We start from the raw sequence: 140,900 nt of genomic DNA, 5'->3' as shown, positions 1-140,900 counted from the left end.
AGTTATTATGCTATTTGAAGCACCAACCTCATGTTCAGGCGCTTTCCATGTTATGTGGAGGCGCATTTTCTTAAGAATCCACTTTTGCTTTATAGGGAAAGGATTTTCTATTTAATAGTAAAGATATTTTGGTCATTTCCAACCCATAACACACATAGTCTCTTGTCAATGGCCATAACATATAACTTGCTCTTTTTAAACTACAAGCAAATGATTCGGCATCAGCAATTGCCACGTATTTCAAATCCAAGTCCCCGATCATGAGCTGAGTCGACCCCAAGTTCAGACAGCTTAAACTTGACTTGAGCTTGATAATAACTTGACATAAATAGCCTCGAGCTTGATATAAGCAGCTCGAGCTCGACTCGGCAGTTACGTGTTGAGTTCGATCTTGACTCGATTAAAGCTCGACAAAGTCGTTTGAATATATGGACTATTACTTTGCCATAAATCGAGCTCAACTCGATTAAGACTCTACAAACTTGAAGGAGCTTTTGAAAAAACTTACTTAATTAATTAGCGTCAATATACCGGTTTTTTATTAAAAAAAACGAGTTAGATATTTAAAAAATCGCTACACATCATTTTCGAGCAAAGTTGAGCTTTAATAGTTCGAGTTCAGCGAACTCAAACTTTACTCGATTATTTAAACGAATTGACTTGAGCCAAGCTTTAACGAGTCGAGCTTGAGTAACTCAACTGGTTGTTTACCCCTACCGGTGAGTAGCGAGCAAACTTGTGGCAGAGCCACATATAGGGTCCCCTAGATATTTCTTATTTTTGCATTGATGCTTCTAATATTTGTTTTTTTTTTTAATTATACGAGTGCCCCTCCAGCAAATTTTGCTGGGTCTGAGGGTCTCATAATGTATTTAATATGAGAAAAGTTGTTGAAATGTGCATTCGGCGGATTGGATTTCACACAAAATAAATAAAAGACTTTCAAAAAGTTGCTGAACTTTTGATGTTTTTCATGGAATCACCATTAACTTTTCAAAAATTACAAATGCATGATAAAAACGTGACAAAAGAGTACTTTTTAAGGGGAGTGTTTGACAGCAAGCTGGATATTGGGAACAAAAAAAGTACTCTTTAAAGGAAAAAGCAAAACTGGTAAGCTGTGTTTGATAGCATGCTGTGCTTTGAGAGATTCTCAGTTTAAACATCATGCAAAAATTTTAAATCTACATGTTAAAAACCATGAATTGGGTGATATGTTTTCATGCAACATTCGATCTAAAATCCAAGACTATCAAACACTACTTTAAAGTCACTTGCCCTTGTGTTGATAACAAGGATTAAGTAGCGATTCTCCAGCCTATCAAACTATCAGCTACATAAACTAAATCGAGACTTGATCAGCGGACCACTATGAATCGAGCCTAGGTTCGGCACAAAGGCTGGGTCCCAGCCCACTTGATGATTGATCGAACCCACAAGCCAATGCTCGGAGCCTCGGTCCCTGCCAGGCCCGTCGTCCCTGCTCGTTGTTGCTGCCAACGACCAAAAGAGAAGAAATGTAAATTTCTTAACGATGCATGAAATTTTTATTATTCACATAACCTCCTACACCTCTTTGTGTATAAGATCGCCGGTTCAAATGAAGTTATCTCCTTTGTAGTTTTATCAGTCAAATGAGATGTTTAAGTAGTAAAGGAAATGACCAAGGTTCATGATCTTTTCAAGATAACATACCTTTTTATTAAAATTGGATACCGTATAATATTGAAAACCATTTTTTTTGTACTCTTCCCCATTATTATTATTTTTTAAAAATTTTGCTATGATAAAACGCATATTCTTCTATGAGGTATTCTTCATTGGGTGTTACAGTCCCTCCATTAACATGTGTCCAGCTTGACTCAGAGCCACATAAATTTTGTTGATATTATTTTTTATACTGAGAAACCCTGATGTCATAGTTGACAAACTTGTCAAGTCGTCTGATTGTCCATCCATTTATTGGATCGCGACTCAGTTAGGATCATCAACTAATTGCATGTTTTTTTTTTTTTTTTGACATTGTTGAGTATTAAAATTTGTTATTTTTTAATTGTGAAATATCACAAACTTTATTAAATGCACAAAAGTACTTGAATATGTGTTATTTACTCTTAGTAGATGAAAAAGTTAAACATGATACAGACTTACCTTCTTCATCTATTTATGAAAATACATTACAAAAATTTATGACCTCACCCAATTGGGTCGTTTGAGTCACTCTCTGATCCCATGACCCAATTTTCAACCGATTACCGGGCTTACAAATATATTGATATTATAATAAAAAAAAATCATATTAAAATAATGGAAAAAGGAGCTTAAAAAGAGAGACTTACAATCTATTGTGTTGTCAAGGCAGCAAAAAACGAAAAGCCTTTATAAGTTCCCGCCGTCTTAGTGATAAATATGATAAATATGACGTTCTTTCTGTAATTTCTATTAAATACAAAAAGAGTGTAGTCCAGGTCGCCAGAAAGGACCTCCGAAGATATTTTGGCTGTGAAGAGAGAGAGAGAGAGAGAGAGAGAATCCCTCAGATGGCTCGAATTTGAGAGACGACCTTTTTTTGGTTCCCCCGCCCCAAATCTGCGATACCCAACTTCTTCAATTTCCTTCCCCGTCTTCCCTCCACTTCTTCCACACTACGCGTTTATTTGCCCTAATGGGCGAGGAGCCATCTTTTCTTTCCCGCCCCAACGCCGTCTTTGGCTCTCCTTTATCGTGAGGTAATGCGAGTCTCTCATCTTCATCCTTTGTTTTCGCTGCTGTTGCTTCGATGGTTGCTTGTTTTCTCGCTATTCTTGTGATGTCCGTTCCTCTCATTTCTTCTTCCGAGTTTCTTGTTTTGGACTTTGAGGGATATGAGTGTTGTTTGCTTGAAATGCTATCGTTCTTCTGTATAGCTTGGATGTCTCTGGTTTGCGTCTTAAGCTCCGTGGTCCTTCTTGGAGTCGAATGGTGAGTGGGCGTTGTTCCAATTTTTATGAAGGTGCCGTTCCATTTTGTCTGTTTTCCTTTTTTTTTTGGTGGCTTTAGCTTTGGACTATTGATTATGTTGCTCGTGGTCAATTGGGGAGTGAGTGTGTAATGAATCCATGTGCGATGCGAATGAGTATCTTAGGATATTAAGCTTTAGTTGTTCGCATGAAAGTTATGTAAGGCTTTAGTTTGATTTCAGAGGGTGGCTACTTTGCGGCAGTCAAAAGCATAGTTGCTACTCTTAAGATTGGGCAGTTATTTCAGCAGGGGCACTTTAGTTCAATATTTTGTCCATGGAAAATTCTTATACATGGGCAAGTTTATGGGTTCCCTTCTAATCATGAAGTTCCTTGCAAGCCATATTGTGTTATTTAATTTTGCTTTTAACTGTTTGTGTGCTTTGTTTTCTCTTGAGGTTTATTGAGTGCCCTTTTCTTCTTTCACCTTACGCTACTCATCTGTGTCAACAAACAAGCCAAACAGATGATACTAAGATTTGGTCGATAATATTTCCATTTGGGACAGCTTGTCTTGCCTACTCTTAATCAATGTACAACTGAATATTGCTTGGATATACGTGCTTGGCACATGGCCAACATTCTAGTGTTTGCATGAATGTGGAATTGGCACATACATAGATATACTTGTAATATGGTATTGAGTGTTCCAAGTCCTATTGCATAACACTTCCATAAGTCATACTGCAAGTCTCACAAGGAGACTGGAGAATGCAACTTATAAAATACTATGCGAAAACCTCTTCCTATTGGAAGAAATTGCCCAGAAATCTCTCACAAGTCCCTAAAAAGATAGTTGCTTACTTTCAAAAATATTTCTTGGAGTGAGTGTTGAATCAAAATTCAAAACTAAGTGGCTTCTTGTGTCTCTTAGAGAAAAGGAAAGGAAATAAGTGAAAAAAATGTTGTATCATTTATAGTGCAAAATTTAGAAGCCTCAGATAAATTCTGAAGTTTCTCAATATATTATCCAACACAATAATTTATCCTAGAAGAAACTTAGTATAGATAGATTAGCTCCTACGTCAAGTCCTCCGGGAGTATCATATCTATTTTCTTGATAGTTCTTATATGTGATGAAGTGTTAAATAATAGTATCTATTACCTGAATTAAGTATTTACAGAACCATAGAGGGGCTGTTAAGGTTTATAACTTACTTAAAGCGAATAAGCTTTACCTACGTTCTTCGTTCCCCTAATAAATCCAAAACTCCACAACCTTTTAGTTCATAAATCATAGATATGTCTATGGTCAAGCGTAATTTGCAATCGATAAATTGCCTAGTCATTTTATTAACATTTCTGGTTTTTTTGAAATCAAGCCCTATGGATATGATTTACATGGATCGTTTAATAGAAAACATGTTAAAGTACAATAAGGCTTCTCATTTGACAATTAAGTCTCTATGCAGGAGCTTCTTGAGCCAAATTGTATTTTCTAATAATTAAAACATGTAAAACACTATATTCTGTATTACAAATGTAAAAATTGTATAGTAGTTTAGAAGCGAGTGTTCGAGAGTAAAATGGACTTCATAACAAAAAATCTGCCCCTCTTCCAAAAAACAGTATTGTGCTTATAGCCTTATAGTATCGTATCATGTTATATATATATATATATATATATATATATATATATATATATATGCAACATTGTGGATTTACAAGGGTGTAATTCTCTATGTCAACCCATATTGTGCTATACGGGGCTGTATCCTATGATACCTGGGTGCGCCCAATTTGGACCTGCACCCGTGTCGACGCGGTGCGGGAGCAGATTCGGGTGCCGGTGCGCTTCAGGTGCGCACCCAAAAGGGTCAACGTGAGTCAGGTGCGGTCAGCCGCACCTGACTGAAATCGTCCATTTTCGGACGTGCACCCGACTCGTGTCAAACACGCGTCGGGTGCAGTCAAACAGCACCTGCCCATTTCCGTCCAAATTTTGGGCGTTTTTTAATTTTTACTTTTTAACTTAGGGGTTAGGGCACGCTCAGCTTACCTGTCTTCTCCCTCTCACCGTCTCAACTCTCACGCAGCCTGGCAGCCACGATCGGCTTCTCTGTTCTTTCCCTCTCACAGTCTCATGCAGTCCCTCTCAGTCTCTCTCTGCTCCGGTGCTCCGTGCTCCCTCTCTCTGTGCTGCAGCTGCTGCTCCCTCACCCAGAACTCGCTGCTCCCTTTCTGTGCGCTGCTCCCTCTCTTTGCGACGCCGCTCCTTCTCTGCGCGCTGCTCCCTCACCAAAACCTTGGTTTTAGTTGTGTTCTGCTGCTGCCATGTTTTCAACCGCCGAAGGATGAGAAATTGAGAATGAGTTTTGTTCATGTTATACTTATACCTTTGCTGAAACCCATCAGCCATTTTTTTCTTCTTTTCTTTAAGTTTTTTAAATTTTATATACAAAAAAAAAAAAGACATGCCTGAGGCGTAAGAGGCGCGTCTAGGGAGCTCGGCTGTAGGAGTAAGTTGGGTTACTTACAGGTTACAGCTATCTATTTTGTGATTGCAATATCCCACAATTTAATAAGGCATTTGATGAGAAAAATACGTTATTTTAAAAGCATATTCCTATTCCTATCACACATGTTCTAAAAGTAAGACAACATAATATATATCGATTATTGTAAAATCGATTCATAGATGCTTCAGATTTCGATTTCATTCAACCAATTCTCAACGAATGCTTTAGCAATTAGCAGGCGACTTCGACTTAGAAAACAGGTTTTAATGGGCTTGTAACTACAGTACTAAATAATTAGAGCAACTCCCGAACAACATGTTTGGTTAGATCTTGGATTTGAGGCAATTTGAGAACGTAACGTCCTTAGTCATATGAATTTGAGTGAACTGAATGAGATTTACAGTAAATTGGTGGCTAAGAGACATCATAAACTACGGTTTGAATGTTGAATTGATGATATATATTTGTTGTTGAATTTTGAATTGATGATTGATAATGATATCATGATTAGCAAATTGCAATTTTGATCTTGTTGTTTAATAATTTTGTGGTTTATATTATTATATTTTAAAAATATAAAATACTCTAACCGCACCGCCGCATCTAAATTTTTTGAGATGTGTCGCACCGGCACCAGCACCCGCACCCCGCACCCCGCACTCAGGTGACATAGGCTGTATCATATATACATTGCATATCACACAATGTGGGCTGTCACATAGGTACGTCGAATTGGACCGGTAGACATACCACGTAGCTGAATGCACCGAGTTCATGGGTGTTGTGTCTTCAAGCTGACGTGTGATGCGTGCCTGGTGTGTATGGATTGGCCGCAAACCATTTTTCACTCGCTGTCTTTCTCTCTCCTCACTGTTCATCTCTCTGGCCTTTGTTGTTGGCCATCTTTACATTGCTGGAGATATCCACTGTTGGAAGCCTGCTGCAATTGCTCGTCTCTTTGCTGGTGCCTGCCTCCGAGAACTCTCTCTATATCTCCCTTTAGTTTAGTTTTATTTGTTGCTCTCTCTCTCTCTCTCACACATACACACTCCTGGTTGTTTACTGACTAGAAATAGGGGTGACCGACCCCTCTCAGGCTCTCTTTGTCTCACTCACACACTCTATCTCTCAATCTCTCTATGTTGCTCTGTCTCTTTCTCTCTCTTTTTCTCTGTTCGGGCAGGGTGATTGGCAGCCGGTCACCCCTCTTTGTCTCTCTCTCTAAACGGAAACAGCGGTTGCCAGCAGCTGGTGATCCCTCTTTCTCTCTCGCTTTCTCTCCCCACATTATTTTTAATTATATGTTCTTTTGATTGTTGTTTATCACTTTTGACATTATTTTTGTGGATGTTGTGTTGTGACATTTTTTGTGATCATACTTGCATATCATTAAGCATCACTGCACTACGTGTTGCTTCATAGGTTTAGCGTATCGCTTTGCATCAATGCATTTGACAACATTGCCTGCTTCAATATATGGGTACGACATGCGAATCAGATATGGCTTGGATCTGATCTGATTAGACTTGATCAAAACTTTAAAACATGTGATTTTTTAAAATGTCCAAAAAAAATATAGCACGATTCTCCTTCTGTCTGTTTGGGGAATTAAAAGCAAGCGAAAATGAGGGGAGAGAGAAACACACACACACACACACACACACACACACACACACACATATATATATATATATATGTTGGGATTTTGAGCTAGAAAGAGGTGGAGAAAAAGAAAGAGAGATGTGGGTAAGAAACTCTCAAACAAAAAAAAGAGGGGGATAGAGAGATACTTGCATAGAAAGAGAAGAAGAGGTACCACATCTTCATTTGGATGACAGAGAGAAAGAGAGAGATTAATTTGAAAAAATATCCCTTATCTAAGATTGTGAAGAATCCTATTGGACCTATAAAGGGAGTTGTTAAGTGGTTAGATATGTCTTGGTTTGTAGTCTTTTCAGGGCAGAAACTGAAGTTATTAAGGAGCAGGTTGTGATCCACTGGACCAGGAGCCCGAGCTTAGTGTGAGAGTGGGCCGGGTCATTATAGTTGATATCAGAGCTGATTTAACACTCGGACTTGTGGTCTTATATGCACATATATATGTTCTTTAAGGGGACGTGGATTGTTACATGCCGCTTTGAAAATTTTAATCTTGTATCTAAGATTGTGAAGAATCTTAGGGGACTTATAAAGGAGGTTGTTAAGTAGTCAATTGTCCTAGTTCCTATCTTTTTTTGGTTTGGACCCGAAGCTGCTGGGAGGCTGGTTGGGAGGGGGGTCAGATTGTCACACACCACTTTGAAAAGTTTAATCTTGTAACTAAGATTGTGAAAAATCTTAGGTGACTTATAAAGGAGGTTGTTAAGTAATTGATTGCCGTGGTTCCTATCTTTTTGGGTCTGGACCGAAGCTGCTAGGAGGCGAGTTGGGACTCATTGAACCATGAGCCCAAGCCTGGTATGGGAATGGGCGAGGTCGTTGCAGATATTCGTGGAGTCATGGACAAAGCGACAAAACCTTTGCCCCCATTTTATGCTTGTTTTATTTTTCATTAAGTTTCTTTCAACCCCCTTCCTTGTCATTTGTATTGCTAACAAAAACTTAATTTTTTAGAATTTGCAAATAAATGCTGGCAAGCTAGCAAATTTTTTTATATAATAACATGTTCTACTTACACACATACACACACACACACACATGCACACAAGCGCACACACACAGAGCCTTATCCCCATCACCATCTATGCAGCCATGTTTTCCTGTTAAAATAAGGCAGCTTATTATGATCACCTTTCCTTGATATTCATTCTTTATCTAATTGCCATTATATTTTAGTTTTGTGGGCTTTTTGTGTTTTAGGAAGGATTTGTTTCTTTAGCTTAATTGTGCCCGCGCGATATTTAGTTTATTATGTTATTGATTGGACTCTGGTGATTAAGTTCATTTTTTTTTTGAAATCCACTGGTAAGAAGCTATTTGTGTGTTTATGTTTTTGGAGAGACTAAATGGTTTTTTTTTCTTTATTTACATTTTTTTTTTCAGTGATTGGGCACTGGGGCTTTGGTTCGGTATTGGAACAATGATTTTTTCAAAATTTTCAAACATCTGTTCTGCAGATCACATGGGAAGGCATTGCAGATTTGGAATTTTTTCCGCCTAAAATTTCACAAGTATATGGAAAGTAGGATTTCTGTAGGCCAATAGGCTTTTTAATCTTTACCGATGTTTAACATGCATTGTAACTGAGAATGAAATGGTTTTTATGCTTTGTTTGTTTTCAATCAGTTCATAAGGAAATAAACTTGGATAAGGAACTGTTGGAAATTTGGGTTATGTTTTTCAAGTTAAAATTGTGATTGATATGCCATGATTCCTCAACCTATGGTTATTGGCCATAGGTTCATCGTAACTACAACCAATTTTGACTGGTTAAACAGGCACAGGTTTAAGGTGGAAATATCAGAATGACAGGCTGGACTTTCCATGTTTTTGTAAATTGTGCTTTTGATTTGATTGCAATGGAAAATAAATAAGAAAAGTTTCAGGATTATGTGCAAAGAAACATCCCGTCCCTTATTACAGATTATCCTTTGACAGAAGAATCTAAGACTTGTTTTTCTCTGTTAACAGTTGAAGGGCTAGGTGCAATCTGGAATTAACATGTGTGCCTAATTGAACATCCAATTAGTTGTTATGTGCTTTGTTTTAAATCTTCCATCTTTATAAGTAGATGGGTTCTAATATGAATTTTTTATAGGAATTAAGGATATCAGAGAGGATATGTTTATAGCTATATGTGGTATGTTGCATCCATCTGGAATATATCTGAATTCTGAAGTGATTCCTGCAGCTGTATGATTTCATTTGTGGCTTTCTTGTTTGGTGTTAATATTATTGAAGGGATGTCTCTTGTTTTTTGGCCTTACTGTCAGATGCTTTCTTTGCCTGTTTCTGGGCATGCTAGCTTTAGCAGTTTTTACATATGCAATATGTTAGAAAGTTCAAAAGGTTTGTTGTTGGGACTTCATTCACTTTATTTATGTCTACATGCTTTATCCAATTGCTTACCTTTGTATTACTGTGGCTGATCTTCAACGTTTTTTTTATTTTTCAGTAATATTGTTTTTTCTACTGATAACAAGCCAAAGAGAACATCTATTTTCAACCTTTGGTGGATGAAGCTTTTGACTAATGGCATAGACTCGAAAGCGGGGCTTGTTTCCTGATGCATGTGCTGCTGCAGAAATGGAGGAAGATTCATCACTTATAGGTGGAAAAGAATTGCTCCTTAAGTCAACCAGAGACACTGGTAGGTGACCAGTTCATTTTTGCTACCTAACCTAGACCTTGGAAATGGTTGCATATTTATCATCATAAATGGATAGGAGTCTGATACATTTTCTGCATTTTGTAGAAGTATGACATTTTTTTCATCTTCTCTCCTAATCACAAATTTCCACCTTTCTTCCCACCCTCCAGGGCTCTTTCTACCTTGCTTAGGGGATTGGTCTGAAGACCTTGAAGTTAAAAAGTATCAAGAGATTATTTCTCTGGGTGTCTAGAGGCTGCTAGGCCCCACTTTCCTATTTAAACAAAAAAGGAAACTTCTTCCCACCCTCCAGTGCTGTCAGCGGGTCAGACTGGAGTCTGATATCTGATATGTCTATATCTGGAGGACTGGAAATATCAGGTTTTGGAACAAACATGGAGTCCGAGTGAAAACAAATTGGTTATCAGCCTGGATTTTTGACAGATGTAATCCAACTCCCAGAGGACAAGTGTGGTAGCTTACCCATTGAAAGAATGGGCCAGTTGGATACCCAATACAAATATATTTAAAGAGTCATGCATTGTAGCAAAGGGTCAATGATGTTGGTTCTCAAACTCTCATCCTTTTGTATGAAAGCAAAGGAACAGTGTCATGAAAGCATTATAACATAAAAAGAAACATGTGGGATCATTGTGACAGGACAAGCTGACTCTACAGTTGCCTGACATGTTGATAAGCATAAGTAGCTCTCGTTTTGTAATCTGGAAGATGTTATTGAATTGAATGCGATTTCATATATGTCTGACCTAGTAATTTTTTAGTCTAGTTGTTTTTCTCATGGATTATGATCAACTTGAGCTCAGTCCTCATCTTACCCCCTGGTTTGATTCTGGACATATTCTGCTATGCGTCTGTTGCGGCATTCAGCTATCAGTTGTTAGCTGTTAGCAACTTAGCTACATTGTTGTTATTCTTTTTAATTCAAGTAGCACCGTCAATTTTATTGAGGGCTTGTTATGAAAAATATCAGAAGGTTTTCTATGTATTAGAGAAGAAATATTTGCTGTTGTAGCACCACTTATTATCATAAAAATATAAAAAAAAACCATTTAGAATGACTTTATATTTTCCTATGTCATAGTATTCCGAGGCCATGGTTTCCTGTATATTGATGACAGTGTGTCTGCATCTCTACCATAAAGAAAACGACTTTAAATCCCTCCCTCTATATAAATTGATGGTCAAGGATCTGTTATCAAACAAGATAAAACTAATTTCATTTTGGTGAGTGTAATTTATGCTAAGGGTTTTATTATGAGCCATTGGATCTTGATCTCAGTGAAAAGGCATATCAATCAGGTTCATATATTGGGTCCATATCCAGATCCAATTATCCTCCTATATTAAAGTCGTGCACCTTTATGTGCCTAATCACTGGCTAGTGGTGGCATATTTTGTTATTTCAACTTAAGTATTGTTGTATTTTGGTCAAAGAGACATACTAAAGTATACGCAAGATTAGGGCACGGCTATTCCTTTTGACGAAGGTTGCCGTCCCACTGAAGGAGGTTTCTCTTACACATTCATCTCATTCCAGCCTTCATAGTGAGTACATCTAATTCCTCTCCAAATCTAACATGGTGTCGGAGCGGTGTTAGACCCCGAGACAGTGTGTTTTCGAAGGTGTGACCTTGAAGATTCTCGTTCCACAAGTTAAGGATGCTGATCTGGTTAAGTCTTCTCACTTCTACTTTCTCTATCTTAAATTTTCTCCATAGTCTCTGTTTCTGTCTTAATCTTTTCTGTCGTGATTTCCTGCTGTCTATTCCTCTGCCTTTACATTAAATATATCCACTTTTTTACGTTCTTTCTGTTTCTATTCTCTCTCAACCTCTTATCGTGATTTCCTGCTATATTTCCTTTTGTTGCTGCAGTAATTGCACTGTTTTCAGAAATCATTTTATGGTTTCGTCGGAATGTCCTTGTTAATCTGTCTTGGTCGTTTTTTTCTACTATTTCTGTTTTTTCTGTCTACTTCCCATCCTTTGTTGTCTCTTATCTCACATTATTCTGGTTTTTCTTGTCCTTGACGTCATCTTATTTATATTCAGCCTTTACACATCATTTTTATGTACTCTGCAAGTCTGTCTGCAGTTACTTACTGCTCGAATGTCCACCTGTCACATTTTCTGTAGCTTCTTTAACCAGCAGTAAAAAAGAACAAAACACAAGTCTATTCTAAGTTTCTTTAAGGTTCATTCCATTCCCAAAAGAAAACAAAGAGGAAAAAGAAAAAGAACAAAAGGGAGGGTCACCTGGATGGAAGCAAGCAGACTTCACCAGAGTTTATCTCATGTGATGTTAGGGATCTTCGTTTGGAATGGAAGCAAGCAGGCTCCACCAGAGTTTATCTCATGTGATGATAAGGATGGGAAAAGGAAGACTTCCACAGTGCTTCACAAGAACCCTGATCGTGACAACTGGGAGAAAAGGAACCAACTGGTTGTTGCCTATATTACTTCCACTTTCTCTCAGGAGGTATTGGTGGAGGTTTCAAAGTCGTGTACTGGGAAGGAGCTTTGAGATATGTTAGCAGGGACTTACTCGTAAGTTTTACAGGCAAGTATTGTCTTTAGTTTCAGATGGCTCGCAGAGGATCAATGCCAATAAGAAAGTATTTGTTCAAAGTGAAATCCATCACATATCAGTTGTGTCTTCCTGGATCCCCGATTAGTGATCTAAATAAGGTGCAATTGATTTTGAGCGGGGTGTGGGCTTGATCCGGAGTGCAATATGCTGGTCACTTGTTTGACGAGTTTTTACCTTCATAACAGGCATTGTGTGCCAAACTAATTTAATATGAGCCTATCTTCAAAAGCTTCTCTGAGGATGAGACTGCTACTTAAAGTGACTCACGGGAAGCATTGGCTGTCACATGGCTATAGCAATGCTGGCAGAAGAGGATAGGGTCTTGGACAAGGTGGTCGACAAGGACTTTTGCCCACTCCTAGTACACCACCCATCGCTACTAGACAAAGGACTGTTCCAACATGTTTCATTTGCAACGAGAGAGGACATGTGAAGGTGCATTTGGTTCAATCAACAGAATAAGGGAAAAGGTCTGCAGGTGAATGAGATGAAAGGGAACAACAACAAGGACACATCAGAAATTAAAGAACTGCTCATCTTTGCCTTAGCTGAGTTGGACCTAAAATAGAATGATAGTGGAAAGTGGTAAATTGATTCAGGTTCTGCTGCATTGACAGGTGATGGCCGTCAGATTCATCAACTTGTTCCTTATTTTGGTAGAGGGAGGATAGTCACTGGGGATGAGACTCACCACACTATTACTCAAGTTGGGAAGTGCATCATTCCAATGTCAAATTGTCAACTTACGCTGTCCACTGTTTATCATTCCCTAATATTAGGGAGAAGATGGTTTTTGTGTAAAAATTAATGGATGACAATCATGCTTCAGTTGAATTTACTTCTTTTGTGCAAGTCAAGGACCTTCACATGAAGAAGACGTTCGCTAAAAGGAAAAAGGGGAAGGAAATATGTTCATGTTTCTAGACCATCCAATTGGTAGCAGTTCTTCCAGTTTGAAGCTCAAGTGCAAGTCTCTCAAAGAGTCTCAACTGGTTCTTTGTGTGTGCGAGTGTAATAAGCCAAATGTCTAGGTTAGGTCATTGTGGAAGCCACTTTATCAAAAGTTTAATCTCAAATTATCTCATTTCTTAGGCTGATGTTAATCTTGATGTTGGGAAGAAAGTTGTTCTAGTTGTCAGTTATGCAAGAGCCATGTACTTCATTTTATTTTTGTTAATAAAAGAGCTTCAAGTCCTTTTGAAATTATTTGTTCCGATGTTTGGGGTCCAGCTCCCATCCCTTCTTCCTCTAGGAGTCGTTATGATCTCATCTTTGTTGACAGCTCTGTCACGTGGTACGGTTGTAAAGGCAGCGTACCCGTACCAGTCAGGTATGACACCGGTGTTGGTACTGGTACTGCCTGGGTACCTCTTGGGTAGTGGTCAAACAGTATTGGATACCAATGTTATCTGTATCGTACAATATACATGCATATCATACGACACGTGTTGTATAGGTTTAGAAAACCTATACGATACGCTTACGATACACGATACGCTTGTGTATCGTAAGCGTATCGTTCGTATCGTACGATACGGGAAAAAAAAAAGGGTCCAATGCCCCCTTTTTCGTTATGTTTTAAAGTTTAAACACTCCTCCCTCTCTCTCTTCTTGTGTTTAAAGACTCCAAGAGACGTGGGAGGGAGAGATTTTTCCCATTTTCATCAAAAACCACTGAGGATTCATCGATTTTGACAGATATTACCGTTGAATCGTGAAAGATGATAACTATATGTTTTGAACTTATGAAATTGTGATGTGATATAAGTCCTAAGACTCCAAGTCCTAAGATTCTATAAAATTTTCAAGTTTAAAATTGTGATGAATGTTTATTATGTTATTTTGAATCTCTGATTTCTTATTTTTGAATTTGTTGTTAATACACATGAATGTTCATTATGTATGATGATCTTTTTTATATTTGAATACATTTTTCTTGATTTCTAAGTTTTTGTTTATTTTTTTCAGATTTTTTATGATTTTTCTCTTTTTTTTCTAATTTTTAAATATTTTTTAAATTAAGAAATTAATTTTACGTTACGCTACGCTACGTTTGCGATACGGCACGATATGGTGTATAGGTTGGCCCGACCTATACGCGATACGCTACGCCTTTTACAACATTGCTGGATACTGTCAACGTACCTAAGACCGTATCCGTCCGATTGAGGACTCAATCAAAGTTGACCAAATCCTTTCCTCTCCAAAATTTAGGATTTCACTTTTGTTCTTTTCGCCATTTACACTCATGATATTTTGAATCATGAATGTGTTATTTTTTTTGAGTTCTTATTTTATGTTGTATATATATATATATATATATATATATATATATATATATGTAGCCGTATTCCCGTACCCAAGTTTTTTGGAAATAGTCCGAACTAGTACCCGTACCGGCACCTACATGACATAGGTTGACAGCTACTCATGATACACTTGGATTACTCTATGAAAAGTAAATCTGAAGTGTTCTTTCTTGTCCAATATTTTCATAATCTTGTCTGTAATCAATTTTACATGACTTTCCCATTTCTCGTCTAACGATGAAACTTTGCTTATTTCTTTTTCTTTTTTTTTTTTGAGGATGGACGAATGAAATGACATTTCTCTTCTGAAAAGATGAAAGCCATCGAGTCCCCTTTACCAAGATCTTCAGCCTATCCCGAAACCGGTAAAACATTATATTTACAAGGAATTTTCATTGTATGGATAGATCTTGTTGTGAAAAGATCTATTACTGGCTAATTCATGGGTATAGCCAAATGGTGTGTTTCATCTACAATTCAGTTTTTCGAATCTGATGGTCATCATGAGTTTGCATCCAATGACTTCATTCAACACCTCCAAAAAAATGGAATAGGGATGAGGGTGTCTTGCCTGCATACAGGCACATTGTGGAAAACGTAATGACCATGATGCACGACACTAACCTTCTATCAATCTATGGTGTTGTACATGTGATAAACAGATTGCCTATGAGTATTCTTGATGACAAGTCCCCATTTTATACTCTTTATGATATACATCCGAACTACAGTGATTTGTGGGTTTTTGGAGTGTTTGTTATATTCATGTCGACAGGTCACAAAGGAATAAGTTTCGGAACAAGGTTATAAAATGTAGATTTGTTGGGTATGTTGAAGATTATAAAGGATACAAGTGTTATGATTTGCGCAACAAGAACATGAAGGTATCTCATAACGTTGTTTTTTATGAGCTTAATTTTGACCAGTAGAGCAGTGATAAAACCACCCCCATTGGAAAGAATGTCTGTATACCACCCGTGGCTCAATGTAGATCTCTTTGCTAGCTTAGGGGATGGATGCAATGAGGACAGCTCCTAGTATAGTTTGGGACCTCACTAGGTTGTTGATGACGACCCCCTTCACAAGATTCCACTGTGGAAGGCAAGTATAAAGGCATAGTCTATAGTCCACGTGAAAAGGGCACTCAAGCTGAACCTACCACTCACACAAATGGTGCCGCATCTACTTCCTTGGTTCCCACTATTAGGCTGTTTTTTTTGCCTATGGCTCCCAATTGAGAGATGGGTTAGTTGCAATTAATTCTCTATGGATCTGCAGATGTTGTTTTCTGCTATAAAGGATGAAGATGAGCTGCTGACATTTCATCAAGCTATTCATTCAAAGAATTGGATTGATGCTATGAACGATGAGATTGAATCCCTCCATAAATGTGGAACATGGGAGATTGTGCATAGACCTATGGATAAAAATGTTGTGCCATGTTAAAATTAAGTATAAGCCAGATGAAAGTACAGAAAGGTACAAATCTCACCTTTTTGCGGAAGAGTTTACACAACAAGCAGAGCAAGGTTATGATGAAACCTTTAGTCCTGTTGTGCGGACGAGGACAGTTCGGGTTATTTTGACATTGGAGGTGGAGCATGATTGGCAAAGTGGTCGACTGAGTGTAAAAATGCTTTCTTGCATGGGGATTTGAAAGACCTGTATATGAAAGTTGAAACAACCACCTAGGTACATTGATTCAAGGAGATATGTGTGTAGGTTAAAGAAAGCTGTATATGGTCTCAAACAAGCTTCTATATCTTGGTTTGATAGTTTTTCCACTGAGATTCAAAGTTATGATTTTCAGAGGTCACAACTAGATCGACTAGATCATTCAATGCTTATTTACCAAAACCATGGTGTCATAACTCTTCTCCTAATTTATTATGTGAATCATAAAATGGGGTTACAGGATTGTTATCCTTACCTTGATCCCATTGAATATTGGAGTTTAGTGGGGATGTTATAGTATTTGACTTTTACACGTCAAGATGTTGTTTATATTGTGAATCGGGTATCTCAATTCATGCATGAACCCTGTACCTTACATATGGAAGTTGTGAAACACATAGTGAGACACTTAAAAGGAACAATGGGAGATGGGTTGCTTTAAGGGCACACACTCTCAGATTCAGTAGGGCATAAATTGACAATATATAGTGATGCAGATTGGGCAGGAGACCCTGACGAACAGTGGTTAGTCTTAGGGTATAGTGTTTTCATTGGGGGCAATCTTGTGACATGGACCAGCAAAAACAAAAGGCTGTGGCTTGGTTGAGCACCAAAGCAAAAAACAGATCAATGGCAGCAGTTGCTGCAGAAGTTATGTGAGTGCAGCATCTCTTGGCTGGAAGTTGGAGAGAGATCTCTCATTGCATTCTTCTGTGTGATAATGAAAGTGGTGTACATATGTCCTTCAATCCCATTCACCACAGCCATGCCAAACATATAGAAATTGACCGACATTTTGTTTGCTAGAACATTGAATAGATGGAGATTGAGCTCCAATTCATCTGCACACATGATCAAGTGGCTGATCTTTTTACTAAAGGTCTTACAAGAGACAGATTTTGGACATTGAAGAGCAAGTTGATCATGGTTCAAATCAATCGGGTTCCATGTGTAGATCCAATTATCTCTTCCATTGGATTGCTCGAAGTTTCATGCATGGCTTGCTTATTATCACATGGTTAAAGTGCCAATCCTGGGCACCATAGGCTTAATCGTTTTTGTAATAGTTTCTAGCCTATAATTAATAAGTCTTATTGCCTGTGTGGTTAACTTAAAAGCGCATGGCAGGCCTAGGTGGGACTTTCAAAAAGAACTAAGTGGCACCCAGGCAGGGCCAAAATGGTAAATGAAAGAAAAAGGAGAAGAAATTATATGAAGTAGGAGGAGGAAAAGGAAAAAGAAAACTCGAAGAGAGAACAGAAGGAAAAAGAAATTTACAAGATTTTTTCCACTTGGGCCTGTCCCTGTGGTAGCTTTGTAAAAGAAGGTGGTCATGTAAGGCCTAGTCAGGTGTCTAGGCATGCTTTAGGGGTGCATTTGTTTTTGTTTTCAAGCCCAGTTATGTTGTTGAAATTTAAAAACAGTTGTCTTATTATTGGTGGTTACGTCTGTTACCTGGATCTTTTTTTCTTAATTGAAAAGAATGAATCAGGTTTTCACTACTTTTAAGAAGTCTCACAAAGTCAACTTGTATATAAAGCCTCACCTAAATAGCGATTCCAGTGGAAACTTCATTTCAATCATGTTATGAAGCACCTACATAAGAATGGAATTGTGCATGAGTTGTCATTCCTATGAATGTGTCAAGTGGGTGCCAATAGAGTGCTGGCATCTCAATGTGGTTTGACAAAATTGCGAATGCATTTTTCTTAGCATTTTCTGTTTTATCTCTTTCATTTGCTTGAATGTCTACACTGTACTTGATATGAGCAATATCCAATATTTTCCTGCTTCATTGCTTGCCTATCATGAACTTTTGTAAACCACTTGATTTGTTGGAAGCAGGAGGTGATATGCCTGTTGATGATTCTTCCAGACCAGCCATCAGGGCAGAAAATGTTGTCAGAAAACGGGCCTCAAAATGGGATTTAGTTTCTGAATCTTCCGTTCGAGATGAAACTGATAAAGACAAATCAAATGCAGAAACAAGTAATGCTTATCGGAACAAAGAATCAAAGTCTGATTGGCATGCACCGGCAACTGTTAATGCCCCCTCTAACAGCTGGGGAGAATGGAAAAATGACAATACAGATAGGGATGGAGGTGATGCTGTGTGGTGTGGGGAACAAAGCTATGCTACAAGAATGTCTCCAGGTTTGGATGCTTGGAGGCATCGACAAGGCAGTCGCTCTCCAAGGAGTGGCTGGGCTTCATCACGAAGGTCTTATCTTAACTTCCAACATTCAGTAATCTTTGCTATTCACCTGCTAACTGACAATTTGCTTTTCTGGAAAGACATTCTTGTCCTTTATTTGTAACCGTCCTATGGTCCTACTTATACACACCTGTCACTGATTTCTTAGCTATTCTTTTTTCGAGTTGAGGGCGTGTTTGGGTGACACATTGTCTCCAAAACGGCATTGGAAAAACCCAGTTTTGACAAAACACTGTTTTCAAAAAGGATTGAAACCTGGCTCCCCCAGGTTATACAGAAAATGTCGTTTTTTATCTTGTCACCCAAACACACAAACTAGTTTTTAAAAACTGGTTAAAAAAAACTAGGTTGACACAAAACCTGGTTTTCACAGTTTTTTTTTGGGTGCCATCCAAACACAACCTCGAAGGTTTCTTATTTGCAAATCTGCATGCAGGAGTAGGAGCAGGAGCCCTCCCCGCAGCTTTAGGCATGACACTGATGACAGGAAGGAGAGGGGGAGAAGAGAAGCTCAAGGTTCAGTTCCTGTTTGCATCAGTTACTCAAAAGGCCAATGCAGGAGGGGAAGTGAATGCAAGTATGCCCATGTGAATAATGACCGCGATATTGCCAAGCATTTCAACAAAAACATTGTAACAGAAAGAAATGGTCATAGACAAGAGAGAGGAAGATATGCGGACAATGGGACACACTCTGATTCACATGATAGACATCTGAGAAGCAGGTTTCCTCAGGATGATAATATTAGAAAACGAGATACAGAAAGAGAAAGGCGGCCTACTTTCTGCCGTGACTTTAGGGCTGGCAGGTGCTTCAGGGATTCAGGTTGTAAATACATCCATGATGATGGAGTTAGGTCGAGTGATGATTTTTCTGTTAAGGAGACGGTATTAGAAAGGAAACATTCTGGTAGCAAGGAGGGACAAGAGGTACATGAACATTTGCAGGAGCCAAAGCATGAAACAGAGCTGCGAGATGATAGGGAACCACCATGTCGTTTTTTTGCAAGAGGCTCTTGCCAAAAAGGATCATCTTGCAGGTACTCTCATCAAGTCTCTACTCATGAGACTTCTGGTAAGAGGTCAAGAGATGAAGGTCGGTCAAGAAGGGCAGATGATCGTCATAGATCGAAGGGGGAGTCATATTCAGAATGGGGTGCAAAGTCAGAGTATGATACTCATATGTCTGACTGGGGTCAAAGTAGTGGTGCTGAAGGAGTTGGTGATGTGAAAGGAAATATTGAATTGTTAGATGTTTCATGTTCAGATAAGGAAGCCAATTTAGAATCATACAATCACCATACAGCACAGGAGCATGAGCCCCACCATGTAGATGACAGCAAAGGGGATCCCAAAGAAGATGTCAAATATCAAATTTTACCCAAGGAAGGTCTGGAAGATTCTTTGCATACAAAAAATCAACATAAGAATGGAGATCCATATGGATGGAGAGAGATTGCCCCTTCTAAAGTTGGCCTTCTCCGTCCAGATGAATCTTCCACGTCATTCCAGCAGCAGCATGGTAACACCACCTTGTCTACAAGCAGCTCTGACACCCAGTCTGGTAGTACTAACATGTGGAACCAAATAGCTGTTTCTGCAAGCAATGCTCCCATTTCTGCATTTTGTTGGCCTGTGACAGGTATGAGCCAACAACTGCCTTCTCAAGCCCCCATAGCAGCATCCATGCAGGTCCTGTTGACTCAGGCTGAAGCATGTCAAAAACTTGACACACCAAAAGCAGATAGTGTGAGTGCGCCTGCCTTGGTCAATAATGCAATGCCTGCACTACTCCAAATGACTCCTAGCATGATAACTTCACAGAATTCTGTTGCCAATGATCGTGCTGTTCAGATGTCAAGCATCTCAGCATCACTAGCACAGATATTTGAAACTGTACAACAAATTCCACAACTGTACAACTCATTGAATTCTGTTGGTTCTGTTGCTTTGGCACCTTCCCAGCCCTTTACAAATCCCAACATCATAGTGCCTACTGAAGCAGCCCCCTCACTTCATAATCAGGATCAGTTGTCCCAAAGTAAGCCGTATGATCCGATAACTGACAGTATGGAGCCCCTCCAGCAGTCAGAAAATGGTCAGCAAAAAATCTTGGAAGGCAGTGCACCAAATTTGGATAAGCAGCAGGCTGACATGAAGCTCGATGAACTTTATAGCATTCGTGAGAGCAACAAAAAAGATGTTATGCAGCAGAACTCTGCTCCTGAACAAAAGAAAGGTATTCAGGGGGACGAGGCATGCAAGGATACTCAAGATCAAGGAAAGGGAAAACAAACTGACAATTCAACCGATGCCCATGGTGATACTACCAATGAAGAAAAGAAAAGTAAGGAGGCAAATAAGGAGGCGAAAGGGATTAGAATGTTCAAGTTTGCACTAGTGGAGGCTGTCAAAGAGATGCTGAAGCCAACATGGAAGGAAGGTCGCATGAGTAAGGAAGCTCACAAGACTATTGTGAAAAAAGTAGTTGAAAAAGTGACAAGCACATTACAAGGGCCTCAGATACCTAATACCCAAGAACGAATTGATCAGTACCTTGCATTTTCAAAATCGAAACTTACTAAACTTGTACAGGTAAATCACTACTTTTCTTTTTGACTGTGTAATTTAGATTACAGATTGCAACCTGGAACCATTTTACAGAATTATAGGCCTGAGAAAGCCATTATGGTAACAGACTATCATAACATTATCAACATTTTGTGGCCATTGTTTGTTCTCTGGGGCAGCCGTCTCATGCCAGCACAGTTGTGCATATTATGAACTGTGGCTCTCTTTTAGTATTACAAACCCCTCCACACAACATGCAAGGGCACACCCCATGACTGCTTAGGTGGGTCTACTGCTTCAAAGTGTTTGAGCTCAATATCAGGAGCTCCACACTCAAGGCTTATATCCTTTCCTGCAAGGTTGAAACTGTAGAGATTCCCTTTTTTTTTTAGACAGAAAAGGATGTGGGAAGTCCTTGTCAGTTGACTATTTGTGGATGGATTGATCCATGATGAGTTGACTGTTAGTGAGGAATGGTGAGGTGGTGAGTGCATTCCACTAGTTTGCCAACATTTTACATCCACTAAGGGTTAGTTGGCATTGGTACAGTGATGATTTTTCCTGGAAAATACATCAAATGCGTGTTCTTTCCTTTTTATTTTTCACAGCACACACACACTCTCACACGAAGCGTCATATGCATAATAAAAGATGGTGGCTGACCACCATTTTATCAGATGGCTATAAATGTCAGACCTAGTTTTTGCTCTTTGCAGGGAGCTACTGTTTGGAACTGATCTACATTCTGTCTTTCTTCACATGCAGGCTTATGTTGAGAAGTACTTGAAAGTTTGAGATTCATGTTGTTTAATGCCAGCTAAACATATGTTTAATTGGCAGTTCACTAGATGAGATATTCCTGTATACTGTCGGAGAATTTTGTAAGTTTTGAGTTTGCAGATCTTCTACTGAGTAGCAACATTTGGTTCATTGTGGCACATTTGCATATTTCTACTTAGGCTATTGAAGCTTGTGCATAGGTAGATCGGCACTTTCTTGTGCCAGTTTGTACACTTCCCAATTAACTTGCATGCATGAGACAACATTTCATATGTATCATCCCTAACTTAATTGAATTGCAGGGAAGAATTTCTCCATTAGGAAGAGTTTTTTCTTCTTTCTGTTGTCATTAATGGGAATACTTAATCGGCGAGCACTTTTGAGGCACTTTTCTTGGACAGATGCTTGGCTAATGTTTCTCCTTGAACTCTTCTTGCTTCCTTGTTTCAAGATCACCAGTGTGACGGGGGTGTTAGGCTGAAAACTCTGGGTCAAAGTTGTCAAGTTCCAAGCTCTCCACCTTGTGTCCCCGAGCTTTTCCTGGTTGTTGTCCTCATAAAGCATGGCGGTCAGGGGCTCATCCTGTTTTTTCCTCTCGAGAAACGGGTCGATTTTCTAGTCCTTGTATTCCTTGTCATTAGAGCAATGAAATCTAAACTTGAAGAAATGAAGGTTACTTTTTTCCTTAGTCCTTGTATTATGAGCCATATTGCAGAAGCAGCTCTGCTTTTTGAGGTTTGTAGACGGTGTCAGACCTTCCCTCTCTGAGGATATAAAGTTGGACAATTGTGTAAAGTTATGTTCATATCTCTCGCCGTCAGAATGTAAAGGGCTTTTCCTATCTTATTCATATTTTCCAAAAGAAAAAAAGACTACAAAAAGTCGATTGTCTTTCGAGCAGATAACAAATCACTGTTCAATTTTTTAGAAGAAACTTGCAAAGAGTTGCTTGTTAGACTAAAAAACATTGTCTTTTTTATATAAAACGAAAGAAAGATCTTGATATAAATATCTTTATGTCTTTCACGAGAATTAACATTTGAGCAAATAATAAATGATTGGCAACGTATGAAAAGTATTTTCCAAAAACTGCTTATTAATACAAAATGGGAGAAGTACGTCTTGAATACAAAAATATCTTTTGGAGGCCATGGCGGGAGTGGTTTTTGTTAAGGTTATTTTATTATTGTATATTAAAAATCAATTATCTCTGTCAAAAGTTAAGCAGCTCATCGATAACTTTTATTGTTACTTTTGTTGTTTTAGGTGCTTTTGTTTTCTCTTATTCAAAAGGATGCAGGAAGAGAATACCAGTAAAGATGAGAAAAGAGATAAAATCAAACAATATACTGGTGTTTTCTGGAACGATCAGCTTTGTTAACTGTACCACAAAAACTGTTCTTTGCAAACATATCTATCTTGAAATCGAATCTTTTATGCTATGAACATTTCTCTAGGAATATCCATCACGTTTATTCAATTTGTCGATCTCAGATAAATCAATTTCTGTTCCAATCGACTGATCCGTCTATTATCCAATTCAAAATCTAAACATGGCCAACCCATGATGCTGGACTCGAGGTAGGCCCATATCCAACCCAGGTCCGATCAATCTGGACAACGGTTTGATGTGATGAGTTGAGACTAAAACAGCGCTTTCACATGAACACTCTTAGTGGCCGTTTGACACGAGTGAGTGTTTCATGAATATGTCCCAAAATTGAACAAATATATATGAAACTCTTTCCCAAATGATTCATGAATCTACGCATATTTTAGGACAAATCCAAACCATTTATGTCTCAATCCAGAACAAATGAGCAATTGTTACCAAATGCCCCTTAATGCATGAGGATGTGCTGTGTTCCCTTATGAACACCTCTCGGATTGGACATAAATGATTTGGATTTTTGCTGCATCCAAACTCTCCCGGTCGCAAACTTAATGTTCTAGCTTATATCTAAAAGCCAAACTGCAACACGGTTTTTGTATAAGTTTCAAATCGGACATCTTAATGTACTCAACATGTAAATTTGGTTCTGCAGATTTCGATAAAGAATTTGGATCCTTGTTCTTGATTGGATCCAAGATTCGAACTCCATATATAGACGGGTTTGGTAGGATCTCTGAATGTATGATTCCAGATTTGATCTTGGACTCAGATCTGTTATGCTGCTTGTCTAACTCGACAGCCATGTTAATGGATCGGGGTTATCTGATTACCGATATAATCTGGAGAGTCCGAGATGGTAAGGAAAACAGTCAAACACAATCAAATCAGAAATCGGATTTGGATTCTTTATGGGGTGTTTTGAAATAGAATCCATAATTGAGTCCGAAAAGTTCGAATTTTGAATCTAAATCTGAGCCTGAATCTGATTAAGGGAGATCCAATTAGGCTGAATATTGCTTAGACCAGAATCGATTTAGTCTACTTGGATCAGGAAACTCTTTTCCTTTCTTGCAGTGTCTCGTGTCTCATTCCGTGTCCATGTGAAATAAAATAACAGTTTCCTTCTCGGGCTGTCTTGACGTCTGCATGCCAGCAGATCGGGAAGAATCTGTTCCCGCAATTCCCTCCATATCTTTCCACCCGGATTCGTCGTTTCCTTTTTTACCTTCATCCAGCCTCTCTCTCGCTTGCCCTTGCTCTTCCTATTTTTCTTCATCCAACCCCTCTCTGCCTTTCTGTGATCGACCCGCCATCTGTTTGTGAGACGTACCATCGTTTTTCTCTGTGTTGGGGAGATGGGTCCTTCGGTTTCGGCCTTTGCAGGGCTTCTGGTTGCTCTGCTGGCCATGGCGGCTGCCCATGGCTGCTCCGACGAGGACTTGATCGGCAGGCTGCCGGGGCAACCGAGAGTCCACTTCAGGCAGTACGGCGGGTACGTGACGGTGGACGAGAAGGCAGGGAGGAATCTCTTCTATTACTTCGCGGAGGCGCAGCACCGCCCTCATCATAAACCGTTGACTCTCTGGCTGAACGGAGGTCGTCCTTTCTCTTTTATATTTGTTTTCCTTTTATGGCGTGATCTTTTCTTCCCTTTTTGCATTGAATTGAGCGTAACATCAGTGGATAAAAAATCATTCCTAATCGTTTAGTTACCGAAGAATATAACTTCTCTCTCTCTCTCGCTCTCCGTATAACATTCAAAGACCTAAATTTCATAGAATTATCAGATATCATAATATGGTTTTTCTCTCACTTTTTTTATATTTCTATCGAATTTATGTCTCCGAATGTTCAACAACGAGCATTATAAACCTTTATGATTTATAAACGTTTTAGCTTCTTCAGATTCTCCCAAAGAATACTTGTCAAGTTATCTTAGTTTTTAAAGAAATCAGTTTTCCTTGTTTGGTTATGGATGAATTTAAACCCAAGAAACAATGGAGATGAATTTGTGTGTCATTGGATCAACTCATGACTCATACTCGGATCAACTCATGGCTGGGTCATTGGATCAACGAGTTAACTTGATGACTCGGTTTTGTTGAAGGTAAACCCAAATCAAAATTTACAACCGAAGAAAAATGCTTTTAGAACCACCATATATTAATATATGTCACACAGAAATAATAAACTTCAGTTTTCAGTGATGCATGCAGCAAAAATGGGGAAAAAATGCTCCTATAATTAGTTGATGATCTCAGACAACTTGGGTGAGTCCTAACTTGTGACCCAATAATGGATATATATATATATATATATATATATATATATATATATATAGAGAGAGAGAGAGAGAGAGAGAGAGAGAGAGAGAGATTGGTAAAAACCAAACACTTAAGTTACGAACAAAAACCAGATCCTTTAATTTTTTTACCAAAAAGTTATTTTAAATAAAATATAAACATCCTAATATATTTATAAAAACTATTTTAATATAAAACGTGCTTTGAATGAAGTTGTTTTAATGAAAATGTTGATTTTTCTATCATCAAAATGTTGTCGCTACCTGATCTATTCATTTTTGCTTATTATAAAAACACTATTAAAAGTCAAAAAGTGATCAACTTTACGTATATTAACATCCTATTAGTAAGTTAGATTAAAAAAAAAACACTTTAAATATCATATTTTTAGGATTTGGTTTTTGTCCCTGACCTATTGGTCTAGTTTCTACCAATCACTATCTATATATGTATATATATATATGTGTGTGTGTGTGTTACAATCTATAAATATGATCTTAATAGTGATACTAGACACTAACACTTGTAAGGGACAAAATCCAGACTCATTAAAATTAATCATTATTATTTTTTTTACAATCTATAAATATGATCTTAAGAGTGATTTGGTGAGAAAAATATATTAAGTTGGTTAACAATAAAAAAAATGAACGGCTCTTATAATATCAAAATCTTGATGGCAAAAAATCATTTTCTTTCAAAATAACTTGAACTAAAGCTTGAGTTATATTAAATTAGTATTTATAAAGAAATTAAAAATTCACATTTTATTCAAAATACCTTTCATCACTAATTTAAGAGGTCTGGTTTGTGCGTGCGCGCGCGTGTGTGTGTGTGAGCGATACACGCACACACATATTCTAATTTTGTCTAGCTTCTGCTTTACCTGCAGCATGTTTGCACTGATGAAGCTCTTGCTCGGATCATCTTAATTAGCGCGAACCGTAGTCTCATAGCATCACCTTACAGCCGACGGAATGAGCAGAGACAAAAAAATGCCTCTTCAGCGTGGCGATTCAATCCATAGTCACCATTGTCCTTTGATAATTTTGTGATGTTCTGGGCAATAATTTGATAATACAAATATTATGGTATTTTCTTAATTTTATTCATGTGAAGTTCTATTTTCTGGGTTTTCCTTGTTCTAACGGTTTTTCCATGTTGAGGACTGATTATGACTATGCCTGACCGGCCAAACAGCACCTAACACTCACATGCCATTCTCATAATGTATTTTTCCTCACCCTTTCTTTATCTTTTTATACTGTATATAGTACATACGATACCCTTTTCGAGACTTTCATGAAACATCACTTTAATAAAAGGCAAAAAAAGGATCTGTGAGGAGAACCCAGAAGAACCATCCTGCTACCTTTGAAAAGTTTGGTTGCTCCATCGGATAATAGAATCCTCTATCAGCTTGCTTTGTCGGTCTTCTTGTCTTATGATTTAAGCTTTTCCGACGGTTTATTTTGTTACTCACATCATAGAAACTTATGAACGATCTTGATTTCTTCGCTGTTATTTGTGATCAGGCCCTGGCTGTTCCTCCGTTGGAGGTGGTGGTTTCACAGAGTTAGGTCCATTCTTCCCCAGAGGAGATGGTCGGAGCCTCCGAAGAAATCCTAAATCATGGAATAAAGGTCATAAACTTAACTAACCCATCTAGAAGCATTGTTGAGAAATTCATTAGTAAAAAATATTATCTTGTGTTCTTCTCGCTGAGGTGCTCAGTTTGTGCCAATAAGGCCAAAATGCAGTTTAGACATCACCCAAATTTTAACTTCTTGTTAATCATCATTCAGTTTAATCACCTATCGATTTTTGGTCATACAATCGCAGCTTCCAATATGCTTTTTGTTGAATCTCCTGCCGGAGTTGGATGGTCATACTCCAATACAAGTTCTGACTATAATCGTGGTGATGAAACTACTGGTAAGTTACATTCAAGATACAATGAAGGATCTGCAACTTGTTCACGAACATGCAACTGAAAAAAATGCTGCAGTTATGAAGCTCATCCATTTCAGAATTCTTCACTAGGAAAGAGTACTTTGAATTAATTGCAGTTTCCATTCTTTGTTAGCTGTGGACATGCTCAAATTTCTCCTGGGATGGTATGAGAAATTTCCAGAGTACAAGTCAAGAGGATTGTTCCTAACTGGAGAAAGCTATGCAGGTGCAGTGACCGACACTCATGGACTTCAGGATTACAAGTTTTGCTAGCTTTTATTTATTTGTCGATTAGTTTCTCACTGATGACTGCTGATGTATAGGGCACTACATACCACAGTTAGCCAATGTGCTGCTACAACACAACAGGCATTCGTCTGGCTTCAAGTTCAACCTTAAGGGTTTAGCTGTAAGTTGATTGTTCTTACTTGCATTGTCTTCCTTTCGGTCCCACATGACCCATTAAGCCAATTAGTAATGGCAATGCAAGTCACAGCGGGAACTGCTAACTTTCCTTAACCAAAACGAGTCAATAAGCTGATCCACATTTGGCCTGACCTGAAGTTCTTCAAGTTATTCATTCAAGTTGGCAGCACAAATTTGAAAAATGCACATACACTTGCAGATTCACATATGATTTTGTTTTTGGACAAATACATTCAACGTTGTCAACTGTACATAAACTGAGCCAGAATGCAGTTGACATTTGGTCTTGCAGGAAGTCTTTACTATGAGTCTTCTCCTTTAATTATTGTTTCCTGTTGGTTTTCTAGATTGGCAATCCACTTCTCAATCTAGCAGTAGATGCGGCAGCAACTTATGAATATTTATGGTCCCATGGTTTGATTTCTGAAGAGACTGGTTTTGCCATCAAGAAAGAATGTGATTTCGGGAAGTATACAGATAGCGGAGACAATCTTTCCCGTTCATGCATAAAAGCAATTAATGATGCAGAAAAGGAAGTTGGTGACTACATCAATGAGTATGATGTTATTCTAGATGTCTGTTATCCATCAATTGTGGAACAAGAACTCCGACTGCGAAAATGGGTATCAATACTTGGTTAATTTTATTCATTTTGGTTTGCCTTGTCACGTAAATGAATTTTAATCAAACTAATTATGATAATTTATTTTGTGTCCTCCAGGCCTCTAAAATCAGCATAGGAGTTGATGTGTGCATGACTTATGAAAGGCATTTCTATTTTAATCTTCCAGAAGTTCAAGATGCTCTTCATGCAAACAGAACTAAATTGCCATATACATGGAGCATGTGCAGCGGGTATGCAACTTCAATGCTTTGTGCATTTAAACATCTCATGCATGCAGTTTTTATGACTTCTGGATCAGCTGCACGCATTTACTTGTTTGGCTTAGGCAAGAAAGCATAGAATCGACTGCTTCAGGCTGCTGCATTTAGGTTGGCAACCATGCAGCATAGTTTCATTTTGCTTACTGTTCCATATCCTCGTCGTGCAGTGGTCACGTTGAAAACTTCATATCCATTTTCATCAACCAGAGGTCCACGCCCATGTGATATTCTTGGGCAAGTTGCATGAGACTTGATTGACTTTATTTCTTTGTCGCTTGGAACATTTTATTTCTCTGGTCGGTTCGAATCCAAGATGCCAGCAATGCATCCCTTAATGATCAAACTTTTCTTCTCTTTAGGAATTTCTAGAAAGCATGCTAGTTTTCTCTTGTTCTTATTAAACCACTAATAAAAAGACACAATCTTAATCAACCTGACCCGAGTCAGCTAGTCCAACTCCAGTGATTGGGTTGGAACGATAAAATAGGTGCAGAATAATTATTCTCATGCTTAAATTTTTTACTCAATATATTGAAAATACCCAAAATTAGCAATAAGTATTTAGTTCTATCCAAGCTAGCTAATTGTTTTAAATAACCTTAGAAAACCATATTTGGCCTTTTACTACTGTCAAAACTTTTAACACATTCTTCAATAACAGTGTATGCTTAGAGGTAACGTTTTATTTATTTACCCAAGATTTAGATATTCTTGGACAAGTTTTATTATTTTATTAGTGGGCAGATTGATGAAAACTTGATTGTGGTTTTAGTGGCTGACTTTATGAAAATAAATTCGTGCACCCCCATTAACTAACCATAAAATCACTGTCTCGTTTTTAATGTTGAATACTTAAGTGAGTTTCTTCTTTTTGTTCAATATTTCACACTGTTTAAAAGTTCTCTATCTCCTCTTTCCCATGCCAGGGGAAAAGCCACTAAGGTGTTGTTGATTTGCTGTAAATTTCTCAAGCTGTAGGGTGCACATTTACTATGCTAGTCCTTTATATCATAGAATAGGAAACTGTGCAGCAGATCAATAGTAGCACTTTTCATTTAAAATGAAGTGACATTTTCTTCCCATGCAATTGGGAGGTAGGCTTCCCACCTTTATTGAGAAAAGAATTAAAGGAAGTGACATTTTTTTACCAGTACTTGTTTGTTTGCTGCAACTGCAATAGATTTTTGAATTATACTGAGTCAGACGTAAGCATCGACATTCTTCCCGTGCTCGAAACAATCATCAGGCATGGCATACCTGTCTGGATATTCAGGTGATCCTCAAAACTTAGCCACAATTGTCTTGCTTCTGTTACTAGATTAAAGTACTTCCTAGTCTTTTGAAACTGTAGCTAAACGGATTCAATTACAGTGGTGATCAAGACTCTGTGGTCCCTCTATTGGGCTCACGAGCCCTCACTCGCAAGCTGGCTGGTGAACTAGGCTTCAATACGACAGGACCATATGGCGCATGGTTCTATGAGGGGCAAGTAAGAATTTTCTTGTCTTCTTCTTCTTCTTCTTCTTCTTCTTCTTCTTCTTCTTCTTCTTCTTCTTCTTCTGTATCTGGCTTTTGAATGAAGTTGTTGCTTGAAAGTCCAAGGAACCTCCAAGTTTATGTTTCTATATTTTCTTCATATGAATATTGGCCAATGAACATGCTTGTAGTAAATCTTTGACAGTTTTTACGTCACCACCTGCTTCCCCCTTGTGGTTTGAGTACTTGATACAGAATTCACGACTTCTGTTGCTTGAGTTCTAATCATCTCTTTCTCTGTCCCATCTTTCGTGTCATGAACAGGTTGGTGGATGGGCAACGGAATATGGGGATATGCTGACATTTGCAACTGTCAGAGGTGCTTCTCACATGGTTCCATTCTCTCAGCCAGGAAGAGCACTCGCCCTCTTCAAGTCTTTCCTCGCTAACAGAAGATTGCCGAACACCACAAGTGTTCCCATTGACTAGAACACTGAACTCTGAAGACAGGAATATGAATAACCATATTGCATTTATGTAAATTCTTTGCTTGTTTATTATTTTCTGATTAGTTTGGCTTGCCTCTCTGCAAGTTAATGAACAGAACTTAAGAGTTGGAACAGCCTGTGGGTAGGGATTATATGATGGTACTTCATGTCCAGTACCTTAAATATTCATAGGTGGCTTGAATCGAGCAATTCAAATTGAATCAGCGGCGAATCAATTCCATTCGGCAGATACGGAGGTGGCAGTGTAAGGCCCACTGTTTTTCTTTTTTTTGTTCTTTTTCAATATGCCTAAAATCTTCTTATTCTTAATTATTTTTCACTTATTTTATTCAAAAACAAATATAAAATGCTTTTTTTGCCTATTCATAATCGATTAGTCTGAGAGGCTGAATCAACAGCCTCTCCATCCAATTTCTGATTTTAGACACATCAATACGCAAGGTGGGCATCATTAATTTGATATCAAATCAAAAATAATCTGGTGAAAGTTGTTTGGGTAGATGAAGGAAGGACAACCCACAAAAGTATATGGTTAATATGCATCTAAGGGTGGTTTTTTGGATCTGGAAAAAGAAATATTGAACTTATAAAACATATCTAAAAATGAAATGTTTGAATTTTGTTTTGAAAGTAAAAAAAAAAAAAAAAAATCTTCCACACGAGTTTGGCAGTCACATTCTTCTCAATTGCACCAACGTGTTTAAACTGCCTTTCGATCATGCAATCACAAACACAATAAATCTGCTGGCTTTTGGGATGCCAATGGACAGAATTCAAATCGGATATAGCTGCGACCACATCCAGCCGTTCAAATCTTTATTAGTTTGACTCCAATTCGGATTTGGGTGCTAAACACAAAATATACAAAAATCACATCCAAACTTTTATCTGCAATTAAAATCCCATGTTCGTGAAAATAAAATATTTATTGGATTTGGTAGGAAAAACTTTGTACTAATCCTCAAATAGTGTTTCATTCAAATGTGAAAAGTTCCAAGTAAAGATGAACATTTTTTTAATGTGATTTGCAGGAATCAACAAACAAATTCAAATACAGTAATTTGCTTTGGTATTTCGAGATCTAAACCCAAACCCAAGTTGCAATCTAATCAGGCATCATGTCATGTGATTGATTAAGTCTAATCGATCAATATTGCAGCATTCACACAAATTTGTTTGTTTACATCTCTAATCAGTGATTAGGTAGCAAAACTGTCATGTCACAACTCAGCTTAGAACTATAACGGTTCAGCTTACCGTTTCCAATCTGTCACCTAGTATATTTGGTTTTAACTTAAAAAGAGCTATGATACAGGACAACCAACCACTTAACAACACTTTACAAGTTAGAACTAAACTTTTAGTTTGTTACAATCAACCCCTTTTAAGGCACATTAGCAAGCATAGGATACCAAGTCCGAGTATTGAATCGGCTTTGATACAATTGTAACGAAATGTCTGACAGATCCCAACCCGCTCCTTGTCAGCTTTAGTTTCACTCTAAAAAAAGTTGGAAACCAAAACAATCAATTACTTAACAGTTCTTTTTTAAGTCCTTCAAAATTCTTTATAATTTTAGATAAGAGGCTGACTTTTGGAATGTTATAAGCATTCGTACTAGAAACAACTTAAAGAAAGGGAGGGAAGAGGACTAGAAGTGAATTGCAATGCAACCAAAACCATGCCCAATTGTTCAAAATCTCAAACCAAATTAAAAATTAAAAAAAAAACAAAACAAAATTTTTAGTAGGAATCCACCATTCGAACCTAACCCCAAATATGGGCTTAGCCATCTCCAATTTTCCTGATATGGATCGTAATTTTGGTAGCGATTATCAAGCAAGGCTTATCTCTATGGTTGACACTTTATTTTTTCTTTTTTGAAATATGAATTGGTGACAGTAAAAACAGTGACGACGATATGAAAGAGTAAAGACGCGCGTTTGAGAGTATAAATTTTCATGTGTTCCAGCATGTCAACGTTTTACTTGACGCCTTTTATTGTAGTTGTCTTCAACAGCTGCTTGTATTAGAAAAATGAGATAAGATGAGGATAGCATTTGAGATTAAGGCATAAAAGAAGGGTTGTGCTTGATATCCTCCTTGCACGAATATTGCTCCTGTGAGCTCCAGCAGTAGGGCCAGGATTTTTTTCAGAGGCGGATGAAACAATGGGTGGTCAGGCCAAGAAGAGTGATGGGTAGGGCTAAGAAGAGCGATGGGTCGAGCCAAATTAAAAAAAAAATAATTTTTTCAATAATTTTTTTTTTTTTTGCGCTCACCCAAGCCATGGCCCAAGCCCAGCAGTACTTCTTCCCACCACTGGCTTCCTTCCCGCCACCACCACCGCCACCGCCAAAGCCCTCGCTCTGCCAGACTACCACCACCAAAGGCACCATCGCCACTACTACCAAGGATGTCACCTTTCGGTGTGTTTTCTTTGACTTCCGCCACCACCAACAATGGTAGAGTCATAAATTTTTCAAGAACACCGAATTATAGTTTCAAAACTTTGACAAGAGTCGAAATATCATTTTTTTAATATTTTTATATAAATTTTTTAAAAATTTATATATAAATTTTTACAAAAAAAAAAAAAAGAGGGTGGCAAGGGCTCGTGCCGACACCCTTTGGCTCTGACCCTAGCCACCACCATGAAAAATACGACCACGTCTGAAGATTAAAAATTTATTGAATTTCGTAAGAAAAGCCTGATGAAATCAAATGTGAATTTCCTTACCAAATCCAATTACACGAATTTAGAATCAAATTGAATATCAGATTACAATATATGACAATTAACATTGCTTTTCACTATGCAAAGACAGAAAAAAATAAAATTATTTCCTCAGAACAGAAAACAAAAATGTTGAAAACCTCATATAATTCAAATTAAGATGAAGAACGAATCATCTAAACTCGAACCCTTCTCGTAATCTGATTACGCAATATTCTAGTGGTCAAGTTTAATTGGATCATTGTAGCATTAATACAAAGTCATTTGGATTTATGGTCAGTGATCACAGTTAGGTAGGAAAACTTTGTCATATATCATGCCTGAGAACTTAGCATTCTCAAGTAGGGCCCAAGCAACAACTTAAAGGAAGGAAGGAGCTGGCTCAGAAGTGAATTGCAATGCAAACAAAACCATGCCCAAGTTCAACATCTCAAATAATTTTTTAAAAGTAAAAATAGTATTTTTAAATATGGGCTTCACCATCTTGAATTTTCCTGATGTGGTGGCTTAAATATATTGGAATTCCCAAACATGGGCTTATTGAATATAAAGTGTGAGTTACGATAAACGCAATGACAATAATATAAAAGAGTAAAGAGATTGAATGGTAAAAATTTGATTGCGTATTGGCATACCATCGTTTTATTGAGGCATTTTATTGTAGTTTTCAGCAAAAGTGAGGCATGTATTAGTAAATTGAAGGAATGAGGTTTGTACCTGAATTAAGGAATAAAAGAAGGGTTGTTTTTGATATTTTTCTAGTACAAGTATGGTTGCCTGCGAGATCCTCTCGTCACAGCAGCCAACATAGTTCTCTTCTCCACCAATGGCTTTCTTCCGGCCACCGGCAAGCCCCCCACCACCGAAAGCACCATCACCACCACTGCCAATGATGTCACCTCCGCCTCCCCCGCGTTTTCTCCGGCCACCACCACCTTTACCAAGGATCCCGCCGCCCCCACCACCACCAAGGGTACCACCTCCACCGCCACCTCGCCTTTCTCCGCCACCACCACCAAAGTTACCACCGCCACCAAGGGTACCACCTCCCCCGCCACCTCACCTTTCTCCGCCACCACCACCAAAGGTACCACCGCCACCACCACCAAGGGTACCACCTCCGCCGCCACCTCGCCTTTCTCCGCCACCACCGCCGCCGCCTCGTGTCTCTCCACCACCACCACCACCACCACCACCACCAAAGACGTCACCTCCGCCACCTCATGTCTTTCCGCCACCAGCCATTCCTCAGCCTCCCCCAGCGCACCATTCCACTGTCATATTAGTCGTGCTTGTCTCCTTAGGAGGCCTCTTCTTGCTTTCTCTTCTCTCTCTAGCTATCTTCTGCTGCATGAAGAAGAAGAAGATCAAGAACACTGAGAAGAAGAAGAAAAAGAAGTCAGAGATAATGGACGTGGAGGAGCAGTTCAAGATTCAGGAGGCCGTTGTCCGGGGCCATCATGGCGAGGAGGCCATGGTGCTGTCCATGGAGAAAGACATCAAGGTGGAGGAGAAGAAGAAGAAAAAGGATGACATTCTCGGGGAAAGCAGTGATGAAGGGTGGGTTTCCTCCCATTGGGGACCCCCCTTCTCTTCTTCGCCGTCTTCTTCCTCACGTACTCGCCATGGCCTGCTTCGTCTTCATCACAAATGATGAGCCTGTTGTGACATATATATATATATATATACCACTCGATTGTCATAAATAAGGAGTGGGAAAGTGCAGTGGTGGATGTTTTGTTCTTTGGAAATTGAATTCCTTGATTTGATTGTATTGTTTACAACTAAAAGTTGAAAACGGCTATAGCCTTTGTCTTTACGAGGACAAGTTAATGGATGGCCAATCAATGCATCAGTTTCCGGCAGTTAGGAGCAAACGTAGCATGTGAGGTGAACTGAGAGCAGGCTGCCTCTTAGCTTAGTATAGGCCTTTTTCAAAATAGTAGTTACTTTATTAATTGTTTTTCAAATTCATCTTTTCTTGTTTACAAGAACTATTCTTTTGGGGTGACCAGGAGAGATCTGCTGCCCCGCTGAACTTATCACTTCACTACAGTATAATAACAATACAAGGCCTACTTTCAGTGTCTTTTGGTGCATCCCTATTAACGCTTTAATTTGCGCAGGGATAGGGGATAACTGCATTTTGGAGGAGTTGACACTTCAAGACTTGAAAACAAAAGGAACTACCCTTCTTATAGGTCTTCAAGCTTAGAGGTTGTTTAGCATGGAGAAAATCACACGATACATGCAATCGTCTTGCGTAATAGGTTGAAGCCCCAAATTTGCATGTTGGTTCGGTTGAGCTTGTATCTAACATAAATTTGACTCATGTACTCTTGCATTTGGTGAGGCCTAGCCATCAATAGCTTTTTCACTCTTTAAAACTCTCACAAAGAAGAGAAAGGGAAGTGGGGCTGACAAGTGACAACCACAACCCCAATTCTCAATGCCGATCAGAGGGTAGCACCTGCAAGTGACAACCACAACCCCAATTCTCAATGCCGATCAGAGGGTAGCACCTGCGGGAATTAATTGGCCAAGACCTGTTACTTAATATGCCACAGGCTTGACCGGCTGCACTCCACTCTAATTGGAGGGAGAGAGAGAGAGAGATTAATAGTGGAACGCCAGTTGGGCCAAACCCAAACAAAAGGCCATGTAAGAGGCAGCAACTGGCTGGTTAGGGTGCAGGTCCGAACAACTAGTCCGACCAATTACCCAGAGGGAGAAAAAGTAACGCTACAAGTGAATCTTACATACCCACATATTCAATTTGAATCAACCCTGTACTCAGGTTCAAATCAATCATCAAACTAAGATCAACCGGCATGTAGATCAAAGTAAGGATGATTCCAATCCAGACTATATCAACATTTAAGTTGCAGCTAGTTTTAGTTCCGGACCAAAAACGAATTTCAGTGTTAACAGTTTTCACCTAAATAGCCTGCATTTAACCCTTTCAGTTGGATCTGACTAAAACACATGTTTTCATCTGGATTCAACTCTACCTCTTCACGCTCCCAGACTTTCTGCTGTACCCATTGACCCTCAATTATAGTGGCTCCTTGCTTTTGATTCTACAAAAAAAATTACAGAATCTTATGATTTACAATGTAATGGAAGACCTTAGTAGCACTCGTACACTGAACTCCTCCCAGTGGTTCAAGGAGATTTGGAGACCCTGAGAGCAATCAAGATACTCTTCGGCAGTTGTCATCAAAGAAGGCATTAATTTTGTTTGAAGTCAGGATACTAAATCAGCACTTGTGGATCTTTCACACGGAATCTGCTGGTCCTCTCAATGACGTCATGATTTTAAGCCCACAACGAAAGGCCTAAAGCAATAATCAACAGATGCTTCTAAAGAATTGATGGGAAATTTCAGATTCACGAGAAGATTTGACCATCTGAATCTCACATTTTGTCTAGCTTGAGAACTGACTTTCTGCCTTAACATCAGATGCTGAATTAAGCGGTCAGCCAGCTTTGACTATTTTCTTATTATGTCCTTGATATACAAAACCTTTTCTTCCTTTTGTTTTTCTCCTTCTTTTACATTTTACTTTTTGTTTTTGTCTTTTTCTTCTTCCTCCTTTCCTTCTTTCTTTCATTTACTGTTTGTGACCACCAAGTGCTTATGACTATTGAAGTCCACATTTATCCACCAGCACCATCATGGCATCATCATCAACTGGGACAACCCATCGAGTACTTCATGTATAACCTTTGCTTTTGGATGTGATGATTTACCTTGAGCAAAGCAGTACACTCTGTTCTTAACAGTTAACCAACTGCAACCCGGCGTTTTTACTATTCCTAATTTTCTCATTCTCGATCTCAATTCGGAAACGCATTCCCATTGCCCCACTGCTTCATATATGCTGGCCAGCACTATATAGTTGCTTGAATTGCTTGCCTCCAATTCAAAGAGTGCAGCAGCAGCAATTTCTCCAATTTCTACGTTATTGTATGTCCTACAGGAACTCAATAAGGCTCCCCATATGCTCGCGGTTGGGGCCAAAGGCACACCTTTGATGAATGCTAAAGCCTCATCAAGCAGCTCATGACGGCCCAAGAGGTCCACCATGCAAGCATAATGCTCCACGGATGGGTCTAACCCATAGTGCTGCCTCATCATACTGAAAATTCCTCGGCCCTCATCCAACAGACCTCCATGGCTGCAACTAGTAAGAGCAGCAGTAAAGGTTGCAGAATTCGGCATAACACCACAAGCTACCATCTCGTCAAACAAAACCAAAGCGTCCTTTCCTCTGCCATGAATCCCATAGCACCAAATCAACGACGTCCAAGTGATCACATCCCTCTGTGGCATCTCAACAAAAACTTGGTGTGCCTCATGCAAGCATCCAGATTTTGCATACATGTCAATCAAGGCGTTTCCTACCGCAATGTCTGAGAAGAGCACAAGCTTCAGAGCAATCCCGTGAACTCCCTTACCAACTGCCAAGTCTCCTGCTTGCCCGCACGAGGTCAACACACTCGGAACCGTCATCCTATCTACTCTAACGCCACCTCTATGCATTTCACAGAAAAACCTCAGAGCTTCAATGCCATAGCCAGCTCTCACTAACCCAGATATTACCACATTCCATGAGACAACATCTCTTTGAGACATTTCATCAAATGCTTGCCGTGCATCACACAGTCTTCCACATTTCACATACATATCCACAAGCCCACTGCAGACAATTACGTTGTCTTGATACCCAGACACGACGACACAGCCATGAAGCTTCCGTCCCATCAACAGATCCATCGCTCCAGAGCATGCCTTGAGAACGCATGGGATCGTATAGTGATCCGGGCGAAACCCAGTTTTCTGGAACCCGTTATAGATATCCAAAGCTTCTCTCCAGAGAGAAATCTGCGCGTAAGAAGCAATAATTATATTCCATGAATGCATATTTCTCTGAGGCATTTCCTCGAACATTTTTCGTGCACTTTCCAGATTCCCGCATCTCGAGTACATCAGCAAAAGGTCCGTTGACAGAACCACGTTCGGAAGAAGACCACCAACCAGAATTTGCCCGTGAACGATCTTCCCTCTTACCATTGACTCCAGAGAACCGCAGTTTCTGAGAGTCGACGACAGGGCGGCTGGTGATAGAAGATTCAGGCGAGGCATTTCCTCGAACATTTTGCATCACGGTAGAGAGCCAAAAGCGTCTCGCCGAGAGAGTCAGACGCAGTGTCCGCACGGTTCGGTCCAATTGCAACCGTCCAACTTGGAGATGGACAGCAGCTGAAGCCGTTCGTCAGGCCCGCCCATGAACGACGCTGGTCGAATCATGAGAAAATAAAGAGCTAAAAAGGACCAGAAAATCTAACTTTACGCTAAGGGAGAGAAAGTCGATTGGTCATTTGTTCATGTTCATAAATTGGACCTGTCAGTGTTTGAAACCGTTTAAAATAGTTTATAATTTCTAAAGAGTTTCACTGGGGGACAAAAACCAGACCTTTTAATTTTAATATATAAAAGTATTTTTTTAATATAACCTTACCAATATAATTGATGCAAAATATATATTAAAGTGATCATTTGTTGGGCTTTCATAGCACTTTTATAATAAGCAAAAATGAAGTGCACTCATATCATTTGATCATAAAAAAACCAACATTTTCATAAAAACAACTTAAGTCAAAGTATGTTTTATGTCAAAATAGTTTTTATAAATACATTAGCATGTTTATATTTTACGTAAAATAGTTCTTTAGCAAAAAGTTAAAGGGTTTGGTTTTTGTCTCTAACCCTAGTGCCTGATTCTCTCTCTCTCTCTCTCTCTCTCTCTCTCTCTCTCTTTATATATATATATATGTATATATATGTGTGTGTGTGTGTGGAACTCCACAAAAAACATGTAAACTACTACAAAAAATATGGACAGCACCACAAAAAATATAAAAAATTCTTAAAAAAATGTAAAATTCCACAAAAAAACTGTAAAATTTCACAAAAAATATGTAAAACTCAAAACTACCATGTCCAAATGTGTCGGGGTGCCGACACGGGTATGACAGCCTTCCAGCCGTGTCTGTGTTACTTAGTCGAATGAAAATGTTATTTTGTGAAACTGAGTTTTTCACAAACCTAGCTTTGACTACTGCCCAAACAAGCTTTAAACATTGTGTTGGAAGCAGACAACATTTCCCTCTAAAATTCCCATTAAGGACGTGATCTAAATATACCCTCAAACTTATTGTTATGTAAGGTTTTTATGCATCTTTGTTTAGCCTTGGAGATGTACAACTGAAAATCCAATCATTCAAGATAAAAAAAAAAATTGTTTCCATGTAGAAACCATTCAAGAACATGCACAATTTCCTATATCATATTGGTTCAATGCAGCAACCAGTTGCCTGAGCGATTTCACCAAATTCCAGATTTTGTCAGCACCCGACTGAAAAGATGTTCAGCATCATGTTTCGTGTACACATTGGCATGGATTGTTGATGAGAATGGGGAGGCTTAAATGGAACTGTGTTTGATGATAGAGATTAATCAGCTAGAAACATCTCAGACGATACCATCTTATAAGAACTGAGAGTTCCCTTGTTGGATAAGCGCCTCATATTTGCCTTTTGGATTATTTTTAACAAAAAATTAATCTTAAAATATGTACTTTATTTAACCCAAAAAAATCCACCATACTAGAATTTATTCAGCAGATGGAGACATTAAACTTGTTTTCTGTCCTAAAGCAAATAATGATCGTTCCCTCTCAAAACAAAACAGAACAATAGCTTAAGACCAAAGAAGGCAGTGAGAAGGAATACAAAAGAATTATATTCACTAAACCAAAAAAGTTGTAACAGACGTAACAAACAGTATGAAGCAAAACTTGCTGCTTCTGTGATATATCTTTCATATCCACCATGACTGCTCTACAGTCTTCGAAAGTATATTGACAATGCTCTATCCTACTGGCTTATCATTTATCAACTGCAACAGGGGTGATACGCTTTCTAGCAGATTTATTGGGCGCCAAAGTTTCTGTTTGCGTAGAAGGTGTCTGTCTGCAACTGTTCACATCTGTGTCCATCTTTTCATCAACCATTTCCATCTCTTCATCAACTGTGGATCTGGTGTTATTGGCAGGTGGTCTAACCTCCTTAGTGGGAGTCTTTTCTTCAGCTTCTGTCAATTTTAAGTCTCCCACTGCTTTCCTTGTTTCTGTAACAAATATAAGGAGCACTATATTAGCCCCAATGTGCTTACACCTGAGTGGCTTTAGAATAACAGCATGAAAAGAAAGAATAAAGATTGAAATTGTCAGAAGAGGTGTTTGGTTCTGTGTGTTGTATAAGATTGCCCATTGTAAGAAACGGATCTCTTCACAATGTCCATCAAGAAAACTGCAAATTGTTTTTGAGATAACTGAAGAAGCTAGTGGCTTTAACCAACATGTCCATTTTTTTGACAGTAGACCCAGCTTGGGACTACAAGAATACTTGAAAGCTGGTCTGGATGGTGATCCAAGTGCACAAGAGAACTGTTTTCACCCAGAGTCCTTCCTCTCCTTTCTTACCAATGTAAATGCCAAACGTGCATCCACATCTTGTTAATCAACGTTCTAATGTAGTTATTAGATTAAACTATTCCAAACAAAACTTACAAAACAACTAGCTTTGATGATAAGAGTAACATAACATGTAAGTGGTTACTTATTTTGCTTATTTTTACCAGAAATAAGCAAGTCTGCATCATTTTACCCCAGAAGACTGTTCTAGCAACAGTTAGCATGAATTTTCACATCAGAAAATTATTTGCAAGGAAAAAAGAGACAGGACAGCAAAAAATTTGTCTGCCATTTGTAAATTCTAGGATGTATTTGGTTGCAGACCAATATTGAAGTGAAGAAAGAAAGAAAAAGAAGAGACAGAAGCAAACAATAGCTTACCTGATATGGATATAGGAGATCCCAGCTCGTCATTTTCAAATTCCAGGACTGTACAATAGCCATCTTGAGACGAAAGAGCAAGAAATTTGGCATCAGGCGACCTAGAGAAATCAGGAGGTGAGAAAAATCAGCAATTAAAATTATAGGTGGCAGTAGGCTAGCGGCCATGTCACATGGGTGCAGGTGTGGACACTGATAGCAAACATTTCCAAAAACTTGTGTGCAAAGAAACAGCTGTGTATACATAGCAAAAAATAGGATTTTAACAAAAAAAGCATATGTTCATTATTTGCTTTCATAGAATATAAATTACTAAACAAAAGTACCAAAACACTACAAAATAGCATTATGCTGTGCCTCACACCTGCACAAGTGTCCAGATATGACACAGGTGCCACATCCTTCCAGGCATGTACATGTGATATAGCCTAAAGGTTGTTGCCCATTAATCAGGAGATAGTTATTGAAAATTGAGTTTATTACAAACATGAAGGCAAAAGGCAAGAGAAGAACCAGGCAATGTCTGTTATGGCTGCATAATGAAGTCCAGCTAAGATTGCTATTGGGACAGCACTCTCAGTGTCATATAGATAGAGAGAGTTTAGGGTTGCCACTGCAAATACAATGCGGTATGGCAGCTTGAAGAAAGGAGCTACATTCAACAAAAAGTGAGCAACATCAATAACAGATAATTCATGATAGCATCTGAACATAAAATAAGTTGTATAAAAAGGAAAATTACTTGGATTACATCCACGCAAACTAAAGGTTATCGGGCAAAACCGTACTGCCACAATAGGTTTACTGGCACCTGGAAGCTGTAACGCAGGCCTGCAGAATAGAATATGTAGGTCATTCACAATAGGACACAATACACATGCACAGATTCTTTCCCAGCTCCTACCATGGTGGTCCATTATAAATAATTTCATATTGTGATGAGTGTCAGTTACTATCTAATGTAGGTGAGCCAATATGATCTTATAAGAATAGCATGGGATAAAGAAACTCAATAAAACTCCTGTGTCCATTAAATCTCAAGGAACAACTTACATCACATGGAAACTAATGAGCCTATGTAGGTCAATAATGAATCATTGATCTACATACATCATATGTATGTGCATGCAAATATAATACGAACCAAGATGAAAAATAAACCTTGCCTTGAGAGATCTTTCCTGGACAATATATAAGCAGTGTTGCACGTTGTTGAACCATCAGAAAACTTGAAAATTCCTAAAGCAGATGACAGCAAGTCAAGAAACTGAACTTGATATTCAATTAGTAATAATTAATAAGTGGAAGCAAGCAGCAGAAATATGTTGATAGTTTTCAAAATTAATAATGTAACTCAAGGAATGACATAAAATGTTGAAGAATGTCAAAAATCATATAAGCAGGAGAGGAATTATCCCTAGTTTGTCTACCTACCTAAAAGGAAGAAGTAATTTTTGGGAAAAAATCATGAATTTAGTTAAAATATTACCTGCTGGTGCAACTAAAAATGATCCATCAGGTGACCATGCCAGTCTTCGGAAAAAAGAAGGCAGTGTTTCATCATGGAATAGATGGTATTTATGTGACAACGGCTGGAATTGCAGAATGAATTACATCAATATAATAAAGCACTAAAATACAGTTAAATGGGCACTAGCCACGTAAGACTTCAGTGAGGCACAATAAAGCAAAAAAAAAGCTTCCGAGGACTAACCTTAGTATCATCCTTGGCATTATCCTGAATTGGAGATTCTGATTTTGTCAAAACATGCTGACAAACAAAATTCATTTTCTCTTGGCCTTTAGCTTTCTGAGGCCTGTTCACAAGTATCCGGCAGGTTCTGTCCGAGCTTATGGATGCAATGAAACGACCTAATGGATCCCATGCAACTCCTTGGACATAGTGCAAGTGGGCATCCAAAATCTGATGCACAGAGCCTGTTTGGCGGTAAAAACACCAAATGGTGAAGCAGCATTTTCTTTCATTATAATAAAAAATTGTCATAATCTTCTATAATCTATCCCCTGCAGGTGTACAATAGCTTTCCTTTTTTTCCAAAGTTTACACGTGATTCTCGTCATGTGCTGCACAAGTGACATAATCTTGTCTGTTTCTCAATTAACATCCGCACTATATAGCTGATTATCAAGAACGAAGACCATTACTCTATTAAAGCTCCTTTGCATTTGAATCACTTAAAATAGTCTTACCTTTATTCATATCCCATATAATACATGAATTGTCTACAGATCCAGAAACAAGGTATAAACCATCAGCAGACCATTCCAGGTCCAAGACATCCTTCCGATGGAATCTGCCTCCAGAACAGGAAAAACAAGATAAGTGCTCTGGATTGTCAAGAAAGTTGGAATTTGACAAAACAGTGGTCTTACAGTAGTGTCTTAAATACTTTCCAAGTCTGAACACCATCTGTTGTTTCCATCTTCCACAACAACATCTCTCCGCCTACAAATTTGAATGCAATAAGAAAGCACCAGAAGTTCAACCTTTTTTAGTGGATGAAGCTGCCACAGCTACATCTGGAGTATGACATAGAAGGCCAAAAATATTTTGACGAACAGATGTAGTGATACTTGACTGTGTAAAAGGACAAAGAGACATACCATCAGCACCAGAGACAAGTTGTTCTCCTGAACGATCACACAAAACTTGTCAGTGGTTAATAATCTACAAAAGAAATTGTACGTGCAAATGCACAGAAGAGCATGAATTTGAACAGATCTTCAGTAACACCTGTTGAAAGCTAGAGGCCAAAGTTATCAATTGCATGCTACAATAGAAGAAAAGTAAATGACCAAGACTTCTGAGTGAGCAAAACATAATGAGAGTACCATTTCTCCATTAACACCATTTCTGCTTTTTTGCACCTTGACAACTACACCTTACATTATGATTGCCATCATTCCAACATCATCTTGATCTGGCATTTCCATTACTGATGTCATCTCCATTTTGTACCACCGTGCCTAACATCACCACCGCCACCATGTCTATTACCGTTATCATTTCCCCCTTCCAATATATTTTTTTTTTGTCACCACATCCACCATGATTGGCAATCTTAGAATCCCTCTTCAATTGGCTGCTTGCTATTGTCACTCAACTTGGATGCTTGGGCAAGCCATATTTGCTTCTTCAATTGGTTGTTTTCAAAACTTGTTCTCAATTACCATCTCTTTGTCATAAAACCAAATAATAAGGCCTTATATAGATGTGAAGACCAATTATGCTAAAAATTTTGTAAAAATACGACATCCAACACATACCATAAGCATACAAAAGAGATAAGTACCAGAAACAGCCCACAATCCATAATTTTCATTGCAGCATCCCTGACACATGCTATCTCTCAAACAAAACCTCCACATTCCACAAGCAAAGCACAAAATGTTTAATTCTTAATCCGAAAGAAACAAAATGGATTCAGCTCCAATAGGAGCTATGAACCCTTGATTTCATAAAAGTAGTGCTTGATCATTCATGGGGCACATAGAATACCTACACGCAACATCACACCTCCTTGAAAACACTATTTTATACTTTTGTTTAGCCATAGTTTTCAAACACATTCTCTCTTGGTCCCTTAGCCTTCCTATTGGGAATTTGGTACCAACAGAAAAGGCAAAACCTTCCCTCCCCAATCAAAGGAGTGCAACATTCTCCCCCACCAACCCCCTCCAACAGAATGGGAAAAAAAAAACATATAGATGAGAGGATCGTTCATCCCGCTTCCCACTTTCAGGTCAAAAATATGGCCAGAAAGGTCAAACCCTTCACCTTCTCCTTTTTTAAAATAGAAAGTTTTAGCTTTCCTGTCATACCAGTATCATTCTAAAAATTTATCAATAATCTTCAAGCAGGGTATGGTCGAACAGTATAATTTTTACTCTAATTCTTGCAATGTATAGATCTGCATCCATGTGAATCCGTTCCATAGGGACACTTCGGCTAACGGCGTAAAAGGTAAAAACCTGTATCCCTGTTACATAGATCATAACATGGAGGTAGTAGGCATGGTACATGAAAATGAAGATAGTGTTAAAGAGTGGTGGATGTAGTGGTAAGCAATAGTATTCATGGCATACGAAGGTGGAGATGATGTTGATGGTGGCAATGGAGGAGGCAGTGTTGAAACAGCCGACATGCATAGGACAAGTCTTTTCAAGACGTTTCCCTAATACCAAAGTTTGGTTATACCACCCTCATTTCTACTCTCACCATATGCTTGCCACCTCCACTTTCATACCACTGCATTCACCGGCTTTTCCACCTCCATTATTCCTTCTCTTCCTTCCCAACCACCACCAGTCGGCTCCTTTGTAATATTTAGATTGTCTGCTTCAGTTAACTTTAAACCTTCATATTGAAATTTCCCAAAAACTTTAGCAATGAGTTTCTAGATTTCTTTAGGAATATCAACCAAAATTAAGGTAACAACATTGTGCATAGTGTTACCCAAAACTTAGGCACACAGCACAGTAAGCAGAAATGGAAGTGTTAGTATTTTGGCAGAAAACTAAATTTGATGATTCTTTGTTTATATAAAAAGTTATCCCACTTTTATGTTTTTAAGGATTTTTGTCATCTTTACTCATTCATCTTTTAAAATTATTGTTATCCATGTGAATACATTTGCCTAGGGGATCCTAGCAAAATCTCTCTTTAGTTATTCTGCAGAGGGTATTCCCAATTACGCAACCACCTTGCACCTATCCAGGACAATGGAATTGGTGATAATAGAAGATAGAGGGCTAGATGCAAAATCAGGAAGTTGCAACAACGGGAAAATTTCATTAGCGTGAAACATTGAGAAAGAAATGTGTGTGCTACAACATGACCTGCTGGCTAATACCATTCATGTGCTTTCCCACGAGTCATCAGATGCAACTTTGCAGTTAAAATTTACTATTCCTTCACAAAATTCACTTATTTAAAGACTTTAAAAGATGCATTCATACCTGATGGAGAAAAGCGCAAAACATTTATGGCAGAGGTATGGCGTGAAAGGCTGTTCTGATAACAAGCTGTTGGGACCTTTTTTGATGCATCGCCTTGTGATATCACCCATAGCTGTAAAGAAAATTCATTGTATGCTATTCCAAAATCATGCCGAGTAAAAGAAAGTACCACATAGACTAACCAGTAAGCAGTGGAAATAGTCCAAAGAAATAAAAGAGGTCAAAAAAAAATATTATTGCCAGTGAAATTTAGCATTCCAGTATCAAAAATCCAGTTCATCCCATTTAAAATGCTTAACTGATTACCATTCAGTGACAAAACATGCCTTACTCAAGAAACTTAGCCAACAAACAAACTCAAAGTTGCATTCTTCACAGCAACAATTGAGAGCATTTCACAGCAATATGCACCCATAAGTAAGTAAACCTGAAGAATGATAAATAAAGGAGAGCGTTTTAACTTGATAATCATGTATGATGTATCTTAGCAATAAGCAGGCCTTAAATGTTTATCCAACAGAAGCTTTCAGAACTCCCAATAGCTAGTTTCCAATGTATTAGCCTCAAAAGCTCAAGATGATCGTAGAATGCAGTACTTGTAGTTGTACTATTCAGGCTCCTTAGCTGTGAAGATTATAACTTTGACTATATAAAGTGAAGCACTAAAGGTCTTATTTGCAAAAGGGGGTAATGAACAAATTCCATAGCCACAAATATCAGCTATATTTCTATATTTACAAAAATATCATGGTAATCACCAAAGAAGAATAAAATGAAATACAGAAATAAAATTGCAATATTTTGAGAATATTACTGATTTGAATTTCCTGCAAAGTATTGCAATGTTTTCATTATATATATATATATATATATATATATATATATATATATATATAACACTCTTCTTTAACATTTCAATAACCATTATGGACTTTTATTAATGACATCATAAGAAAATTAGTAAAAAAACTCGTAATTTCATATTTTTTTATTATTTTTATATTTGTTAATTTCTTGAATTCCCCAGACTGTCTTACAAAATCAAATTATGATTAACACTCAAGCAAAACCAACCATTGCTGATAGCAACCCAAGAACAACAAATTTATGACTATGAGATCAACTTCAGACAAATCAGAAACAATAAGAAGCTAGACTCAAAGATGATAAGATGAATTAGTTTTTAAATAACCTAAAAGGGTCTCTGGGTAATCCAAGAAAGAAGTCAGTTCATGGAAACTGATAGAGATATTTCTCACTATATTTATAATTACACCTGCATACTACCTTGTTTCCAACTCATGAGCTGAAACTTTCTTTCCATTACAACAGAATTTTACACGCTAATTTGCATATATTAGTGTTATTTTTCTATATTAATCACAATGGTACTAATAGATGTCTTTTCTCGCGAATCTAGTATGACACTTGCTCAACCTTAAGCTTTTAGAAGGAATAACCATATGGTAATCAGTGCCTAGGCAACTCAACGATTAAAAGAAAAAACTATAGCAGTTGTTGAATACCAAACTTTACTGAAGATCATCCACAGGCATGACATAGTTATAAGACAAGTATTTATAGGTTAAGTTTAGCTAGATGATGGCTTAAAACAATTAAGTTTCTGAAACACAGTGCGCAGAAGAATAGCTTTCCTGAAAACACTAGAGATGACAATGCCAGAGAAGGTACAGCAAACATAAAAGTGGTCAGGCTAAATTTGATCTTTAAATGATGCACTGTTTAGATGATCATGAATAAACACCATAATAAAGTCCTATTCGTGTTTCATAGGTTTCTAGAATCTTTTGACTTTAGAATCGAGTAGCACCAAGAAAAAAAAAATATCCTAAAGCACCCAATTAAAAGTCAAAGTGAATCGCACATTTTCATTTTTCAAGTTTCTGTTTTACGATGAATTGGGTATAGGGCACCCTTTTCCCATTAACGTTTATGAAAGGTTAAGAAAAAAGTGTATCACAAAGCTGTTAAGAAGTTTCTTTCTGCGACCCTTTTTAGCCCATTGCTTGATGGAACAAAAATGATATAATACTTGCCACAGGGGCTGTTAGAAGCAGAGTTGAAAAAATTATTTGGTTACATTGACTTGGAAGATTCAACTTGGCTTTATTCCGAATAGAATAACGGGGTGTCCAGGATTTCCCTTGTAATCAAGACCACGGGCCATCGTTCAAGTGCATGTAAGTGGTCCAATAAACAAGATAAATTGCTACACAAATTAGTTAAGTATCACTCGCCACTTATCTTGTGACTGGCAAAGCACGTAATTGTGCTTCTTTGCCACATTCGGACAAGTAGTATTCCTGACACAGCTATGAATATTTTACTTGAGAAACAGTGTAAAAACAATTCTAAACAACTGTTTGAAGTGGAAGCTTCATTAAAAGTCCTTTGGCCCTTCCCTCCAGCATCAAGTAGGTACTTACCAATCTGAAAAGCAAAACTATCTACATGGAAGACCGTAAAAAATGAGCCTATGAATTGAGCGACAGCAATCCCCTCTGTGCTTAATAAGCCGAAATCAGCACCAAAATAAGTGTGAAAAGGAACCCAAATTTTTCAACATAAGTTACATCTTTAACAACTTTTCATTTTCCCCAACCAATTGATTTCAACGACGAATTGCAACTGCCATCACCGTTTCCTATCATCGATCTGTCATTGGCGATGCGCATGGGCATTGACGAACCAAGCTTGGTTCATCACCTAAAAACGGTTATCATGATACTCGTTTGAAGACATGGATCATCACGAGCCACCAACCAAATAAGTATCAAAACACTGCTTAAAGAAGACCTCAACTTGTGAGGCTCCCCATAAAGTCACAGAAAGGGGAAAACATAAAAGAAAATGTACAGAGCATTTGATAATGAATAGCGTGGGAGTGGAGGATTAGATTCAACCTTGATGTCACAGTCGGCACCACCAGTGGCGAGTAGTCCCGTCGGAGAGTGGAAATCTAGGGTTAATACGGGTTTGCCATCGTGCCATGTGATCTGGACCGTCCCACCCTTCATCTTTCTCCTTCTCCGCTTTCTTCTTCGGTGTTCAGTAGAGAAAGAGAGAGATGCGGGAGGAGAAGGGACCCACTTTCCCTCGACTTATGGCGGGAAAATTCTCCCTCCCCCCACAATTTCTTGGCGTTAATAACGCCGAACTTGTGTTTCGCGGCTATTTCTTGTTCGGGACGTTATTAACGCCATTTTCCGATATTTTACTGTAAGGTGCCCTTACTATTTCACTATATATAAATATATATAAATAAATACATATATATTCAAAATTACTAATCAATGTCGTTCATTTCATCATAATAGATGGATAAGAAAAAATTAAAAAATAAGAAGGTGGTAAGCATTTTTGTGATACTAGTTAATACTTTTTTTTTTCTTTTTGTTTTTCTTTCAACCATGTATTTATTTTAGAAGAACGAAATTGAAATTTAAAAAAAAAAAAATCCAGCAACTAGAATTAGCCAATATATTGCACAATACAATACAGAAGTACATGGTACGTGTATAACTTGCTTCCACATCTATTAGTTTTTTATACACGTCTATTAGCTTTTTTATGGTTTTGAAAATTTCCACAATGTAATCTCCAAACATATAGAGAAGAAAGGCGCATTTGCCATTGGAATTTCATTTAATGTTTTTTTACGAATTGACATAATCATATGATTTTGATTAAGTAACTAGGGAACATTTACCTAACTGGCTTCTTTAAAGAATAGTGCATATGCTATGCAACAAACGGAGACTATAACAGCTACAATATCAAATGTGAGAGCAGTGAGAGTCTGATCACTGAGCTCCATGTTCTTCCCACCAAGTCTATCAACCATGTCTGGCACTGGCTCCCAGTTCCTCACATCTTGCTCATAAGGATCTTCAAGCCTCAACCTCATTCTCTCCGCCTGGCGGCTTGCCGCCTCCTCCACCAAGTCCCGGTCGTAAAAGCGCCGCCGCTTTTCGTCGCTCAATACATCGTAGGCCTTTCGCAAGCGCACAAACTTGTCGGAAGCCGCCTTTAGCGGGAGAAGCGTCGTGTCAGGATGGTATTCCTTCGACAATCTTCGATACGCCGCCTTGATCTCTTCCATGTCAGCTTCTGCAGATACCCCTAAGAACCTGTATCAAACAAGTTGCACGGATTTAGTACTTTTTCTTTTACCCAAATTTGATATATGGATGATTATATACCAACAAAGTCAGGGATAAAAGACCAGATAATTGTTAAAATTTATTTTAAATAAAATACATAACATCATAATGTATTTATAAAAACTATTTTGGTATAAAACATATTTTGAATCAAGTTGTTTTTTTTATGAAAAAATGATGTTTTTTTATTATCAAAACTTTGATGCTATGAGAGCCATTCAATTTTGCTTATTATAAAAACACTATTAAAACGACCAACTTAATATATATTTTGCATCAACTTACCTTTAAAATCATATTGGTAAGATTAGATTAACAAAAAAAAAAAACCACCTTAAATATCATTTTAGAGAGTTTGGTTTTTTGTCTTTCACCTATCAGTTTGATCTTTACCAATCTATATATATATATATATGAGTGAGCAAACAATGTTTTTAAATATGCAGAGAGTATTTGTTCCATGAATGATTGAAAAAAAAAAACAAAAAAAAAGTATCAACTATTGAAAAGACCAATAACTTGAGCATCTAAGTGTTCACCCACCCTTTCTTTTTCTTTTTCTTTCTCTCTCTCTCTCATATATATATATATATATATATATATATATATATATATATATATATATATATATATATATATATATATATATATATATATGCAACACAGGCAAAAAAAAAAAAAAAATGCAAGAAGGAGGAATACTTACTCATAATGTGTGCCGGTGGCGTTCTTGATAATGTCCGGCAGATTTTCTCCAAAATTCTCCTCCTTGTCAGCGTCAAACACAGAGCCAAAGGAACTGCTGGATTTTCCTCCAACCCAGCCCTCATCAGGGCTGTCCCAGTGAATTCTGGTGTCCACGCCCGCCGCCCTCTCTTTCCGCCGCCGGTTCGCATCGACGGAGCTCCCAATCGCAAACACCCCCGCCCGCCGAGACCTTGGGACTGCACTTTTCGAGCTCCGGAGGAAGGTAGGAAGAAAAGTTGGTGCAGTCGTGGCCATGGCCGGCTGGGAAGCAAATTGTGAGGAGGAGTGTGTGGAGACAAATAAATGCTTGGGGAGTTGCTTGCTTGCAGTTGCTTCCACATAAATATGGCCTCTATATTTGTGGCTTTCAAGATATGTGGTGTCTCGTTCTTCTCTTCTGTCTGGTACTACAGTTCTTCTAAAAGACCCGTTAACTTACTCATTGAACTAACTGGCCTTTAGCATTTAGCATTGGCCATTGGGTTGGTGGGGCCGATAGTAAGCCTTCCATCGGAACGGTCCGACAAGGAGTCGAGCTGAGGCCGGGGATACTCGAGTTTGCCAACACTTAAAACCCCAACTCAAGCTCACGGCTCAACACTTTGAAACTCGAGTTTGCCAACACTGAACTCAACCTCGACTAGATTAAATTAGAAAATATATATTTTTAATATAAAATATATATATAAATATAATTAATCTGTAATTATCAAGTCGAGCCAAGCTTAGTCGGGCCTACTTGGGCTGGCTTGATAACGTATCGGGCTGGCTCGATGCCTTTTTTCGGGTTTGAGTCGGACTGGATACCATATACATGTTGAGTACCAGGCTTGGCTTGACGCTCAGCCTTATTTAAAGTTGTGAATGCATACTAATGAAACATTCACGAATGACAAATCATAAATTGAAACTTGAATGAACCGAAGATAAGTGGACTCGGACTGTTGACATGCACCACAAACCAAACCATCGCCTTTATGACTGATTCTGTCATAAGATTGCGTTTGATTGCCTTCAGATTTTAAAACATTGAATCTGAAATTTTAAACTCTTGATGCATTCCATCAGCCTTCTCTCTCGCTTCTTCCCACTCAAACTTCATGTGTGGATTTGAAATCAACATTTCAAACCAAACCCCCTCCCCTCTGTGATTTGAGATCTATATAGATTTGAACATTCTTATAGATAAGAAATCTGGTTCTTAAATCTATAGTTTGATAAACCATAGATTTACACAGCAAATATCCTCGATGGAACCCGAATTCTAAGGCTAGCAAATGCAACTTAAAGGCCAACGGTGGACAATAATTCTATGTTTGAAAATATGATGGTTAGAATAATGTTACATCAGGAATAGAATACTATCGAAAAAGCTCCCCCCAAAAAAAGAAAGGCGCTGGAGATGCGGGGTATCGAACCCCGTGCCTCTCGCATGCAAAGCGAGCGCTCTACCGTTTGAGCTACATCCCCACTGATGGTAGTCTTGAATCAATACATTTTAGATATTATTATTTTTTTAATTCAAGCTTATGAAAATTTCTATGGGTCAGCATTTGATGCTTTTATGACAACAATGAAAGAAAGAATTCCACATTATTGAACCGAGAGCTTTTCATAATAACTCGAAGTGTCGATGAAATAAATGATGTTTATTTATTGGACGAACTTGTTCATTCCCATGAATAAAATGAAACAAACTACAACATATTCGCGTTTTCTTATTAAAACACAAAGCATATTTTTATGTATTTTTGCCTTTGATTAGAGAACATTTTTTTATATCCTTCGCTCCGCAGCTGAACGAAAAAACTAGCATTCTTATGTCCTTAAAATGAAAAATCGAAAATTTGGAGGTGAAGAGGAAGACAGAAGAAGGGGAAGTTTGGATAACAGGCGAAAGATGGAAGGTGGGATTTAGAGGACGAAGCGGAGGGAAATAGCTTCATTCTCTGTACTCTGCAACGAGAGCGAGAGATAGAGAGAAGGAGAGAGAGATGGCTCAGGCCTTAGCGCTGCCAGTAGCTCATGGTCTCTCTTCGTCCATTGCCATCGGCAAGGGAGAGGCTCACTGGGCGTCGATGCCCACCCATGTCCAACTACCATCATCCTCTCCCAAGGTTCTCTCTCTCTCTCTCTCTCTCTCTCTCTTGCTAGTTTCTGTATAATTCCGTGTTGGACCTCTTTCTAATACGCTAATGCGTGGTGTATTATCCTTTTCGGTTTTCTGGGACTTGCTGATTTCTGCAAATTATCTCCATTTCAATCTGTTATCATTTTGCCTAATTCTTGTTCTGTCATACTTCTAGTTCCTGGGCTTGACTGTCAAATGTGCCAGAGTTGGTGGGGTGGAAGTTCCCAACAACAAGAGAATACAGTGTTCGCTTCAGTACATCCATGGCATCGGGCGGTCGCTTTCTAAACAGATTCTGAATGATCTGAGCATGGAGAACAAGATCACTAAGGACTTGAGTGAAGAGGAATTGATCACAATTCGAGATGAAGTCTCCAAGTACATGATTGAGGGCGACCTGGTAATGCCTGTGAATTGCTTTTAGTCATGTGTTTATTTTATGACCTGTTGTATGCGTTCACGCTTTTTAGGTTATATAACTCGGTGTATTACCCTCAATTCTAAGTTTTAATTCGGTTTTGAGTTGGTCACTGGAATTTTGATTCTTGGTATCTCTTATGTGCACTTTCAACTTACAATCATTATGCTCATTATTTGCTCTATGCCCAAGTCCTTTAGATTTTGTGAAATAATCCGTCGACAAGTTTTCTTTTTCCTTTTATTGGTTGTTTTGCGTTATTCTTTTCTGTTGTTGTTGTATAGCATTGACTTCAAAACCTTTCAAGTAATTGTAATTCGGTTCTATTTTTCAGTACCACGCTTGTTGAGAGCTCTGAACTAGGTTCTGGACATGGAGAATTTTATTTATTTTGCTTTTTACTGGTTACTCTTTTATATTTACTATAGTTCTCATGCCCTTGGGCTAATTTGCTTCTGCCAATTGTCATGAATTTCTAGAGGCGTTTCACTGCAATGAACATTAGGAGGCTGAAGGAAATTCAGTGCTATAGGGGAACGAGGCACATCGCTGGGTTACCCTGCAGGGGTCAGCGTACAAAGAACAACTGCAGGACATTGAAGGGGAAGAGGGTCGCTGTGGCTGGAAAGAAAAAGGCTCCTGGTCCTCGTTAAAGGCATTTTGGGGACTTTGCTGATAAATTGCTGTTTTGTTTTCCCAAGAAGCATGTTTCTTTTAGCACATGTCCTACTGTGTGTTTCATCTAAAGACATTTTTGAATTGCTTTCCTGAAGGAATTTAATGACTAGTATGGTTTCCACGCATTCCTTCTTGTCATTTCCTACATCAAAATCTCTCGGGGAGAGTTATATTTCTCCAACTGCCAGGGTGGGACAGAATATTCGACTTTTTTATTTGTATTATATCTATCGTGAATATTGAAGTTATCCCACTGTTCCGTGTGTTTATGCAGCTGGAAGGAAACTTGACGATATCTGGTTCCTAAGTTTCAATTTAATGATGCTAGTTTTTTTGATGCATTGACATAAAGTCTGCCTAGAAAAATATCATGCTACTTTGGAGCTATAAATATAGGTGTCTTGATGTGCCACTTTCCCATGCATTTCCAAGGCAAAATAAACTAGCCTTTTGTTTCTTTGCAAACCCAACTGCTTTTCGTGGGTGAACATGAAAGAACATAATCATTCTAAAAGTGCTCTCTCTTGTGGCTATAAAAAGAACATTGATCAGGGATAAAAAATGAAAATGAATTGGTATAGTAAAATCTGAAGTTTCAAGAAGGTTGTCTATTTTTTAGGTCTTCAGTACAGTAGGATACTCCTTTCAATGTTCAAGCGCATTTTACGAGGAAGAGAATGGTAGCGACTTCATGCTACATTTGATTCAAAGAGGAACATTTAAGTTACTTGATTCAGCAGAATTACTTGTGGATTAAGGTCTGGGGAAATGAGTCCACATATTTGTAAAGCCGATGGGAAGGTTAGGAGACCAAAAGTAATGAGCCCATCTATTTGCAATGGAGATCATGCTTTTCCTTTCCTCCAATTATTTCATGCTTCACTCTCAGTTTCAGTTTCTTTAATTAATTGTTTCTTCATATGTTCTTTCTCTCATAGTTTTCGTTTTCAGCTACTAATATCCTAGTTGACACTAAAAAAATGTGATTTTCAGAAGAAGCCTTGTTAATTTTTTCTTTAAGAGAATCTTGCAGTTGGTAATGATTTTTTCTCCATTCACAATTTTTCTTCCATGCAAATTGTGGGAATCAATGGGCGTTGTTTGTCACCATATGATTATAGTACTAAGGTCAGAACAGATATTGAAATTGCCGCCAGCTTATGTACTTAAAAGATGGACAAAACAAGCCAAACAAGGTGTTGTAAAAGAATGTTCACCTTCCAGAACATTGGCAGATGCAAAGGCTTCTTTGTTAGTTAAAAAAAAAGTTCTTCATTTGAAGGCAAATATGTGCATTAATGAAGCATTGTCAGATGATGAATGTTATGATGATACAGCAGATGTGTTTGATGAATTGTTTCTATCTGCGGAATGTGAAGATTAAGGCTAAAAGAGCCAGTGAACACAGCTGCAACGAAGGTTCAGACATGAATATGTTGCATAATGCGAATGAAAACCAACATGATGATGATGCCATTCTCACAAATGGTAAGCCCGTTCGCACTAATGAAACTGCAAGACAAAGTGTTTCAAGCATCCATCGAACTAGATTGCAAAGGGCTCGCATGACTTGTGGGAGACATGGACACGATTCTTGCAAATGTTGTTTGAACAATGGTAAAGTTGTGTGTATCAGTATGCCAATTTGCAAATGAACCATGCTATTTTTGCTCATTAAATAGCTATGCAGGAGGAATACTTTAAGTGATGGCGAGGTTGCGAAAAAAAGAATCTGTCATTCATGTAAAGAAACGGGCCATAATAAGAAAAACTGTTCAAAATTGAAAAATGCAGGTATTCATTTACGATGTAGAAGCTACTTTTCTTAACAGTGTGTGTCATTTCCTTTGGTTGTTTGATTTCAACAGGATGTACCTCCACAAACAATCAGCAATAGCTGTTTGAAGCAGGTAGTTTTTTTCTCTTTTATTTTGACTTCTCTAATCAAGAGAAAATCCATAAATTGGTTGGAAACAAATTAGTTGTTTGTCAAGTTTAGGTCTTTAGTTGGTAACAGTTGATGGTCGATATCAAGGGAGGTGAGTTGATTATGTTTCTGTTATTTTAGATTGCTTCCCTATTCTCAGACATGCTTTAGTTTCTAATGCTGATGCAGATGCTGATGAGATTCACAGATGTGGCTGGTGATTGCTGATAACTTCACTTACTGCAAATGAAAACAATGTTATGCAGTAATATTGCCTTGTATTTTGGGCAAAAACAATCTTACAATAATTTGGTGAGTAGAACGTTTCTTCCATATTGTTCTGTTTCCAACTTTTCATTTGTTCACTGAGAACTAGTTTGCAAGCAGTACTCTTACTCATTCTATGCTACTTTCAATTGTATAAAGGGATGCACAATAGTTTCTCGCCTTTTTCTTTTGGTTGAACTAGGTTGTTTTTTGGAGAGTAGCAGACATGTTTGGCACATCTGACATGATTTCTTATTGGAACTCAAAAAAGAACTCTCTGAAAAGGCTTTAGATAGGATTCATGGTTATAGCAATTGGAAAATTGTTCTTATCTCAGAGCGGTACTTTTGTTTGGAGAGGAATTCCCGTCTCTTCTTGCTAATTTGTTTATTGATACTTATTGACTGTACTCATATGTCAAACTTTATTTTTCAAGCACAGTGTCTTCTTGAAGTTAAAAAGTTTAAGGCGTCGCTGACATTTTGCGTTGTTGTATTGTTGCCTTTGTTTCTATTTGATGTGGTCTAATTCTTGGTTCAAACGGGTGTATTACAATCCCAATATTGTCTTTCTTCTAATTTTAAACAAAAATGGCATCAGCTTTCAGCATCATGTCTACAATGGGATCTTTGATGTCTCCTGGAAGCCTAGGAATGACCTCTTCAGATAGGAAGTACATGCAGTTCTCCTTTTAGTCAGTATCTTTGAGCTTCATCTGTAGCAGGAGTCGGAACTAACGATCAATTTTTTTTTAGAATAACTCGATACCTAAGGAGCTTTACTTTAACATGGATGGATTTGCTACCGAGAAACTTTAGGTGTGGTGTGCGCTTCTCTGTGACAGTATTTTTCTCATTTCATGAAAGTCCAAGTTGATTATGGTTTATGGTTGCAGATTGGAGTGAAAAAGCACGCAGGCTGGAACGTTGTCCTGGAGAGTGAACATGACATGGTTCGGTGAAAATTGTAAATGATGGAATGATTGTCAAAAGAGGTATACTACTGTTTCTACTTTCTAGACATACCTGGAGTGTCCAATGTCAGTTGATCCCTTGTTGACCTCTTAGTCTTTTTGAAGGTTGAATTAGAGGATCCAATTGAAAATATTGGTGCAAAGCTTGTAAGGCAAGCTGCTGCAAAGACGCTTGCTTTGGCTGGCGATGAAACGATGACTGCAGTTGTTCTAGCACAAGCACTAATTGCAGAAGGTGTAAAGGTATGTGGACTGTGCGTCTCTCTACACAATCTTTGACGGATCTTGAACTTACCAGCCTGTTCTGCATATAAGCAAGCTTGAAACTATATGATAAAGGCGTTATCAAGGTAAGTATATCTATTTGTTTATCCTTTTGTTCTCAAAATAGTGCAGGTCTAACTGCTCATCTATTTGGTGTATATCCTTCTGCAGCACCTACTTCTGGAGAGGCTGCAAGTTGTCTTTGTGCTGTATCTCAACCACCAAAGATATCTCTTGAACCCCATGGAAGAACTCAGATAAATGGGCCTTTGTCTACACCTGCTAGTTGATTGCCTTGTCCATTTCCGGTTATAACTTCAGATCCAGAGCAAGTTATGAGGAGTGCGCATGTATCAATTGCATCATCAGATTCTGAACATCACGTGAAGGGGATAGCCTTTTGTCTAGTATGTTCGTCTTCAATTTGTTTTTGGTGTTAATTTCGATGAAGTGTATGTTGGTTGGCCCCATTGCCAACTTTCAGTAAATATTATGACACTTTTCCTTAATGACTGAAGTAGATTGCAGGATGGGCAGAACCATACACAGTTTCTTGTTCTCTTATTATTAAAGTGATCTCTTGTCTGCCCACCATACGCGACATCTGCAAGCCTCTATTGAATTAACTATTGGATTTACCACTATTTTTCTTGTCGATTGAGTCAAAGGGGAATTCAACTTCAACGATCATGGGAGCAGTGGTAAAATTGACCCCTAGGCACATCTGGCTCAAGGAGATACAACTTTGGCTTATGCATGGAGTTGACGCTGGTGGAACTTGAACCATGATTCCCTTCCTCACGGCCGTGCCGACTTTGTCTGAAGACAAAGATCAAAGGGGTGAGACACAGAGAGAGAGAGAGAGAGAGAGAGAGAGGGGGGGGGGGGGGGGAGAGAGAGAGAGAGAGAGAGGAAGATGAAGAGTAGTAGCAATGAGAGGAAGTAAGGTGATACACATACAGAGAGAGAGAGGGAGAGATGGAGAAGCACTAGCAATTTGAGGAGGTAGGGGTGATACACACACACACACGAATAGAGGAGAGAGAGGGAGGAAGAGGTGGAATACTACAATGGGAGGAGTCTCCCTTTTTTTTCCTTTGTCTTTTTCTTATTGGATTGCTCGAGTTCTCCCAATAATAAAATCATCATAATGCTTAGGTGTCCAAGTTTTAACCATCCGATCACATTCGAACTCATACGCGTACACGCAATGTGTGAATTAATAGTAGATAATGAAAGTTTTCTCATTGTTTTTTTTTATTGTCTATTACAATTATATGATATGACCCTCTTGAGTGAAATAAGTAACTTTAGACCATTATATATATATATATATACACTCAAGATGACTTTAGACCATCATATATACATATTAGACAACTACCATTGACTTAATTTGTACATCGAAGTTTGCCTCCCTCAACATTATCCAATAGGACTTGTTTATTCCCTTATTTAATGCTCAATTCAATAAGGAAGAAAAGAAATGACCTGCAATTTTGATTCTCTGGCCTAATCTTGTGTGAAAGTATACGAAAGTCAATACTATCAATACTATCATCTTATCATTATTAATTCTGAGTTAGATAACTAACATGTAGGTCAATACTATCACTATCAGGCCTAATCTTGTCATCACCTTTTCTATTTATTATGTGCAGTGATAGAAACTCACGCAAGAACCGGAAAGGGCTTGAATAGAAGAGGAAAACACCAGTGCTGAAGCCAGAAAAAATAAGTTAAGGAGCACTGCTTCAAAGATAAATGAGAAGAAAAGCACTGTTACTCCTATGACTGAGCATCGTTAACACAATATTTGTTGTACCAAGAATGTAAATAGATTTTCAAGAACCAAAAAAGAAAAAAAAAAGGTTCATATTTTAAATTTAACATTATACGGTAATCATTTTTGTTTTTTGGAAGAGGTAAGAAAGGACTTTACGAAGTGGATGACTAAGACAATAAAGATGATCAATCAATTTCTAAGAGAGAGAAAATGAGGGAGAGAGTGATTTGCTAATGCAGAAGGTCGTTCATTGGGTTTTCAGATATCCAAGGGAGCCTAATTTCATCCCTTTCTCAGCATTCTCAAGGTCTAAAGCTATTTATAGAACTTGGGTTGAGAGTATAGTCACATAACGTTTCGGAGTTTTAAACAATGAGATTTTTCTTGGGTACAATATGATGATCTTGAAAAAATAAAAAAAAATGAGAAAAAATACGATAAATTTTTAAAAATTTTAAAAAAATAAAATAAGCGAGAAACTAATAACACAAACATCAAAAGACAAGTATATTTGCAACAAATAGAAAAAAAACTGTTTGGCATTAAAAAAACATAAAAAAGGAAGAAAAGTGAAAAAAATCCAAAAAAAACGTGTTCTTTTAGTTGTTAACGTTTTTTTTTAAATGATTTTTTTTAGTTTAAAACCGCCATTTAATTTATCACTTTTTTTTTTCAAAAAAAAAAAAAACATTTTTTGTGACTATAGTTGAGAGTGATAAAACCGTTCATTGGAGTGTCTTACAACCACATCCATCATTTACAGTCAAAAGGGAGTAGTACTTATGAAAATCAAACTAAAACCAAACTTCCATCGATTGCAGACCGACCAACTATAGTATGCCCATCTGAGTTTAAACTTTGTAAATAACACATCTTCAATAATGGGTTGAGTTGAGAGGCATTGACACCATCGGCAACATTCTTAATTCTATTGGGAGACAAGTTGCCTCAAGCGCCAAAAGAGAAATGGATGCCTCAATTCTATTTAAATGGATGCATTTCCAAAAAATAAGCAGATATTTTTTTATTTTAGTCTTTTTCACTTTTATCTCAGGATTTTCCAAAAAAGAAGCAGATGTTTTTGGAATTTCATCCCTTTTCACTTTTTATCTTCTGTTCCTTGTGGAGATTCCTTTCTTTTAAAAGCACATGGGTATTCTGGTCATTTTGCACATAATTGCTAAAAAAAAAAAAACATGCATGGGGTAGCACATGTAGCTAGGTTTACCCAAGCGTGATATATTTTGGGCCCCTAACATGGATACAAATGACTAAATCACCCTTCACAGAAAGAAGAAAAAAACCCCATTCTGTGGACAAAAATGGAAAAAAAGTAAAAAAAAAAAAAGAAAGAAAAGAAAAAACTCCTCACACTGTCAAGGGGATGCTTGCCTTTTTTTTTAAAAAAAAAATTTATAGACCGACCTTTTACTTGGATAGGGAAGGGTAAGGACCAGTGCAAAAAATGCACCTTTATTAGAAAGTAGAAAAGTCGATGCCTTTTTTTTTTTTGTTGTTGTTCAGGAAGGTGACTTCGGTATTATATGTTATAGTATTTTATAGAATGTCATAACAAACAACCTGCTCTGTTTGTATAGACAACAACAAACAAGAAAGTTTTTAGGATTTGAAATAGCATCACCATTTTATCTGAAAATAGCAGATCACTTTTTTTTTAAAGTTGAGTGAAGCATTTTTTTTTAGCCGGTAGGTAAGATGAACTATAAAATATTCCTCCTACTTACCTAAGAATTCTTCATGAACAGATTTTATGTAAGCTTGAGGTCTAGAGTGAGAGGCTAAAATGTGGCATCGACCCATGCCAAGTGTTACCATTTGAAACTGCGACTATTATTTTATAATTGTTGATGTATAACGGCCGTTTTGTTTAAGTTTCTAATACCCGAAACGATTCAAGATTTGCTAAACGTAAGTAGATTTGATGCATAGGTAACTGTACATTGGCTGAATTTTGCAAAGGCTTAGTCTCAAATTGTAATGATTCATGTACACACACAAATCTTAGACTTATTGTGCCAAATTAATATTCGTGAGTCCTTGGTGTTAAACCTATTTCAAAACTGAGTCAAAATGTAGGCCTGGGCATCGGGTCGGCCCTATAAGAGTCCGGCCCGGGCCGGCCCGACGTCTAAAACCCAAGCCTGGCCCAACCTGATTAAAATAATATTTTTAAATATAAAATATTTTTTTGAATATATAATAGGTGGACTATATTTTTCTTAAACTTTTATTGACGTCAAATTGGAGTTTTTAAAAATTATAACAGGTAATATTTTTCAAAAATTTTAGGGGGCTTCATGTCCCCTTCTAGAGTTCTAGCCTCCTTGGTTATGTTCCTCGTGCCTCTCAATCATTTGTTTATTTATACATTAGTGCACTTAATTAATTTTAGTACATATTTGAAGAGTATAAGCCTTTTGCGAATGGGGGTAAAATTTGGTTACTATTTATAAGTTTTTTATCGATATAATACAATTAACTTAAAAATAAAAAATACGGTTAATTTTTAAAATAAAGAAAAATATAATAATGAGAAATGAATAAGACGAAATAAAAAAATAAGTATAAACAAATAAAAATTAAAAAAATTAAACAAGTCTGACATTAAAAAACATGAAAAATGTTTTTTTTTTTTACATTTTCAGCTCTAACTTTTTTTTAATAAATGTTTTTTGTCATTTTTTTGGCTATGGTTTCAAACTTATGTATTCAATTGCCTTGAGCTGATCCCTAGGTTTAGGGTTCAATTTTATATGAGGCCATCAGTTTCCCATGATGCTATTCTTTTCTCAAATAAATCAATTGCTTTTTTTTTTGTTTTTTAAACATAATTTAGTTTTAATGGTACAAAAAAAAAACATTCTTAAGTTTGATTTTTTTTTAATTGTATATGTAATTTTCGTGGTTAAATGAAAAAGGTAAAATTTAAGATGCTTTCACTATATATATATATATATATATATATATATATATATATGCAAAACAGTCATATATTAACTAGCGATTGTTTACGGTACAACAACCGATTATGGCATTTTAAATTTTTAATAAATAAATTTTCTAAACAACTAACTTTTAAAATTTTGCCACCAGTAGCATTGACTTCATAAACCTTTTAATTTATTAAAGAGCGAGAGGGAATGCATTTATTTTAATATTAATATATGTATACATAGGTAGAGACCGATACAACCTCCCTACCAGTCGATACGGTAGAGGGCCTTCATCGTCATCAGCGATAGAGCATTGGGTCATACATAATTGCGTTGCGTCTCGTTCAAATTTCTCAAAAACTCGAGTAAAATAGTCACATTGATAAATCGTAGGAAAAAGGAAAAAGAAACGAGTAGTTCATTTTCTCAGTTGATAGAGTGAAAGTGCAGAAAAGTCTCTCTCCCCATTTGGAGAGTTAAGGCAGCAGCTGATCCATTTCTCTGCTTCTCTCGAGTCAATTTGGAGGTCCGATTTAGTTCGTCACTTGGTAAAGTGCGAAGTTTTTCTGTTCAGATTCGAGCTGGCTTGGTGCTTGGAATGAGTAGATACATCGGACTCTATGAAAGAATTCGTGAAAATTTCGTTCTCTTATTGTCGCTTAAGCATGATTTTGTGTGCGGTAGTGTATCCGTTCGTTGATTTTGAGCGCTGAATGAGTGTTCGAAGAATGCGAATTCTCTTGCTTTTTCCGTCCGTTTTTTCTGAGACGACGTTGGCGATATGTGTTTCTTTCGGCTATTTAATTGACTTTTCACTGCGTTTCTGCCGTTTGAAGAAATGGGGCTTTATTTGTTCGTTGGATGCTCATGTTCGTGAATTTGCAATTGGACTTCTATTGGGAATGCCGTTGTTACGGTAGGCGGGATCTTTTTACTTTTGTTTTTGGGTGATTTATTCTGCGGGTTCTTCTGTTCTTTAAAAATGCAGTTGATCCTTTCTGCGCCTCACTGTTTCACGAAGTGGTCTAGAGTTTTATGGTTGAATTTTATTTCTTGTGATCTTGATAGTGCGAGTTTTGAAACGTTTGGTCGTTTTTAATATCGTTCAGTTATGCCAAACTTGTGGAATTATCTGTCTCTTACACTGTTGTTATGAAAAGAAAATAGGATATATCGACGTTGATCTCCTTCAGGATCAGGTTTGAGGGATTGGACGTTTGGAACTTGAAACCATGTGAGTTTCCATCATGAGAAATGATGTTTGTTTGTCTAATGTACGCTCACATGAAATAAGGAGCGTTCACTGTTCATCTTACTTTGTGGGCACTTGATGCAATTTAGAAGCGAACTAAAATCATTTTATTTTACCAATAATAGCCAAATCTGCATACTGTCTAAACCATGCCCCCTGTTCCTTGGCCAAACATTGGCCTAGTATGAAGTTGTTTCTGACCAATCCCGATTCCATCAAAGATTTTATGACTGATTTGACGAGTCAGTTTGGTTCATAAATTTAAGATCTTTAGTATTAGCTTTCTTTGTGTTCTCTGTATTTGTTTGAAATCATAATTTTCCATTGATGCATTCCAACTTGCAATGGTTTCTAACTTTCTAGCATGTAACTGTTTGTCCTCTGCATGTTATATACAATCTGCAGTCTCTCTCACACACATGCATATAGGCTTTGTACCTGCAGAAATATAGAGCGAGTCTAACTTGTTCGGTAGTTTGACAATGTTTTATTTACCCTTGACCATAGACTTAGTTGAAGATTTTTATGTGCTGTAGCTTTTTATGGTCGGAGAGATTACTAACAACTGATTAACTGCTTCCTATTTGTTTGTCATTGGATTTATGCAGGCAAAAACACACTTTTCCATGTAGAAAGTTGTCAATATTCTTGTGATCTGTTCAAGTTTGGAAAGGCTAACCAAAGATGTCAGCTGAGCTAGTTCGTTTGGCAACTAGGGAGAATCTGAATGAACCAGATTGGTCTAAAAACATCGAAATATGTGAAGTAGCCAGTCGCGATCCAGTGTAAGTTCTCTCCTTTTATCATCTAAAATGTAAACAATGATGAGATGCCATTAGTAATGATGCTGGTAGATGGTTCACTAGCCTTTTTTGTTGTTCCTTTTTGTTATATTGCTTATTTCTATTCTTATTTAGGGAAGCTTTCTCCTTTTCCTCTCCGCACTTGCTTTTCCCACAACAATATGAGAGTGCAAACTAATACTTTTCACTCAATATTGTACAATATGAAGCTGTATTCTACAATACGTATATTGTCCATTAAGAAATACAATGTACCATTTGTATCTTAAAGAATCACACGTGTATCTATGTATTTTACAATATATACCACCATATTGTACAATACTAAGCAATACGCCCCCTACCTTATGATACGGGACATGTGAAAATGGGGGTCTGAGCTCCCTGTTTCGGGTTGGGTTTTAAAACTCTTTCCTTCTCTCATTTGTGAACATTTCGAGAAGTTGAGGAGAGAGATTCTTGTCAGTTTCAAGAAGAAATCATCTATTTGAGGGAGAATTGTTGATTTGATGGAAAAGTCATCCATTTGAAAAAAAAAAATTATCTGTAATGACATTTTGGATAAGAATGAACTTCTAGAGTAGTTTAGAAGTCAAGAGGTGTAAGGGCTGTCTTTGATGTGAAATGCTCATCATAATTTTGAGAGATGATCCTCAAGCACTCAAAAACATGTTTAGCGATACGAAAAAATGTTTATCATAAAATTTTGTCCTGAGTGGAGGTGGTTTGATATCGAAAGACAGTTTGCTATCTGGAAGTATGTTTCAGATTTTTTTTTGGCCTTATCATTCTATATGAAATACATTTATTAGGAATTTTTATTATGCATATATTTATCTGTTGATGGTGTGCAACTACTTTATTGTTGCTGCTTGGTACTGCACCTATTGTGTTCAAGAATATTCATCCCGGACCTTCTTGGCATATAAAAATATGCTGAATTACTGATTATACTTACACCACAAATACATGCACAAAAATTGTTGTACAACACTTTAGCAGATTCATCTTGATTGGACTCAAGTCTTGTGCATCCTTGCATTTCGTTTTACTTTGGTATTTCTGACTGCATTTTTCCTTTCTATGGGAAGCAGGGAAGCTAAAATTGTCATTAAGGCGATAAAAAAAAGGTTGGGATGTAAGGATCCAAATAGCCAAGTTTTCTCTGTTGTTGTAAGTTCTAATCTTATGAATCTTTTGCTATCTGAGAATTTCAAAGGATGTTTATGAAGATGCATGCTTATGCAGACCGTCTTTATATTTACTTCTATTGCAGGCTCAACTTTGTGTAACTTGTGTTTCATGCTTATGCACAGAGACAGTCTCCCACACATTTGAGACTTGCATGGATAGAGCATTTGTGAAGTGATATAGGAAACTTGGACTAGGTCGTGAAAGAAATCATGATCTTAGGTGGGAACCCCCAAGATGGTTTTTCATTTTCCTCTAAGAGGCTAGCATATGGCTTTCTTTTGTTCCCAAAATCCCATACAAGTATCCTATGTGTTTCTTTTTTTTTCCTGTTGGCCAGACAAATGCTAACCACTTATCTGTAAGTGCATTAACCATTTATTTATTGTAATACCTTTAGTCAAGGTCCTTCCAGTTGTGGGCAAGTATGCCCAGCTTCGACTTTGGTTGATGTTTAACTTACACTTTATGTATCTCAAACTGTGGTCATCCCAAGTATAGCAGCATTAATCTTTGACCTTAGCTGGGTAATCTGGTCTCTATGATCTTGTTCAAGAGTTTGTAGGTAGGATTTTAAGGATTTTTTTTTTTTTTAAAGTGCTGGTGTCCTTTCTCCTGATACCACTTTAACTCCTTTCCATCATCACTGGTCTGATGACTGCTATCCAGATAAGTTGTTAGATTTAGTTGAATTCCTCCTGGTTATAAATGTTTTTGATGTCAAAAAATTATCAGGTACTGGGATTTTGAAAAAAAAAATGTATTTAATTTCTCAGGCTCATTGAGATTCATTAGTGAAAAAGAAAAAGGAAAGGATCATGAGCATCCCCTAGTATTTCTATTGGGTAGTGGGTGCTGGTCTTGACCATGAATGTGCTAAAACTTGTTTTAGGCATCAATTATAATTTGACTTCATTAATGATTAAACCAATAGTTGTTAGAAGCATTAGTCAGTTCCCAGACACTAGGCTCCTGAAAGAATTAACTGACACCTTTGAAGGGTAACAAGGACCTGAAGATAAGGAAACACACATTTTATGCTTTTATCAAGATTCAAGAAGGCCATTATGAATATATTATAGTATGTCCCAAGCACTTGCTGCACAAAATTGTTGATTTGCATGTTAAAGGAAAGTAAAATAGAAAAACTTGAAAAAACTTGATTAGGAGGCAACCTAATGACTTGATAATGATACTCAAGTTTCCCTGAAGTGCATGTTGATCAGTACATGATGCATAAATAAATGCAATTAATATCTCAACATTCTAACTTCTAAAGTCTGACACCAAATTCCACTAAGAAAAACTAAAAAAAGTCTGAGTAGTAAGTCTAACATTTCATTAATGATTTTATTCTTTTCTATAAGCATTTGTGTTTCCTGTTCCTGAAGTTGAACACAGTGGTGGTGTTGGTGGTGAGTCATTTTTATCCTCAGAGTAAAAGAAATGTTAGGTAACTCTGCAGCTCACAACCATCTTTATTGATAAATGGACACATGCATTTGTTTTGTGATGTTTAAGAAAATTTTACTCTGTATGCCTAGCATTAGAAAAATCAGTGCATTTTAAACCACAATTGTCTACATCTAAAATGTCACCGTGTTATGTAACCAATAAGCTGCTTTTGGGGCATCACAGTTGTTGGAGATGTTGATGAATAACTGTGGGGAACACATTCACAGGATGGTGGTTGAAACAGGACTCCTACAACTAATGGTGAAGATTGTCAAGAAAAAGGTCTGATTACTTGATGTCCATTACCTGGATGTATGCAAGATCAGCCATGCTAACATTTATTTTCCTAAAGAAGAATTATAATTTTTTCTATTGGCCACTATTTCTTGTTCTCCAAGATTGTTTCAGAAGTTTGATCCTCAAATTTTATGATGACAGTTAGATTCGCCAGTTAGAGAAAAACTATTTATTCTTTTGGATGCAACACAAACGGCCGTAGGTGGAGCTTCTGGAAAATTTCCTCAATATTACAAAGCCTATTATGAATTGGTGGTACGTAAACATAGAGATCCATGGTCAATATATCTCTCTGCAAACATTTGGTTAAGCAGCAGAAAATGTGCATGTTGTTTCTTTAGTAGAACAAACATTGAAGTTGTTATTGTTTGCAAATATGTTGGAGTTGTGAAGTTGTTATATATATATATATAGTTCATAGAATATGTGCACTAAATAATAAGAATACATGGACTATTTATGAGTCAAGCTACTTGATTGATGGTTGATAAGGTACCACATGTAAAGTAATTTTTTTCTAAAATTTGGATGATAGTAGATACCGTGTGCTGGATGGCTAAAATTCAAAACTTAATTGCTAAAAAAGTCGTCAGGTTGACATCAGCCATATTTTATGGTGTGGTGATAGTTTATGATGGTTTTAGTGATGATTCATGGCCTTTTCAGTGGCAAATTTTGAATGTTAGCCATTCGACAATATCCAGCACATCGACTTTTCATATATATATATATATATATATAGATATATATATATATATATATATATATATATATGTATATATATATATAAAATTGTACTCTTGCACCAAAGTTTTTTTAAATTGCTTTTCATCCATGTCTGTACCTGGATCCATATTAAATAAATAAGCATCTGACCATCCAACACCGATTGATGATCAGTGCATTTTATACAAATTTGTGTCCATGGTAAGCTGCATTTATTGTAGTTTTTTTGGGTATCTTGATGTTGCTTTTGATAACTAACATTGGGAATTTTGATCAATGCCTAGCTTCGAAAGCTGAACCTGGCCCATGGTTTTCTTTCTAGTTCATGGTTATTGCTTTTAACCTTTTATATTGGAGTGATGGAGTGCTAACTTAGATCTGGTTTCTTTAGAACTTTATATTGTTTCCCAATTGTGCTGAGTTGATTTAAGTGAAGAGTTGCATAGATGTGTTGAAGGACTAAAAATTAACATATGGCAGTTGCTTTTGGATAGTGCAATTATTACATTTGGGAATTTTCATTATGCCTACCTATTGAAAGCTGAACACGAGCATATGGTTTTCTTTGTAGTTCATGATCACTGCTTCTGTATTGGATTTGGTTTTATTAACCTTCATTTGTTTCCAGTTATCCAGTATCTAGAATTAATTAAGTTGCTGAGTTGCATAGATGTGTTGAACGACCAAAAATTAACATATGGCAGTCACTTGTGGACAGCGTGCACGTGTGCAGTTTCAAGACCAATCTGCTGCAACATCAAATCCATCAGACTCTAATGCTGAAGATGAAAATTTGCCTGTTGTACCTACTGTTCCTCAAAAACCTGATGTAGATGCTGACCCACCAAATCCCGACTCTGTACCAGATTCAAGGTAATTTATTTTTGTTGTCCTGAAACTACATGTGCTCAGGCAGTTTGCATAAGCATTGAAGCCCTTGGCTTACTGTGTTTTATCCATTGGTTTGTGGTAGTTTTTATTTTTGGTCCACTACAGTTGATAATATCTAAAGGCTGAAGATGTTTGTCAGCTCATTGGTACTAATGTTAAGTGGAACAGGTGTAACAACGGTGCCAGTCTTGTTTAGTGAAGGACCTGAAAGGTCGAATTGTTTATCAGTTTCAGCATCCAGCACGGATATAAATGTGGAGATGAAGTGAAATTTGATACCAAAGCCCTAGAACTTTTTCATTCCCTGGATAAGTCCTTAAAAGCTTGATACAACTTAAATCTTGCAAAACAGGCATCAAGACGATCATGTTGCAGGTGGTACACCATCACATGTAAACCAATAGACCTTAGATGGCACTTTCTTGTAACATTAGATTCATGATACGCTGCTCGTCCTTAAAATTGCAAATTTAAAATATTACATACAGGCAATTGACCTTAAAAACAAGGCATTTACAGATATGCATTTCACATATTAGATTCTGGACCAACATCAATTAAGAGTGGCACCTTTAAATTGATGAATGCTTACAAGTGATCTTAACCTCTGGCTGAACAAGACTAGTGGTAACCCAGTTGATCATATGTATGGAATGCCAACATGCTAATGTGGAATAGGCAAGATAAACACAAGATACTTATTGACACATTTGGCCTTATTGGTTTAATTGGTGTCATTAATTAGTGAATGGTGCATCCAACTATCGGAGTTGAAGAGTGGTTTCTTTTTAGTATAGACTTGTGCATTGAGACAATTCTTGATTGGCAAAATTGTTGTCAACTATTTATTGATTTCTTTGTTCTACCCGAAAGTACACATTGTTCCCCATCATGGAGTTGCACCACAATATACATTTTTCTGTTTCCCAATCCATTTGAGCTTTTATCAGATCGAAATTCATAGTTCATGTAGTTTATGGTGTGCTCTTGTTTCCTGTGAGCTGAGGCTCCCAGTGAGGAACACAATGCATGAATCTTTATCACGTTTATTGGGAGCAAGAAGCAGGAATTGAGCATAAGACACACTAAGAAGGTCAGAAACTGATCGCTCTTGTTGATGAAAAATTGCATATGATTATACCTATGTATTGTTCATTCTCTTATTACTTGTAAATACAATTCAGGAATGTGTTTATCTGACCCTAAAACAATGACTGTTCTGTTCCATATATAACTATATACCTTTCCAGATTTCCTGTGATAGCGGAATTTTGCATTAATGGCAACATCTTGTTTTCTTTGCATATAATACAAGCTTTGACACAAGATGCTTATTTGATCTCTATTTAAAATTAAATTCTCTCCAATTTCAGTATTATTGAGAAAGCGACTACTGTCATGGAGGTTTTGCGAGAAGTACTTTATGCTGTTGATCCTTTGCATCCTGAGGTATGAAATTAATCACTTTTGAAATATGCTGTGAAATAGTTCAAAATTTCAAATCGAAATAAACTTAAGTACTAGCATTTCTCTATTCTGCTAGTTGCTAAAACTTTGGCCACTTTGTGGTATTAATCTTGTATTTTTCTAATCCTATCACTGAAATTTGTCCAGCTTCATTTTTCTTGTTATCTTTTAAATTCTAGGCTGTCTTCATGTTCCAACTCACTACATGTGATTATTATTCTTCATTTTTAGGTTTTCTCGATTTTTAGCCTCCACCAAATTACTGTTCTGTTCATCCATAAAGTTGATGGTGAGTTGAATTTTTAACCAAAATTTAGTTGTTTCTTCTTTTCTACAGGGTGCTACAAATGAATTCACCCTGGATCTCATGGAACAATGCTCTTTCGAAAAGCAACGAGTTATGCATCTGGTGATGACTTCATGGTGAGGCCATTACTGCCATGTAAAAGTTTACGTGGAAATAGACATAGCATGAAACTTGGACAAACCTGCAAGTAGACAGGATATAGATGCTCATCCAAGACATGGACAAATAAAACTTTTCCACTTGCTTCTCTTCATTGTTCACAGTTTCAATTTAGTAATGGACCTGCAGTCTAGCAGACTGGCATATACGGAGCTTCTTTATGCTTTGATTGATACTGATGTTTTTGGCGCATTCAACAGCCCATCTGCTTTTTGAGCACTTTACCATGGTACATTGAGGGTTGGGCAATATTTGGCACTACATGAGTGAAAAATTTTTTGTCATAACGAGTGGTATCAGAGCCAAGGTCGGTCTTGGTGGCCAAGTTGGTTTTGATTGCCCTAATGGTTTTGGTCCTTGGAAGCCAGGTTTAGTTTTTATAATCAAGTTAGAGCAAAGAAAAACCGATTGCAACTCTCAACAAGTGTCTATGGTGTTGATGTCTGTAATTGGTTGCACATTCTGAAGAATGGTATGTAGGGAGGGGAATAAATATCGTGCAAGGACCATAGTGAACCTGCTCGGCTGAGACAGAAAAGTATGAGATAGTCATCATGGAAGAGGACCTCAATGAGGCATAATTTGAAATCAAAACATGTCCAGGGTTGGCATGGCTCAATAGATGAGCATGACAGGCAAAATGCCTTTGTTGATTAGTTATTTTTTCTCTTGATTTATTACACAAGAAAACTTCACTTTCGTCCAGAGATATGGTTACCCACTAAGGGTTGTGAAACCCTGCGGCTAGTACCTATTTTGTGAAATTTTGTAGTTGTTTGATGATATTTGGATGCATTGAAAATCTAAGAAACACTGAGTTTCTTGGGCACTTAAGGCCAAACCATGGACTTACTTCAAAGTTCATATACACCTAATGAGCAAGTTGGCCAGGCTGTGACAGGTGCATCAAGCGATCAAGCACAACTTGAGAATCACAAAGTTGTGCTACAGATCTTGACAAAAAGAGCCAAGGATTTAGGAAATCTTTGAGCAAATGTGGCAAGAAGGACAACTTAGTGGATCAAGATCGGCCACAGATGTTTCAAAAGACTGACGAGAAGGACTAGAGACAATGGAGAAAAAGGCAACTAGAAATTTACCTGCACAGAAAGCGATTGATGAAGATGTTGATGATTTAACAGTGTGAGAATGTTGTAAACCAGCTTTATTTTAGCTGACCAGGTGAATGGTATGAGATGCACTTAGACAGATGTTACATTGCTCGGAAAGCATGAGACTATTTCACATGGGTGTAAGTATGAGTGTTGATCATGGTGTAGAGCATTTTCAAAAATCTTTGGTGTAGGGGCATAATCACACAACCACAAACATATCCGTAAATCTAGGCACCCAGAACTATTCAACAGGCTGCCCAATCTGGTCAAAGCCTTATTTCGATAAAAAAATAAAACAAAAAAGATACAAAAAGACACAACAAAAGATACACAAAATACAGCAAAAAGGTTTATATACATACACAAGCAAACGCACAAATTTGAACATATGCACTGTATCTATTGATTTTTCTTCTTTTTGAACTTTTCAGTGATGATCAACTAGTTTCACAAGCGATAGAACTCAATGAGCAACTGCAGCAGTTGCTCACTAAACATGATCAACTCCTCTCATTTCCAAATTCATCAAGTACTGCTGTCAGCCATGACAATCAACTCTTCTCAGCTCCAAAATCATCGAGTACTGCTGTCGGCCATGACAATCAACTCTTCTCAGCTCCAAAATCATCGAGTACTGCTGTCAGCCATGACAATCAACTCTTCTCAGCTCCAAAATCATCGAGTACTGCTGTCAGCCATGACAATCAACTCCTCTCAGCTCCAAATTCATCAAGTACTGCTGTCAACCATGAAGATCAATTCCCCTCAGCTCCAAATTCATCAAGTGTTGCTGTCAACCATGAAGAAACAGAAGATGAAGAGGAAGCTGATTGTTTGCTTCAAAGGTAAAGCTGATTTGCTGACATATTGCATCAAATGCTTCTGCATTCTATTTTCCTCATGTCATGAAGATCTGTTGCATAGGAGAGAGTCACCAGCTATCCAGTAAGATCGCTAATCATGCTACGTAATATTATCCTATTTAATTACTATTAAGAACCAGCACTGTGCAATTTCCCTAAATAGGCCAGGCCGTGATTGTAATAATATTCATGGTATAAAGCCAGTTCTTCAATGTAATGTGAATGATCCCAGTATTTAGAAAAAACCTTCCTGCTGGACCACCAATACCATGTCACTTGTAACTATCATCTTTTTCACGTTCCAGCTACCACCATAAGCATTTGCAGAAGTATGAATTACTTGTAGTTCCCTTTTGAGTAGCCATAGAGTATCGGTCCAAATGCCGGTTTCTCTTTAGAAAATAAATAAGGATTTTCTTATTGAAATAGGTGTCTTAGCCTATGCCTCTTCAAGAGTTTTAGTGAGGACACATCAAACATGTCTTGCATAGAAAATTTTTGGTCCTACTTTCACAGCAAAAGAAGAAAACCAAATATGCTTTCTAAGGTAAATGGCTAACATGCAAAAAATGCATGTTAAATGATTTGATGCACAGCTGGTGGGCCTAGATTGCATGTGGTAGTATCGCTCATCTGCAGTATTCCCCTTAGATGGTTTTAAATGCTGGTCATCTGTGCTACGTGCATTCATTCATTGCTCTGCGCATGATTCTTTATACCATGTATGCTCAACTTTCTATTGTTGACTTCTTTTACCTGAAATGGTCTTCCAGAGATCGAAAAGGAAAGGCCTGTGCCCAAGCTTGGAGGGAGGATCCATCTGAAAGCTCATCAAATTCATCAGATTCCTTCATTCTTGAAAATCTGCCGCCACCGCCACCCCCACCATTTTGGTCATCACTAAGAGAGGCGCAAGAATCTGAACCTATCCAGGCAGCTCCTGTGATCCCACCTCCACCCGCAAAAAGCAAAGAGAGAGATTTGTTTTTCAAGGAGAAAGAGACTGCTGCTCCAGGCAAGATTGGTATAAAGTTAGGCGGACTTTCCCTTCGCAAAAGAAATGGAAATGGCTCGCAGAGTGGAAGCATGAAGTTCAATGAATGAAAGTCCCCTTCAATTTTGCTTGGTTTTCCGCAATTTTTTGTGTGCATGTGCAGTTGAGGAGTTTCTATGCATGTGCATCCGCCACTGCTATGTGAGTAAATTCTTTATTGATATCACATACTGACTTATTTATGATATCTGCCATAATAATTATTCTGTAACTGGTGCATGCCCTTGTCAACTACGTTCTTGTACATTTCCTGATCTATGACTTTTCTCTCCTTGCTTTGCCTTCAGATATTTTCTTCTTTACACAATTACACCCAGCGCTTGCAGATGTTAGGGAGCACCAAACTAATACTTTTTCCTCCGCTATTTTTCAGAATCCAAGGACACCCAAGGCCCAAGTTTTTAAATTTTTTTTTTTCTGTTTGTCTCTAAATTACGCTGATTCTACTCCAAGTTCTTCAAAATTTTCTGTGAAAAAAAAAAAATTCACCATGAGAGGAAGTACAATCAGGTTTTCGTAAGTTACAGCTTTTTCAGCCTTTACATGCCCCGCCCATATCTTCATGGTGGCTATTTGTTTCATTCCTTCTCGGAAGCAGTCAGAAAAGGCGTGAAACATGGCGCCCTGAGAAATCTGATCGTAAAGAGAAAAGTGATTGAAGAGTATGATTGGCTGGTGAAGAATGCTGATTTCACAGGCACAACAAGAAACATGATTTGAGAAAGGGGGTTCTTGGTTTGATGAAGTTTTCTGGAAGAGGAGAAGCAACTTCCATCGCAAGTACAAAAGGAAGAAGTCCATGTTCTCCTTCAAACCTTCCCTATCTTCTCTTGTTCATTGTCCTATCTTGCAGTGATGCCTGAACACATCAACGTGTCATGTCCCCTTGCTTGTTCTCGTCCTCCTGGTCACGACTTTGTGACGTAGATGAATCCTTGTCCTTGCCCTATGGAGTTGGGTCTGCATGTTCAATTGTCTTCGCATGATAAGTATTTCATCCTGAGACCTGAAACTTTCACCTTTCCTTTCATCCCCAAGGATGTCAAGTCTGCTTTCGTGTTTTACTGTACTTTAATTTGCATATTGGTGTTGATGTTATGTAAATTTGAAAAGGAGACTGACTGCTTATGACTACCAGGCCTTACTGACTGCTTATGACTACCAGGCCTTGCCCCCTGCGTGTTGCATTAACCGCCTCGTGGATCTAAGTCCTGACATTTTTACATGCAGATGTGAGATGAGGTTTTGCTGCTATTTTTATTTAGGAGTAGGGATGTCAATGGATCATATTTGAATAAGATATCCAATCAAACTGCAAAGAAAAAAACAAAAACAAACAAAACAAAAAGTGAATGTTAAAAAAAAAATCAACATAATGTTTAGAAGTTGGATTTGGATTAAGAAATAACATCCAATCGAATTTGAGTTCAGTTTAAAATAAATATCCGATTGAACTTGGATACTGATTCAGCTTTAAATAGACGTCTTATATTCAATACCCATCTATTTTAAAAGTGCAGTTCTCATAGCGTGATATGGTTTGGACTCAGTTCTGTATTTTAAAAGTCGGATTTGAACGTGAAAAAAAAATATTCATATTGTGAATTCAAAAGTCAGATTTGAATGTGACATAGACTGTTTTATATTCGAATTTAAATATGTGAACCCTCGAGATGGGACATGGTAAAAAGTACACCTGATTCGAATCCTTATGCCATGGTGGCGTGGGACTTTGAAGTCGGAGGTTGGTGGCTTGAATGTAAAGGTCAGGTCACTGGGTTTGGTCAGGTAGCCTGCTGGGTAATTATCAGTCTCGGAAGGGAAATCCATCCTGGTGGACTTGTGTTCTCCGTTTGTGGATATGGATGTAAACCGATTGTATCCAGACTGAATCCAGCCTTTACCAAGACTAATTAGATTTGGATTCAGACTCAAACAGCTTAATTATGTTGATTGAACTTGGATCCAAGTAGTATAAGATTGGATTTTTCTACGTATTCAGGCGGTATTTTTATCGGATCCCAGTCAGTGATCATATTTGGATATGAATTTGGTTATGAAATTGTATACTGGGTTTCAAATTGACTCGTAGTTGGATCCAAATTTTTTTATCAGATTTAACTAATAGATCCAAATAGGCAATACATATGCATCTCTAACTGTGGAGGATCAGGGTGAACTGGTTGGGCAAACTAATATTATTCACACTAATTAGGCTGGCATGTGGCATCAATAGGTTAGGCATCTAATTACAATGGGACCTAATTAGGCTGGTAAACAACCAAAGTAACTGAAAATGCCTTCAGCTTATTCAATTAGTCTGCAAACATAATGTCTCATTTAGTACACATATACTGTGATATATGCTGTTTGCGTCTCTCTCTCTCTCTCTCTCTCTCTCTCTCTCTCTATATATATATATATATATATATATATATATATATATATGTCTCATAAGGCTGAACTGAGTCTAGTACCAAACTGGCCAGAAATGTATATGTGTGTGTATATATATAGAGAGAGAAACTGGTAGCCACCAGATCTTCATATACTCATATATGAAGCTTAATGAGAATCATATGTGCCGTTGATTCTAGACCAGATGGCAAAAATTAAGTTGAAAATGTGGAAACCAAGTCGCGACAGATAGACCCGACTAATTAACAAACATGATTAAAGATGAAAAAGGAAGAGATTGGCTCTGTTAGCATCGATCCTAATCAAAACCATATGATTAGATCTTGGACTGGGGTGTGATCTTCTGGAACTAAACCTCAGATCAAATCTAATGATTTACAATTATCTGGATTTGGATACTTGTCGTGGGCGCCGTGCTTGTTCACATTCATTCTGATGGAAACCTCGAACCAGAAACTGAATCAAGAATCCTGTTGTTTTTACATATGAACGTATATGAGAAAAAAAAAATAATCAGTGATGGGTAACACGGATCAGGTTTTGACGTTGAGCCACAAAAACTTATCTGGGTAGAAAGAGGGCAGGACCAGCGGATCAAGGCTTATTTTATTAGGTTCTTTCTTTTCCTTTTTCTAGATCTAGCTACCTTCAAGAGGCATATTGTGAGCTGATGCAAGTAAAAACGGCGCATGGTCACTGGTCAGTTGGATTCTGTGCTTATTGTACCCGCGAACCTGAATATAGATTGCAGTACCAAACTGCAGGTACGCAAGGCAGAAGGTGAGCAGGGCAGACGCTAGACGGTGAGGCAGGAAGCTCCAGCCGAGAGTCGAGACGATGATAACAAACTAACGAAGGCGAGGCAGGGTGGGAGGTGCAGCAACGGCCACCCGCCATGGCCTGAGAACCACCACCACCACCGAGGACCACTGGAGAGGCACGCTTCCTCCTCCTCCTTCTCTTCCTAATCGCCACCGCCAGCTCTGCAGCAACTCACGCCGGGGCGAACTATGGCACCTTGGGTAACCTCCACCTCCTGCCCAGGTAGCTCAGTTCCTCCGGACGCGCACCTAAACTTCAAATGAAGTCAGATTCAGTGAACAAACAGAGCAAAAGTGACTCGCACCAAGGGAAGACATGTATCCATATATTTGAATCACCAGAAACCATTTCCAGTAATGCAATACAAAAATGAAGCAAATTGTGTAATTCATCAGATTGATGGAGGACAAGGTGCCTAAACTTCTAGGTACTTGAAAGGGAGCAAATATTGAGGATATGAATCCACCAACTAATAGTGATAAATATGGTGCAGCATTGAGCAGAAAAGATGAGATCACTAATTCCACCATCAGAGACACATTCAGTAATTACAGATTATCAGAGGGAGACAGATTCTGTAATTGCAGATTATCAGAAGTAGCCTACAATCTGTATCTGTTCCTGGAGATTGTATTAGTCTAGAACAGACCAAGCGGTAATCAAGTCGTTCATCACATTCCTTATGAAATCCCAAGCCAGAAAACTAGAGGAGAACAAAGCATTCAGCAGGACAAGCATGTTCTCCACAGGCAACCAAAAAATATTTACAGCAACCGATATCTGTCATGACACTATATGCTACAAAGATAACTGCAAGACGTTTCACTTAATTGTCAAAAAACCAAACCAAAAAACGAAAAGAAAAAAGAAAAGCCCTACTTGTCCACCATGAGGATGTCCAGTTGAACCATAATGGCATAATCACTGCCGGAACCCCCATAATTTCCTTCAGCAGAATGTGAAGAATCCCTGTTACCTGTTCCTTGTGAAAAGTCCCTATGCTCTGGAGGAACATAATTACCTTGAACCCCCTGGTCATGGTCTCTCCCATATGGTGGGAAAGGACCTCTTCTTTCTCCCTGAAAATCCCCACCGCCTGGTGCATAATCTCTCCCACCAACAGCCATCGGGTCCCTTTGTTCACCTTGAGGATAACTCACCCCAACTTGCTGCCCATAGTCTCTTCTTTCTCCTTGAGGAAACCCTCTATTACCAGGTGGAGTGAAGTCTCTGCCAGCTGGAGGACCATAACCATGCATATCACCTCCACTGGGTCCAAAATTTCTTGGTGGTGGAGGTGGTGGGTAATTAGGTCCTCCACCTTGCATGGAGTTCCTGAAATCGCCACTTGGAGAAAAATTCCCTGGTGGTGGTGGTGGTGGATAATCCTGTCTTCCACCTTGCATGGTGTTCTGGCGATCAGGTGGTGGTGGCGGTGATGGGTAATCCTGTCTTCCACCATGCATGGTGTTCTTGCGATCAGGTGGTGGTGGTGGACAATCTTGTCTTCCACCTTGCATAGTGTTGTGGCGATTAGATGGTGGAGGGTATTGATTGAATCCTTGCTGCAAGCATACATACGTTTTCTAGCTTCCTCCACGCTGTGAACAGCCGAGTCTTCATTAGTTGTTTCAATCCACCATAACCAAGATACAGTATCTTATGGTAAAAAAGATGGTAAAAAAGAAAGAAAACAGGAAGGATAACGAACACCGGAGCACTAAACAATCAAATAAACGTGTCTTAAAATTTTATATGTCAATAAAATAAATTCCCACATAACCAGAACATGAAATGGCCCGTAGCAACAAAGGAGAAGTAAGAAGCCAAATTATTAATCAAGTCCTTTTGAATGAATATCCAACAAGATTTTTCTTTCATTTCAAAACCTTCAGAGACAACTCGGAGATGAGTTTCTATCATTTTAAATCCATTATGCTATGTGGACCATTGGTTTTATAAATAAAGTGTCCAGCAGAACTATTTAAAACATCCTTCACATCATTTTAAATCCATTATGCTATGTGGACCATTGGGGGAAACACGGATATATATGAAGTGAAAATAGACAAATCATTGCCAAGCAATAGTATTTTTTTTTTTTGAAACAAGAAGCATGTCAGTAAATAAAAACGAATGTTTATAGTTTATACTACTAAAGTTTCAATTACCAAGACAGAAATTCTATCTTATAAGCTAAGAACGCAGTGCTGAGATGGCTTTAAAAAGAAAAAAAAAATGTTCCCATTTTCTTGACAAAACACTTTTTCAAACCCGAAGGCATCCAACCATTGATAAAAATGGACATTCTCGTCCTTACAGAGCCCAAAGACCCAACAGTTCTTTCACCACGTCCAGGAGCCACATTGATGTCTAGCCAAATCAACATGAATATGATGCCCAAATAGAAGTGTTCATTCAACATATCTCAAAATTAAGCAGAGAAACAATAACCTACGGAAAGCAGTACAAACTAATAAAGCAGAACAGTCGAGTACCCCTAGTATTTTGCAATACACAAGTTTTGCCTGGAGGAAAAAACTGGCAGGGAAGAACAGTCGGAGTACCCCTCGCATTTTTAAAATAAGATTTGCCTAGAGGAAAGAATAAAGTTATAAACCTACTGGCAAGGACGCCTTCTTGATGCCAGCAAGATAACAAACCCATTCACTTACCATAACTAGACTAGCATCAAACAATGGAGAGTTCAGGCCTAGTGGTAGGCCTAGCCACATAGCTTTTGAATGACAGTTTATCCGTTTATAGCACATTCCGATCCTAAGACTCTCCATAGAACGTTAATCAAATGAAAAGGAGTTGACAATATTGAGAAACATGATGAAATCCTCATTTCATCAAGAGATGCAGGTTCCTAAGTTGGTAACTCGAAGTAAAATGGTGCTCATTCTTCAGAGTCTTAAAAGTAAAATGGTCAGCATGCTTCGCAGTCATAGAATTGCTGCGTGCATGATGAAATGCGCAACGATGAGGGAAAGCGCCAGAGGAAGAATAGATAACGTAGACCCAGCACAAACTAGGTCGGATTCGAGACCACAATACCAACCTTTCAGATCAAATGTGGAACCACAACTCTATCCAGAGTCATAAGACAATCTGTAGCCAAAACTTAATGAAACTAGAAGAAAAAAAAGATAGAAAGAAAGAAATGCTATGATATAGCACAATCTAACAAAACACAACACCAACAAAAGTCAAGTAACTGTTCCAAACACCTCCAGAATTCATCAAACAACACTACTGAATAACACCCATCAAACGATAACGAGTGACCACGAATAAACACACCGAAATACGGTGAACGACATACCTGAAGACAACCGGCAATCAACTGAGAACAGAACAGAAGTATGGAAACCACAAAATAATCAAAACGAGAAGAAAAGTGAAAGCAGGAGGGAAGAAAAGTCAACATCAAGCTAAATCCAACCGAGAGATAGAGAAACAAAATGGACAGAGGGAAGCCGGAGACACCTTCCGACGACCTTGGTGAGCGTCTGGACGAAGGTCTCGACCATTTCTTCAGGGCTGGGCTTCGGGTCCTTGGGGAACTCCATGGTAATCAGCCAATGATTGTAGTCACATCCTTCGAAGAGGATCGTGTCCGGTCCTATCTTTCCATCATAACCCGACGGGGCAGAGATCTCCTCACAAAATCATTTGGAAAAAGCTGATCGGTGATAAGGTGGCGGAGTGGTAGCCGTACGACATCAAGAAGGACGACCCCCTGGTGATGGGGAGGCTCGAGCACGAGCGCCTGGCGAAGCTCGAGATGCTGAAGCACCGAGGGAAGGGCCCTCCCAAGAAGGGACAGGGCAAGCATACCGTTAAGCGCAGCAAACAAACACTGGATGCATTTTGGGTAGGTGATGCTCTTTTCTGATCTATAGGAGTTTGAACAGTTGATGATGAACTGCCATGAAAGTGTTTGATTATTTGTTTCGGAGGGATAAAATGAGAAATTTTATTGTAGTGTCAATCTTGTGGTATACTCATGATACTATTTCATTTGTCATTCCTTAGCCAGATACTAGTGTCTTGGCTGAGAAGGAAGAATAACAAAAACTCAACCTGGTTAAAACATTTTTTTAGCACAAGACATATTTTTTACATTATGAACAAGTGGTTTGAACTTTGAAGAGTGCTCCTCGAAGATTTACTGCTCGGGTTTAAGATTCGATTCCTTGACCCGACATACTTTGGTTCAAGTACCCGAACCCGGCTCACTCACAGGCCGAAACTTCGAGTCCTCCCCAATCGGCCGCATTCTGCAGTTCTACAGATCGTTGGGTTAAGCTTGGGATACTATTTCATTTGTCCTTCCTTAACCTGATACTAATGTCTTGGCTGAGAAGGAAGAAGAACAAAAATTCAACTTGGTTAAAATATTTTCTTAGCACAAGATATATTTTTTACGTAAGAGCAAATGGTTTGAACTTTGAAGAGTGCTCCTCGAAGATTTACTGCTCGGGTTTAAGATTCAATTTCTTGACCCGACATACCTTGGTTCAAGTACCCGAACCCGGCTCACTCACAGGCCGAAACTTCGGGCACGTTCTCAACCCGATGGGGCAGAGATCTCCTCACAAAATCCTTCGAAAAAAGCTGATCGGCGATAAGGTGGCGGAGTGGTACCCGTACGACATCAAGAAGGATGACCCCCTGGTGATGGGGAGGCTCGAGCACGAGCGCCTGGCGAAGCTCGAGATGTTGAAGCACCGAGGGAAGGGCCCGCCCAAGAAGGGATAGGGCAAGCGTGCCGTTAAGCGCAACAAATAAACACTGGATGCATTTTTGGTAGGTGATGCTCTTTTTTGATCTGTAGGAGTTTGAGTAGTTGATAATGAACTGCCGTGAAAGTGTTTGATTATTTGTTTCAGAGGGATGAAATGAGAAATTTTATTGTAGTGTCAATCTTGTGGTATACTCATGATACTATATCAATTGTCCTTCCTTAGCCTGATACTAGTCTTACTGAGAATGAAGAAGAACAAAAATTCAACTTGGTTAAAATATTTTGTTAGCACAAGACAAATTTTTTACATTAAGAACAAGTGGTTTGAACTTTGAAGAGTGCTCCTCGAAGATTTATTGCTCGGGTTTAAGATTCGATTTCTTGACCCAACATACCTTGGTTCAAGTACTCAAACCTGGCTCACTCACAGGCCGAAACTTCGAGTCCTCCCCAATCGGCCGCATTCTGCAGTTCTACAGATCATTGGGTTAAGCTTGGGATACTATTTCATTTGTCCTTCCTGATACTAGTGTCTTGGCTGAGAAGGAAGAAGAACAAAAATTCAACTTGGATAAAATATTTTCTTAGCACAAGATATATTTTTTACGTAAGAGCAAATGGTTTGAACTTTGAAGAGTGCTCCTCGAAGATTTACTGCTCGGGTTTAAGATTCAATTTCTTGACCCGACATACCTTGGTTCAAGTACCCGAACCCGGCTCACTCACAGGCCGAAACTTCGGGCACGTTCTCAACCCGATGGGGCAGAGATCTCCTCACAAAATCCTTCGGAAAAAGCTGATCGGCGATAAGGTGGCGGAGTGGTACCCGTACGACATCAAGAAGGATGACCCCCTGGTGATGGGGAGGCTCGAGCACGAGCGCCTGGCGAAGCTCGAGATGTTGAAGCACCGAGGGAAGGGCCCGCCCAAGAAGGGATAGGGCAAGCGTGCCGTTAAGCGCAACAAATAAACACTGGATGCATTTTTGGTAGGTGATGCTCTTTTCTGATCTGTAGGAGTTTGAGTAGTTGATAATGAACTGCCGTGAAAGTGTTTGATTATTTGTTTCAGAGGGATGAAATGAGAAATTTTATTGTAGTGTCAATCTTGTGGTATACTCATGATACTATATCATTTGTCCTTCCTTAGCCTGATACTAGTCTTGACTAAGAATGAAGAAGAATAAAAATTCAACTTGGTTAAAATATTTTGTTAGCACAAGACAAATTGTTTACATTAAGAACAAGTGGTTTAAACTTTGAAGAGTGCTCCTCGAAGATTTATTGCTCGGGTTTAAGATTCGATTTCTTGACCCGACATACCTTGGTTCAAGTACTCGAACCTGGATCACTCACAGGCCGAAACTTCGAGTCCTCCCCAATCGGCCGCATTCTGCAGTTCTACAGATCATTGGGTTAAGCTTGGGATACTATTTCATTTGTCCTTCCTGATACTAGTGTCTTGGCTGAGAAGGAAGAAGAACAAAAATTCAACTTGGATAAAATATTTTCTTAGCACAAGATATATTTTTTACATTAAGAACAAGTGGTTTGAACTTTGAAGAGTGCTCCTCGAAGATTTACTTCTCGGATTTAGGATTCAATTTCTTGACCCGACCTACCTTGGTTCAAGTACCCGAACCCGGCTCACTCACAGGCCAAAAATTCGAGTCCTCCCCAATCGGCCGCATTCTGTAGTTCTACAGATCGTTAGGTTAAACTTGGGATACTATTTCATTTGTCATTCCTTAGCCTGATACTAGTGTCTTGGTTGAGAAGGAAGAAGAACAAAAATTCAACTTGGTTAAAATATTTTGTTAGCACAAGACATATTTTTTATATTAAGAACAAGTGGTTTCAACTTTGAAGAGTGCTCCTCGAATATGTACTGCTTGGGTTTAAGATTCAATTTCTTGACCCAACATACCTTGGTTCAAGTACCCGAACCCGGCTTACTCACAGGCCGAAACATCGAGTCCTCTCCAATCGGCCGCATTCTACAGTTCTACATATCGTTGGGCGAGACGGAGGCAGGAATCCCTCGAGGTAGATGGACTGCTGTCAACTCGGCGATTCGTTTTGGTGAAGAAGGGGAGCTCGATCGAAGGCGATATTGTTCGATCTGAGAAACGGTAAGCGGAGATGAGTCTAAAGCAGATTTTGAAGTCGGCGGCGCTCAAGGGAGTGACAGAGGAGAGGGATAGGATCTTCGGGCACTTTCTCAACCCGACGGGGCAGAGATCTCCTCACAAAATCCTTCGAAAGAAGCTGATCAGCGATAAGGTGGCAGAGTGGTACCCGTACGACATCAAGAAGGATGACCCCCTGGTGATGAGGAGGCTCGAGCACGAGCACCTGGTGAAGCTCGAGATGATGAAGGGCCCACCCAAGAAGGGACAGGGCAAGCATGCCGTTAAGCACAACAAATAAACACTGGATGCATTTTGGGTAGGTGATGCTCTTTTCTGATCTGTAGGAGTTTGAGCAGTTGATGATGAACTGCCGTGAAAGTGTTTGATTATTTGTTTCGGAGGGACAAAATGAGAAATTTTATTGTAGTGTCAATCTTGTGGTATACTGATGATACTATTTCATTTGTCCTTCCTTAACCTGATACTAGTGTCTTGGCTGAGAAGGAAGAAGAACAAAAATTCAACTTGGTTAAAATATTTTATTAGCAGAAGACATTTTTTTTACATTAAAAACAAGTGGTTTGAACTTTGAAGAGTGCTCCTCGAAGATTTGCTGCTCGGGTTTAAGATTCGATTTCTTAACCCGACATACATTGGTTCAAGTAGCCGAATCCAACTCACTCACAGGCCGAAACTTCGAGTCCTCCCCAATTGGCCGCATTCTGCAGTTCTACAGATTGTTGGGTTAAGCTTGTGATACTATTTCATTTGTCCTTCCTTAACCTGATACTAGTGTCTTGGCTGAGAAGGAAGAAGAAAAAAATTTAACTTGGTCAAAATATTTTCTTAGCACAAGACATATTTTTTACATTAAGAACAAGTGGTTTGAACTTTGAAGAGTGCTCCTCGAATATTTACTGCTTGGGTTTAAGATTCAATTTCTTGACCCGACATACCTTGGTTCAAGTAGCCGAACCCGGCTCACTCAGAGGCCGAAACTTCGAGTCCTCCCCAATCGGCCGCATTCTGTAGTTCTACAGATCGTTGGGTTAAGCTTGGGATACTATTTTATTTGTCCTTCCTTAGCCTTATACTAGTGTCTTGGTTGAGAAGGAAGAAGAACAAAAATTCAACTTGGTTAAAATATTTTGTTAGCACAAGACATATTTTTTACATTAAGAACAAGTGGTTTCAACTTTAAAGAGTGCTTCTCGAAGATTTACTTCTCGGGTTTATGATTCAATTTCTTGACCCGACATACCTTAGTTCAAGTACTCGAACCCGGCTCACTCACAGGCCGAAACTTCGAGTCCTCCCCAATCGGCCGCATTTTGCAGTTCTACATATCGTTGGGCGAGACGAAGGCAGGAATCCCTCGAGGTTGATCGACTGCTGTCAACTCGGCAATTCGTTTTGGTGAAGAAGGGGAGCTCGATCGGAGGCGATCTTGTTCGATCTGAGAAACGAAAAGCGGAGATGAGTCTGAAGCAGATTTTGACGTCGGCGGTGCTCAAGGGAGTGATAGAGGCGATGGCTAGGATCTTCGGGCACGTTCTCAACCCGACGAGGCAGAGATCTCCTCACAAAATCCTTCAGAAGAAGCTGATCGGCAATAAGGTGGCGGAGTGGTACCCGTACAACATCAAGAAGGACGACCCCCTGGTCATGGGGAGGCTCGAGCACGAGCGCCTGGCAAAGCTCGAGATGTTGGAGCGTCGAGGGAAGGGCCCGCCCAAGAAGGGACAGGGCAAGCGTGCCGTTAAGCACAACAGATAAACACTGGATGCATTTTGGGTAGGTGACGCTCTTTTCTGATCTGTAGAAGTTTGAGTAGTTGATGATGAACTGCCGTGAAAGTGTTTGATTATTTGTTTCGGAGGGATGAAATGAGAAATTTTATTGCAGTGTCAATCTTGTGGTATACTGATGGATAGGAGAAGATCGACATAGAACGAATTGCAGGGCATTAACTTATAACATGAATGAGTTACAATTTAGTCTTCACATCAATAAACATGAGTTCAGGCTGTTCAGCATGCAAATGCATGTCGCACTACCTTATCCTAAAGTGCAAAATTGAATAACAAATGGCCCCAGCAAGCATCGTATTTGCCAACTAAATATTTGATGTATACATGACCTTTGTGGCACTTGGTGGTGCCAATCTGTTCCTCCTATTGGCAGCATCACTCTTTTGTATCTGAAGTAGATGCATTTAGCAGAATCTATTTGTCTACATCAAATTCTACATTTCATGCGGATTTAGAGTCTATTTTGTCGGTAGATTGTCAATGGTTGCAGATCGATGAGAACATAGAGCTCCTGAGGATAGAGAGCAATTCGTCCAGTTGCATATGAGAAAACTAATTGCTAGTCATCTAAATTCTAACAACCATATCGTGATCGTTGCATTTTTATGCAATACAACTTCAAGATATGTTTCACACTAGGACTTGCTAATTAAACTACCTTTGAATGTTTAAACAGACAACATTCTGTAGCTTGCAGTTAATCGTGTTACAACCCACAAAAGACTCAATTTAGATCGCCTGTAGACCACCATCTTCCCATTCCTCGACGTCGACTACGTGATTAGTGACGACCGTGGCTGCAACAAACACCTGAGATTCGTCGGGCCCCAAATCTGTCTTAGCGAGCTCTCCGGTGGACCAATTTGCACAAGTCCTATATCACCTGGGATTCGTTAGGCCCCTATTCTGACATGAAGTGGGACGAGTCTCATTCAATCTCCTGGAGGAAACAAGACATCACACGGATCGATGACGGACAAATGTCGTCGAACGTCCTCCACGGTCTCTCCTCTGATTTACAAGCTGCAGTAATTCACGGCAAGGAGAGAATGAACCCCCTGCCGGTGAGCAATTTCTCATGACTACACATTGACATTCCATTCTCTCTTTCTCGTAAGCACGATTTGCCTAGTGAAGGAGGCACAGCGCGCACACACCATTGTTCGTGTACTCTCTGCAATCACATGAGGACGTGTAGCATTTTAAGCAGTTTTTTATCTAATATTTGCAATAAACTCAACATATCTTCTGGTCGTCGAGTTGGGTAAATGAATTTTCTGGTCGTCGAGTTGGGTAAATGAATTGCAAACGCCTAATCAGTAGTATAATGTTCATAAACAAAGATTATAAATGCCAACTTACTTACCTTATCTTTTTTTAATTAATTGAATTTTGTTAGCTGCCAGGTATGTATTTCTTCCTTTTGTAGGGAGTATCAGACTTGTATTTGAATAACTCTCTAGAAATAAAAAGAATCTTTATTCCATAGAATGGACTTACACTTCACTGAACCAACGGGACATACTGCTAGTTGGCTTACAAAACATTGAAGTTTGGTTCATGCTACTAGTTGGCTTACAAAACATTGAAGTAATTAGGTTGATGTACTGCTAGCTTTAGAACATCTTTTCTACAAATTCTGACAATTTGAGCTTGCAAGCTTCTTTACTGCATTGCATGGCTTTGTAACTTCTATTGGCAGTTCGGATTAATACCTGGACTACCATAGAGGAAAGCATGGTTCACGTTTCCACCTTGATTGCCGAGGTCTTTCAATCATAGCACTCGGGCCGAATTACTGCAGGGACAAGACCTCTCAAATCTCTGAAATGTTGGCGGTATCAACAACTTTTATACTATGGAAATAGCTTGCTTTTCCATGTCCTTCCTCGGAGAAATGGCGGCTTCCCATGTCCGTGGCCGTACGACCACCGCCGGGGTGATAGACTTCTCATCCCCAAGTCATGTTTTCTCACTTTCCGATAACCTTGGAACTATCAGTAGCCAACTAGTTCCGTTTGAAACAGGAAACACCAGTTTCTTGTCTTTTGATCCAGTTCATAACTGATGCAGGGCAGGACCAGACCCGTCACTCTCCTGGGTCCAGTTCCTCGCCTCAGGTTCCACCTTCGGGCAACAGTGCAGTCCTTGAGCCTTCAGTCGTGGGATCCCCTGTGGACCCAGAGCTTACACGAGAGGAGGTTCCTCTGCGTAGATACTCAAGGCGGACCAAGGGTTGAAATGTAAATTTGGTCTACATATGTTATTTTGTTAGTATATTCATTTTGTATCTAAGTGGGTCTGTTTGGATTCGAGCACTTGTTCAGGACCCGACCCGTTGCTTTTCACGTCCGTATAAAGGGACGACAAAGCTATTTTGTACACACAGTTGATATCGAAGGAAAAAAAAGTTAACTTTTGTTTTATGTTGTCTTCTTTGTTGTTTTCTAGCGTAAGTGCTTTAGTTTTGAAGTTTCTTTCATAGTTCTCGTCCATCCTTCATCTTCAGTTAGTTGTCATATGCAAAGTAGTTTTGCATCAAAATGGTATCAGAGCAATGCTTCGTCTCTGCCCTGTCGTGCCATGACTACAAGAGAAATGGCTCCAATAGAAGCAAAGGAAAAAGAAAAAGGAAACGACCCTCTTGTTACAGGAAAGAAAGTTACAGAGTTTACATCAAATGTGAGTGAGAAAAATCAAACAGAAATCATGCAAACAGAAGAGGAAAATCAAGAATATGTACAGCAGACTTTAGCAAAACATGGATTTGAGATCGCCCACATCAGGCGTGACCTTGCTGCTGCAACCAAGAGAATGGACGAAAGGTTGGAAGATGCAACCAGAAAAATGGACGAAAAGCTGGAGGAGTTCAAAGGAATGCTGTGTTCGTTTCTGCAGTACTCACAAATCAACGCACAAGGCTACCAAGTGTTAACTGCTGCAAACGAAGCCAGACACGTCCTGAGGGAAGCGGTTCCTGCCGGAGCCTAGTTGCCGGTGGATGTAGCAGACCTGCCGCCAAAAGCCTCCCCTGGATCCCCCTACTTTCGTTCGTCGGAGGAGGAGACCAAGCTGCGCCCTCCTCCTGTCCAAGCAGGAACGTCGTCCTTCATAGGTCTGCCCACCAGAGAGAAGAAGAAGACACCATGTCTGACGATGAGAGTGCCGCCAACATTGGGTCCGCCCGGCGTACAGGGAGAGGCGACTTTGCCGGTCGGTGGTGGAGTAAGGAACGTCGCCGGTTGCTCTGCATTTTCAGAGGGACAAAATCTAGTGGCGCCAATGTTCGACTGGCCGCCGCCCGTCGCCCCGCCTCCCACTGCAGAACGTGGACCGAGGGAGAGTCGCCCTCTGCCGCTCGCTCACCATCATTACGGGTGAGGGGCGGTGGGCACCCCTCCCCCTGCCGCTGGTTTCCCCTCTCTGCCACATGCAGAAAGGGGAAACGTCGAGCCCGACCGCTCGACTTCTTTTCATCTCAAAAGACCGGTTCGGACCGAATCGGGACGTGGCCCCGATTCAGATCCATATCACCCGACTCATGGGTATATGGGTCCGAATCCGGGCCCAAGTTATAATAGTGCCCCTTTTCAACCCAGGTTAGATCCGTTAGTGTCCCCAAATCTGATCCAAACCTATAAGTCTAGCCTCGAACCTACCCCACGGCCCAACCAAGACCATAATCGGACCCGGAACCCTTCCATTTTGTTTCTTAGACTGGATCAAAATCAGATCCATTCTCTTACGGATTCTGGATCGAGTTCAAATCCAGCCTTCTACCCACAGAATTCGATCCATGATCCAACCCAAACCACTCTGGGTCCGACGAATAGTTTAGGAGCAAACCCAATCCAAACCCAATCCAAACCCAATCCAACCCAAACCTTTATCCAAACCCCTATCCAAATCCGTATTTAAACCCATACCAAATCCACATGTGAATCCTTTTCACGCCCCATATCCATTCCCAAATGCATACCCATATCCCTATTCGACTGCCCATGTGACCCAAGCCCCATATCCAGTTCGATTTCGTGCAGGTGCAGTCACGGAGCCACCACTGCCGCAGGCTCCACCACAGAGGTGTCAGCGGATGGGTCCCCTTGCAGATCAAACCCGTCCGAGGCGACCTCCGGTTGAGCCGTACCGACCTCGTGTGCCAGTCGAGAATGACAGAGACTCAGCGTATTCAGATGATGACGAGTTTTGGCGTGCGCATCTAGCAGGACCAGTTGACCATCGACACAGGCGCACCGCCGAGCGTCCAGATCGCCCCGCCAGTTATGGGGTGAGGTTGGACCTTCCAGAGTTTGTTGGATGATTCGACGCATAGGAGTACTTTGACTGGGCATATGCAGTCCAGTTTTTCTTCGACTACCACCAGGTGGAGGAGCATCACAGAGTGCCGCTTGCTGCAACTAGACTACGTGGGCTTGCACAGACATGGTGGTTTGAGCTTCAGAGATCATATGAGCGATGCGGTCAGCAACTCGTGCAGGCTTGGGGCGAGATGTAGAGGCTGATGTAGACCAAGTTTGTACCTTCGGACCATGCTGAGAGGGCCTACAAGGAGTACCTCAATCTTCGTCATGGCTCGAGATCTGTAGCGGATTACACGGCAGAGTTTCATCGGCTGTCACTGCGCGTCCAGATTGTGGAGACTGAGCGTCAACAGGTTATCATGTACGTTTCTGGTCTTCGTCCCTCTATTTCTGATGAATTTAATTGTACCAGAGTAGATACTCTAGATCAAGCAAGCAGTTATGCAATGAACATAGAAGAAACCTTGAAACATAAGCATGAAACCCGAGTGTCTAGGGGTGATGCCTCGCATCGCCCCAAGTCAAGTATTCCAACTAGGGGAGCTAGCTCCTCGAAACCTGTTGAGTCCACACCCATCCCGCCTTCTCCCGGTAAAGGCGAGCAGTCAGGTCCAGTCTATAACACCCGGTCTAAAACTCGTAGTTCTGACCAAACCATCCGTTGTTTTAGGTATCATGAGTTAGGTCACTTGGCTTCAAAATGTCCAAATTCCCAAAAGAAAACTCACCTAGCAGAGACTATAGAGGAACCGCCAGATTTTGATGGTAAGGAAGTCTCGAGTCGCTCATCTAATAAGTACTCACCATACCAAAACAGGTCAGGACTTGACTGTCCACTTTGATGGTGATGACATAAGCAACCTTTTATCTATACGTCACGTCTTGACTGCACCTAAGGGAAAGTCAGATTCTCCGTGGTTGCATGGTAACATTTTCAGGACTCGATGCAAGTGTGAGGGATATATTTGTGATGTGGTTATTGACAGTGGTGCATGTGAGAACCTAGTTTCACAAGAAACAGTTACTACCCTGGGCCTGAAGCTCGAGAAGTGCACTCAACCTTACAAGATGGCTTGGTTTAAAAAGGGAGAGGAGGTTCATGTCACCCAACGGTGCCTAGTAAAGCTTTCTATGGGACCATATTACCTGGATGAAGTGTGGTGTGACGTTGTTCCAATGAATGCATGTCACATCCTTCTTGGTCGACCTTGGCAATTTGATCGAAAGACTGTTCATGATGGACACAAGAATACCTATTCATTTAGGTTTAAGGGCTGAAAAGTTGACTTGCTACCCACTAAGGAAACCACAACACAACGAGTTGGTCGTCCAGTGCAACCATCAAGTTTTGTGGGGCTGTCACGTAAAGAGTTCTTGGATCATTGTAACAAAGATGGATTCTGCTATGCTATGATTGTTAAACCTGTGTCTTTGATCTCTTCAGACATTCCAAAAGAGGTAGCGCCACTCATTTCTGAGTTTCAAGACATTATGCCAGACGATCTACCTCCGGGGTTGCTACCAAACCGGGATGTTCAACATGCTATAGACTTTGTCCCGGGTGCTAGTTTACCCAACTTACCAGCTTATCGGATGAACCCCATTGAGCATGTGGAGTTGCAGAGGCAAGTGAATGAATTGTTGCAAAAGGGTCACATTCGAGAAAGTGTTAGTCCATGTGCAGTTCCAGCTTTATTAACCCCAAAGAAAGATGGCACAAAACGGATGTGCGTGATAAGATCACTGTTAAGTACCGTTTTCCCATTCCAAGATTGGATGATCGGTTGGATATGTTAGCGGGAGCTCAAGTGTTCTCAAAGATTGACTTGTAAAGTGGATACCATCAGATAAGAATTCAGGAAGGAGATGAATGGAAAACTGCGTTTAAGACGCGAGATGGACTTTATGAGTGGCTAGTTATGTCATTTGGACTTTCAAATGCACCCAGCACCTTCATGAGCGTCATGACGTAAGTCCTTCGGCTATACATTGGAAAATTTGTTGTAGTGTACTTCGATAATAGTTTGGTCTTTAGCCTCACAATTTCTGATCACCTTGGTCATCTACGTCAAGTCCTATAGACCTTGCGTAAGGAAAAGTTGTTCGTCAATGCCAAGAAATGTAGTTTCCTCACTTAGAACCTTATCTTCTTGGGGTTCATTGTTTCGTCAGAAGGAGTGCAAGCTGATCCCTCTAAGGTGCAAGCTATCGTCGATTGGCCAATGCCGAGAACAGTAGGCGATGTAAGGAGCTTTCATGGTCTAGCCACTTTCTATCACAGATTCATCAGAAACTTCAGCACCATCATGGCTCCTATCACAGAGTGTCTCAAAGGTGAGACTTTTAAGTGGACCAAAGTGGCTGAGGATGCCTTTTGCAATATCAAGGATCGGATGACTCATGCCCCCGTATTGGCTTTACCAGACTTCACTAAGGTATTTGAGGTAGAATGTGATGTCTCCAAGGTTGAAATTGGAGCTGTGCTTAGTCAAAACAAGAGGCCAATCGCGTTCTATAGCGAGAAGCTAAGTGGAGCAAAGTGTCAGTACTCTACTTATGACTTGGAGTTCTATGCTGTTGTACGGGCCCTTCGATATGGGAGACACTATTTACTCTACAAAGAGTTTGTTCTGTTTACAGATCATGAATCACTAAAATATCTCCATAGCCAAAAAAAGATGAGTGCTCATCATGTCAAGTGGGCTAATTTCATGCAAGAGTACACCTTCTCCATTCGCCATCAATCAGGAAAGCTCAATAGAGTAGCAGACGTCCTTAGTAGAAAGAACAACCTACTGATGTCCATGTCTGTGGAGGTAGTGGGATTTGAAAGTTGCAAGGACATGTATCATGCTGACCTAGACTTCAGCCACATTTGGTCAGAGTGCTCTAGTGCGTCTCAACCTCTGGACTCTAAATTTTTCAATCACAATGACTACCTATTCCACGGAAATAAGTTGTGTATACCTCAATATTCTTTACGATTACAACTTATTGCAGAACTCCATGGTAATGGAATGTCGGGGCATTTTGGGCAGGACAAGACATACTCTTTGATGGATGAACGTTACTATTGGCCCAAGATGAGGAAGGATGTCATCAAGTTTGTTCAATGTTGTCGTACTTGCCAAATTGCAAAGGGGCATAGTCAAAACAGTGGTTTGTATACTCCTCTACCTATTCCAGATAGGCTCTGGGAACACGCTTCTATGGATTTCATCGTCGGGCTTCCCAAGACGATCCGTAAAGTGGATTCAATCATGGTTGTGGTAGACAGATTTTCGAAGATGGCCGTTTTCATTCCTTGCAAGAGAATGATAGATGCGTCTTTGGTTGCCTCTTACTTTTCCAAAGATGTGGCACGATTTCATAGACTTCCTCGTTCTATCACATCAGATCGAGATACGAGGTTCCTGAATCATTTTTGGCGTTCCCTATGGTCTCTACTTAATATGAAACTTCAATTCAGTAGTGCGTACCACCCCCAGACCGATGGCCAAACCGAGGTAGTTAATAGGATCTTAGGAAACTTGCTTAGGTGTCTGGTATGAGAAAATACCAAAACCTGGGACTTAGTGCTACTACAAGCCGAATTTGTATATAATAACTCAATCAATCGTTCCACTGGGAAGACTCATTTTCAAGTCGTGTATGGTCAGTCCCCCAACCATGTTGTTGACTTGTCCCCAGTACCAAGCGCTGGAGAGCATGCTCCGGCGGCACTAGATGCTATTGAATATATGTGTGATGTCCATAGTCAAGTGAAGCAGAAGCTCCAGGAGAGTTATGAAACCTACAAGTCCCGTGTTGATTGGAGTCATTGAGATGTCAATTTTAAAGTGGGTCAGCAAGTTTGGGTCTACCTACGACCTGAGTGATGTCCTCTTGGCACCTATAGTAAGTTAAGTCCTAGGAAATATGGCCCTTTCCGAATCAGTCGACGTCTAGGAAAAAATGCATATCTGCTTGAACTTCCTGAGGATTGGTAAATTTCGCCGATCTTCAATGTTTCTGATATGTTTCCCTATTCTGGTGACAATGATTCATCGGAGACGACTTCTCTCCAACCAGGGGAGAATGATGCAAGGCAGGACCAGACCCGTCACTCTCCTGGGTCCAGTTCCTCGCCTCAGGTTTCACCTTCGGGCAACAGTGCAGTCCTTGAGCCTTCAGCCGTGGGATCCCCTGTGGACCCAGAGCTTACGCGAGAGGAGGTTCCTCTGCGTAGATACTCAAGGCAGACCAAGGGTTGAAATGTAAATTTGGTCTACATATGTTATTTTGTTATCCATTTTGTTAGTATATTCATTTTGTATCTAAGTGGGTCTGTTTGGATTCAGGCACTTGTTCAGGACCTGACCCGTTGCTTTTCACGTCCGTATAATGGGATGACAAAGCTATTTTGTACATAGTTGATATCGAATGAAAAAAAAGTTAACTTTTGTTTTATGCTGTCTTCTTTGTTGTTTTCTAGCGTAAGTGCTTTAGTTTTGAAGTTTCTTTCATAGTTCTCGTCCAGCCTTCATCTTCAGTTAGTTGTCATCTGCAAAGTAGTTTTGCATCAATAACTCTTTAGTTCTATCATTGAACTAACAAAACGATCGCTCATCTCTCTCTCTCTCCCTATATATATATATATATATATATATATATATGTATGTATGCGTGTGTGCATGTGTGTGTGCTAAATTTCATGGCAGATTTTGAAAACATACATTATTTCATATTTTTGGAGAAAATGAGAAAAACAGATAACCATTTGTTATATTAACATCCAACTCTTCATACAAAGAGATCTATTAGCTAAGTTTCAAGGTATTAAGTTGCTCAGAGACTGAGGCACATATCGGTAGGTATCTTTTTTCCAAAAAATCTTAGACAGGAGACACTTGATAAGCTATTCTAGCACTTTACTGTTACACTTTCACTTTTAGAAATTTCATTATCTAAACAGCATTTGAAATAGGAGCCATTTTTAAGTCAAATGCCTTAAAAGTGTACTTGCAGCCTTGGACATATAACAATGTGTTTTAAAGTATTCGAAGAAAACTGAGTATATATATACTAATGCATATTTAAATTTTCAGACCTATACAGTTGATTGCCAATGGAAACCATAACAAATTGCTCCATGAATTTACTCCAAAAGTTAGAGGCAAATTCATGAAACACTATGTTACAGCGTTTTATAAATCTAAATCAATCTTGCCAATGAAATTGTTTGTTACTGGTTTTATTGCCAAATGCCCCCTAAAGAAATTATACATTTATTGTTTCCTGCTAAGGCTAATGTGCTGATGAGAGAACCTGCAAAACCATATGAGAAATCTGCATAGCTTAAATATCTCAAAGATTGCTTCATATTGGGTGCCACCATATGAAGGAACAGGATGGATGGCAGCACCAAGACCCACAGTTTTGCTCACTTGTACAGAACCAGGGCGAAGGTCATAGCAGCCCACTGAACGATAGCCATCCGTCTGTAGGAACAAGTGCAAGTCAAAATTAGCTCTCTACAGGACTTTTCTGTTTTTCTGTGGTTAAGATATCCTTTCCTATTCTAATGGCCATGTTTTCTTCATCTAAATTCCAACATCAAGACTCCGCTGAAGACGAGAGAGCCAGCTTAGCGTCCAATAGCTGAATAGGCGTGTCTCTGTGTCGCCAATAAGTTGCGGCCATACGGCCATACCATTAAAATTCAATAACTGGCAAAGCAAGGAGTAAACTGAATTCAACTACTACTAAGGGAAAATCTTTAGGTCCAAGTGCAACTTCCAAGACCTTGGATCAAAGTAACTCTTACCATTCCTCACTTGAATGAAAAAAGTTCTCTGATCTAACTGTGTATAAGGAAGCAAGTAATTATGTTTGCGTTCCCCAACAAGTGGATTCACCGATGCAACATCTGTTTGCTTAGGTGCTCTCTCTCTCTCTCTCTGTGCAACATACCCATTTTCTTTGTGACAAAATCCCAACAATAAATTTTGCACCCAATGCAGGATAAGGGCATAGTTTAATTGCAGAATTAGCGCTGTCGATTGAAAGAGCTTTTCAGTTGACGATTCTCAACATTGGCTACGGAAATAAATACGGAGTCATCCATTTTAACAAGTATGTTGGCCTTGGTAACCTGCGCTTTCTTATTCCAGCTGAAGAGGTGAATACATTGGAGAACATACTATCCATCCTGCTTCAAGGCTGGTAGCCAGAAGGTACTCTGAATTCTTGATAACCACAAGTTTCGATGCGCTCGAATCATCGCGTGTTCCGACCTGTGGTCTTCAGACGTTGAAAGTTGCCGCAGCTCCCAAATACGGGCCGCCATCGACGTGAACAGGAGCATGCTGGTCGATCAACGCAGATGGTTCATCAATATTGAACAATTTTCATATGCAGGAGAGCAAGTAAGCCCTTAAGCATGCATTTCAAGAAACATGTTTTACCTTGTGGCTTGCATTAAGAAGAGGCAGTGACCTTGTAGAGTTAGGATTGAAAATGGTGATGGAGTGCTTTCCGATGAAACTTTTGCTGGCATAGGTGTAAAAGTTCTGGTGCTCCTCAGATAGGAGCATGGTGCGCCTCAGGATAGGAACTGTGCCATCGGGGCAGCTTCCACTCATTTTCCGGACTTGACAGTGTTTGCCACTTGAATCATGGCTCTCTCGAACGGCCATACCTTCTGGGTAGAGGCTAGGCCTCATCTGCAACAAGTTGCCATGAAAATAAAGCTTCTGCTGCTAGTACTTTGACAGAAATAGGATCAACGAGAAAGAGAGAGAGAGAGAGATGCAGGGCTATCATAATTAAGGGGCAGACACTTTCGATTGTTTACAAGTCCAGCATGGACACGATTGATGTCATACTTGTTTGTGAACAATCTTCAGAATCAACACAACCAAACTGACCTTGGTTCTTGATAGACGCATTTGTGCCAAGATCTCTGAAAAGCACTAGATTTAACAGATGGGTGGGCATAGAGTAACACGACGTCACCCTCTATGACAATACGAGAGCTGACAATCATGAAGGAAGAAAGATTGAGGTGTGGACCTGGATAGTGCGATTTCTCAAGGATGGACGATCAAGGGCAGGTTGGCTGCAGCTATCCACGCAGTCGATTGTATCACCGTCTTCACTTTGGGCCACGCAACAAAAGATCGGAAATGCAAAAGAACATTATCTAGAAATTGAGATGCAAAGAATCGCAAAATGACCAAAAATAAAAAAATATCAAATGTTAAGGCAACTGAATGTTAACTGGAGGTACTCTTGGATAAGTTCTGCAAAAACCTGTTGAAAAACATAAAGCAATAACAGAAAAGAACTTAGGAGATTAATGTGGAGCATATTTTCTTTACCCACGGAAGGCCATCGGCCTTGACATTGACAAAGTATGCCAATCCCTTATATAGGCATTACAGATGAGATAACTCCTTATTTTAAGGAGCTGTTACAAGATATTCATTATCAACAAAACCGTTCTTGATTTTTGTTGTAACTGTTTTCATAATCCATCACCTTGATTTTTGCCATGATCCTTTTCAAACGATCCTTACCATGATGCTGGCATCCTTATCATATGTGTGTGCCGTTAACCATCATTCTTTTCATCTTCCCTCAAATTGGACGGCGTTTCACAAAGTCCAAATTTGCCATGGAGATTTTATGGAGGCAGATCATGCTCTGGCAGCAATTCAGAAATCTCAAGCTTGATTTTTGAATATTTTGTTCACAGGATCGAGTCCTCGCTTTGATGAAGAAGGCAGCGATCTCTTTGGTCGTCTGCAAGCCATCTTTGGGCGTTGATCTTCTTCTTCAAGCATCCTGCTCTGATACCATGTTGAAAAACATAAAGCAATAACAGAAAAGAACTTAGGAGATTAACGTGGAGCATATTTTCTTTACCCATGGAAGGCCATCGGCCTTGACATTGACAAAGTATGCCAATACCTTATATAGGCATTACAGATGAGATAACTCCTTATTTTAAGGAGCTGTTACAAGATATTCATTATCAACAAAACCGTTCTTGATTTTTGCTGTAACTGTTTTCATAATCCATCACCTTGATTTTTGCCATGATCCTTTTCAAACGATCCTTACCATGATGCTGACATTCTTATCATATGTGTGTGTCGTTAACCATCATTCTTTTCAAAACTATGCTTCTCATTAACTATACTGCTTCCAGAATTCACTGCATTCAGAATTCACTGCATGAATCAGGACCAAGCAAAAGAGACGTCATACTTGTTTGTGAACAACAATCTTTAGGATGGAAAATCCAATCCAGAATGGAGGGACATATAATGCTGGATAGTATTCCATAAGCTGACGCTTGTATATTTCCATAGTAATCATTGCCTCACATTTCTAGAGTTGTCGTCTTCTGAATATATCTCTGTGGTTTACTGTCAGTTTACTTGAAAAGACAGTCCGGCGGCTTTTAATAGAAATTTTTCAATTTTATTACTAAATTTGAGTTTATCATGGCACTAGAAGTCCATTGTTGCGAACAAAAGGATTTGTAGGCAGAAAAAGAAAGAAAAAAACCATGAGGGCAGATAAATTTAGCAAACATATGAGAATAAAGAAAAAGAAAAAGAGAAAAACCATGAGGGCAGATAAATTTAGCAAACATATGAGAAGAAAGAAAAAGAAAAAGAAAAACCATGTGGGCAGATAAATTTAGCAAACTGGTGAAGAACTAGTCAGCAATGCACCGTATGAACGTCGACAACATCCGGACATTTCTTCAATTATTTCCAATTCGATTGGTTACAATTAACTTTTTTCTTTTTGGCAAAAGGATTTCGTAATTAGTTGAATTTCGATTCGACATATAGTTTTGCATTACCATTGAATCTACAGTATACAAATGTCAAATTTGCTTGTTATAAAAAGCTTTCATCTAATTGTCTTCATATTCTCTTCAATAAACGACCAACTTCACTAAATTACTCAAATAAAAAGCGGGCTAATCTCAATTGTAAAAGTTTTGGTCGCACCCAAATTTATTCATAATCTTGGTTTGCCTTGAAATTGAGTGCAACTAATGTCCATTAGTTATGATTCACTCACATCTTATCTGCTTATTGTCTTCAACAATGTAAATGAAGCATTTTGCTTTAGTTTGATGACACCATGTAATTGTTTTCAGCGCATAGCACCTTATGCGGTTGCTGGGGTTTCTAAAAATGGTCATGCAGAAACCCAAACCTAATTCAAGGGAAAACCAACCTGTACAGCGGTTAGACTCTAGCATGAAGACCAAGTCATCTTCTCCACCATCAAATCCAGATGCAAAGGAGATTAAATCTAGTCAGTCAGCAAATTGTAAGTGATATCCTCTTACCTTTTGGCCACTTGTTACTTTTTCTCCACACCTCCATTGGTCAAAATGGCTTATTGTTATGTGTTTGCCTTGTTTCTGTGCTTTATGTCTTTGCCAGTCATTAGATAACAATTTTTGAATCTTATTTGTATTTGCAGCTGCTGAAACACTACCACGTACCCCACAGAGTGTAGGTCTAGCTAATGTGCCAAAGGTTTCTTCTTCTAATTCAACAGCAGCATGCAATTCGTCTACCATGAAGAGAAATGTCATGCCAAAGATTCAGTCTTTAGCCAGCAACCAAGTCGTTGTACCTGTCATCATCCCTAGAAACCACCAAAAACCTGACCAACCAGTTGACTCTAAAACTGAAAGCACACTTGTTGAAAGAAGAGTCCTGGTGTCAAAGTCTCATGTGCGAAAACCATCATATGGCAGAGGAAATGTAGATGGTGAATCTGTGTCGGTTGTTCTGGATCATCTATATCCAAGGGTAGTGATCTGAATCAAGAACCAGTTTAGAATTTCTTTCCTGGAGTTGACACAAAAGATGATGGTGGACATAGTGAAGGAAATGCAACAAGTATCAAGAATGTGGACATACAGCAAAAGGTGCCAAAGATACAGCCTACAACTGGCAGCCAAGTGTTCTCTAGACCTGATGTTCCACCTGTTGTTGCCACTAGAAACAGCCAAAAACTTGAACAACCACCTGATTCCAAGAGTGAAAGCACCCCTGCTGAAAAGATCAGTTTCAGCATCAAGATCGTCTCATGTTCGCAGACCATCCTATGCTAGAGGAAATGTAGATGGCGAATCTGTTTCAGTTGTTTTGGGGTCATCTATTTCCAAAGGCATATATTAACATCAAACAAGAACATAACTATTGCAACGTAAAGTAAAACTTACCCAAAGTAAAACAAAGAAAGACAAACTCTGCTGAACTTAATTACCCAATTAAAAGTGGTAAACTCAGATTCAACTTACCCAAAGAGTGGCATTCATTAGAATTCAAGCATGATTATAACCCTAACTGCACTTCTGGGAGTCAATTAATTCGTTCTCGATTTGCCAACTAATGTAATTAATATTGGTGCGCATCGGCTTGTATCGGCCCATAATGGTGTTGACCTCTCACCACAACAATAATATATATAGGGCCCGACGCGTGAATTTTTCAAATATGGGCCAGAGATTGGCTTCTATCAGCCGATAAAGCTCTGTATATATGTCTCATTTTAATTAAACAATAATTTTATAAACGATTCTTAATTTTTAAACATTTTCGAGAACAGTTAAAATTGGCTGATAGAGCCTCATTTTAGCCGATGTTTTATCGACCATAATAATGATGTTCCTTTAAAGGTTTCTGAAGCGATAGAAAAGTCAAAAGTCGATATTGTCAATAATATTCATGCCGACTTCATTGAGGGCATTTGCTGAGATGAATATTGCACACTTTCAATAGATATTCCTAAGGTCGCGGTTTTAATTTGTTTTAAAAAATATAGCATGGTCATGAATGTTATTTCTAACATCGAACAATCAAGTGCAACACATAATCAATCTCACAAAAGCAAGAATGTAGTACTTCGAGGATGCTTTTTCAAGGACAGGCGTTTTAAAAGTACAACGTTCCTACCAAGCAACCTCTATATATGCATGGGTATATTTGAAGAATATTAGATTGGCGTACGTACCTGATGGAAATTGGAGTCCAATATTACATTGACATGGCTGATCATAGAATTTCAGAAAGGGAATATGCGCTGAGAAGGGCGTGTGGAAGCAAAAAATCATTTTCCGGAAAAAGAGGCGGGTTTTCTGCTACCTATGGATTGACCAACTTAATATTTAACCATATTTTGCCGTGGTTTTCTAGTTGGTTTCTGATGTGGGTAGTGTTCTTGGCTTGGACGTTTGATTCTTCATGGGGGCTTGGTGATGACGATCGATGGTTGATCATCTTCTGTAGATGGAATTAAGAACTCTGCATCATTTAATATGTGAAACTAGTATTTACGCTCACTGGTTGAATTACGAGGCAGAGGTTTTGAAATTGTTGGCGGTGACAGTATGTAAGGACACAAAGTTGCAGTGTTCTCTGGGTAAAGGACCGATCCATGAAAAAGAGCCCGTGTTATCCATTTTTTTGTCTATTTAAACTGTCGCCAGAGAATTGACTCTTGCAAGATGGTTTGTTGGCAGTCGAATCTGCTCCCAGGGAACTGTAAATTAGCAGATAAAATGAGACTTTTTGAGGTTACACTCTGAAAAAAGTGAAGAACATATTATCGCTAACCTACGTGTAAGCGATCATCTTCTCTTGGTATGGAAGACAGATAACGGATCAAGATATACCCATGTTGATAGAGTCGAATATCTAAGGTCAGGAGTGACCAATATGTTAGATACGGTATATGTTATTACAAGAGCCTGTCTTTTTTCTAGCTATTGAAGTCTACATCTAGTGTAGAATACGTAACAATGCAAACAACAGGAGTCAATTTGTGAAACCATGCACGAAAAACAAAACTTGTTTTTTTAACATAGACCACAGTTGAAAGACCAGCTTGCAGGAAAATCCATTCGAAGATTTAGCGGCGGAAGTGCGTTCAGGAAAGAGTGCAAGCAATCTACTAGGCCGTTAGTTTCTATGGCGTTTAATAATCTGTCAAATTATTGCATTTTGTCACGGGATTCTGTTGACATCCAAGAACATTGACACTCTTGGCCGAACAAGGGTTCAGAAATCCAAAATACGTTAAAAAAATGTGGATTTTTTTGGAAAAAATGCAACGACGAGATTAGTCCACGTTCCTTGGATTTCTTGTCTTGAATTAAATGCTCATACTATGTTAACATACTAGACCGGAATCCTCCCCGTAACGAACTGATCTTTGCTAGCGTTTCAAATTTTGAAGCCTTAACATGGTTCCCAGTAATTATGAAAAAGCATTGGGCCAAATCTATTGTTATTTAAAATTACTTTCAAACAATTTTTCAGATAAAAATAAGAAATATTAGATCGAGATGGCTTTAGACGACTCATAGTGCAAAAAAAAAACATGGGTAACTCATATGATGCTGGAAAAGCTTGTATATTCCACTCCCATGACTGGTTATTTAGAATCGTATAGGTTCATTATTTAAGCAAACGCTGGATCAGCTTCTCCTGCTAATATACATTCAAAAGCTGATCCAATGGGGGCCTCATAACATCAAGGACACATTAGACATGGCAGGGAAGGTCCACAAATGTAATACAAGAAATACACTTGATCATTCCAGGACCACCCTTTTGAAGACATCTTTTTCTTTCGTTACATACAAATTAAGAAATATCACTTACTGCATACTGGCGGGCCTTTTATTGGCAAATCTTTTCTCGTTAGGGAGTACAACCAGCTTTAACATTTGAAGACAGACATCCACTCAGGGCTTTGAGCTCAGGGGGATTCATCATCTTGATACTTCTGATTCGTGAAATCAGATGAGGGCAACCTTGTGGACATTAGACATGGCTTTTCTTTTTCAGTTGCCCAAAGTCATGCAGAAACTTCTCGCCCACCGCACACTAATTATCATGCTCAACTTTATGATGGGCCATAACTAGATGAAATGCCTTTAATTGTTTAGGTCGTTTTTGTTCCTTATTTTCCAGAATAGTAGAGCTAGTCGCCTAGATATTTCCTCTATTCTTAGTTTTAGAAATATTCTATTGCTATTCTTGCGTGAATATCATTAAAGTGGTGTGCCATTTTTCTACAGATGTTTGCAAGGCATGAAATGTGATGAGGAAAACAGCTACCAGGAAATAATAAACAACGGAGAAAGTTGGTGCAATCTGGTTCATCTTTTCCAACCACAATGGTGGTGGTGCTCTAGTCAATCAGTGGCGACGCGCCGAAAGCGGTGGCCGACGCCTGGCTTTTGCTGCCGCATGCTAATTGTCACTATCATGTTTGCTCAACCTGCTTACCGTAATTAATGGTTACGGATCAGAATACTAGGAGCAGGGTGAGGTTACTGATCTAAAAGGATCGAACCGAGAGGGCTCAAGAGCTTGGCTCGCTCTTGTCTTGGGCTTCATGGGTTGTAATTCTAGTCAATGCAAGCAGGGTCTTCATGGGGCAGGGGGCGATCCACTCCCAAACATAGTGAACTTGAGTTTTTGGATTCATTAATTAATGCCACCTTGTAAGGATTCTCTCTTAAGGGGAATTGGAAGGTCCAATCTGCCCAAGTTTGTTCATCATCAACAACATCAATCCACCTATAAATATATGTGCACTTGCGTACGCAATGCAAGATGGTGCATGTGAGTATGCACAAAAATCATTTAATTGGTCAAATTTGGGTCCCTCCATCCAGCTTTCTAGTCTTGATATCATTATCTTCTCATCAAAGCACCACCAAGTATTAATTGGACCGGTTTCCTCATCAAGATGCTTGTATCCCACTTGCATGTATCATATATATTTATAGTAGGGAATTAAATTAGTTATATACATATAACTATACACACACAACAGAGATGTTTTTCATGTATGTACTCTCTTACAGACAGTACATGTACATACAACACTGACCGTCATGCCACTTATGATGTTGTCTGTTGCATTTGTCAATAGCGCATATATAATCCACATATGTTCATCTGACAAAGCTGTATCAAGTCGCAGATATTGGTGTTCCCCATTCTCATCAAGTTGGAAACAGTGCAGAAAGACAAGCACCACCATTACCTGCAGCATAGTCATGAACTATGTGCTCAATTTACTAAAGTGCCTCTTGAATTTAAAGATTTTGACAGGGAAATTGAGTGTATTTGCAAAGAATTGCTGGAATTTTGCTAGTTGATCATGTAATATCGAAAGGTATATGGACCAAATCCACAGTCCAGGGCAATACCAAAAGACAGACCGACTGCAAAACCAGCACCACCATCACTCCATGGTTGAAAATTTGAGAGTGCATGCTCTGTGGTCTGCAGGGTGGGTGCATGAATGAATGTAAACAAGGTCAAAAGAGAAGACTGATGAATGTGCTATTGCAGAGACTGAGGTCCACTTGGGAGGTACTGTCTGTGCTCTCAGCTCGGTTAAGTTGAGATTCGGTTACTCATGTCCGAGTTCATTTCTTTGACTCAGCTGAATCTAATCACCTAGAACGGTATTAATCCATTGTATCCAGGCAACTCCATAAAACTGGCTTGACTTATCGAGCCAAAACTGAACGCGTCTGAGTCCAGATCCTGAGTAAGATTGTGGTGCATAGCTTTTCTTTTTTATATGTAAATTGGGGATAGCCAGATCCCCATCAGGGTATGCAAAGAACTATACCTTGGGTATTGAACTCTTATCCTCTTTCAACTCGATGATCTTTTCTAACTCTTCATTCAAGTTTGAACCACATCTCTAGCAGCTTGATCTTGATTAGTCAGATTGTCATAGCTAGGCTTTCTAATATAACCGGTGAATTGGGCGAGATTTAATCACCGCAATGATCTTACACATAAAAATATATCAAACAGAATGATCCAAGTCATCTTCTGTTCCCGAATTCGGCAGATGCGTGGAATTCGGTGAGGATCCTCATGGTAAGGGACTGGTTACCAGATCTGGATTGGCCCACACTGATCTCTTGAAACCCAGGTAAGGGGGATGCCGTATCTGAGCCCCCATTGACCATAACTGTTGCACCTGATCCATGATGCAAATTTCTCCAAATGCGTCTGCGTTTGGATGATTACAACTCTGAACCTGTACTAGATTTAGCCAGCGGTTGGCTTATTCATTTTGAATCTCTATATGGTCACTCATCTGCTCATGATACTAAAACGAGTTCTTCCTGTTTTTCCCAGGTATAATGAAGTTCACTTCCTAGTAAGTAGACATAGGTCAGTCTGCTTGATCCATGATCCGAAGTGACAAGTAACTTTTCAACTTTAGCAAATCGAGTACGGTCACTGTCGAGACTGAGAAGCGCATGTGATTAGGGGGGAACTTGGTGGTTCCAACCAGCATTCATGAGCATGATGCCCACAAAAACACGTCATTGTCAGGAAAAAAGCTTCCTGTTTCTAAAACAGCTTTTTTCTTGATCTACATGAAAGACATATTTGACCTTGGAAATTAGACTGCTAACAGCCCTGCAAGTTATCGCAATAAAAAACCAAAAGATTTAAGATAAGCGGCACTTCTCAATATGCATTGAACTTTTCAAGAAGGAATCATGATAGCTTCATGGTAGAGAGTCTGTATGTTAGACAAGGGCCCCATGTGTCCATGTCTCATCATGGACTGGACATCAATATGGCCGAGTTGGGAGAACCATGGCCTAAGAATCAACCGATGATTTGCAGTATAGACCTGGTGCTTATCAGGAAAGACAGGAACAGCTTTAGGGAATCGAAAGACTCCAAGAGGATAGATTCTAGAGAACATGGTGGCACACGAGCAGCATCCAGATGTGAACCACCGTTCTGATATCTGTAGAGCTTTTCTGGAGTTTCACGCGGCCATGCTCATTATATCATCAAATACATCACAAGTTGGCTGCCTGCACTCAGCAGAGTGTTCTGCATTCTTGTTTATACATGAACAGGTAATGCATAGGGTATCATAAAAGCAACTTTTTGATGAAACCATTTAATATTCCCCAACTACTGAAAAGATCTAGCATAAAGAAAGGGCCCGTCTTTGAATTTTCTGATGTATGCTACACATATCCTAGAACCAGGAAATATTAATCCTGCTAAACAACCATAATCTTGTAAAAAAAGGTAAATTTTCATTCATTTTGTGTAGTAGAGTAAGTAGTGGTGCACGTGTCTGCCAACTTTTTAGAAACATGAGCCCACGGACACTGTAATCAAAGCTAAAAGACGTTCACCCACAAAAAGAGATCTTCTCCATCACAGAACGAAGGCAACTAATTTTGCAACTTATGTGGGTATCCCAGTTCAGGATAGTTCCGAACAAGCTGCAGGGCGATTTGGCCCCTCAGCCGAGCAGCCATGAAAAAAAACCTCTTAAATCACCAAATTTTCATGTATGATTGCCGGTGTAGGCAAGGCTGACTGGATAACAAACAATCAAGATTCCTTTCTTCAAAAAGCACGGAGCCCCCACTCTGAGGACAACTTCGACACTCAACCGCTACCACTAGAGAGGGCGAGAATCAGGTGTGAGATCTATAGAAAGAGTATGTTGGTCGGTCCCTATCTGCAACTGTCACGTTTGATGCCACCAAGTGTTCCATTTACTCCAAAAAGAAAGTGTTCCACTTCATCCGATCATATTCTCCCCCAGCGAAAGAAATATCCTCCCATGTCAGGTCTGGTTATAACACAGAGGATACAGAATTGTAAGCCTCCTCTCATCAAGGAGGTCAACAACGGATTCTTAAACGAAAAGACACCTTTTTCTCAAACATGTCACTCCTCAGTTGAATGATCCTCAATCATTATAGCTCCACGTCTCCTTCGTAAAGCAGAATTCTATGTTTCACATCCCACACGTTTCCATTCTGCACTATCAACTAGCATTTGAATCACTCTTAACACATACTCACATCAGTTAAAATTTAATAGGATCATGCACAATGGTTTACCAAGTATTTACAAAAAGGTAAATAGCCAATTGAAATTTACCACATAATGTTCAGTAACATGTGATCTACTACACAAAGAGGTGTAAGTAGAAGCAATTGCCCAAAATAACAGAATAATATCTATGACAACTGACAATTCCCTTCCAGAAACTTGTAACACAGTTTGAGCAACTCGCTTTCAGCAATTCAATCGCTATCCTGTTGCTTGGTATATCTATACTTTCCTGCCTACTTGACTGAAATCAACCGATCACAAATGCACCAAAGAGAAATCAAACGCATGCTACTACAGGATAACAGCCCATGATGACCACTGCAGCATGGTTCCAATTATCATATAGTCGTGGATATCTTGAAATTAAGATAGCTGAAGGCACCTCAAATCAAGCGCCATTCTACAACCTATGAAGAACAGAAAGGCTACATTAAATAGTGCAATTTATGAAAACCAAACATGCATAACATAATCCAGCAGCAGACAAGATGCATGTGGGAGAACATACAGCCAACAAATGAGATTGACTTGTACAACAATTCAAATATGTAAACCCCTATATGTCAATCACTTTTCTTATTTACAGTAAACCTTTTCCATCCGACAATGAACTTTTCCAATGAAACAAGTTTACACTTGTGGTGGAGCTAAGTTGGATGCAGTTCTGTCAAGGTACTAAACAAAGTGAACAAGAACAAATGCACCTAAGATCCAAGAAACTTGCCTAATTAGCCAACTGGTCCATGAACCAAGGCCAGCCAATTTAGGTTGTGTACCAATTACCTGAAGGGCTGTATCCATTGTTGGCAAACCCAGGGAGTCAACTCGGGAATTGCCCGACGGCCTGAGTTGGCTTAGATTGGACAGAAACTGGGCCATGATCAGCCTTGACCCAGATATACCCGATTTATAAAGGACTTGGGCTTGAATCAGTTTGATTACTAGCTTGCTGAATCGAATTAAAATTGCCCCTTTTGAAGACTTGACTATGAGGCGTTGGGGTGTTCATTAACTGATTTAAGTTGCTATTAGGATTGGGTGTGCAATAGTTAGTAAAGAAGCCACCATGGAGTCCAGCCAGCTTGTTTTTTGAAAATAAGGAGGAAATATGTCCGTGTTGAACTTTGACTGACAGAAAATGGAGCTGTACTTGGAAATTTCACGCAATTTATGGCTTCTAATTGAAAAAGCAGATTTTTAAGAGGCATGTCCACTGCTGCTGTAGCCTGTAGAGACTTGTTCCACAAATATATGATTGCCCTGTAACTCATATCAGCCGTCTTCATTTCAGAGATAATCTTAACTTGATGATCACAATTGGGTCTTTTATATTTCCTTTTGATCCTAAGTTCCTAACACTTATTCAGATGAAAGAATAATACCTATTGCAACAATTTGTGTCACCCTACAAGATATAAGTTATTAAGACAACAAATTCTGAAAACATAGGTTGGCAACATGAAAAACCCGTTAAAAAAATTAGAAGTCAGCAGATGTGCTTGTTGCTCTGAAAATATCATAACATCAACTTCTGTCGAGAATTGGGGCATTGAATGGCAACTACCAGGCCAGCTTGAAGGTGTGTGATGCTATTTAACGTTAGTTAGTTTGTATTCAACTTGAATCCATATGTGGAACTAATTCTATTACCTTCTTGAAAAGATTAATGTTGAGTGTCAGAATTTGATCTTTAGCGGTCTGAAAAGTAGTTGTTTCTTGCACATCCAGCCAATGACAAAAACCGTGTACCAGAACCAACGCATTTACAACCATACCAAAGAGAGAATGAAAATGAATAAAGAAAGGAATAGGTGAATAAATTCATCATTTATGGTGAATTAATGTCATCATTTATGGTGGTGTGTGGTGGATAAATTCTTAGACTTATATTCTTTAAGAATCATAAACTTGGAAGGATATTACAATCACAAAGTGAATTCAAGCATAATAGATACCATAATATAGATTGTAGAGACAAATCCAATCCAATCAAAATAAAGATGCTTCGAAATATTAGCTGATGCACTGGATGAACTGGCACTTCCGCTGTTTCAGCCACTGCTGGCTCCATTTTTAATAAATAACAATAAGTACATGTATATGTATACTCTCCCCTACCTCCCCCACTCCCCTCTCCCACCCGCCCCTCCCCCGCCCAAAAGAAAAAACCCCTAACCCTCTGTGTGTGTATAATGTTTGTGTATTGAACTAGTGTTTCCAGCAGCGTCACTTCATTGGTTTGAGTGTATTCTCCAAAGTGGTGTTCAGAGAGTATTGCTGTTTCTCTAAACTTCCAAAATTCCTTTTTCTCCTAGTATGTTTCATGTATACTTAGGCAATTGTTTCATAGACTAATTAATCCTAAGCTGTCATAGACCAATGTGGAAGATACAGTTGTGTGTGTGTGTGTGTGTGTGTATGTTTGCTCCATCCAGCCTGTACATGTAGTCTCTATGGTCTACGTAGTAGATAGCATGTTAAAAGGCTTAATTTTTTTTCCCTCTTTAGTTATGTTTCCAGTGCAATGGAAAAATCAACCACTCAATGCACCAAAACGTTGGTGTAACAAAGTCTAAATTGTTCAACTAGATTCAGTCATTCGTATTGTTTGTTGTGGATACTCAACAATGATGTTTCTTTCTACAGGCTTGGGTTTAGTAAAAAGGACATGCAGTGTGTTTGTGAGGGGTGTCAGTGGTGAGAAAAGATTTGGCTGGTAACAATTAACCGCTAATAATATATATATATATATATATATATATATATATATATATATATATATATATATATATATATATATATATGCATGTAATATTTTTCTTTTCCTTTGGGTGCTCAAAGGGCACTTCCGTAAGAATGTAATTGGACACTCCCAATTCCCAATGGCTACTCCTGCTCTTGTTGTTTGAGATTTTCCTTTGTGGTTGATATGCATTTTGAGGAATGTAATAAAAATTATATTAATGATGTGCAGTTTTATCCCTTTTATGTGGGATTAGTTTGTGTTTGCATGATGTTTAAGTGATCATTCTCTTTGTGAGTTGTAAAATAGAGTCTTATACTTCAAATTGTATTTCACAGCTCCTCAATTTTACAGGTAGGTGGTACCATTATGTGGAAGAAATGGTGTCCCATGAGTGTTTTCTCATATATTTCTTTTGTCAGGATCCAGCAGTTCGTGCAGGGGCATCTAGACAACAAAATTATGGAGGAGGTGCATTTTACACAACAGTAAGCTTTCCATTTTTTTTACCAAAAATTCAGACTGCTTGATTTATGAACAATGCGATTAAGCAGTGAGCTGGATTCATTTACCAATCCAATGATGTGTCCACATGTATGTAGGTTTTTTAGGTAATTGATGATTCTTAAGTCTTCACCATAATTATTATGACCCAGCAATTATCATATAGATTTTGCAATTATCATATACACCGGAGCATTGGCAGGTTTGCTTCCATTTTCCCTGTTCATGTCCAAAGACTCCACATACACGCACACACGTGCGCGCACACATATACTCACATGTGCATGCACATTATACATCCCAATGAAAAAACTGATAGCATATCGTTTCTGGTAAGGTCTAGTGCAGTGTTTCAAAGTTAAAAACTTTAAACTAGTGAAGGCATGAGAAAATAAGTTTAGACACTAAAATTTCTTGTCTATGCATGCACACAGAATCAAATTTGTAATCCCCACAGACATGGTTTCTTATGAATATGCACAAGAAGCTGAATAATTTCCACAGAAGTTCCAGTGGTCATTATGCTCTTGATTCTGTGTTCTGCTTGGTTCAGCTTATTTGGGTTAGTTTCCAGTTCACAAAGAATGGAAGATCAGCGGCTAGGATTTTTTATTCACTGTTGATCGTGTCCTAAATTTTGTTCTCCAAGAAATTGTGTGGAATTTGATTCAGTTCTGTAGCCTCTTTTTTTAGTAACAACTTGCAACAATGATAGTAAACAAGCTGAACGGCAGAGCTTGCCCTTTTGAACCTACCTCGAGCTTCAGTTTGTCATTGTAAAGCCATGGTCAGTTTGAGCTGGGCTCTTGAGGAGGAAAAATAGAATAAGAGAACTCATTGTTCCAGAGGTAAAAGTAATTTGAAGCCAAAAGAGGTTTAAGCACTTGTTTTGAGCTACAGGAATGACAAAAATGCAGCGGACACATACTTTTTTCATTTTCTAAGCTGGCTGACTAAACATCCTTGTTTGGTATTTGTCGTGGTAACTCTGCTTGTTGTGTTTGCTAACGTGATTCATGTGTTTGAGGTCTTCAAGTTCCTGTCTATTAGTTGCTCATCTATTGTGCCACTCGTTTGTGTAGTTGATATTTGGGGATCATTTGATGCTGCTGCTCATGTCTGCCTATCCTATGTTTATCTCTCTTTCTCTCTTGTTGTCTGCATATGTGCATGTGTTTCAGCCAGTGTAAAAAAAAACACAAAAAAAATGTGATAAATTAAATTGCCGGATAAAACTTACAAAAAATGCTTTCTTTGAAAAAAAATGTTAAAAACAAAAAAAACACTTTTTTCACGGTTTTTTTCACTTTTTCATTTTTTTATGCCAAACAGTTTTTTTTTTCAATTTCTATTTTTTATTTGTTACAAATCTACTTATCTTTTGATGTTTGTGTTATTAGTTTCTCACTTATTTTATTTTCCTCTATTTTTAGCTTTTTAAATTTTTTAAAATTTACTGGATTTTTTCCATTTTTTTCAAGTTCGCTGTATTATACCGGAGAAAAATCTCGCCATTTAAAATTCCGAAACGTTATTTGTGACTATGGTTTCAGCAAATAATTATACTATCTCATACATTTCTGCACTTTCAGGATCCAGGAAGTGCACCTACTGCTATGAATAGGCTTTCACCTCTTCCCCCTGAGCCTGTTGATTTTGGAAGTGCCACAGTTGATATTCCTCTCGATTCAGGCAAGGTATGCTGTGTTTAAGAGTTAAAAATCACAAAAGTGCTTGCTAGCGTGATATTTATCATGTGATATATCAAGTGAAGTTCTGGAACATGATTCTTCTCTAATATATAGGACTTGAAGAAGAAAGAGAGGGAACTGCAAGCTAAAGAGGCAGAACTGAAGAGACGAGCGCAGGTGTGTCTGTCATGGCTCGTGTTTAATCCTGTACTAGGTCATTGAATCATGCACATGTCTTGAGTTGGACTGCATAACATTTCATATGGGTCATTAGATCTCATTTTCTTGATTGCCTCTTCATCATATCTTGATTCAGGCTGCTTCATTATTTTTGTCTATTGTTGAATTTGAATCACTAGCTACAACTGAATTTCTTCTTTTATTGATTATGGGATCACTTTTTGGAACATATTGTCATGCTTCAGGTTTATGCTTTTGGCTTTTTCTTTGCTTTTGCTATTCCCCTTGTGAAACATGACTTTGGTTTTGTCGTCCAGTGTTCCATTTTGCTTATGATGATTGGCTTAAGTGCCGTCCATGTAATGTTTCATAAGTTTTCAGGCCCATCAGATGTTTCCTATTTCCCATCAAAATATTCTGTGGGGGCAGATAGTTTTCATGCTAGCATTTTGACTTTTCTTTTTTTTTTTCTTCTAGTTTATGTTATTTGTAGCAGTAAGGAACACATGACTCTTCTGACATATATATTAAGAGAACTGGCATGTGGTTGAATTATTATGGGACTCAACTTCTTGCTAGCCATGTCTGAGAGAAGCTTGAACAGTTAATGATACCCGGGTGCGGGTAGGGTATGGGTTGAGGAACGACAATTTTGAAAATTGTGAGTAACGCGGGTACGGCAAATTTTATATTCTCAAAAATGATAAAATGAAAAAAAAAAAACATTAGTAGTCTTATAATCCACAAAAATTCTAAGAAAAGTGAGAGGAAAGTATAGAATCTTAGTGAAAGGGAAATATAAAAGAAGGAAAAAATCAAAATTAGAGAAAAAATTAAGTTTGAAAATATAATTTTAAATGTTTTAAAATGCACCCGTATCCACGTACCCGTGTCACGTAGATTCCCTTTTATTAATGAAAAATAAGCTCTTTGGAGATTATCTGCCAGTTTTCCTATCGCATTCTTGTCTTCCTTTATGCCGTACACTTTCATCTGTTTGTTTGTCTTTTGTTTGTCTGCATGCTTAGTGTGTGTTTTACTGGTTATTCTCTGCTTCATCTTATTCTACGGTGTGCATTGCTCCTCTATTGCAGGAGCTAAAACGAAGGGAGGATGCAGCTGCACGAGGTACAATTTCTTGTCTTCATTTACATGTCTGGTTCAAAAAATAAATGTTTGTGCTGCTGCTTAATATGATGTACGGAGATAATTTATTGCTTCTTACTTTGTCCTTCTGTAGCTGGAATAGTGATTGAGGAGAGAAATTGGCTGCCCTTTTTCCCTCTTATTCACCATGATATCGCAAATGAAATACCAATACATCTACAGAGGCTGCAGTATTTTGCATTTGCATCATTTTTAGGTACTTCTCCATCTTGTCTAAAGTCCTGCTTGTTTAAATGTTTTCTTTATGGGTGTGAGCTAAAATACAGACTAGCATAGAAAGGGCATAATTCAGTTAAGCTTGAGCTTTGCATTTGAAGCTCAAGTGGAACTTGAGACCAGTTCAAGCTACACATATATATGTTGAGCTGAGTTTAATCTGGCCAAACTCAGCTCATGGTCACCCATACGTGAGGCCCAGCCCAGCTTCCCTTAAACAAAGGGGTAGGCATGGTGGAAGGCATAACTCACTTTCTTATATAGATTGAAGCCTTATTCTTAGACTGTTGGAATATGGTTTGAGTAATCATATATTAAGATAGTCTTAAAACAAAAAATCCTGTCGTCTGATATTTGATCTTATGTCGTTTATACTTTGTCATAGCATCACGAAAGTAGAACTATAGTAGCTAACCAAAATCCTTTCCAATTTTTAAGAACTAAATTTACCGAGTAATTAGGTATATCTGAAAGTGTTTTAGTAGCTAACCAAAATCCTTTCCATTTTTAAGAACTAAATTTACCGAGTAATTAGGTATATCTGAAAGTGTTTTCTGCATTGGACATACCATCTTTGTCGTCACATTTAGACTTTAGTATATCATTGATGGATGGAATTGTAATATGTGTGCCCACAAGAATTTTATGTGATACATGTATATTTTTTTTATTTCTAAGATGCAATTTTGCAATAAGATTTGATTCTCAATAAATGGAAGGGGTCTCCCCAGCCTGTTTGCTGCCAAAAAAAAAAAGCTACAGTTGTGGAATATGATTTGAATCTCAGATCTTTAGTGAACACAGTCAAATCTTGACTGTTTCATGTGCCATTGCTTAACATTTTTACTAGTGTGTTTACATTGTCATAATTTGACTTAATTCCTTAGGTTTTTTTTTAGGTTGGGTTGGGGTGGGGGGGGGGAGATGTGCTCATGCATATACATATAGATATGGTGAGTCTGGTGACATTTATCGTATAGTATGGTATTGAAGATCATCTTTCTTAGATTCAAAAGTCAGAACTTCCATTCTCAACAAGAAAGGGGCATGTTGGCACACATATACATATGCATGAGGTGACATTTATCTTATAGTATGGCATTGAAGATCATCTTTCTTAGATTCAAAATTCATAACTTCCTTTCTCAACAAGAAAGGGACATGTTGGCACTTTGTTTCCTTGCATGGCCTCTTACCTGATAATCTCTTGGCTACAGGCTAAAACCTGTAAGATAATTATCACCGTTTAGCTTTTAGATCAGGTGAAGGTCTGTTCATATAGCATCAGATTTGTTGCCAGCTGCAAGGTTTCTTCTTTTTGATGCTTCAAACACTTGTCTCCAATAATGTTCAATAAAAACCTCTGGAAACTCAGAACCCAACTTAATGCTCACGAGAGCCAGTTGTTACCTTGTCTTTTGCTCATGTTCTGACCCAGTCCTTATGAGTATCCAGTCAAGCTATCCAGTCTCCTGTCCTATTAGTTGGACACCTCCCAATCTGGACATAATATTGGGCTAGATTGCACAAATCAGTGGTAAGTGTTATGGAACAGAAAACACAAAAAACTTTGGGGTGTACGTTTGGCGGTGCAGGCTTTTTGAATGTGGATAGGCTTCTTTTTATGCACACTATGCTCACAGTTGTCATAGATGTATGTGTATATGCAAATAATTCTTCAGTAGATTAAATATCGTAAGTGTACTTGAATTTGGGAATGTTTAATGGGCATTCTTTAAGGTGTTACAATGTTTTTCCATTGTTTAACTTTCACATTTGCTGTTGGTGTAAGTATAAACATTTAATTGGTTTTGGGTACTGGATCATTTCTGATCTCTAGATTTTCTGTTGACCAGCGGTATCCTACCAGCCATTGATTTGATGAGCCCGCACGTCATAATTGGGGTATATTCTTTTTATCTATGCTTCAGTTGTAGTTACTCATCGCTTCAAGCGAATGGATGCTTATTAGCATATAATTAAGTGGTGTGCAACACCATGTGATCTGGACTGTTTGCTCATCAAACTTGAGGTCACATTTTCTGTTTGATTAGAAGCAAATAGCTATTGCAGTGACAGATACACGATTTGCAGTCTTGCTTCCATTTAAGCAGATCATAAAAAAATTTAATTCAATTTTCCCTTTTCATGTGTCTATGGACGAGATTTTTTTTTGGTTCATCACATAGGTAGTATTTCTATTTCCTGCTTGTTGCATTGAGGACCTGTCTGCAAGGTTCTTGGTGGCCTTTTCCTTCTTTTTCCTAAACTAAAGAGTGTCTGCTACATCTGGATCAGATTCTGTACTTCGTTGGTTTTGCGTTATTCTGCTTAGAATCCCTCCTCAGCATCTGGGTGATTCAGGTATCCCATTGCATTACCTTAACTTGATGATCAGTTTCTTTCTTCATTGCTGAAATTCTACTTTTCCCAGCCGCTTGCTTTTTCTCATCACCTTTTCTTTCTTTTTTTTGTGTTTGTGTGTGTGTGTATGTGCATCCGAGCAGCAAGTGTATATGTACTTCAGAGGCAGCGGGAAAGCCGCTGAGATGAAGCGTGAAGCTGCACTGTAGAGATTGATGGACAGGAACAGCTTCTTTCATATGATGACGTATTCTTGAGAGCTGTTTGAGGTTCTCTGCTTCCCATGATAGGGTTGTGTATCATTTTCTTTCGTTTCTTTTCTTTTTCTTCTGTGCAGAGAAATAAGACTAAACAAACAGAACACTGTAGTTACCAAATTCTATAATTTGTTTGAAGTGATTTTTCTCTCTTTTCTTAGGTTCATTGTCTCCAGGTTTCCCGTTCCTGAAAGATGTTTCTGGATGAATTCTTTGACGCTGTTTTGTACTATCTTGGTTTACAATTTATGTAATGAATGTGTAAAGCTCTTGCACCGGAGATTTCATCATAAACAGAGTTGGACCAGCAGCAAGTTTCCTTAGTCTTTTTCTACTCATGATAGTGTTGCTAAAGGACGAGTGCTAACGATTACCAGGGTCGTTCGACAAGGGGAACAGTCACATACTGTCGATGAATCTTAGGGTAGATTTACCATTTAAGAAACAATTTGTTCCAATTGCCAAACAGCTCCGTTAAAGACACCATTCATGTTCCAGGATAAGTTGGGCATGGTCTCCAGTAGACTAGGGAAAACGTTTCAGTAACGCAAGTTATCCGAGATCAACGTCCCATTGGGTTCTTTTAAAACAGGAGACTTTTAAAGATAATTTCACGTGGATTGTGACTTTGCCGTTGAATGTGTTTGTTCCAAATCGTAGAGGAAAATAGCCCATTTCCTTCAGAGTATGCAATACTTCAATTGCACAGTTGAACTTAACATGTCTCGCATCTATGGGTCTTCCTCGGGTTGTTCATGTTGGACCTTAAAGAGCGAGTTTGATGGCGAGGAAGCTTTCTCCTGTTGAGAAATGTTAACATGGTGTACAGTATGATGGGAATAATCTTCACGTGATTGTCTTTCTTGGATTTTGAGTCCTAAATGTCCAAGAACGGATTTTTTACATGTTTGTCGCTGCCCAAATTTGGTCGTCTATCATTCGACATCTTTTATATATAACATGTCTTTTTCTCCTTTAAAGGTTGAATATATTTTTATAAAATTTTCAATAGGAAAATTGTCAGACAACCCACATATTAGAGGCATAAATGGTGGCTGGCGTTGGAAGAAGTTAATAAGATGGGAGATGTGACCAGAATGCAGTCGGGATGCCGATCCGACCTGCTTTAGACGAGTCGGAGGAGGCATGTTTGGCTTTTATTTTTAAGGAGTCGTGGACGCAGGTTTCGCGCTTGCAGCTGCACGGCGGGGCCGCGGGAAGGGGAACGGCACGGCCAAGCTTATAATCACCACGACGCCCTAGAGGACGCCCGGAAGTCTATATGACGGTTCAGCATTTCTCCTCCCTGCAACATGGGCATCGATGCCTGCAGGCTTGTGCTCAAGGTCCCAAACTTTCTCCTTGTAAGTTCGACTACCACTTATCTCCTTTCCTAGCTCTCTTCCTGTAAGTTCGACTACCACTCATCTCCTTCCTCTCTCTTCCAGTATCCAGGAAACCCGCTCATGTTTTTCCTAGAAAATCTTGCGCCTTGCAAGGGTTTAGGCTATGCTGCCACACGAGGACCCAGTTCTCGGAGAGGGGAGTGAGCAAAGCAAGAAAGAAGAGATATGGTGGTTGCATACCGTCAGTGTTGCGCTCTTTGGATGTTGACAGTGACGTGAGCAACGCCTTGAGGCCTTGGGTTGGAAAGCTCAGCCCAAAGGAACAGACCGTCGTTCTTAAAGAGCAGCATGATTGGAATACAGCACTTCTGGTATTCCGGTGGTTCAAGTCTCAGGAAGACTACGTTGCCAATGTTATACACTACAATATTGTCCTTAGAATTCTGGGAAGAGCTCAGAAATGGGATCAATTACGACTTTGTTGGATTGAGATGGCCGCAGACGAGCTCTTGCCCACAAACAATACTTATGCAACGCTGATTGATGTGTATGCCAAGGGTGGTTTACCGAAAGAGGCCCTTGAATGGCTCAGACACATGAAGATCAGGGAAATTTTCCCTGACGAGGTTACCATGAACACTCCGGTGCATGTTTTGAAGGAAGCAGGTGAATTTGATCAGGCCGAGCGGTTTTTCAAGAACTGGTGTGTTGGAAAGATGGATTTGGACCAGTTGAACATCTGTACGGCTGATGCGGAGATGGGTCCCAAGTATTTCTTGTCGACGGAGCTCTTCAAGGCTGGTCGACCACGTTTATCTAATCATTTTAACGGAAGGAACTCAAACAAGGTAAGCAATCTTGCTGATTCTAGCACGGACCACATGGTTGCAATTCGCAAACCGAAACTTGCTGCTACATACAATACACTGGTCGACCTATATGGGAAGGCCGGGCGTCTCAAGGACGCATCAAATGCCTTTGCGGAGATGTTGAGGTGTGGTGTGGTTCCTGATAAGGTAACATTCAACACAATGATTTATACTTGTGGATCCCATGGGAACATGAACGAAGCAGAGGCTTTACTGTGTAAAATGGAAGAAAGAGGTGTTTCTCCAGATGCAACCACGCTCAACACATTTATAGGCTTATATGCAACTGCTGGAGACATGGATAACATGCTAAAGTTTTATAGGAAAATTAACGGAATGGGTCTCTTACCTAACGTTGTGACATATAGGACTATATTGCAGGCATTTGGTCAGAGGAAGATGGTTGCAGAATTAGAGTTAATGTTGGAGGAAATGGAGCAATCTGGTATTAGTATTGATGAGCAGTCGGTAATCATTCAGATGTACATAGACTTGGGGCAGCTTGATCGTGCCCAGGAGTTTCTTGAAGGCTATCAACGAGTACGAGGGCTGTCCTCCGTTAAACCATGCTGCTGTTTTGGATGCTTATGCTGAGAAGGGGTTATGGAAGGAAGCAGAGGCTGTGTTCTTGGACAGGAGGGAGTCGGAAAAGAAGATGGAGACAATGGAATGCAATGTTATGATCAAAGCCTATGGAATTGCTAATATGCATGACCAAGCACTTTCAATGTTCGAGAGCATGAGATCTCATGGTGCTTGGCCAGATGAATGTACTTACAATTCACTAATCCAAATGCTATCAGATGGAGAATCAGCCGATGCTGCAGGAGATTTCTTAACAAGAATGCAAGAATCAGTGTTTAGACCTTCTCGTGAAACTTTCTGTGCTGTCATTGCTAGGCATGCCCGTGATAGTCGAGCTGCTGAAGCAGTAGATGTATATCGGCAGATGATAAGAGCAGGAGTTGACCCAAATGAAATTGTATATGGGTCTTTGATTAATGCATTTGCTGAAGCTGGAAATGTTGAAGAAGCTCTTCATTACTTCCATGTGATGGAAGAATCAGGATTTAAAACTAATCAGGTTGTGTATACCTCTCTCATCAAAGCATACAGTAAGATAGGTTCTTGGAGAGAAGCACAGGAACTATACGAAAAGATGCTCGATTTGGATGATGGCCCAGACATTATTGCTTCAAATAGCATGATTCGACTTTATTCTGAGCTTGGGATGGTACATGAAGCCAAGTCAATTTTTGACAAACTAAGAGCTGAAGGGTCTGTTGATGGGGTTTCCTTCACCACTATGATGCATCTGTACAAGAACATGGGCATGGTTGATGATGCAGTTGAAGTTGCTCAAGAACTGCGACAGTCAGACTTGCTTGCAGATTCTGCTTCTTATAATGCAGTCATGTCTACATTTTCCACCAGTGGACAATTGAAAGACTGTGCAGAGGTCTTACATCAGATGTTGGTGAAAAAGATCTCTCCAAACAATACCACTTTCAAGGCAATTTTCACTGCGTTGAAAAAGAGTTGCCTTCCAATTGAAGCTACAAGTCAGCTTGGCATGTTGTACAAGGACAGGAAACCATATTCTAAACAGGCAATAATAACCTTGCTCTTCTCTGCGGTCGGAATGCATTCACATGCACAAAAATATTGCGAAGGCGTCATGATTGATGAAGCTAAACTTGATGTTCGTGCATACAATGTTCTGATTTATGCATTTGTAGCCTCTGGAGAAGTAGATAAAGCGTTAAATTTCTTTATGAAGATGTAAGATGAGGGGCTTGAAGCAGATACAATGACTTATATTAATCTGGTGACATGCTATGGAAGAGCTGGACTAATAGAAGGTGTTAAGCGGATACATAGGCAGATGAAATCTGGAGAAATAGGACAAAGTGCGTCACTCTTAAATGCCCTTGTGGATGCATATAGAAATCTGGGTAAACGGGATCTTGCAGATTTGGTCAATCAGGAAAGCTGGTTTGATTCTTATGCTCAACCAGAGGATGAAACTAACGTGGAAGATGGTTCACCATCATAACCTTCAGATGAATACTACAAGATACTTGTGTTTGCAAAATGGAGAAGTGAACGCAGAATACGTATAATATTTTAAAATGTCGCTGATACTGAAGCCGCGTCAGCATTGTTCTATGGTCGAAGCATATTAATCTTTACCACCAAATGTTGCATGTTCTGGCGGGAGATAATTTATGGTCCATCATAAAGTTAAGTACAAGAAAGACTATTGCAAAAGATCCTTGGCTGTATAAAATGAATTATTGTTCTTGATAGCTTGTCCGACTTGCCAAGGACTCTTTTTAATTCATATTATCATTTGCTTTGAAAGCAGTGGTTCCAGGATGGTCTTTAGTTGCATGGAGTGCTTTCAAAAAGTTATCAGTAGTGAAGAATCTTGTTAAATATTACATTCCTTGTATGTCCACTCGATGTTGTCTATTATGGAATTGCGTACATCACCACAAAGGAAGTGTATCTTATAGGACCCCATGGCCATACGGCAGGAGCTTCTTGTTTTTGCTTCAGTCGACAGGGAAAAATAAGGGGCACGCGTGGGACTATCAATCTTTCATAGGCAAGATGGAATCTGTTCCGGAAAGCAAATGCGCCATATATTTCTGGAATGTATGACATCAAATAAAAGTGTGGAGATGAACAAGAAGATTATACAGATACTATAGTTTTCTCATGGAGTTATATCATATCCAAATCTTCATATCACGCACAGATTTTTTTTTTTCCCTCTGGAGTTGCTGAGGGTTCATATTCATATAAAATTGACGCTATGGAGACAAAAACAAGGTTGAGTCTTTTCATCAGAATTCGTATTAGCTACCTTACGATGAGTACATTATCCTTGCTTGGATTGGCCGGATGGGAATCGTTGCATGCGTTCCAGTCTGAGTTGCTGAGAATCTGGCCTCATAATTTCAGTTGATTTGCGTCATTTCTGATAGTAAAACTGTTCGACGACATTTGTCCGTCATCGGTCCGTGTCATGTCTTTGTTTACTTCATGTCAGAATAGGGGCCTAACGAATCTCAGGTGATATAGGACTTTGTGCAAATTGGTCCACCGGAGAGCTCGCTAAGACAAATTTGGGGCCCAACGAATCTCAGGTGTTTGTTGCAGCCATGGTCGTCATTAATCACGTAGTCGTCGTCGAGGAATGGGAAGATGGTGGCCTACAGGCGATCTAAATTGAGTCTTTGTGGGTTGTGACAGGATTAACTACAAGCAACAAACTGCTGTTTGTTTTACCATTCGAAGGTAGTTTAATTAGCAAGTCCTAGTGTGAAATATATCTTGAAGTTGTATTGCATAAAAATGCGTATCACAATGATCATGGTATGGTTGTTACAATTTAGATGACTTGCAATTAGTTTTCTCATCTGCAACTGGACGATTTACTCTCTATCGTCAGTAGCTCCATGTTCTCATCGATATGCAACTATTGACCATCTACCCACAAAATAGACTCTAAATCCGAATGAAATGTAGAATTTGATATAGACAAATAGATTCTGCTAAATGCATATACTTCAGATACAAAAGAGTGATGTTGCCAATAGGAGGAACAAATTGACACCACCAAGTGCCACAAAGGTCATGTATACATCAAATATTTAGTTGGCAAATCCGATGCTTACTGGGGCCATTCGTTATTCAATTTTGCGCTTTCAGATAAGGTAGTGCGACGTGCATTTACATGTTGAACAGCCTGAACTCATGTTTATTGATGTGAAGACTAAATTGCAACCCATTCATGTTATACGTTAATGCCCTGCAATTCGTTCTATGTCGATCTTCTCCTATCCATCAGTATACCACAAGATTGACACTACAATCCAATTTCTCATTTCATCCATTCGAAACAAATAATCACACACTTTCACGGCAGTTCATCATCAACTGCTCAAACTCCTACAGATCAGAAAAGAGCATCACCTACCCAAAATGCATCCAGTGTTTATTTGTTGCGCTTAACGGCACGCTTGCCCTGTCCCTTCTTGGGCGGGCCCTTCCCTCGACGCTTCAGCATCTCGAGCTTCGCCAAGCGCTCGTGCTCGAGCCTCCCCATCACCAGGGGGTCGTCCTTCTTGATGTCGTACGGGTACCACTCCGCCACCTTATCGCCGATCAGCTTCTTCCGAAGGATTTTGTGAGGAGATCTCTGCCCCGTCGGGTTGAGAACGTGCCCGAAGATCCTAGCCCTCGCCTCCGTCACTCCCTTGAGCGCCGCTGACGTCAAAATCTGCTTCAGACTCATCTCCGCTTACCGTTTCTCAGATCGAACAAGATCACCTCCGATCGAGCTCCCCTTCACCAAAACGAATCGCCGAGTTGACAGCAATCGATCAACCTCGAGGGATTCCTGCCTCTGTCTCGCCCAACGATCTGTAAAACTGCAGAATGCGGCCAATTGAGGAGGACTCGAAGTTTCAGCATGTGAGTGAGCCGGATTCAGGTACTTGAACCAAGGTATGTCGGGTCAAGAAATCGAATCTTAAACTCGAGCAGTAAATCTTCAAGGAGCACTCTTCGAGGAGCCTGAAAATATATTTCTGAAAATATATTTCTGAAAATATAGGAAATAGAAAAATGAAATGGGAAAAGTTTTTCCGATTCCAATTTTGGTGTGTGTGTGATGACTCAGAAATATATTTCCAATTCTATATTTCTGAGTTTGATGGTACAGAAATATATTTCCAGATTTCCAGAAAATTAATTCTTAGTTTGATGATAAAGAAACATTTGTCCAGATTTACAAAAATGAGATAAATAACCACACCACATACATAAATAACCGTAACAAACCTCATTCACTTGTACTCAGTTTGTCACACGTAGTGCCCTGGTTGCAAATTGAAGACTGCTCCTTGTCTCATCAGTATGGACCTTCCATTACATAAAAAAATGTAAAGAAAGTCAAATAGACAACAAAAGGATTAGGGTTTGTTCCCTAAATATATCAAACCAACAACACTAAGCTGGAGAAGTATCACTTTACTGTATAACAAGTAACAACTGATCTATCAGTTACAAAAAAGTTGTTTCCTATTATATTAAACTGTCGACCATATACTAAATAAACAACAGCAAAAAATGGTATACACACAAGACAAACAACAGGAAACCCCACGATAGGAACAAAAAACAACTGCAGCAAAGTTCGACACAATCTACTCTCTCTTTCTCATTCTCAAGGAGATAGTCCTGATCAGTCCTTCAAGTTCTATTCAATTTGAAATAAGAATTGAAATGTCAGCATAAAAATAAAGCTGTTGAATTATGTAGTACTCTGCTTACTGTCATGTAAATAAGGAGGTCTTCTGATTTATCAGGGTTTTGAATGTCTTGTTCTGTTCTATTCTGTTTACTTCATATGGGCACTTCATCTTGTTACATCTCTAAAAAATATATGTAAACATTTTTGTTCTTCTTTGGGGGAAAAAATGAAACCACCCAAAGATTGTAACTTCTGTATCATATAGAAACTTTGCAGAAATGAGAATTGTAAGTTGAGTTGCTGATAAGATCAAATTGAACCCATATTAAAAAACGAAACAAAAATCTCTTAAGATCATTCATTTGATCAACTATAGATCTTATCGTGGATCACTATAAAACATATGATAAATCAGATCCATGGAAATAAAATTTGAGGTTAATAAGCTTCTCCTAAGAAGAGTGGCAGTTCAGATTTAGACAGCCAAGACAGTTAATTTTTCAGATTGGATACAATTAAGAACGGGGATTAAACATAGATCTTTTGGCTGTAGTTTTACCAAGGCGTACAAATTTTAAGGAGTAATGAATTCCTCCCCATGTAGTTTTACCAAGGCGTACAAACATAGATCTTTTAGACATGAAAAACACATCTATATAATTAATTTTAAAAAATTGTAAACAAAATGTGACAAGATGGACCACTTAACAGCTCTCTCTCTCTCTCCATACATAAATTTGAGCATCATTTTGTTGACGTCTTACAACCTTGAGTTCATTAAGTCTAGCATTGTCATATTCATTATCAATATCCTCAATATCTATAGTTAACTCCTAAAATGGTGGGGAATGAAGGACTGTGACTTTCTAAGATTTGTCACAACAGGCGCTGGCACTGTATGGACAGGAGCTAGAGGTGCAGACGGCGACAGAGGTGATCCTAACTGTTCTGCCCTAGTAAGTAAAACAGTTCTTTTGCTGAAGCACCCTTCATTTACAAGCATAAAGAAGATAAAGGGTTGCATTATGCAAAAGAACACACAAGTCAAATCAAAAGCTTCCAGATCAAAAAATGAATAAAAGCATTCCCCAAACTATAAAGAACAAGAAAATACGTAAAAAAAACTAAGCAAAATTCAGTTATTGACAGACTGTGGGAGAAGAAGCTTCATATCCTGGAAGGAAGTTTTATATCCATCAAAATGTAATAAACACCACAAAAAAGGTTTGGTTTGAAGAAAATATTGTAGAAGAAAAGAAAATAAAGACCGTCGCAGAACTAGTTATGTTTATTAACAGGATCACTTCAAGACCAATGTAACACAGTCAGTGCCATCTCAATTTGAATCTAAACTCCTCCTCATTGCTTTACTGTTCTGCAATGGCTTCTCATGACAAATAGGAACTGCGATAGTGAGTTGGGGAGTTGAAGGGCAGGGAACAAATTAAGGGGAGTAATTGCAAGGGGCACACTGATGCTATTGATTGTCTCAGTGCATCATCTGGACAGGTTCATTAAGTTTTACAGAGGGGAGGAAGGGAAAAGGCACAGGAACCAAATTGCAGAAGAAGAACACAGGAACATTACAAAAGGGCATTTATTATACAAGAATGAGTAGTCCATACCATCAAAGAAAGCAAATGAAAAACAAAACAACTAATTGACGCCAAATAATAAGACATCCTAAATCCATACCAAAATCTTAAGACACTCAAGGTTCATCCAGTGAACATCATACCGATCTAAGAACCAAATGGAAACATCACTGGTCATATGAAAAACAGAAATGAAACAACAGCTAATTTGGTCATTCATTAGAAATCTGGGCTGGCCAGAGAGTGAGAGCGCAGCCGGCATTCGTCGGAGAGGGAGAAAGGGGCACCCGAGACAGAGTTCCCCTCCCGTTTGCTGCTGCCTCTGACTGCCGCGCTATGTGGCCAAGTCATTCACACGCAGTAGAAAAGGGTGACAGAAGTGAGAGTGAGAGGGAGAGAGGCCTACTTGGAGAGGGGAACAAGAGAGAGAATGAGAGAGAGAGACACACACACTACCTTGCGAGAAAGAGAGGAACGGGAGGCTCGCGGCTGCACTGCTCGGGTGGAGTGGAGGCGTGGAACTCTGATGCGGAGAGGGAGAGGAGAATGGAGACGCGCCTGTTCTGCGTGTGAGACGACGACAAAGAAGAGGGAGCAGCTGCGGCTCACTCGCGACAGCAGGAAGGAAGAGAAGGAAGAGGCGCTCTCCGACCGAGCATGCCCTAACGGGCAAAAATAAATTTCCGGAAAAAAATTTCCGTCTCTCCAGGTGGAAATTTTTTTCTGGAAAAAAATTTCCGGAATCGACCACAACGGTCGAAAAAAATTTTCTGCATTTGTTAGGATGGAAAATTTTTAAATTTTTGAATTTTTTTTCTCGGTGAACAGTGGATTTCCGGCGCAACAAACGCCTCCTAATGTAAAAAATATGTCTTGTGCTAAGAAAATACTTTAACCAAGTTGAATTTTTGTTCTTCTTCCTTCTCAGCCAAGACACTAGTATCAGGTTAAGGAAGGACAAATGAAATAGTATCCCAAGCTTAACCCAATGTTATTCAACTTAGGTTTAACTTAACCTGAATTGTATTTTGGTAAACTCTTTGGCCATCAACAAGATCTCCAAGTATTAGGCTCAAGAAGATTCAACTAAAAGTTGTTGAAAGAACTCAACACCTTTATAGGAGTGTCTGGTAGCATTGAAAAAAGTTTTTAGGTGAGCTTTATTTGATTCTTTCTTGAAAAAAAGTTGGACTTAACTTTAGGAACTCAAATACAGTTTTCAAGTGGTAAAAAATGTCAAGATGGTTTTCTTACCGTTTTGATAATAAGCTCTATACATTCCAAACCCAGTCATCCTATTGTTTGTACTTTCTGTTGGTCTTGTCATTGTAAAACTTGACCTTTCATAAAGTTCTATCCATGCCATTCTACTATCTGCACTTTCTCTTAGTTCTATATCTATGAAAAATTCGTGGGGGCAAAGCACGAAACACGTACTCACAAAGCGAATCGTGGAGAGTCAGGGCTACGCATTAATGGGTGTTTGATGGTAGAATGCATGTTTTTAAACATATAATTTAAGAAGGCCATGTTTTTGTTACAGAAATCGGTTTCATATTTATCAATCAAAAGTTGAGCATAATCATGTCATGTTTTCTCAAACAAGAAAATTGTATTCATTGGACACAGGAATATATTCCAAAAACACAATTTTCACCTTTTAAGGGCCATAGGACGGCAGTTTCATCAACCATGAGGCCAGATTTGTGAACTTGTCATTGACCAACTGTGCAAATACCAAAAGTGACAGACACAAGGGTGCACGAAAAATTGGTACAGTAATGGCTGACAAGGTTGTGTTTCTCTGCCCACTTTGGCTTGGTTTTGACACTGCCAATGCATTGTGGTTTCGATATTCTTCTAGTAGGCAGGTTTTGCACATTGCTTTTCCGAAATGGAACTTGTTCCACCTACTTTTATGTTCCTCAAGTTCAAGACGATCAAAGCAACAAGATGCCCCAGTTACTGAGGTACTTTCGCACTGAGATTGTTCGAAGGTAAGTCCAGTTCTTCTCATTTCTTTAACCTATCAATCGTTAGCGGTATACCACCATAAACATAAGCTTCGCACACATTTGTCTCAGACAAGAATGTTAACTGATATATCCTTGCTGAAATCTGTCCATTGAGATAATTAGCACAAAGTACATACTCCTATAGTTGTGCCATTTGAGAGGTCTAACACAGAATCCTGTCAATGAAGTTGCTATGGGAGGCATCGAAGTGTGTGAGATAATGGCATTGAACCCAGCTTGACGAAAGAGCACCAAAAAGTTCATTGTTGCTCAAGCTACTCTAGATTAGGTTGGGATACGTTCCGAGCACTTCTAATATGTTAGCTAACAGTTGGTTACTTTCTCTGAATGGTAGAAACAGTTTTAGATTATTTATCTCTAAGGGCCAAGTGTCCAACAGACCATAATTTGTACCAAGGTCTAAGAAGAAAACCTGAATAAGTTTTCTTCTATACAAGAAGGCATGGAACCAGAAAGAGAGGAGTATAGATCTAATTTAATGAGTTTTTTGAGGTTCTAAAATTCTAGGGAATAATTCCAACTGATTTTTTGTTTGCAGGAGAAAGCTCCACAGGTTCAACATGTACTTGATCTGATCCGCCACTGGATTGATCGTCTCTAAAAACGTATGTGTTTGAAATTTAGTGCATACCAGGAGCCATGTGTTCTTGCAGTCGTAATCCAAATCAAATCTATACATATTAATCTTTCTACTATAAAGTCAGAAATACAAGAGATGGCTGGATAGTAAGTCGTCGCACACTCGCATACAGGCTGGATCAGTACTTCACCCTACATAAATCCGTCAAGTTTTCCAGGGGGGGCTCAACTGGTCTAATTGAGAGTCCAGGAGGATGTTGACATTGTGTCTCTAGGACACATTTTCCTATAACACGTATTCCAAAAGTATCACGTTCTTGTTCTAGTTACTATGATGTGATTATAGATGTGGTTTCTGAACCTAACAAACAAATAATGAACATAATCATGCCATATTTCTTAGAAATATGATCATGCAATTCTTAAAATACGTGTTATGAGAACATGTGTCCTAAGAAATAAGGTGTAGCATCCAAAATGTGATGAGCATTCAAGAAAGAAATATCACCTGAAAGAGGATATCATTAACGAAATAAATCAATTGAAAATACATATTATTTTACCGCCATGCAATAGAACCGAACAATTTGTGAATTGCTGCTCCCTCCCATTTGCTTTCAATTTCGAGCTATCTGAATGGCCTGGTAAAATATGACAAATGCAGATTTCCTATCTGAAATGGAATTGATCCACTTCAGTTATTTGATGATTGTGAATCTTCACTTAAGATTACACTTAATCATCGCATGAGCGTCATCTCGAGACACCTAAAGCAGCCTTAGATCAAAGCAGCCTTAGATCCTAGGGGCATTGGGTAGGCTTCGACCGTAACCAGGGTGGTGGATTAACCGCCCACTTACTTAAAATGACACTTTCCCATATTTATTTTTTAGTAGCTGGTGCAGCAGGGAGGATTGTGGTTGTCATGCAGACAGTGAATAGCATGGGCATCATTCTTTATGCAAGCTAAAGTTATAGATGGGGGCCTAGGAGGCATACCCAACTGCTGCTGATCCCATGTGGGTTCAGACTTGGGTTTCGTTTTGAACTCAGTAGCAAGGACAAGGTACTCGGCTCTTTCTGGCATTTAAGCAGCTGATGGTGAGAATCAGCACTTCGAATTATGAAGTTCCATTTTGATACTAAAAGGGAGCCTACCAACGATGTCATTGTTAGAGAGATCCAAGAGAGCAGTGCCCCCATAGGTGAGTTGGATTGTTGTCGCAATTATGGAACTACAGATAGGAGATGAGATGGAACGGCAATAAAAGTACCAAAATAGAAGCAATTTGGTCATCCATAGTTACTGAAATCACCTCAAAGGTTCAAACTAGCAGGATTTGTGCTTCTAAGAAGTTAACTAGGAACCAGTCATAAAAACTTGGTCACGAACACTGGTATATATGAATTCATTTCCATTGGAACAGAACTAGAAATTTAAGTTCCGACATGCACATTGCTATGATGGTTGATTCCAGAAAGCTTCCAAGTTCTGCAGAAGCTGGTCTTTCTTAAATAAACTTTGAATTAGCTAAAATCCGGGCAGATCAGTACATTTTCACAATGCAAGAAGAAGCATATTTAGAAAAACAAGAGATGAAACGAGAGATTCTCATAAGAATTGTACTTTCGGAAGGCAAAACAGTATATGATAAAAACTGATTTTAGTCAAACTATGAACTCCAAGTCCATGTGGTTATCCTTCTAATACTATTCAAAGAGTACTGCAGACTCCTAAAATGATTATATAGATGTATATATGGTAAAGCACAGACATACATACATATATAGATACCATGAATAATTAATACTTTAATTTTGAAATTTTCATTTTTTTTACATCTTTTTTTACAATCTGTCTGCTGGTGTGTTCTTAGAAGGAAATTATTACTTGATTTACTTGATGACTCATCCATTCCACATTAATTTGAAGAATTTCAAAAACTACCAGCTCAAATTACCTATAATAAGGTAGGAGGAGCCAACTCTTCTACAAAGTGTAACCAACGGTCTAACATCCATGCCAAACAAACGTGATGGTTTATGCTAAAATTTCATTAACTACTGAAGGAAAAATATGTTTAGATCGTGAACTTTTGGTACTTATGCATGTCTTTTCTAAAAGTAAAATCAAGAATCCACAATGGTTTGTCATAACATTTTGGTATTTATGCATGACAGGAAGAAGAAGCAAGCAAACCTTCCCTCACCAACTCAAAATCAAAATAAGTCATACAGAAAAAAGAGGGAAATGCAGGAATCGAGAAACGGGAAAGAGAAATGAGAAGATTCCAGAGCACAGGCACAAAATGAAGAAATTGGGATTTCCAGAACACAGGCACAAATTGAAGAAATTGGGATTTACCTGATAGCAAAAAGTGACGGATGACGAGTCGACCAGCGAAGTGGACCGCCTCTCGTTCCCTCACAGGCCTTCACTCTTCCGGCGTCACTCCTCCGCCTTCACAGATCTGCACAAGGGATTGGCTGCTTTTCACGGCAGAAGAACAGCGACGACATCGAGAGAGAGAGGGAGAGAGATGGTTACCTAAGGTGGAGGGACGGAGATGCACAGATCTGATGAGGATCTGATCTATGGCGGCGAGCAAGATGAGGTCGATCTGGCGATAGAGACGGTCGAGGGAGCAGGAGAGTGAGAGGACGAGAGAGAGGATGAGGGAGAAGGAGAGTGAGAGGGCGAAAGAGGCGGGCTGCGGGCTTGCGGCAGGAGGGAGAGGCGAGTGAGAGGGCGAAAGAGGCAGCTGCGGGCTTGCGGCAGGAGGGAGAGGGAGGCGTTGCTAGCTAGGGGTGGGTATCGGGCCGGGCCGGGTCTCGTTCCGGGCTGGGCCCGGCCCATTTAAATTAAAAAATATTTTTTAATTATAAAATAGTATTTTTTAATATAAAATATATTTATTAAGAATAAAAAAATATTATTAAACCAAAAAATTAAAATATATATATATATTTTTAGTTACCGGGCCGGGCCGACCCGAGCCTGGCTGTCGGGCCCGGGCCCGGCCCGAGCCGGGATTTTCCTGGCCCATACCGGGCTCGGCCCGACGCCCAGCCTTAGGCGTTGTGTGGGTGGGAGGCGAAGGCGAGCCCTAACGGGGAGAAAAATAAACCGGGGTTTATTTTTTCACCCCTCTGGAAGGAAAGGAGTTTCCCAAAAGATATTTCTGAAAATGCATTTAACGGGCATTTTTTTAATTTCGCGTTTGATAAAAACGAGGAAACTTTAAAATTTAAAATATATCTCCCTTGCTACAGTGGATTTCCGGTCAAACGCCTTTGATCATTGAAAACATAAAACCTTAAAAAAGTGTCTTTGAGCCCTATGAGAGTTGGTGCAGTGGAATGGGTTTTGGCTGTCAAACAAAATAGTCCGAGATCAAATCTCATGAGAACCACCATGTTCACAGGCCTAAGCAGCTATAGGCCTTAAGAGGCACATGAACTGACCAACACATTTCATACCACTAGAAGTGCAGTTAAGTCTCACATCATGAGTATAAATTTTCTGCATTAGAATTTAAAAAACAAAAAACTGCGTTTGGATCACAATATAGATGTTGCACCTCCATACACTTAATCACAACGCCGTCGCATTCAAGGTACATCATACTACGGATAGTATATCTATGTCAATGGGATTAATCACCTCTAATGCATTTTAAAATTCAAAGTTCAATATAGTGAAGAACAACCACCCCATTTACGAATGCTAGAGGTGTTTCGAATGAGTCGAAAAACAACATCTAACTTTAATATGTAAAAAATAGTAAACAAATTCAGTGAAGCATGATATAGAAGTTAATGTTCCTTTCTTAATTTTTCAAAAAGACACGTAAAATTTTGGAATTGACTATAGACATGTCTGACTTTAATATTGCTAGAAACACAATTAAGTTTTGCGCATTAATAAAAAATGACCTTTTATCGATTAGTCCTATGTTCTAATTTAGCTGTATTACAGTTTCCTCAAACTGTTTCAAAGAAAACATAATTGCATTAATAAAGTCATGCACATGGTTTTATATTGTGTCTTTAGAGGGTAAATAATAATTTGTTGACTAAATTGGCAATTTATTTGACGCAGACAAGCTTATGAATCTTTCTGAACAACCATGAAAATAATTGTGTGCACTTTTAACGCTATCAAAAAACTAGTGTACTTTTTCATTGTCGCAAATCATTAGGAGAGTTTCTGAAAGTTTCTATTTTTTCATTTTTATGCAAATTGTAGATGTAGCATCATATCGCATGCTGCCATGATTCTTGTGCTTTGTAACAGTTCACATGTGCAGACAAGTAGGAAAGTTGCCGAGCTTTTTGTGGATATATGACCTTATGATGCGATTCTAGCTTAGCAAGAAATGCTATTTGGAGTACCACATTGGGCAATATGTGAGAATGATTTGTTGACAGTGAAAAGCAGAGCGCAATAAAAGCACAAAAAAATTGTGCACATACTAGAAGGTCGAACTTCTAAGAATTCGATATAGGCTAATAGTCTCACCTATCAGGCCATCACGTATATTTGAATCCACAATAACGACTCAAAAATGAAAAAGATATTATAAGAGAGTAAATAAAGTAAAAAAGTTGGAAAACACAAAAAAAAAAGGCAGCTAAGAGAATCATTAAAACAAAGAGAAAGGCTAACGTGCATGATACGTTACACCAACAGGCGCAACCTAAAATGGTTCAACAACATAGCAGAGTACACCCAGTCACTGACAGCAAAATAAGAAGAAATTGTTGCAGCAAATAGCTACAAAGCATTTCAATACAACAATACACCTAAATGGAGTTGCACACCCATACATCACAGTAACAGCTTCTGGGCATTTTAATTCTCTCCAAGTTACCGAACCTTGCTTTTCTAAAAGGCATGTAGAAACAGTAAATTCAACAATCATTTGAATCATCACTTCATTAGGTGCCCTTCAAAGAATTATTAGCAATTCACTGAAATGGATGGACAAATATGGAACCAGTCCTCTTCAGACAAAAAAATAGTGGGTCTTTCATTTCATCCCATAGCAAAAGCAATAAGGACTATGAAAGTTGGGCTTTCTTTGCCTCCTTTGACCATCTTTGGTGCCAATATCTTGGGTTATCTTTCTTCGAGGCATGGATACCAATCCCAACGTCCAAGAATACTCAAGAAGACTGCGTAAGCATGTTCAGAAGAAACATTGTGCAGTAGGAAGCTGTCATGTTTTCACAGAAGAAAAACTGCTTCGTCCACTGGATTTTCGTGCACCAGCAATGCTTGCAACTAAGCAGTTTCCTGATGCTCCTAATCCTCTACTCCCCATTAATTTCAGCCCAATATTTTTATGAAGATAAATCAGCTTATTTTCGTTGCTCCCACTAACGAACTTCAGATCATCTGCTTTTCCTTTAGATATGGCCGCATATAGGTGTAATTGTAATTTAGATGAGCATTGAATTCTAGCATTTTCACCTTCGCCCACGTTTTTGACGTCATGATTTTCTCCAAAAGAAATCCTCATGAGCCCCATAGAGTTGGGATCATCTGTTCTGGGATCGAATATGAAGGAAAATTTTCCAACTGTCCGATCAGGCTTTTTAAACAGATCAACGAGAATATCCTCGGACAGTTGAGAATATCTTGGTATGGGCTTCATTACAGCAGTCTGCCTACTTCTAGCAGCCATGAGAACGTGAGAAGCCTCCCGCAATCCACTCAAAAAAGCACCATGCATGGTGGCTGGGTATTGCCTGGATGTGGCCTCACCAGCAAAGAAAAGCCGACCATCCCCCACATTTTCCGCAAGAATATCATAGTCATCACCAGATGACCCAACCCTGACATGTGAATATGAGCCACAGGACAGAGGATCGCTTCCCCATCTAGTACATATCGTCTGAATGGGGTTTCGTACTTCAATACCTCTGGGACTGTATATACCTGCAAACGTGGCTAAAGGTTATTACCAGGGCAAGTAAAACTATGCCTTTAAACTAACATCCAAAAAAATATAAGAAAAAAAATAGTTGTATCAGGACATCTTCCCAACAGACACACCTCTGAGAACACTTAGAACCCGGTGAAGCGAATGGGTTGGATCTGTGCTCTCAAATGTTATCGCAGCTTCACCTGCCACTAAAGCTATAATAACTGGTCGGCCTGAAACCATGTGACAGCAGTAAAACAGGTAGAATTCGCCTCTCCTTGAACTATCATCATTGATACAGCCAAAAGTATCAAGCTCCTCACCCCAGAATACATGGGGGAATATCATGGCCACTTTGTTGAGCAATCCAAAACCCAGTCTGTCTATTGCATGGAGTTTCCTTTTAGGTAACTCTGGAGAGAACGTTATGGACCGACGCTTGAGAACACCAAGCGGCACTGTGCATATTACCATATCAGCTTGAAAAGCTTGACCTCCAGCTATCATTTCAACACCATGACTGTCATATTTAATTGTATCCACAGTCTTCCCGTAGAAATTAGGCACATTATCGCACATAGCATCGATCAAGCGACCATTACCACCAGCAAGAAAACAGTGATCCCCACCCATTTCATATGGATCATCCTGATCCCAGAATGCAAGTGACAATTGTGGCAGGAGACCGGCATTTGAAAATTCCAAATTTGCCAGATGCCAATCAAGAAGTTGCCTTTCATCCACATTAAGCGCCACGCTGTAGAGCTGCCTGAATGTCTCCAAAGCAGAACCCAGTGAAATCCCTGCTGCAGATTCTGCACCTATTGTCTGTCTCAGTTGTGTAGCCTTGTCCAACAATCTATTAAAGATGAACTCAACCTTTGAATCGGTTTCCTCATCCAATGGTGATCCATCCGGCCTATACAAAGGACATTTATCTCTCACCTTGTGAAGAGAAAGAGACAACTGTCTTGCCAAAACTCCGAGTGGGTTCGCATGGATTCCAGTGATAATACTACCACCAAGATCTGCTGCACCGCACCTACCTCTGCGGCCAATTTTCTTTGTATAAACTCGCCCACCAGGTCTCTTTCTTCCTTCAAGAACTACTACCTTAAACCCAAAGCTCAATAACTGCCTTGCGGCAGCTAATCCAGCAAGACCACTACCTATGACAATCACACTGCCCATAGTAGCTTCTTTGGGAATTTCTGCCTTGATAGAAGTTGAAACCCCAAAATTGATATACCCATTAGACAAAAGGAACTCGTACGCCTTCCGGACCATCCCTTCATATCATTGCTCACTGACTCCATAATTTCGTTTTTGTGCAGATATTTACCAACATTATCCCTCCACATACACAGGATATGATTCCTGACCACAATGTAGTCATTCTGCTCTCTCCCACCCAATTCACTAACCACCCCAGCTCTGATCTCTTCATCAAGCAGCGCATCAATCGGGAACCCCAGCGACAAGGCAATCATGGCCTCTAATTCCGTCTCCTTCTGCAAATCAGCCACCGTACGGTTCCGCTTCTTCGGAATGCTACCAAGATGGCTCTCCATGATCTCATCTATCATGTTCTCATCATAATTTTTGCGTCCTGCATTCCTCCTTGTTGTTCTCCAACAGCTACTCTCTGCCGCAGTGCCCCCCATCTTGTCACCGGTAAATACACAGAACAAGAAACTAACGACCACGTCTATCCATCGGGCAGAATCGGCTAGGTCATGGAGATTTGCTAAAATTTATGGGCATACTTCAAAACATGCGTGGAAATCGCTCTCTTACGAACATAATGGTGAAATGGGTAGGTGAAAACATGAGCAGACATGGTGAATAACGAGAACCCTACAGAGACAGACTGAAGGTTGGAGATAGCTACCTTTGGTGGTGCATTCCAAAGGGCTGAAACTCTCGCCGCGTCCGGGTTTCTGTTTCTGAGGCGGTGACCCTAGCGAGGCGGTTCTTTCTTGATTTTCGATTTCTAATGGACACAAGAAAGACTCCAGACACTTATGGGCAAGCACCACGCACGGGGAAGAGAGATATGGTTCTGATTATGATGAGAAAGAGAGAGAGATTGTTGCAGGTTGTGACGAGAAGGCTTTCAAGAAGCGCGCGGGAGAGCGAGAGCGCGAGAGAGAGTTGAAAAGGAGCGGGAGAGCGCCGGAATCACGACCGATACGGTAACCCTAGAAGAACGGTACGTGATTATCGTTATTACGGTTTGGCAAAACAGTTCTCGCCACAAAATGACCGGCGAGTTGGTTCCTCTCTCTTTAGAGCTGCTGCTTGAGTGGTTGTGTTGCGACTCCCGCTGTCCATTTGAGTTGAGGGCTTCTAATGGCAATCCGATCTCTTCATGTCCCCCCTGGCTTAGAGGACTTGAATCTCGCTCGCAACGCCAATCCAATTCTCTCCTCTCTCTCTTTCTCTCTATCTGGCGAAGGTCCTTCCCTCGAGTATTGATTCTACAATTCAGAGCAGAAAACGAGATGAAGGTCCCACAAACATGATTACACATCCAAATAACGACTAATGCTGTGATTGTCTGTTTAACCTAAGATGCAGGCAGCAGTAGGTAGTTATTATACCATTTTCCAATTTGGTGTTTGGCGTATAAAGAGAAAAGTTAGGTATAATTAAATGCTTAAATGTGGATTTATTTGCAAAACTACTCCTTGCTTGATCAAGAATTCAATTCTCAATTATACGTTTTTCTTAACTTAATTGTGTTTAATAGTCACAAGCATGCTTCGAAACATCGTATAAAACTTTTTGCTATATAAAAACGTTTCAGCACAGTGGACTCCTTAAATTTGTATACAACAGGTTCTTTTTTAAACCCTTTGCTTTTTTCTTTTTTTTTCAAGCATATGCATTGTAACGAATTTTTTCTTTAATAGTCAATTTGCCTTGGCTTAGCTGCTGTGGAGCTATGATAAGCTCGGGTTGGTCCAGCTTTCTCGAGCTATATAACTCGATCTCGACCCCAGTCCAAGCCGAGCTCGAACTGGGTTTATCAAGAGTTGAGTCGATCTCAAGCATCTCCAACATAGCTCAAACTTAGCTTGTGTCAAGTCCCATCCACGCAGACCCAAATCAAACAGAGGATTAAGTTGCAATAGTTATGTTCTTGTTTGATGTTAATATATCAGAATATTTTTCATATTTATGGTTTTTTTGGTTTAATCTTACACATCTAGCACTATTTTATTTAGGAATTCCTGCCCCCAAAAAAAAAAAAATTATCAGGCAGAGATTTTCCCACTGAATCATTATTGAAGCAACTCCATAGAGAAAATGAGGAAGAAAGAAAGGACACACAACGCCATAATTCCAGAAGCCATGAAGGACCAATCATGCAAACAATGAACTCTATTTAAATGGACCCAACAACGATACTATCCCCTTCTCCGATCGTCATCCATGTCGACATAAGTGTTACTATACGGTTTAATGCATTCCAGCTGATCAAATGATCACTGGCAATTAAGTTTAAGTTTTGTCAAAAAATTATTGGCCACCATATTTAAAGACTTCGACATCTGCAAAATAATGTTCTTTAAATATATAAATAAGGCTTTTAAGTTAAAAAAAAAAAAAAAGACATCCATTGATTTTTAATTTCTTGCAACATCTAACTGCATGCATGCAGAAACACGACTTCATTTTCTATGCCCACCCAATATTAATTAGTTTCACTACAAGTACATTCACAGTTGTGATATATAGGCTCCAAGTCAACCTGCATTCAATTCAAGGAAAGCAGCTTTTCATGTCACAAACAAGGTATGAAATAGCTAGGTAAAACATCCTAAAGCTATCTATGTAATCATATTATTCTCATTTTCATTGATAGATTTGTCCTTGCAAGATTTATTACAAGAATGGCTCAGTTGGTAGGAATCAAGCCCTGAGCTGCAATGTTTTCCAAAAGCATATTTTTCATTTTGACTACAAAAAACTTACGATTGATTCAGCGGAAATCCTCCACGTATCTGCCTGCATAGAGGATGGTGGTCATGTAAAGCACAATAATTGCTCTTGATCAACTGGATGGCGCCTCTCTCTCTCTCTCTCTCTCTCTCTCTCCCTTCTTCTCTTTCTTCTTCCGCCAGCCAACTCTCTCTCTCGCTCTCTCTCTTCTTAAATGCATAACTCTCAACCTTCCTTATTTAAACCCACCACCGTCACTGTCATGGGCTTACAACTTCGGCCCATACGGCGTGGCAAGAACCTAATTGCCGCAAGCCTTCAAACCATTGAACGGGACGCAAAAGTAATTTGAGAAAACAAGTGTATAAAGAATGCTTGGGAATAAAGAAATCTCGCAATGTATTCACTTGAAAAATTAGTACATCACAAGAAAGATAAGCAAGGAGAATGATCTCGACTTTACTTATGTAGGATGGCCAAGGCCGTTTACAGGATTCCCATGCCGACCACCCAAAACAAGAAATCTCAATACTTGACACTTAGATCGGTGGGAGGGTACTCCCTTATAATTAAACATGCATAAGCAAATGACTCAACATAAGCAAAGGAAGCACAATGCAAAACAAAGCAAAGGACTGTACAGACTCCGAGACACAAGGGAACAATCACCATCTCCACTTCATTTCTCTCTTTTTTCTGTTTTTCTGTATCTCGCTAGCTATTGCCCACGATGAAGAAGATGACATCATCAATCCTTTCGCTTTTAGTGGTTGCAGTCCATCCACCCTGGTCCTGGCCGGGGCGGACCGGGAGGAGACCGCAAACGGATTCGAGGAAGAGCTCAGGAGGGCGAACCACGGCCCCACTCCGATGGAGACCCTTACGGCGGTTTCTTCCCCAGTGGCGGTTTTCCATTCCCCGGGATGGGTGGCGGGTACGGCGCCGGGTCGGTTTTCCATTCCCCGGGATGGGTGGCGGGTACGGCGCCGGGTTCGGCGGACCTGGTGGCGGATACTCCCGCGGCAGCGTCTACCGCCCTACGGTTACCTGCAACACTCCCGGGCCGTGTTACAGGAAGAGTCTGACCTACCCAGCGAGCTGCTTTGGGTCGTTCAGCGGGTCAGGCAAGGGTTACAGCTACGGCGGCAGTGGGTGCACCATCGACTGCAGGAAGAAGTGTATTGCTTACTGTTAAGGGAGAGCCACGGTGGTGGTTTCCCGGCCGCCGGAATACCGGTTGGTAGTTTGGGGGGCGCGATTCGTCGTTAGGTGGTAATGGTACGTACTGTTGGCCTTATTTCAGTTTCTGTTTTCTTCCTTCATTTTCTCGATTGGCCGATGTGTCTGTAAATCTAAAGCTTTCGGTGTTGCTTTGACGTCTGGGTCCCGCGTTGATCCTTGCTTTGCGTACGCTGTTATGACTTATAACCAGGGACTTTGCTTTGCGTATGCTGTTATGACTTATGACCATATGATATATCTTTACATGGACACGACGCTAGGTCTTATATATGGAATAAATGGTTCATTATTATCACCTAGAGAGAGGTTAGCTTTACTTTACTTGGCATGCTTTGGAAGTGGGTTAAAATTGAATTTTTGGTGCTTTTTTTTTCCAGAAGTTTAAGATGCTTTAATTAATTTTTGTTATCTTTTTCTTCTTGGTATTTTGGTCTATTAAGCCTGCAAAATCTTAGTTTCACTTCTCCTTTGCAGAGCACAGGAAAAAGTAAACTGTTAGCAAGATTTGGAATGTCATCTTTTAGAGTCGGGTGCAAAAAACAATCGTACACTAAAGGGATACTTTTGAAACTACAAAAATTTTGTTATATTTCTTTTGTCTGTACAAAAATTTTCATTTATCTATACAAATAAGGGCTTTTTTATTATTAATCATACTGGCACATGAAATTTTTGTGCACCAATATGGTGTATATAACCATGTTTGATTCTTTTAGCGAGAGTTACCTGTAAATAAAAAAAATACAGTTATACTGAATTTTCGTGCACCACTATGGTGTAGGTTTGATTCTTTTAGCGAGAGTTGCCTGTAAATAAAAAAATACAGTTATACTATAAGGTTGAGAGCAGTACTTAGAAAGTTTAAAACTAGCTAAATACAATTGAGTGAGCCTTGTTTAATTTATTCATCTATTATTCGTTCCGTTCGCTTGTACGTTAGGGGAAGAAGAGTTGAATGAAAACTTTCGGCTTTCTTCTGGTGAGCCTCTCCCACTCATCCATTAAGCAAGAAAGTGACATACCAGCTTATCCTGTTTATCCAGATAACCTAACTTGATTTCACGTAGAAAAAAGAAAAAAGTCGTGCTAAGACAATGCTGTCAAGAAATTAAGCATCCGAACTTTTTCCATTCCAATATCGCGACTTGGGCTTCGCCAAGATTTCCATCTCTTAGAGCACGAAGCATCAAGCCAACAAAAGAAGAAAAGGGAATAGGGAAAAGTAATAATAATTAATCCACAGAAAGAACGGCTCCTGGGTGTTGCTGACCCACGTTACAGAAGACAAATGGATTCTCTTTAACAGGCCATTGATGGTGACCATGCCAATTCGGTTCGAGTCC

At 39.1% G+C, this 140,900-nt stretch overlaps 15 protein-coding genes, 1 non-coding gene and 1 pseudogene across 29 annotated transcripts in view; 10 read left to right on the top strand and 7 right to left on the bottom strand.

Moving 5' to 3' along the window:
• The first annotated feature begins 2,482 nt into the window (after positions 1-2,482).
• On the top strand, positions 2,483-22,242 carry LOC116266819 (zinc finger CCCH domain-containing protein 38-like). The gene is made up of 5 exons (XM_031648219.2): positions 2,483-2,729; positions 9,573-9,767; positions 18,206-18,581; positions 19,012-21,169; positions 21,911-22,242. The coding sequence occupies exons 2-5, from the start codon at positions 9,704-9,706 to the stop codon at positions 21,938-21,940; spliced, it is 2,628 nt and encodes an 875-aa protein (XP_031504079.1). The 5' UTR covers positions 2,483-2,729; positions 9,573-9,703; the 3' UTR covers positions 21,941-22,242.
• Positions 22,243-24,579: 2,337 nt separating this feature from the next.
• Positions 24,580-30,916, top strand: LOC116267112 (serine carboxypeptidase-like 42). Its single transcript, XM_031648686.1, has 10 exons — positions 24,580-24,914; positions 27,157-27,264; positions 27,464-27,556; positions 27,708-27,800; positions 27,898-27,983; positions 28,348-28,623; positions 28,722-28,855; positions 30,066-30,158; positions 30,257-30,374; positions 30,686-30,916. Exons 1-10 carry the CDS (start codon positions 24,674-24,676, stop codon positions 30,848-30,850), a joined length of 1,407 nt encoding a protein of 468 aa, XP_031504546.1. The 5' UTR covers positions 24,580-24,673; the 3' UTR covers positions 30,851-30,916.
• A 5,448-nt stretch (positions 30,917-36,364) lies between these two features.
• LOC116266524 (pentatricopeptide repeat-containing protein At3g24000, mitochondrial-like) lies at positions 36,365-38,988 on the bottom strand. Of its 2 annotated transcripts, XM_031647753.2 has the most exons (2): positions 38,682-38,988; positions 36,365-38,495 (listed from the first exon to the last, which is right to left on the bottom strand). In XM_031647753.2, exons 1-2 carry the CDS (start codon positions 38,766-38,768, stop codon positions 37,284-37,286), a joined length of 1,299 nt encoding a protein of 432 aa, XP_031503613.1. In that variant the 5' UTR covers positions 38,769-38,988; the 3' UTR covers positions 36,365-37,283. The 2 variants fall into 2 exon arrangements, with proteins under 2 accessions (XP_031503613.1, XP_031503612.1); XM_031647752.2 differs by having other exon boundaries at positions 36,367-38,988.
• A 1,404-nt stretch (positions 38,989-40,392) lies between these two features.
• On the bottom strand, positions 40,393-49,606 carry LOC116266525 (chromatin assembly factor 1 subunit FAS2). The gene is made up of 12 exons (XM_031647754.2): positions 49,434-49,606; positions 46,510-46,621; positions 44,155-44,181; positions 43,924-43,996; positions 43,741-43,844; positions 43,244-43,467; positions 43,019-43,121; positions 42,696-42,768; positions 42,272-42,360; positions 42,043-42,181; positions 41,530-41,630; positions 40,393-40,802 (listed from the first exon to the last, which is right to left on the bottom strand). Exons 1-12 carry the CDS (start codon positions 49,545-49,547, stop codon positions 40,561-40,563), a joined length of 1,401 nt encoding a protein of 466 aa, XP_031503614.1. The 5' UTR covers positions 49,548-49,606; the 3' UTR covers positions 40,393-40,560.
• A 475-nt stretch (positions 49,607-50,081) lies between these two features.
• LOC116267140 (NAD(P)H-quinone oxidoreductase subunit T, chloroplastic-like) lies at positions 50,082-51,759 on the bottom strand. Its single transcript, XM_031648725.2, has 2 exons — positions 51,400-51,759; positions 50,082-50,660 (listed from the first exon to the last, which is right to left on the bottom strand). Exons 1-2 carry the CDS (start codon positions 51,693-51,695, stop codon positions 50,240-50,242), a joined length of 717 nt encoding a protein of 238 aa, XP_031504585.1. The 5' UTR covers positions 51,696-51,759; the 3' UTR covers positions 50,082-50,239.
• A 1,078-nt stretch (positions 51,760-52,837) lies between these two features.
• TRNAA-UGC (transfer RNA alanine (anticodon UGC)) lies at positions 52,838-52,910 on the bottom strand. Its single transcript has one exon. It is a non-coding gene; the product is annotated as a tRNA-Ala (tRNA).
• Positions 52,911-53,324: 414 nt separating this feature from the next.
• Positions 53,325-54,792, top strand: LOC116266978 (30S ribosomal protein S13, chloroplastic). The gene is made up of 3 exons (XM_031648526.2): positions 53,325-53,557; positions 53,747-53,971; positions 54,469-54,792. Exons 1-3 carry the CDS (start codon positions 53,435-53,437, stop codon positions 54,640-54,642), a joined length of 522 nt encoding a protein of 173 aa, XP_031504386.1. The 5' UTR covers positions 53,325-53,434; the 3' UTR covers positions 54,643-54,792.
• An 8,367-nt stretch (positions 54,793-63,159) lies between these two features.
• LOC116266950 (TOM1-like protein 5) lies at positions 63,160-75,518 on the top strand. Of its 10 annotated transcripts, XR_004175489.2 has the most exons (11): positions 63,161-63,386; positions 64,699-64,875; positions 65,985-66,066; positions 67,723-67,821; positions 67,978-68,091; positions 69,281-69,435; positions 70,827-70,902; positions 71,258-71,343; positions 72,933-73,346; positions 74,138-74,559; positions 74,792-75,518. XR_004175489.2 is itself a non-coding variant. In XM_031648474.2 (10 exons), the coding sequence occupies exons 2-10, from the start codon at positions 64,775-64,777 to the stop codon at positions 74,466-74,468; spliced, it is 1,458 nt and encodes a 485-aa protein (XP_031504334.1). In that variant the 5' UTR covers positions 63,160-63,364; positions 64,699-64,774; the 3' UTR covers positions 74,469-74,674. The 10 variants fall into 10 exon arrangements, 9 of the variants coding, with proteins under 9 accessions (XP_031504334.1, XP_031504335.1, XP_031504333.1 ...); XM_031648474.2 differs by lacking the exon at positions 74,792-75,518 and having other exon boundaries at positions 63,160-63,364; positions 74,138-74,674; XM_031648475.2 differs by lacking the exon at positions 74,792-75,518 and having other exon boundaries at positions 63,160-63,391; positions 74,138-74,674.
• A 1,681-nt stretch (positions 75,519-77,199) lies between these two features.
• On the bottom strand, positions 77,200-81,499 carry LOC116266689 (multiple organellar RNA editing factor 1, mitochondrial-like). The gene is made up of 5 exons (XM_050081115.1): positions 81,383-81,499; positions 81,151-81,320; positions 79,225-79,259; positions 78,538-79,183; positions 77,200-77,906 (listed from the first exon to the last, which is right to left on the bottom strand). The coding sequence occupies exons 1-5, from the start codon at positions 81,497-81,499 to the stop codon at positions 77,801-77,803; spliced, it is 1,074 nt and encodes a 357-aa protein (XP_049937072.1). The 3' UTR covers positions 77,200-77,800.
• Positions 81,500-83,150: 1,651 nt separating this feature from the next.
• Positions 83,151-83,381, top strand: LOC116266688 (uncharacterized; annotated as a pseudogene).
• Positions 83,382-84,552: 1,171 nt separating this feature from the next.
• On the top strand, positions 84,553-84,870 carry LOC116267311 (uncharacterized). Its single transcript, XM_031648991.2, has one exon. The coding sequence runs from the start codon at positions 84,553-84,555 to the stop codon at positions 84,838-84,840; it is 288 nt and encodes a 95-aa protein (XP_031504851.1). The 3' UTR covers positions 84,841-84,870.
• A 969-nt stretch (positions 84,871-85,839) lies between these two features.
• LOC116267315 (uncharacterized) lies at positions 85,840-86,318 on the top strand. The gene has a single exon (XM_031648996.2). It carries the CDS (start codon positions 86,019-86,021, stop codon positions 86,316-86,318), a length of 300 nt encoding a protein of 99 aa, XP_031504856.1. The 5' UTR covers positions 85,840-86,018.
• A 20,141-nt stretch (positions 86,319-106,459) lies between these two features.
• On the top strand, positions 106,460-116,879 carry LOC116266687 (secretory carrier-associated membrane protein 1-like). The gene is made up of 9 exons (XM_050081114.1): positions 106,460-106,621; positions 110,790-110,855; positions 112,464-112,568; positions 112,677-112,739; positions 113,837-113,870; positions 113,983-114,105; positions 115,966-116,030; positions 116,424-116,489; positions 116,633-116,879. Exons 1-9 carry the CDS (start codon positions 106,460-106,462, stop codon positions 116,696-116,698), a joined length of 750 nt encoding a protein of 249 aa, XP_049937071.1. The 3' UTR covers positions 116,699-116,879.
• A 965-nt stretch (positions 116,880-117,844) lies between these two features.
• LOC116266551 (pentatricopeptide repeat-containing protein At1g73710-like) lies at positions 117,845-122,163 on the top strand. The gene is given in 3 exon segments (XM_050081106.1): positions 117,845-118,110; positions 118,195-119,515; positions 119,517-122,163. Coding segments are annotated over 3 exon segments (2,904 nt in total). The 5' UTR covers positions 117,845-118,028; the 3' UTR covers positions 121,018-122,163.
• A 669-nt stretch (positions 122,164-122,832) lies between these two features.
• Positions 122,833-131,223, bottom strand: LOC116266655 (uncharacterized). Of its 4 annotated transcripts, none has more exons than XM_050081108.1 (4): positions 130,986-131,223; positions 130,803-130,908; positions 123,816-123,896; positions 122,833-123,562 (listed from the first exon to the last, which is right to left on the bottom strand). In XM_050081108.1, exon 4 carries the CDS (start codon positions 123,265-123,267, stop codon positions 122,968-122,970), a length of 300 nt encoding a protein of 99 aa, XP_049937065.1. In that variant the 5' UTR covers positions 123,268-123,562; positions 123,816-123,896; positions 130,803-130,908; positions 130,986-131,223; the 3' UTR covers positions 122,833-122,967. The 4 variants fall into 4 exon arrangements, 3 of the variants coding, with proteins under 3 accessions (XP_049937065.1, XP_031503823.1, XP_031503824.1); XM_031647963.2 differs by having other exon boundaries at positions 122,833-123,548; XM_031647964.2 differs by having other exon boundaries at positions 122,833-123,403.
• Positions 131,224-133,083: 1,860 nt separating this feature from the next.
• On the bottom strand, positions 133,084-136,808 carry LOC116266654 (lysine-specific histone demethylase 1 homolog 2-like). Its single transcript, XM_031647962.2, is given in 3 exon segments — positions 133,084-134,381; positions 134,499-135,662; positions 135,665-136,808. Coding segments are annotated over 3 exon segments (2,253 nt in total). The 5' UTR covers positions 136,032-136,808; the 3' UTR covers positions 133,084-133,659.
• Positions 136,809-138,945: 2,137 nt separating this feature from the next.
• LOC116267175 (uncharacterized) overlaps positions 138,946-140,900 on the top strand; it is a 14,739-nt gene continuing 12,784 nt past the window's right edge. The window contains exon 1 of the mRNA XM_031648778.2: positions 138,946-139,593. Coding sequence (XP_031504638.1) covers positions 139,591-139,593 — 3 coding nt within the window. The 5' untranslated portion in view covers positions 138,946-139,590. The remainder of the gene's footprint in view (positions 139,594-140,900) is intronic.

Source organism: Nymphaea colorata, chromosome 13 (assembly GCF_008831285.2).
Source record: "Nymphaea colorata isolate Beijing-Zhang1983 chromosome 13, ASM883128v2, whole genome shotgun sequence".
NCBI lineage: Eukaryota > Viridiplantae > Streptophyta > Magnoliopsida > Nymphaeales > Nymphaeaceae > Nymphaea > Nymphaea colorata.
Note: the sequence above shows the minus strand (reverse complement) of the source record. Positions and strands in the feature narration are given on the sequence as shown.

Bases quoted from the DNA above. Each gene is read 5' to 3' on its own strand.
- LOC116266525 (XM_031647754.2), bottom strand. From the start codon at position 49,547: ATGAAGGGTGGGACGGTCCAGATCACATGGCACGATGGCAAACCCGTA. The intron at 42,361-42,695 runs GCAAGGTTTATT...TCTATTCTGCAG, and splicing joins TCCAGGAAAGATCTCTCAAG to GCCTGCGTTACAGCTTCCAG. The intron at 40,803-41,529 runs GTAAGCTATTGT...TATTTGTTACAG, and splicing joins ATCTCCTATATCCATATCAG to AAACAAGGAAAGCAGTGGGA.
- LOC116266819 (XM_031648219.2), top strand. From the start codon at position 9,704: ATGGAGGAAGATTCATCACTTATAGGTGGAAAAGAATTGCTCCTTAAG. The intron at 18,582-19,011 runs GTCTTATCTTAA...ATCTGCATGCAG, and splicing joins GGCTGGGCTTCATCACGAAG to GAGTAGGAGCAGGAGCCCTC. The intron at 21,170-21,910 runs GTAAATCACTAC...CTTCACATGCAG, and splicing joins AACTTACTAAACTTGTACAG to GCTTATGTTGAGAAGTACTT.
- LOC116267140 (XM_031648725.2), bottom strand. From the start codon at position 51,695: ATGGCCACGACTGCACCAACTTTTCTTCCTACCTTCCTCCGGAGCTCG. The intron at 50,661-51,399 runs GTAAGTATTCCT...TGTTTGATACAG, and splicing joins GCCACCGGCACACATTATGA to GTTCTTAGGGGTATCTGCAG.
- LOC116266689 (XM_050081115.1), bottom strand. From the start codon at position 81,499: ATGCTTGCCCTGTCCCTTCTTGGGAGGGCCCTTCCCTCGGTGCTTCAG. The intron at 79,260-81,150 runs GTGTCTCCGGCT...GGCTGTTCACAG, and splicing joins CTCACCAAGGTCGTCGGAAG to CGTGGAGGAAGCTAGAAAAC. The intron at 77,907-78,537 runs GTAGGGCTTTTC...TTTGAAGTTTAG, and splicing joins GACATCCTCATGGTGGACAA to GTGCGCGTCCGGAGGAACTG.
- LOC116266687 (XM_050081114.1), top strand. From the start codon at position 106,460: ATGGTGGCACACGAGCAGCATCCAGATGTGAACCACCGTTCTGATATC. The intron at 112,740-113,836 runs GTGTGTCTGTCA...CCTCTATTGCAG, and splicing joins AACTGAAGAGACGAGCGCAG to GAGCTAAAACGAAGGGAGGA. The intron at 113,871-113,982 runs GTACAATTTCTT...GTCCTTCTGTAG, and splicing joins GGAGGATGCAGCTGCACGAG to CTGGAATAGTGATTGAGGAG.
- LOC116267112 (XM_031648686.1), top strand. From the start codon at position 24,674: ATGGGTCCTTCGGTTTCGGCCTTTGCAGGGCTTCTGGTTGCTCTGCTG. The intron at 27,984-28,347 runs GTAAGTTGATTG...TTGGTTTTCTAG, and splicing joins TCAACCTTAAGGGTTTAGCT to ATTGGCAATCCACTTCTCAA. The intron at 30,159-30,256 runs GTGATCCTCAAA...ATTCAATTACAG, and splicing joins ATACCTGTCTGGATATTCAG to TGGTGATCAAGACTCTGTGG.
- LOC116266950 (XM_031648474.2), top strand. From the start codon at position 64,775: ATGTCAGCTGAGCTAGTTCGTTTGGCAACTAGGGAGAATCTGAATGAA. The intron at 68,092-69,280 runs GTACGTAAACAT...ACTTGTGGACAG, and splicing joins AAGCCTATTATGAATTGGTG to CGTGCACGTGTGCAGTTTCA. The intron at 73,347-74,137 runs GTAAAGCTGATT...ATGGTCTTCCAG, and splicing joins GCTGATTGTTTGCTTCAAAG to AGATCGAAAAGGAAAGGCCT.
- LOC116266655 (XM_050081108.1), bottom strand. From the start codon at position 123,267: ATGAGTCTGAAGCAGATTTTGACGTCAGCGGCGCTCAAGGGAGTGACG.
- LOC116267315 (XM_031648996.2), top strand. From the start codon at position 86,019: ATGAGTCTGAAGCAGATTTTGACGTCGGCGGTGCTCAAGGGAGTGATA.
- LOC116266978 (XM_031648526.2), top strand. From the start codon at position 53,435: ATGGCTCAGGCCTTAGCGCTGCCAGTAGCTCATGGTCTCTCTTCGTCC. The intron at 53,558-53,746 runs GTTCTCTCTCTC...TCATACTTCTAG, and splicing joins TACCATCATCCTCTCCCAAG to TTCCTGGGCTTGACTGTCAA. The intron at 53,972-54,468 runs GTAATGCCTGTG...ATGAATTTCTAG, and splicing joins ACATGATTGAGGGCGACCTG to AGGCGTTTCACTGCAATGAA.
- LOC116267311 (XM_031648991.2), top strand. From the start codon at position 84,553: ATGAGTCTAAAGCAGATTTTGAAGTCGGCGGCGCTCAAGGGAGTGACA.
- LOC116266524 (XM_031647752.2), bottom strand. From the start codon at position 38,768: ATGTTCGAGGAAATGCCTCGCCTGAATCTTCTATCACCAGCCGCCCTG.